Raw genomic sequence first — 144,179 nt, 5'->3', positions numbered from 1 at the left:
TAGGCACTCAAAATTGGAATTGACTTGAAGTTATCTAAATAAGTCAGGACTTCCTAACTGCTTGGTGTTCCAGAGATTTAAGTTGTCATCAGCCAGAGGAAGAAGCTAGGTGTCACTGAAAACTATTTCCTTAAGCTACAGGGCAATTTAATTCTGGAAATCACCAAAAAAACAGAACATAAATTAAGCAGAAAACACTGTCTTAACCTTGAAAGGAAAAACCTCCATCCCATTGCACCTCTTATTCTGGGTGAACATTTTCCAGTAAAAACAAAGCGGTAAGAGGCACCAGGAAAGAGGAGCGGCTGCCTGGGAAAGGTGCAGGAGGGGAGGCTTGCATATGAACAGGGGCTCTTAAAAAATAACAAGGATTCTCTTTAATCCAAAAAAGGGAAGAAAACTGGTAAGTGGCTTAAGTTTACACAAAATAAAGAACTAAGTGTATATAGGATGCCCTACTAACTTGAGAAAATTGGCTTGTATATCAACATTTTGAAGGTTTTTTTAATAAAAGATCAAAAAGACATAAAATTCTTCTCCAAGTATACATTTCTGGTTAAAAAGTAAAAAGGTGTTTAAGGAGCCTTTGGATAAACTTGGAGATAATAGATTGAATGATTTTTTTTAAAGAAGTCTGGAAAATATGGAATAGGTGCCACCTTAAGTTTTCTTTGGTCTGAGACAAGTACAGTTAAGTTGTGTTCTCTGTTAATCCGTTAATTTTTTCCTGGTGTACCTTTATCACTTTTATTTTCAGACATGTCATTTGGTTTTATTTTGTAAATAGTATATTATTAAAAGACTTGTCAGATGAATTGAATTCATTTTTTGTAGTTATATATTATAGATATGGTGAACTTTTTATGCCATTGTTCTATTTATCATGAGTTTTTTTTCTCCTCTCCTAACTTCCATGAGCTACATCATATTTATGTTTCCTTTACTTTTACTATATATTTTATTATTTTAGCCATTACCCTTTAAATTTTATCCAAAATACTTATATTTTGCTTTTAAAAAAGGGATGAAGAATTAGTATTTGTATTTGTTCCCCTGAAGACAATGAGATTAGTATTCTTTAATTTCTTCCAAAATCCTCTTACCAGAGTAAGAAGTTAGGGACTTCCCTGGTGGTCCAGTGGTTAAGACTCTGTGCTTCCAATGCAGGGGGCACAGGTTTGATCCCTGGTTGGGGAACTAAGATACGACATGCCATGCAGTGCAGCCAAAAAACAAAAACAAAACAAACAAACAAAAAAACAGAGTAAGAAGTTAGTGTTACCTATATTTAGATCTACTTTAAAAAGCCAATAATTATTATAACAGAAAATGTTCATTTAGAATGATCAATATGTTTTACTGATTTATATGCTTACAGTTGCTCCTTGCATTCCATCCTACTTCTGCTTCTCTACCCAGACATCCAGTTCTCCTCCACAAAAGCAATCACTCTGAACAGTTCTTCTTTGTCCTTATAGAAATAATCTATGTATCTACAGACAGGTATATATATACATAGATATATGTACATGTACGAGTCTCTGTGTGTGTATGTGTACATGTAGACATACATAATATTTTCATATACTTTTAACACTAAATTATTGGGTTGGCCAAAATGTTCCTTCAGTTTTTAAATAAAAATAAAAGACACATTTTTCATTTTCACCAAGAACTTTATTGAACAACGTATTCACCGTTTTGTTCCACTACCTTCTGCCATTTTCCAGGCAACTTCATAATTCAATCTTCCCAAAATTCTTAATCTTTTTGAGCAAAGAACTGTTCCAGGTGCCTTTTACAGTCTTCCAGGGAATTTAAATTTTTTTCATTAACAGAATTTTGTAAAGACCTAAATAAATGGAAATCCGAAGGTGCAGTGTGTGGTGAATACAGAAGATGAATCAGAACTTCCCAGACAAGCTGTAACAGTTTTTGCCTGGTTGTCAAAGAAACATGTAGTCTTGTGTTATCCTGATGGAAGATTATGCGTTTTCTGTTGACTAATTCCGGACACTTTTTGTCGAGTGCTGCTTTCAGTTGGTCTAACTGGGAGCAGTACTTGTTGGAATTAATCGTTTGGTTTCCTGGAAGGAGCTCATAATGGAGAACTCACTTCCAATCCCACCATATACACAACATCACCTTCTATGGATGAAGACCAGACTTTGGTGTGGTTGGTGGTGGTTCACTTCACTTGCCCCACGATCTCTTCCATTCCACATTATTGTACAGTATCCACTTTTCATCGCCCGTCACAATTTGTTTTAAAAACAGAACATTTTCATTACGTTTAAGTAGAGAATCTCCTGCAGAAATATGGTCAAGAAGGGTTTTTTCGCTTAACTTATGTGAAACCCAAACATCAAAGCAATTAAAGTAACCAAGCTGGTGCAAATGATTTTCAACACTTGATTTGGATATTTTGAGTATGTCGGTCATCTCCCACGTGGTATAACATTGATTGTTCTCAAGTAAAGTCTCAGTTTGATCGCTATCAACTTCAACTGGTCTACCCGACCATGGAGCATTGCCCAGTGAGAAATCTCCAGCATGAAACTTCACAAACCACTTTTGACTCGTTCCATCAGTCACAGCACCTTCTCCATACACTGCACAATCCTTTTTTTTGCATTTCAGTTGCATTTTTACCTTTCTTGAAATAATAAAGCATAATACGCCAAAAATTTTGTGCTTTTTCTTCCATCTTCAATATTAAAAATGGCTACACAAAAATTCACCAATTTTGATAAGTTTTTTAAAAAATGCACGCTGATATGACAGCTGTCGCAATACAATCTAACAAAATTGTTTCAAATGAAGTTAAAGACAACTAAGTACTACTGGAGACATCTTACAGAAAAAACTGAACAAACCTTTTGGCCAACACAATATAATGTGCTGTCCTTGCTTTTTAAACTTAAAAACATATTTCAGAGATAATGCTTTATCTATACCTTATTCTTTTTAAGGAATTCATATTATTCCATAATGTAATCATGCATAACTTATTTAATCAAACCCATATCATTAAACATTTAGGCTGTTTCAAAACTCTTGCTATTATAAACAATACTGAAACAAATATCCTTATAAAGACACACACTTCAGTGTGCTCATAGGGTAAATTTCTACGAGTAAACATGTGAAAACAAAGGCTATATGAATTTATAATTTTGATAGCTATCACCATATTGGCCTCCAGAGAGGTTTAACAATGTACACACTTATTAATTATGTATAAGAGTGCCTGTTTCACTCATCCTCACCAACACACTATGACGTTAAACTTTATGATTTTTGCCAATCTGGTAGGTGAAAAGGTGTAGCTTAATATAGTGATTTGTAGGTTTCTCTTGTATGGGTAAGGTTAAGCATCTTTTTTATCCATTTAAAAGAGATCTTAGGGTTTTTTCATTTCAACTCTTCCAAGGCATAATTTTTATATAAGACATAGAGTTGAATTTTTTATTATGATCAAAAATGATTTTTTTTAATAGGTGAGTTACCCACTTACATTTATGGAGGCCAGTCTTGTTGGGTCTTAATTCTGTCATTTTTGTCATGCTTTCTGTTTTTATTGCCTCTATTAAAAAACATTACACTACATGATCTATTTTCTTCCCTTTGCTGTCTATTTACATGTTCTTGATTTTTAAAACTCTTAATAAGAAGGGAATGATAATCATACTTTATAATGCAAAGAAGTGTACATCTCAATCATCATCTGACTTAATGGGCTACTTCTGCCAAATCTTCAAAAAATTGATCATTCCAATGATATTTAAATTGTTCCAGAGAAAAAATTTCTACAAAAGTCAAGGATGAAACATAAATGTTTATTACTATTACCTTCATTTAACATTATCTTGGAGGTATTAGCCAACACAATTCAAAAAGAGAAATAAACTAGGGTTTATAAAAAAGGAGGCAAAATTACCATCATGCAGATGATATGATTGTATACCTGGAGAAAACAAAGAAATCAATTTTACGAAGTATTATATCAATAAGAGAACTTTATAAGGTGGTTTGGTAAAAGATTAATGAACAATCACAGTCCTTATACTATAAACAATACCCAGTTGGATGATCTACAGGAGAAAAAGATTTACAAAAGCAATAACAACAACAAAATCTAGGACTACACTTAATGAGAAATCAGATCAATATGAAGAAAAATTTAATCTTCTCTTGAGAATCACAAAATATACACACACATACACAGACATACACACACATACATAGACATACACACACCTGCACACATACACACTTGAACATAAGGAAAAGTATAGAATGTGCTTGGAAAGGAATATCAAAAAATACTTTAAAAGTCAATGTCACCTAAATTAATTTATAAATTTGATGTATTTGTTTTAGAGGGTAGGTGTGGGACACCTCATTGACTCTAAAATTCATCCAGAAAAATAAGCAAGTAAAAATAGTCATACATTTTCTGAAAAACTAAAGCAAGAGAAAGAAACCATTTTTACCAGGTTTTGATACATATTATAAAACTAATATAAATTTAAAATTTGCTGCTTGCACATAAATAGACAAAGAAACCTATGAAACAGACAAGAAAATCCAGAAATCGATCCAAATGCATATAGTTATATAGTAAAATACAGGAAACATTTCAAATGGCATTGAAAATATGGATTATATAATAGTCTGTGATGGGAAAGCTGGGTAGCCACCTTAAAAAAATAAACTTGGATTCATCTCTCTCTCCACAATAAATGTGAAATTGATCAAAGATTTAAGTGTAAGAAATGAAACAATAAAATAGATGAAACCATGAAAAAAAAATTCTCTCAAGTGAGAAAAGTTTTTCTAAGTATAAACAAAATCCAAAAGCCAAAAAAAAACTGATAAACTTCACTATATAAAAAACTTTTTAAACAGTTTGTGTGGTAAGAATCACAATAATCAAAATCAAACACAAAATTTAGAGAAAATGTCTGCATAAGAAACAAAAAGCTAATTTCTCTAATATATAAAGAATTTCCACTAATCAATAGGGAAAATCCCAATAATCCAGCAGCCTAATGATTAGAGACTATGAACAGATAGATCACAGAAAGGAGATACAGACAAATCTTAAATACATAAAAAGACGTTCAAGAAATGCTACTTCAAAGTACATTAAAATAGCATTTTTTTTAATCTATAAGATTTTGGCCAAATTCAGAAACTATGATTAACTCTGTATCGACTAGAGTTCGGGGAAACAGTCTCATACATAGACTATGTACATTGAAATCAATAAAACATGTTTGCAGGGCATTTGACCAGACTTATCAAAATTACATTTAGGACTCTATCCTACAGATTTACTTACACATGTGGTAAAGTGATGTGTATACAAGATTATTCACTGCAACCTTGTTTATAAAAGCAAAATATGGTAACCACCTAAATATGCACCACTAGAGTACTGTTTATATAAATTGTAGTATATACACATAATGGTATATTATAAATAGTAAATAAAGAAAAAGAAGGCGCTTTATGTACAGATAGGATGATCTCCAAAGTATGTTTTTAAAAGAAAAAAACAGAGAATATTGTGTGCAATATACAAACAATTGAGAAAAAATTAATTTATAGGTCAAGAGATAGAAACATAAAATATATATCTTAACCCTGGCCAATAGAGTCTACATTTCAATAGCATCAGGAGACTTATTCTCCACATACACCTTTTAATTAAAGCCATCATACATTTGATTACATTCTTCCCTGGGTAGAATGTCCTACATCCTTATTTTTGCTTGTCAAAATTCAATCCATCTTTAGATCCTCCTGTAAATTAGTCTTTATCTTCTTTTCTTTCAACATTACCATCTGAACCTGGATTTTTTTCTAATAAAAGTTAGTAAAATCTATTGTCTACATAATGCTGAAAGAAGGGAAGGAAGGGAAAAGAAACAGCTACTAAATACGTGTCTGCCAGACACTTTAATGCCCCATGTCACTTAATTGTATAACAACCATATAACTCAGGTATTATTCCCGTTACAAATGCTGAAACTAGATTGAGGAGATTAGAGAATGTTTCCAGTGTCACACATCTAATAATTGGACATGCAGAGGTTTGGACTCAAGTACCCAGGATCCCCCAAATTTCCTTTTTCCACCATACAGACTTATACCCATGGAATTTCTGCCACTTTTCTTTAGAACCCAAACAAATGTGAGATCATCTAGTTCAACACTCTTGATTTACAAATGAGGACAAGAAAAGCTAGAGAGGTTAAGTGCTTTGTAAACTAGTTAGTTGGTGTTGAGGTTGGATAGAAGGTCTATAAAAACACATGTATGTAATTAGGGCAAGGGATGCAAGGTCAGCCTGGTACTTTACACTTTTATAGTAGAATTTAGAATTAGCAGGATAATTGATAGTCTTTAAAATTAAAATGTTGTCACATACCACAGTCTGGGGAGGTTCAGGAATGAAAAGCATAAACATCTGAGAATGAATAACCTTCTGTGAAAATTAATGTCCAGCCATGACATTTATAAGAATGCTTTAGTGTAATTAATTCTTTGCCAAGCATCTTTCTGGGCTAAAGACAAAATGAGTTCTTGACATTCTGATACAAAGTCCATGCGCCCGACGATAAAATCCTGAGGTCTCCAGTGCTTACATGCCTCCTCCCTCCAATATCTGGCTCCCATCCACAGCCTCTACCACTCTGGCTCAGGAAGTAGGCAATTTCCTGCCCTGACTGAGCCGGATATTAAGACCTCTTTGTTCCTTATCTCTGAGAAATAACACCTCTCTGTAATACTTCAAATGGCTGACTGACTAGTGGTCATACCTACCTAAGGCCTCTCTGCTGTTCTTTAACATCAGTGTTAACTGAGGCAGAGCGATTTGCCTACATTCTAATTGTAAAATGTTGTTGGGTGATATGGAGCATGTTGGATTATTATAGTTTGTGGATTGTCTATTAGGATAAAGAAGATTTTTAAAAGAACTATAAAGATAGAGGATCTTTCCTTCTGTGCCCCCCTGCCCCCCAACTCATCTACAAACAAACAAACCCACCATTTTATGTCAATTTGCATTTATGGAAGCATCCTTTCTCCTATGAGACATCTTAAATGGATTCATTCATATTGGTGCAGACAAAACTAAAACTTCTAGGCTGCATAACATGGGCAATTTGACTCTTCTCCTTGGAGGCAATACATACAAGATAAAAACTGCTGACAAATTCTTGGTACATCCCAATGTATAAAGACACGTGACATATTGATCCGTACGCATAGGCTGTGTTCTCTACTTGACTGATGGTTAGTAATAACCATCTGCACATCCACAGTTTGTCCAGTTTCCAGGCTCCTTCCATTTGGTGGAATGTTCTTAATACAATATTCCTATTCAACACTTCAAAGCCCTTTCAAAACATTTTACTTTTCATGTAATGCATGCCCTACCTTCCAGCTTCTTCTGTTTGGAGCTCTGATACCAGGTATAGCTAAAAACAGTTCATCACGGTAACCAAGCACAGAAAATAAAATTTAGAAGTAAAAATATAGGGAGCACATTCTGCCCTCCTCCTTCACTAGCAGGGTTAAAGGAATCAAAATATTTTAGAGCTAAGAAATCTTAAAGATTATTTAGTCTCACCAGCTTATTTTATAATACTGGAAACTGGGCAGGATTATTAACAGTATTTTAAGTAGTGGGATGGAAAAGCTTCTAGGTAAAGAAAACTCCATTTCCATGGACACAGGAATGCTGACTGGGCTACCAGGAGAAGAACCTGACTAAATGGGCCAATCAGGAAGAAAGAGAACACAAGATTTAATAAGTAGGGTTGCTACTTATTAGCAAATTATTAGGGAAAAAATTTACAAAGGACCTTGAAATTTCCATCTGCAATTTGTGGATCAATTTTCTACTTTCCTGGAAATTTAAACATTAAATCATGTAGTTTACATTTGGAAAGAAACTCAGGATCTCAGCTTTTATTTCTTGCCTTCATTACAGTTACTTTATTTAGTTGTAATTTTTTATTTATTTAATTTAAAAATCTTTGCCATCCGCTAGATTGTAATCTTCACAGTATCCGGCCCAGCTGGCAGGCATATAGTCAGTACTGAAAAACTGTCTCTTGAATGAAGGAGGTCATCTGAATTAACCTTCTACATAGAGATGACATCTTTTTTTATAGTTTCCTGAATAGTTGACTCCCTAACCATGGTCTCCATAAATATCCTCAATGATAAAGCCTGACCATCACCAAGGTATCCCATGTCTTTGTCAGGCTGCCATTATTGAGAAGGAGCCCACTTCCTTTAGAAGAAGAAGGATGGACTTTAGGTTACTAGGATATTCTAGGTCAAAGGACATGAGAATATTGAATGATCCTTATGTATCTGGTAGGCACTAGGCTTTAGGTAAGATACAAAGAAATGAAATATAAGGGCCTTTTTGCACTTCTCAAAAAGCCTTATGGAATTAGACATCACCATACTTATTTTCCATATAAAATAACTCAGGCTAAGCTTTGAGTACTTTATTCGAGACTAGGTGTAGCAGTGAAATTGATTTGAAACCAAGTCTGTCTTGGAAGTTCAGATTCTTCCCCACTTGCTACACTGTTTGTATTAAAAAGTATAAAACAAAATTGCTACCCTAAAATAAGTCACAATATAGCTGGAGAGACAGATTTGTAAACACCCACTATCATGTTTATTGCAAGTATGTAAAATGCACTAAGCACAGAGAAAGCTATTAGTTTGGCCTGGAGTTTGGAAATGTCAGGGAATGCTTCACTAAAGCAATGGTTTCTGACCTGGTTCATGAAGGTGACTATCAAGTGGAATCAACCTGACTCATCAGAAACAGTCTCCCAGAAGAAGGAGTCCAAGAACTCAGTGCAGCCAGAAGACTTTCTCATTGGGGTATATAATACGTTCCAGCCAGGCTGGGAACACATCCAAGTCAATATGTGATATTTTCAGTGGGATTCTTATAAGATCTTGTTTGCTTGATACATAAGCACCCCCTTAAATCTCTCTACCTATGTGTGTACATGCGTACACACACACACATATACACGCCACCCACCACCACCATCACCATCACATACACCCCATTGTCATGCTTGGACAGATTGTCTCAGTGCCCCTTCTACTACACTCACTGCCTCTGAGCATTAATAAACAAGGCACTCAGTTTATGTGATAATAAGAGTACAACCAAAGGAATTTTAAATGCCAGACATGGTTAATTTAACTGACTTGAATGTTACAAAAAATTGTCTAACACCAAAATTTAGCATAGAGAATAAATACAGACCAGGCAGCAGTAGGGAAATTCCCTGAACTTCTCAATTTCATAATAGAAATTGGTGAATGCTCTCTGCAATTTGCTTTTAATGTGGATGGAATCAGTCTACCATGGAAACAGATACCTTCCTCTATGTTTATTGCGCATAAAAAAAAAAAAAAAAAGACTGTCTGGCTTTAAGGCAGCCGCATAGACCAACTCACTCTCTTGCTTAGAGGAGACTCAACAGGGAATTTAAAATTAAAACTCCAGCTTGTTCATCACACAGAAAACTATCCAATACTAATCGGCTAACTGCAAATCAAACTTGCTGGTATTACGGTATTCAAATAGACCAACAGGGGTTATTTGAGACATTCAGTAAGTGGTTGATTTGTGATTATTGCTTAGCTGTTAATAGGTATTGTGAGAATAATGATCTTTCAAAGAAAGCATTACTATTCCTGAATAATGCCCCTGGTCACTCAATAAGCTTTGAGTCTTTGGCAGCAAATTTTAAGTTTCTTCTACCCAGTACATATCCATACAGCATCCAATGAAGCAAGAAGTAATTGTGTATCCAAGATGGACTGAATGTAACACCGATTTCATAGCTCATCAACAATACTGAGGCTGAGGGTGGTGTGTGCAGGGATTTTGGCCCAGTTCTACTAACAGGTTAAGAAAAATATTGAAAAGTGATGGTGGGAAGTGATATGAACAGTGTGTGGAAAGAAGTCTAATTTGAGAGTGGACCTGATTTCCTTAGTCTTGAACTTGATATGCCTCAAATTCCCAACACTGCATGGTTTGTACAACTGGACAGTCTTAATGAGGTCATGGAAGATGATGTGGAAGTGACATTAACTCCTTACAATGAGTCCTTAGAGAGCAAATGCTGCTGCTGCTACTGAGAATTCAGAGTTTTCCAGTGCAAAGAGCTTTAATATGTTCAAAGGAGCCAAACAGACTTCTGAAAAAGAGGTCCTAGAAATGGGAACCACAGCAGTGAGCTGTTAAAGAAGATGCCAAAAGCACTGACCTATAATGAAGTAAATAGGAAGAAAGGAGAAAAGACACATCTTTAGAAAAACTCAGTTCTATCTGGATTCACAGAAAGAAGCAAAGGAATATCAACCTAGGAAGAGAAAGTTGAGGAAATTATGCTTCTAAACAGCGTAGTCTTTCTTCCACTTTGTCACATTACCTTTTTCAGGGAAAATAATCTTGGAACTTTAGAACTAGAAGGACCATTAGAGACCAACTACTTCAACTCCATTATTATACAGCTGGGAAAACTGAGGGCCCAGAGGTAGTGATTGACCCAGGGCTGCACAGCTAGTAACTGGTCAACCAGGACTAGAGCTTATCTTTCAGGCTTCTGATGTTCTCTGATTTCAGGATCAGAAGACTCTGGATCTAGTACTTGTTCTCCTACCAACTAGCTATTGTATATTTAAAAGATTCTGCAAGGTCTCTATGTCCAGCTTTTTCATCTACCCTGTTTCATACAATTATTAGAATAAAACGAAGATTTGGCATGTAACATTCATTGTAAAAGGCAAATAGTACTATTCAAAAATAATTCAAAAAGAGACATGTACCACAATGTTCATTGCAGCACTATTTACAATAGTCAGTATGTGGAACCAAACCTAAATGTCCATCGGGAGATGAATGGATAAAGATGTGGCACATATACACAATGGAATATTACTCAGCCATAAAAAAGAGACGAAATTGAGTTATTTGTAGTGAGGTGGATGGACCTAGAGTCTGTCATACCGAGTGAAGTAAGTCAGAAAGAGAAAAACAAATACCATATTCTAACACATATATGTGGAATCTTATAAAAAAAAAATGGTACTGATGAACTTAGTTGCAGGGCAGGAATAAAGATGTAGACATAGAGAATGGACTTGAGGACACCGGGTGGGAGGGGGAAGCTGGGGCGAAGTGAGGGTAGCATCGACGTATATACACTACCAATTGTAAAATAGTTAGCTAGTGGGAAGCAGCAGCATAGCACAGGGAGATCAGCTCGGTGCTTTGCGATGACCTAGAGGGGTGGGATAGGGAGGATGGGAAGGAAGCTCAAGAGGGAGGGGATATGGGGACATATGCGTGCATATGGCTGATTCACTCTGGTGTACAACAGAAACTAACACAGTATTGTGAAGCAATTATACTCGAATAAAGATCTATTAAAAAAAAAAAAAAAAAAAAAGGATTCCTACCAGATGGTATCTCTTTGGAAGTAAGGGATGAGAATTAACTTTGTATCTTTCTCAGGGTCTAGCACAGACATTACATGAATAACAATGAAATGAACTTTCATTTTAATAAACTCAAAATAACCTGAGATTGTGTATAACAGGGAAGCCATCAAGTAGGGCTACTTCCAAGAAAGCTATATTATGTTTTCGAAATAATAAATATACTCCTTGGGAAAAAGCAACACCCCTCTGCAAAATACTCTGAGATCTAATAAGAGTTTAAGGATACAGAACTCGTTGACAAAAAAAAAAAAAAAAAAAAAAAAAAAAAAATGATTATATTTCCAAACTTCAGAATTCAACAAATAATTTCTAATTGCTATGCAACTTATTTTCCTTATTACTCTATTTCATTAGGAAAACCCCACTGAAAATAATCTTTCCTATATTAGCAAACTAAATAAATTTAATGTAAAAATATGTACAGGACCACTCAGCTAGTTGGTTTCTGAATTCAAGGCAATTGGCACTTACTAAAAATATTATCAGCATTTATGAACCAACTCATTCATGAAATATTTCAGTCAAGGTATAATTCAGTTTAAGCTTAACATTTGAACTTTCTAAAAATAGAATTACTCCACTGATACAACCTGACACTATTTCACTTGTTACCCATTTTGAAGCAGAAGGACATATACCAGATATTTGAATTCATAAAAATTTGTTTAAATTTATTTGTTTAAATTTTTATTATCGTTAAAAATTTATTGTTTCTATTTGTCCCTATATTTTCTTAAATATCTTGACTGTTAACTAAGATGTCAAATGCCTTATGCCAACATTTATTCTTTTGCATCTTCTCCAGAGGACATTCATAGAGCACATAAAAATGACACCCTCTCTCTCATTTCAGAAGTGGCTGAATTTCAGTGGGTTTATTTTGTGAAATTAAACTAGCTTTTTGTCAGCACTGTCAGGGAAAAAAATGGTCCAAATTGCCACACTTGATTTTACATCTCAGCTCTAGAGAATAGCAAAGTTAGTTATCGTCATCATCAGAAAGTTCTAGGACCAAATTCTACCAGGTGAAACAGTATTGTTGCTAAGGAAACAAGATACCTAAGAGAAATGAAGTTGATCCTCAAATCTGGTTTCCCTCACCGAAGAAATTCCAGACGGTGTATTTTAACATATAGAGCTTTCATTGCCATCAAGACCCTCTTGGGTTCTTAAATTTTTGTCAACTAGCACTTTCAATTTGCAGAGATAGAAAAGTGCTCCCAGAGACATGGTCATCCTCCTCGTATCTTGTGACAGCGGTGCCGTGGAAAATTCCCACACATTTTGGTTTGTCAAAATGTACTCTTGGGTGGACTTTGCTAACTCACAACAGACAGCAATATTTTAATGTCCATTCAAAACTTCCTGAATTTTTAAGTTTAGGAAAAATGTATTCCTATTTCACTTACAGGAGAAGTTCAACAAGGGAAAAAAAAATGACTCTATAGGATAAAAGAAGACATCCATATCGTTTGGCCTATAAAAACTAAAACAACCAGGACTTACTTAGAAATAATCTCTGGATCAGGGTGATGAGGAAATCAGAAGAAAGGGAGCATCAACATGTGACTTCCATATACCAAGGTTGTATGAGGTGGTATTGTCCAAGGGGGTGGACTTTCTTTATCAAAAATCCAGACAAGATTTATCAAGTAAACTGATTGGCTCCAGAAGGAGTTCAGTGAGGGTCCCACAGAGTGCTGTAAGAAGGGTCAAGTATTACTTCTAAAAGCTATATGGGGTCACACTGCAGACCATAGGCTTTGGAGTCAGACAGATCTGGGTTTGAATTCTAGCTCCACCACTTACTAGCTGACTGACCTTGCAACAGCTGCTTAATCTCTTGGAACCTCAGTCTCTTCATCTGGAAAGTGGAGATAATGCTGACTGTCTCCATGGGCTGCTATGGGGTCAGGTGGGCACCTGAGTGTGAATGCTTAACACAGTGCCTGGCACACCACAAGAGATTTAAAAAAATGGCTACTCCAGGGGAAAAGATGTAACCAAAAGGCTATGTGGACTAAACAGGAGTAGTGTCCTACCATTGCAAGTGAGAGGGCATGACAAATCCAGAAACCCCATTTAAATCTTCTGATTTTCTAAGTGAAATGCTTGTTTATTAGTAACCATATAAAACAAATGCACAACTAGAATGAAAAGTAGATTTCACTAATAATTAGAGATAATTTGAAGAACGGTAAGAGTAAAGGATATCTAGATGTAGTATCATCAGGCAGTAGAAAAGTGTACCAACTAAAGAAGACAAAAAGGGTTGAAAGCACTACGGTCTTCAGAGTATTACTTGCTGATGATCACTAATAGTTTCAAGATACCCCTTAAGAATGCCTTCACTTGGCTGGATAAGTGGAAAATTATACAGTAGTGTTTTCATTGTCCTCTAAAGTCATTGTTGCCCATCTTGTCCCCAAACCATTTGCTCCATAGTTTAAAAACTAGATTTAATTTTGAGGTTTACATAAGCCAAATACATATTTTTATCCCCAAAGAGGCTAAAAACATATCCTGTGCTCCAAAATTTTAGTTTATTTTTAACATTTGAGAAAAACAGTGTTATTTCCATTTGTCAGAGCAAGTTGCTCTTGTCTTCCATGTCTAGAGGGGGTAATAGAATCAAAGAGTGAAAGATACATAGTTTAAATAAAACATGTTCAGTATTATATTTTTTCATATCTTAAAACATGTAAATCAATGAGATTTTTCAAAAGGTACAGAAAAAGAAACAAAAGCTTGATATAAACTTCTTGGCTGGTGAAGAAACTCAGAAAACAGAAAACAAATGAAGCAATCATCCCTCCTCCACTCCTCACTCATCTTGGTCTTTCCCCTTTTTCAGGCGGACCATAATATAATTTCCAGAGAAACATGAAATTTTTCTTTATCAAAGAGGGGCAGAGGTTATAAAAAGTTGAGAAACACCTTTAGAAACCCACCAGCTGGAGAACTATTTAAACATCACTAGGGACAACATACTTCCCCCATGAGGCATGCTACAGGAAGGAGAGGAATTGAAGTCTTTAATCTCTTCTGTGGTAAAAGGAGCCCCCCAAAATCAGATTATAAACATTGGAATACTAGCTCGAGTGGTTCCACCAAAGATTTTATTGCAGTGACTGTGTCAGACCTTTGCTCTTATCAATTCTCTTAGGAATAGTCAAATGAACAAGATCCCTGAATAAGGATCTTTACACACTGCTAATCCTACACTCACTTAAAAAGAAAAATAAATATTACTCTTATAAATGCCAGTTTTATATGCATTTAATACAGGTTACTCTTTTAAAAATGACCTTTCACTTAAATGAGACTTGCACTGATACACACAAATTTTCTATAAGAGCCAAGTATTTTTTGTTTATACTAAGAGTCTGCTTGCCTTCTGATATGAAGTATATGACTTCAGTACCTTCCATTGGATTTCTATTGCTTTGCCTCATTGAGATTTCTGCTCAGTGTGTCAACCCCATTTTATTCAATGTGGCTTCTCATTAAGATTAGATTTTTGAGTTGAAATAATATTTCACAAAAAAGAAAAAAAAATTGCTCTCTTTGGGCAATAATAACCAATTCAAGATGATTTGCACAGTGCTAAAGAACCATAGATATGGCAAGTCCTGATATCTCATCTGCTGCTGAATTTCTGAAAGTTTCAGGAAAGTTTGTGTTATTAATGACAGTTCATGGTTGTAAGTACATATTTATATGTCAAAATTATCAGCTGACACTTAAGCTTACATTGATAGAATCACTGCAATATTTACATTATAAAGGGAATGAACATGCTAGAGACAATCGAGTTGCATCAATGCTGGGCTGTGGGTGATGGTTAAGGGGGTTGTGACACTTTGAGTCTTGCTAGGGCTTGGTTGATACTGCAGTTAGAATAAGGATGGGCTCAAGGCCAAACGGATTTTAAGAGCTGAGAATCTCAGACAACAGTAGAGGCTGCCTCTAGAGTTGTATAAAAGAAATGCCTACGCAGCTCAGTAAACAAGTTACATCTCCTTGCGTGAAGGATACTTAGAAACACTGTTTACTACCATTGATAAAGCCTCACTGTATATGTGGCAAGGCTGGAACTGGCTGAAACGGCAGAGCAGGGCCGCTATGCAAAGTGCTGGACAAGACAGTTGAGCTCATCCAGAGACAGACTCAAATAAGGTAATAAAATCAGTCATGGAAAACAGACAGCTTTCAGATCATATGTAGCAGCTGAGTCAATCTTCCCCTCATGCCCAGATGGGCAAATCCAAATTCTTTTGCTGTATGCAGATGGTTTATCCTAGTGGACATCTTGGGACTAGGTAACAATGGCATGAGGTGGATTTAACTCCTGAGATGCTTCATTGGCAGTGGGTCCCTGATATCAAACTCAGAAGACTTCTTTGAAAACTATCTAATTGTGGGTAATTTGAATCATCCATTGCATTTGTAAGACTGACCACTGGATATTTTTGTGATTTCACTGTCTTGCAAGCCAAGACACGTTCACATGAATCAATTTTCTAGTTGATGAAAAAATGAAATAGACATCGAATATAAGATGCCATTGGTGATTGGATACATATTAAGGAAGAAATTATGACATGGACCTATACCGTTAGGACTACTTTTAAATGGAGGATCAGTTTCAAAGGACTCACTGGATAGTCCTAAGTTTAAGAATGTAAGTTCCACTTAATATTTGAATATCTAATACACCCAAAACACTGATACTCAGATAAATATGAAATGTTTTTTGTCCAAGAGGCAGTAATTTCATAAAAATGTAAGTTAACCTCAAAAGGAAATGGAGTTAGTTACCTGGGGTACAGTTTCTTACTAACAGATACATAGTTGTGAAAGGATGGAGGCAAAATTTGGTGTTAATATACATTTTTTTTTCTGTAAAAGGGAACCATAGCTTTCATCAGACTAAAAATTGGTCAAGATTATTGTTTTGTAGTTTGAGTTGTAGATTCTGTTTCCACATAGCACCAGATGTCTATTATTTCTGAGATAAGGGTGTTGATAATTTATTATCAAGAGAGAATACTTGATAGGATCTGAAGTAACCTCTACTGATTTTAATTTTAAAAACTGTTTTTCTTGGTGTAACTGGCCATAAATCTGCCATTCAGATGGACCTGGTTTATTGCTTTGGAAAGGGAGGAGAAGGAAGACTTTCTAAGGTGAAAGTCTTAGAAACGATTAAAAGTAAAAAAAAAAAAAAAAGTCAAGATAATTTAAAAAACCAATTAGAAATGTGAAAACATGAGCAGCAACATATAATTCTTAACAAGCAATTGAAGTAAACTCAAATTTTAAACAAACTTAGGAATAACAGTAGTTTTAAAATTACTTTTTGCCAAAGCCAAACTTTTGAAACTATTTGGCCTACTTTTAGGCTAAAGATAGATATAGCTAGATGGATAATGGAGACAGATATAAATAGATCAACCATGGATACCAGATCACCTAAAATTCAAAGCCATGGAGTAGCCTTATTTTATTAGCATTTTTTGAACAACAGAGCAGGCAATCTTATATAAGTTTTAAAATACTGTGAACAATCTGAAGTAGTAAGAGCCAATATAGAATAAAACTCATCAGAACAATAAACGGAATTAAATGAAGTAAAGTTTGCCCACCTATTTTCAAGCAAACCAGAATACGCTATTTGATATATTATCATTTGGGGCTCTCAGCTTTAGAATGAAGGGACTATCTTGTTGAATAGCATAACCTGAGAGCCTGTTACACAAGAGACACTTGATAAATATTTGTTAAATGAATGGAGTTTGATATTGCAGAAACTCCCCTACCATCACAAAACCTGTAGCACTTTCAAATGCTAATGTCTGGACTCTGAGATGAATCCACTGGGAAGAGAGCTCTTAGTAATATTAAAAACATGGGACTAGTTCTTCAGAGCTGAGTCAGAAGGTGCCAATGACCTGGGGAGCAAAGGGAAGAGGGGAGGGAGGACTTTGAAAATGAAGTATATACATTACATTTATTGGAATACCTAGACCAGCTTATATCTATAACCAGTATCTGATTGGTAAAGGGGGTAGTAGTTTATTCATTCTTATAAAGAACTATAGTGGTTCCTATCATATATCAGCAAGTCAAGCTTTCTGTGATTTAATAAATACCTAAACATGGATTTTTCTTACATATATGTGCATGCTGGGTAAGTTGCAGCATGCATAAATCAGAATTCAATACAAAATTCTACTCATAAATAACAGATTTTCAACAGTCTGACCTTAACCTTCAGTTAATAAAAGCATTTTTGTGTTTGAAATATACCCATTCACGATATGCAACTCACTTTATCTTGTTTCCATATGGATGGGGCTGGCAATGGGGGAAACAATGACAAATCTGTCTTGACTGAAAGTGTTCTACCAATCCTCCCTCCTTTCCAATCCATCTCCTGTTCCCTGCCTGCCTCCCCGCCTCTCCGGCACCCCGCCCCAAACAAGTGGCTTCAAGAGAGGAGTAGCATAAGGTTGCTACCAGTGGTGATTGCTGTTGGCTGCATCTTTGAACTTAGGCACATGTCTGTCTAGCAGTGGAAACAAAGGTCTCTGCAGCCCCACTAGCTGGTGCTGTGCTGCTTCTGTCTTCAGCATTCATTAATGAGGCAACGTGAAGGCAAAACCTTCCATTCCTCTCCTCAATCCCTTCCCCCAGCGGAGCATGGGATAGGCATTAAGTAAGGCCTCCTTCTCTGAGAGCATTTCCCCCACTTGAGCGTTCTCTCACAAGCCCCCTTTGTTCCCTGCCCTCCGCCCCATCTTATGCTGCAGCAGCAGTTGCCCAGATGTTCTCTATCAAAGCCAAAGCCATGGCAGCAAACTTTGGCACACATGAAAGTGCACTGAGTACTGGCCCTCCAGAAATACCTTTTCCACCCCTCTGATCTCTGCAAATATTTTTAAATGTTAATGGGTTCCACTCACCCACAACCTAGGGGGAGGTTACAGAACAGGGCTCTGTGTGTCCAGCAAATTAGCAGCCCAAGGATACTGCTTGGCGCCTGGGTTCTGTCCCACCCTCGGGCATTGGCTGTGGTTCTCTAACCTTGAATTGTTGAGGCCAGTTTGCCAGCACATAGCTTTCTAGTGACAGAGGTTAGATGGATGGTTGACATGAAAGTTGCTTCAAGCTACAAAAAAGAAAGGGCCCTATCTTGCTCTGAAGTTTCTGAGAGCAAGAGAGATCCTTTGAGCATCATGGAAATAAGATTTTAAAGTGTTTATTTTGCCTCTTACTCATCCTCTCTCTTTTTTTTTTTTTTTTGGTTAAAATTTTTTTCCAATTCAATACATAGGCACAGCACAATGTGATGTGTGCTCTGGGACTTTGGGTATCATGTCCATTTTGAAGTACTTTAAATATACAATAGAAAATGGTATATTAACAGAAGCCTTTGTGCAAATTTTAATAAAATAAAAATTTAGATCTTTCATATGGAGGCAGGAAAGTGATATGTATTTGGAGGAAGAAGAATGGATGGCACAAGAAAGACTTATTCATCTTCCTTGCATTGAGACAGTATGACAGCTGTTTTAAGGCCCAGTTTGAGGCCTCTAAAATGCCCAGTTTCAAAAGATAATTGAAAGCTACCTTTGAAGATTCTTTGTTTCTAATCCTGTCCTCACAATCTCACCAGTCACTCTGGAAACAAATTGCTGCAATGTCATCGCCTCTAGGCCCTTGTTCTCCATGGCTAAGGCTCCCTTGATACTCACGAAGTCACAATGCTTGAACCAGCTAGCCCATATGCTTTGTTCCTGCCCACGCTGGGGAGTGGAGGACTTGGCCCTCAGGTCTCGGGCCTCCTAGATTTGAGCTTCAGATAATCACACCATGATTCAAAGACTTCAGAATGTGTCAGTTAGACCATCAGTATTCCTGCTTCCAGGCAAAATTTTATTCTACCACTTTTTAGAGAGGAGTAGTTGGAAAATTAGGAGATTTGACTGCAGAGCAAATAGAAGAGTATACAACCTGGATAACTCTTGAGAACCTGGAGAAGTAAAACCAACTACCCACACACTCAGCCTGGGCACTGAGAAAGGAAATAACAACTTACTGCCTAGATTCACAAGATTTTGCTATTCCACTGTCTTCATGAGCATTTTAAATATTTATTTATTTATTTGTTTATTTATTTAACTCTTCCAGGACTGTCCTACTGTTTGATTGTTCAATACAGGAATTTCCCCAAAGACCCACCAACTCTTCAACAGAAAACATCAACAGACAAATGCTCAAATTCTTTGGAATCCCTTGGTTCAAAACCTTCCCCTTGCACTTTCTACCAATCCTGGACTTCTTACCCAATCCTAATCTAGTCCCCACATTGAGAGCAGATTTAAACCAGACTTCTAATCCTCAATAAATTCTGATCTTACCGTTCCCCCTTTCCCCTCCCATATACTGCCAAAGCTTTGTGAGGTGGTACTTATTACCTTACCTTAAGATAGAGCTGAATAAATTCAGCTCTATCTTACCCACAGATTGTGTTGGTGATATTTAGGGGGCCAACTGTTGATACCCTTTTGTTTAACTATAACCTGAGATGGAACTAAAAGTTTTAGATTGAATTTCACGCTAAAAACTGGGGGAAGTAGGACAGTTTTTTTCTATCTTCTTTCCCTCAAAATTCTTCTTCTCTATTATTTGAAAAGTTCTGAGATAATTAAAAGACTGAAATTAAGAAGAATTTCCATTATGAGTTAATTCTAAAATGAAATTTAAATAATGTTAAGAAGCAAAGCTTTATTTAATAAATTAAAAATATAAGCAGACACCATGTCTTTAATCTCCAATTTTTAGTGATCACAAATTAATTTGGTGCAAACCAGAATATCTGTAATATTTATGTCAATGTCAAATCATTGGGACTTTTTAGATGTGGGAAAACTCAGCATACAGAATTCTATTGTTGGCAGTCCCTGTAAGCGTGACTCATCATGGGTCCATATTGATAAGGTTACAACATAGGAACTACCTTGATATCAGGCAAAAGCGTGTAACCAGACAAATAAAGCACACATGGAACTTCACTAAATTTATTTTTAAACAGCAACCAAACAAAGCACAATAATAGATGTCTGATATAAGACAGGTGTCTCACCAAAGAATATGATGATAATTACACAGACCACTAAAAACTCTGGAGAGGTGTGCTGAGTCAAAGGAAAGAACTGTAAGATAAACACTGCTCTATTTACAAATGCCTTAGTTTAAAAAAGAAGCAGAAGCAGAAACAGAAGAAGAGAAGAAGAAATCCAATGAAGATTTTATATACAACAGTGTTTCTCAGGCTAAGTCAGTAGACACTAGGAGCCTGCAAAAATTTTGGCTTTTCTTTAAAAAGGTTCTGCAAGTTTGAGGACCACTGTTAAAACACTCTAAATCCTTACTTAAACCAATATAAAGAAGATAAGACTTCTGGTTTAAGAAGGCAAGCTAAACATAATTATTCATCTGTTTCACCTCCTAAAAATCAGAGAAAGTGTAAATAAATAAATTTTTAAAAAGGTGTTAACAAAAAAAATTACATCAACCAAAACAGGATGCCATGAAAAAGAAGAGAAGTTTCCAGAAATTATCATGATTAATGAAATATGGGCTGAATTGTAGAATGAATGAGACTCAAGATTAAATCAGTGAGCCAAAAGGGTAAACCGAAAGATTCTATCAGAATTCAGTTGAAAATGACAAAGAGATTAAAAGGATGAGAGAAAAGATGAGATATGTAGACTATATCTAAAAGTTCTGCCATGCAGTTAGTAGGAGTTCAAGAAAGAGAAATTTAAAAAATAGAAGGAACAAAATCAAACAAATAATAAAAACACTAAAGAACAGCATCAACAAAATTTCCCCTAGATAAAGAAAGTCTTTTCATGGTGAAAGAACCCACTGATAGCAGGGAAAGAATAACATCTAGACACATTTTATTAAACTATATGTACTCCAACAATAAGTAATAAACTATGAAAGAGACAAAGAGTATAACTAAATAGAAATGAAAATTAAAACAGCATCGGACCTCTCATCTGCAACAAATACCTAGAAGATAACAGTACAATACTTTAATAAGGGACAATTAGAGTTTACATACAAAGTAAACTATCATTTAAAAGCCAGGGCAAATAATAATATGAAAAGTCTAAGAGTTGAACACCAATAATCTTTCTGAAAAAATACAAAATTATGTACTATAACTAAAAACAGAATTTAAGAAAGAGGCTAATATAAGAAAAAACTGTGAGCAAATAAAAGATGAAGCCTGCAGTTAAGTTCAAGTAGAAATTGACAATTGACTCTAAAGTTAATTCAATTGCCAAGAAGTGATTCATCAGCAATCAGAAACACAATGATAGAAGAGGATGCAAATATACCCAGATCAATCCAAAAGGATTCGAAAAAATCTTCAAATGTAAATTGATGATGCAGTGCATTGCTAAAGAGAAAGTATGGTAAAGTATTTGTCTGCTCTGGGAGATAGAGGAGATTCAGATTCTGATTACTTCTTGATGTTGATAGAAAAGTCAGTATCAGTATATAATTATAAATGCATAAGTAAAAGTATTTATTTTTAAATTACCATAAGATGGACACTGCATATTATTTCTCCCCTCTGCTTTGGCCCTAAAAAGGTTCAGAGCCAAAATCGTGATGTAGCTCTAGAAAGTATATGAAACCCTGAAACATGGGTTTGGTAAACTACCCTCATTCCTGGCTCCATTTTATTTTTTCTGCCCATACTTTCCCTTAACTTGGATTTCCTCTAAAGTAAAATACATTGGCAAATGTGTGTACATACGTACCTATTCAATATATATGTGTGTGTATACATAAGCATCACCTTAAATTCTTTCGGGCCTAGACAGGGATATAAAGAGTACAAATTTATCATTTCTTGATATATGATTTCCATTAACTAAAGGCAAGGGTACACCTTAGCCACATTACTATTTAATCTCCGTCTTATGAATGTAATCCAAAGATTATCTGGCCTAGAAATGTCTTAACCTTAAAATGGTTTACAAACTGTCTACCCTTCTGAATATCAATGACAGCTTCACTATACCTCTTATCCACATATTGAATCTTATGTAAATTCAATGACCAAAAAGAAACATTTTTTAATATTCAAAGTGATTGGGTAACTGCCGTAATCTTTAAAAACAAAAACAAAAACAATACTTGACGCAAAACAGTGCATTAAGAGCACAAACTCTTGAGTCAGACTTCCTGGATTAATCCCAATTACTAGGTGTGGCAACTTGGAAAAGTTACTTAAACTCTTTGTTCCTCAGTTTCCTTACCTGCAAAATGGGAGGGATAATAAGAAGGTTGTTGTGAAGATTTAAAAAGATAAACATGAGAATCTCTTAGAACAGAGAATGCCAAAATAAATGTTAGCTACAATTATTTTAATAAAATATTTTCCTGAAAGACATCTTTCCCAGAAACATTTTAGCATTCTATCATACAAATGATTGTTTCAAGGGATCCAGATCAAAGCTCATTCAGATTCTTTGTGAAAAACAAGTAATATAAATAAAAAATGACCACTTTGACTTTTTCTATTTCCATTCATTTTGCCAAGCCACTTATTCAATAGCTACTTAAAGTCTATAACTAGGCACTTGCTCAAAATTCTCCATGTGATAAGGTGACTAAATTCTGTCAAAACTTTCCCAGGTGGTATATCCCCAAAGAAATGGTACTAGTCTATCTTACCCAGTTAAATCAAATTTTCCCTTTAAACTTAGACCTTTATAACTGATGGCTTCCAAAATGTACGCTTAGTAAATATAAAAGAATTCCTCTTCAGTGGTCTGCTGGAGCAGGCTGGCATCAACTGATAAGAGGTGACTGTATGCATCTCTTCTTAACTCCACATTTCATATTTACACTATGGGAATCGAGAAATCAAGGTGGTTGCTGGCTTTTTTCTTTTCTTTCTGGAGAGTCTTTTGTTAAACATTCCCAGCAAATCATAGCCTCTAGCTCAAAAGAACCAGTCTTTGTGAAATCCCAGAGTTAGAGTGTCCATGTTATCTTTTACAATGCAGTGTATTTTAAAAGCAGGTATCCGAAGACATCCTGATTTGAATATACTAAAGAAATACAGTGCAAAAAAAAAAAAAGTGTGTTTTTATCTATAATATTCTTACTTGTGAATCTAGCTTTCTATTCTGGTTTAAAATTTTGAGCACAAATCTTTTTAGATGGAATAGCGGTAATGTAGTTTGATGATTCCACATACTCAATTAACTTGGAAATACTGATACATGATGTAAGTCCTCTTAGAAATTCAGTCTGTTTTATTCAAAGAAGTTTAAACGCAGAATATTTTATTTTGCTCTGGAAATTTTATAAAGATGTTTTGCCAAAAGCACTAAATATTTGATTCTACTTGTTAAGACTTGCAGGAACTGCTTTAAATTTATTATAAAAAGTAACAGCAACAGCAACATATTTCCCCCTTTCATTAAGGTAGTGAAAAACAGAACTTTAAGAGCTTTTCCATAAAAATGCTCTAAAATATTCCATTAAAATTAAAAGGCAACTGCCATTTCACACGTGGTCAGATTTAACTATTCAAAGTTATTTTAGGTATATCAGTCTCCAAAGACCAAACTACCTGAGAGTCCAGCTGTGTTCAAAGATCTCTAGAATTTAGCCGCCAGAGATGGATAGGGCTGACCAGAGAAGGGAAGAATAATTTTGGGTGCAATATTAGTATCCTATTCCCTCCAATTCCTCACTTAATTATAGGTTTCTTAATGAAACAGTCATCCTGCAATGATCAGGGAGAAATCCACAGTAGAGACTTCCCTGGTGGTGCAGTGGTTAAGAATCCGCCTGCCAATGCAGGAGACAGGGGTTCGAGCCCTGGTCTAGGAAGATCCCATACGCCGCAGAGCAACTAAGCCCATGTGCAACAACTACTGAGCCTGTGCTCTAGAGCCCACGAGCCACAACTACTGAGCCCGCGTGCTGCATGCTCCGCAAGCCCCCGCTTGCCACAACTAGAGCCCGTGCACAGCAACGAAGACCCAATGCAGCCAAAAAATTAATAAATTAATAAATTTATTTAAAAAAAAAAAAGAAATCCACAGTAGAGCAAGGAGCTTGGAACAAAAGCCCAATTCCAATATTGATAGCATGTGACCTCACATCAGCAATGGTGAATTGAGAGTCTTAATGGCAAGCAATCTTCCAAGGTTGTGGGAAATAATAACATTTCAGTTGAAATCTTATGCTCTCATGATTATAAAAAGTATTTTTTAAAATGCTACAATAATATGCATATCTGTCTTTAAATATTATACTCCTTCTGGTATTGTTCTCCTTGCCTAGTTTTGTTTTATAGCAATACTTCTGCATTTTAAATATGGTTCAAACATTAGTTGCCACAAAGATATGTAGTTTCATGCATGAATAACTCATTAATGTAGTTCTTAGGGTGGCCCATTATTCGTATGTTTAATTAGCCCTAGAATCAGACTGTGTTAAATACTTGTTTAAATGCCCCAAATATCAGGAAATGAGTACCCTATATTTTTCAGGAATTTATTATTGACTTTTGTATTTAAATCTTAACAATCCTTGTTAGGGTCTCTCCCAGAACCCCAACAAAGTTTGAAATAACTTACTTTTACTTTAGTACCAGATGCTGATATCTTTGGAATTTCATTTTAGGTAGAAAAGAGAGTTATCAAAAAAAAAAAAAAAAAAAGTGAACTAAAGACATAAGATTAAAAAACATGGACACAAAAGATATAGTAACTAAATTAAAAGGCCAAAAGACTTGCCAATAAGTCTTTATCTCTGAATCAGTGTTAGAAATAGGATATGGGGATAGGAGTGTTTTTGTTTGGTTTGCTTGTTTAGACTTAAGTGAAAAGTACAGGGCTTGAAGACATACATATTCGGGGTATCATTCTGACTCTCCCATTTACTCATTTGCCTGACCCTAAGGAAATCACTCAACTTCAAGTGATTTCTACGTTTCATTAGATTTCCTTTCAGATCCATCAAAAAATGAGAAAAAAATAGTGAACATTATTTTAATGATCTTATTTATACAAATACGGTATACATTCTGAAAAACTATAAAACAATGATAACTTTCAGGTTAGGCCACTGCCCTTCCTCAAAATACTCCTTTTAAGAACTTCTCAGCCTCTGCTTTAGAAAGATTTCTTATGGTAAAGTCTGGCTATAATGTTATTTCAGGTGAAGGACTCCTTCGACTTCACACACACATTACCTGCTGGCAGGCCACTGGCTTTTCTTCCCCCTGAATCGAGGAAAGGGCAATTTCTTGTCTACCCACCTATGCATTTACTGTGAGCTCAACTCCATTTGGTGGAAAGCTGCCATACACTTATAAGATCCTAAGGGATACTGGGTGGTTGTCATCTTTCTCTTGCTCACTCCCACCACACCAAATGCCCTGGCAAGGTTGCTGCACCTGGACTCTGCATTCCCTACAGAGCACCTTGTTACCAAAATTGTGGAAAACTTGTACTAAGTTCAGAGAAGAGCTACTAAAATGATTAAGTGACTGAGGGGACCAATTTATAAGGAACTCAGAAATGTTTGGTTAAGTGGTAATTACCCTAAAAAAGGTGTGGTGGCTCTGGCATTAAGTTTGAATTCCAAACCATTCTTGGCAAAAAGACCTCCTTTCAGGCCTCTACGTTCAGAAATGCTCTGAAGAGGGAGCAGAATCTCCCTCTTGTTTGGGTCCCCGAACCACTGCACAGGCTGCTTGGGTGATATTTCCGCTTGAGTGTAATGACTTCTACAAACAAGCACAGAAGGAAAACTACCAAAGCAGAGAGCTCACTTAAGAAGGCTGAAGGGTGCTTAAAGGAAAGTCTTCTTGGGAATCATGAAGAACAAGCCTGGGCTGTGACAGGCCAGTCCCTCCACCCCTGTTAAGCACCTATTCACACCCCATTGCCAATCTCTGCTCGATGGGTGGTACCATTTAATAAGAGCTGCTGACTGAGTCCAAGTGTGCAAGTCTGCCTAAAATACACTGCTGGGAATGTTGAGTCCTTCAAGAATGACAGTTCCCACTTGGCCAAAGTGGAAAATCTAAGAACACCTGTAACAGTTAAGGAGGCTGAAAGAGATAATTCCGCATAGCAGTATTTCCCAAAATGTCTTCCAGGTGATGTTACTAGGTGTTACACATACTAAAAAAGAAAAGAGCTAAAAACTGGAATAAACGAAGCTTCACCTTGTGTGTATGTACACGATGTGTTTGCTAACAGTAGCACCTCTCAGAGCCATTAATATGCTAAAGTCCGTTGTGTCTCACTAAAAGGGGTGGCGTGTACACTATTTCCCAAATTCAAATTGAGCATGGAATGCTTTACTCCTGAAGTACAGGTTCTTTGAACGCACAGCCACTTCCATAATGCCATTTATTGGGTTGGCCAAAAAGTTCATTCGGGTTTTTGGTAGCCTCATTCGGAAAAACCAGAACAAACTTTTTGGCCAACCCAATACAATGCTGCACTCAGTAAATAAACAATGAAATGTATGAATCGGCCTAAGCTAGAAAACGAATCTTAAATCCCAATCCACTCCTCTTTCCACCACACTGATATTCTAGTTACACTTCACTTACATGAATCTTTTTATCCTGTATAAATTAAATTTGTTTACTAGAAGCAGATTGACCACCTGAGGCTACTACAGCTCAAGCCTGAGGGCCTTCCACTTGCTTGAGGCTTCCAAGTCCCTGAAAGTAAGTGTGCACTTATAATATTGTAATATGTTTTTCTTAAGGAGGCCCCAAAAAACTGTATAATCTTCATGTCCTACAAAACCTGCTGTTACCATTTAAGATGAAAATGACTCAATAGCTTGTCACCAAATTTGTAAGGTATGATTGAGATAGCTGAACTTAAATTACTCATGATATGACAGACTAAAATTCACTTTAGATTACTCTCAGGTCACCTTTGAGAGAGAGGTATTCATCCTTCTGTGCAGGTAAAATGTAGATCCAAATAAGAACTAAAAGTAGATTCATTCCCTCTGTACGCTCCATAAGAACATCAGCTTCAACCATTTCACTTTTTAGAATTCCTCTTAGGACATTCATCACCTCTATTATTGTTTTTGTTTTTCTTTTTGTTTTTTAAAACACCTTACCCAATAGTATTACTTCTACTCTCCCTACTTCTCAATATTTTAAGACCACGAATAGCCACTTTGAAATCATCACATTGTAAATATTACCACAGTTGAAATTCCTTCTGAAGACCATCTGAAATTTCTGTATCATTTTTTTTTCCTTGAGTAGGGACTGACATCTTTAAACTTGAACCCACAGTACTGCAATTTGGCATTCCACTTCAATTCTTTAAAAGCTTCATTTATATTTATCTTGTCTTTTGGAATTTCCTGTAGGCTGCTTCAGATAAAATAATTTCCAGTCTAATCTTCCTCTTGTCTGCTCTCTAGTTTGACATTATGCCTTCAAAATCAAATCTTATTATTTAATACAAAACAAAAACACCTTATTACAGAATAGTAAATCAATAACATTAACAGACTGACCTTGGTGATTCATGTATCCTATGACGGATAAGCCAATGTTTAAGCTTTGACTATTGATAGTCAAAGCTTTGTAAATTTCTTCTAGACTATTCATAATTTAACAAGATATTCTAACAACCACACATGCAGAAATCACTATCCAACCACCTGTGTCTTAGACTAAATCAATGCTTCACTCTCTCATTTTTTAAGTAAACTTATAGCTAAAATTACAAAACTAGGACTGAGTATAAAGGCCAAACATTTGACCTTCCTCTGTTTGCTTCCTATTATCTTCCTGAGTTGGTGACTATGAAAATATGCTAAGCCCAAAATAACAGTTGTGCACTGCCAGGTCATCCTCAGTCCCACTTCCAAGCCAAATGGGACTTCACAGACCTTTACAAGTCATAGTGTTTGTAAATATCCAAGGAAATTACTTCATTCAGTCAATTATTTCTGGAGAAAGCTGGCAGAATAACACAGTAATTAAACTGAAGACTAAACAGGAGACCTATTTTGCCCAGAAGTTCTAGTTAATGCTTTTAATGTATTTTCATTTCTTAAATATGCTTGAAATACCAGTGTAATGAAAAGGCATTGCCTCTTCATAGAGAAACATATTTAAAATATTCCAGTGAAGACAGCATATGGAAAAGGAAAGAGAAACTCAGTATGATTTCTTATTTTAAGTGTGAGGAATTCTGAAATCAAAAAACAACTGTATTCAAATGCAAATAGAATAGACATCCCAAAGCCAGGACCTCATGTGGTCAAGACTCAATTGTCTCTGTGCTAGATATTCACTTCATAGTGAATATGCTGTCTGCAGCATATTCTTGCCCTCCGGTCTCCCTTTGGCTCCTCCAATTGGCCACCAGCATATTCTGATTCACCCATCCATCCATTCATTCTTTGAGTCACCATCTCAAGTGACTTGTAACGTTACTTGTAATGTAGCCATAAACAGAAATACTTTCCCACATACCTCTCCTAGCTGTCTAATGGTTATACACTTGGAGACAGACAACAGTTCAAACACAAAGTAATAAATTAGAATTCAAAAGCTAATGGAAAGAGCTTTGAATGCTTCCCAAAGGAAAGTGCAAACTGTTAAATTACTTGTAGTACTTCATTTTAAAAAGCCTCTTCCTTACAAATAACCACCATCTTTCCTAGTACCTGATGCCATGAATACAAAGGTTAAAAAAAGGGAAAATTTGGGGCAATCTGTAACAGTCTAAAGAATGAAGTAAGAGAAGTTGGCAAAAATCAAGACCAGCTAAGGGAAACCAAGTCAGAAAATTCCAAGGTTGAGTGAAATTGGGAGAGTTAATGACTAAAAAGTGCTTCTGCTACACTTCACAAATATTTCTCATTTCTCTTTGTCAGGACACATGGTATTTCACTCACTAAAGATTCTTCTGGATGAATAAGCATACTCTTTTGAAAATGCAAATAACATGGGATTAAGAACTCAGCTATATAAGAATTTAATGAGATGTATGCCACAGTTCTTTATAAACTGAGGAATACTACAAAATCAGAATGGCAGGTAGGTAAGATAATAGATTCTGGAGTCATACTGCCTGAGTTTGAGTCTTAGCTCTATTACTAACAAGCTATGCAAGTTTGGGCAACTCACAGTCTTTTGGTGCCTCAGTTTCCTCATCTACACAACGGGAATATCAGCTGAAAGAATTCCACAGTGATGAAAGGCTTAGTTAATATATGTAAAGCACCTAAAACAGTGCTGGGACTTGCACTGTTGACCAAAATGGAGTAAGAGGGATTGAATTTATGTTCCCTCCTAAAACAACCACAAACAAACAAGCAAATAGAATATATGAAACAATGATTTTCAAGACATAGGCAATGGAGAATAGTTATCCCTGAGACATGGGAAACAAACGAAGCAAGCCCTATGATTGCCCCAATTTAATGCCTTGAGAGAGTTCCTAGGCCACCAAATGGGGTGGGGGAGAGGGGAGAATCCAGGCAAAGCCTGCTGGAATCCCTAGGTTGAGGAGATGAAGTTCAGAGTACCAGGAGAACAAGGGGGTCAGGATTTGCAAGACAGAGTACCAGAAAGGAAAGAGCTGCACAGGAAAGGAATAATGGAGATCAGCAGAGGGTACCCTCAAATATGCAGCAGAATAGTGATCAGCACATGCATGTGTGGAAACTGCGTGAGGCCAGGGAAAGAACTATCCAAAAGCACCAGAGAATACAGTACACAGCACCCACACAGGACCAGGAATAGGGGCTATTGCCACCAGTCAGACTGGAAAACCTCATAATTCACAGAGCGTTTGGTAGAGTACTCAACAGATTCTTGCTTCAGTAGTAGGAAATAATTAGTCTTGAGTAAACATTTCTCTGGTCATGTCTAACAAATTTTAAAAGTTACAATTCTCAAAAAGATAAAACTATCTCCAAGTAACTTAACTGCATCTCAAAACAAAGCTCAAAAATATTTATAGGAAAACAAAAATAGCTAACACCCAACATGATAAAATTCACATCTTGAATCAAATCAAAGTTTACCAGGCATGCAAAGAAGCCAGAAAATATGAATCATATTGAAGAAAATAATTAATCTATTAAAACTGACCCAGAACTAACACAGATGTTAAAATCATCAGACAGTGACACTAATATTTATCACTACTGTATTCCATATGTTCAGAAAGTTAAGGAGATATACCAAAGATATAAAAAGATCCAAACAGAACATCTATAGAAAGAAACTGCAATGTCTGTGTTGAAAAAATACACTTGATGGGATTAGTAGAAGGTTAGACGTTGGATAAAATATTTGCGAATTTGAAGACAAAACAATAGAAACTATACAAAATGAAGCAAAAAGAGGGAAAAAAAAACCATGTTAAAAAATAAAAAGAGCATCAGTGAACTGCAGGAAAACTTCAAGTGGCTAACAAATGTGTAATGGAAGCCCCAAAAGAAGAGAGCAGGGAGGACAGAAAATATATTTGAAGAAATAATAGTAGTCTATTCCTGTTTATTACTGAATAGTATTCCATCACATGAGTAAAACACAATTTGTTTATCCAGTTATTAAGCAATAGACATTGGGATCGTTCCCAGTATTTTGCCTGATTTGAATAAAACTTTTTTGTATATTCAAGTACAAAAAACAAAAACAAAAAAACCAAAGGCAAAATAAAGACTTTTTTACATATATAAAAGCTGAAAGAATTCATCAACAGTAGACCTTAACAGTACTAGAAGAAATGTTAAGCCTTTTAGGCAGAAGGAAAATTATACCTGATGAAAATATGGATCTGCACACAGGAATGAAGAGCACAGAAATCTGTATCTATATAAGTAAATATATAAGACATTTTTATTTAAATCTTTTAAAGAAATAATTGTTTAAACAAAAATAATAACAATATATTGTGAGGTTTATAACATGTATAAGTTAAATGCATGAAAATAATAACATAAAGGGCAGAAGAGAAGTAGAATATATATTTGTAAGTTTCTTATATGTGAAGTGTTATAATATTATGTGAATGTCAACTGTGATAAGTTAAAGCTGTATACTATCATTCTAAAGCAACCACTGAAATAATAAAACAGAGTTATAGCTAATAAGTTACCAAAGGAAATAGAATCATTTAAAAAATTTAATGAAGAAGAAGATGGGGAAGGGGAACAAACAACAAAGACAAAGAGAAATCGAAGACTGGAATATTTTGGTTTAAGGTTTAAGGTTTAGCTTAGAGGTTTAAGACCTAAACATAATAATCACATTAAATATAAATGGTATAAACACACTAATTAAAAGGCAGAGGCTGCTATATTGGATACAAAAGCAAGACCAATGCTGCCTAAACGAAAGGTACAAGTATGTTAAAAGAAAAAAAAAAAGATATACCATCCTAACATTATTCAAAAGAAAACTAGAGTGGCATATTAGTATCAGACTAAATAGATTTAAGACAAATATTATCAGGCAAAAGGAGGACAAATTTTATAAGTGGGTCTAATAATCAAGAAGACATACAATCCTAAATGTTCATGCACCTAATAATAGGGCTTCAAGACACTAACGCAATACTGAGAGAACAGCAAGAAGAAATGGACAAATCCACAGTTATAGTAGGAGATTTCATTTCTCATCTCTCAATAAATAGAATAAGTAGACAGAAAACCAGTAATAATATGGGGGACTTAAAAACCACAATCAAACAAAATTGACCTGATTGGCACTAATAGAACACTCTATCCAACAACAACAGAATACATGTTCCTTTCATTTGCACACAGAATATTTTCCAAGAGAGACTACATTGTGGGGCATAAAACAGATCTCAATAAATATAAAAGGACTCAAACTATATATACTACTTACCTGATCACAGTGAAAGTAAACTAGGAATCAGTAGTAAGAGAGGACTCTAGAAATCTCAAAATATTGATATTTAAAACTAAACAACAGAATTTTAATCAATGACTCAAAGATAAAATCAAAAGAGAAATTAGAATTGAATGAAAAAACACAGCACATCAAAATTCATGGGATTCTGCCAAAGCAGTACTTAGGAGAAAATTTATTGCACTAAACACCTATTTTGAAAAGAGAAAAGTTTTAAATCAACAACCTCAATTTCTACCTTAAGAAACTAGGAAAAGAAGAGCAAATGAAACCTGAAGTAAGCAGAAGAAATAAAACTGTAAAGATTAGAGCAGAAATCAACAAAGTGGAAAACTAATAAACAATAGAGAAATTCAGTAACACCAAAAGCTGATTGAGAAAATAGAATTGATAAACCTCTTAGGAGAGTGATCAGATAAAAAGAGACAAGATACAAATTACCAATATCAGGAATTAGAGAAGTGATAACACTGCAAAATCTACAGATATTAAAAGGATAATAAGTGTCGGGGGCCCCCATACCACCCTAAGTTTTGATGATTAGCACTAGAAAGACTCCAAGAACTCAGAAAAACTGTTATACTTACAACTGCATTTATTACAGTGAACAGATACATATTAAAATCAGAAAAGGCAAAACACACAGAGAGGAGCCCAGAAGAAATCAGATATAAACTTCTAGTTGTCCTCTCCCAATGTAGTTGTATGGACAGGTCTTAATCCTCCCATCAATGATGTGTGACAACACATATGAAGTATTGCCAACCAGGGAAGCTCATGTAAACCTTGTTGTCTAGGGTTCTTATTGGGAGTCAAGTCATGCAGGCATGGAACACCAACATCACTGACTTTAGCTATCCAGTCTCCAGCCCCTCCAGAGATCAAACTGATAAAGTATGGCCCAGAAATCCAGGTAAACAAAAATAGGCATTCACCATAAGTCACATTGTTAGAATAAACTATCTGACAAGCACAAAGACCCTAGGCATATAAAGACAACCTTATCATGAAGGATGCTTAGAGGTTTTCTCCCAGGAGTCAGTCAAGGGCCAGTTATTTCTTTGGAATGTGCAGAGTTTGAACATCACAAACCCTCTGAGCTAACCCTTTCCTGAACAATAAGAACATTATGAACAATTTTATGCCAATACTTTCAACAACTTAGATGAAACAAAGAAATATCTTGAAAGAAAAACTACCAAAATCACTCAAGAATAAATAATCTAAGTAGGCCTTTATCTATCAAAGAAATTCAATTTGTAGTTAAAAAGTTTCTCACAAAGGAAAATTCAGATGGCTTCACTGGTAAATTCTACCAAGTATATAAGGAAGAATTAATACCAATGCTACACAAGTCTTTCAGAAAATCAAAGAGAAGAAAACATTTCTCATTTGGTGAAACCAGTATTACCCTGACCCCAAAACAAGGGAAACATTACACAAAATTAAACTTTAGACCTGTATCTCTCATGAACATATGCAAAAATTTTAACAAAATTTTAGCCAATCAAATCCAATATACAAAAAGCATAATATACTATACTACGTCTAAGTAGAGTTTATCCCAGGATGCAAGATTGGTGTAACATTGGCCAACTGATCAATGCAATTCACCATATTAAGAATCTAATAAAGAAAAATCATATTATCATGTCAATAGACCCAGAAAACGCATGCAAGAAAATCCGTTATCCATTTCTGATAAAAACTCTTAGAAAACTAGGAATAGAAAGGAATCTCATCAACCTAATAAAGGACATCTACCAAAAAAACGTAAAGCTAGCACTACACTTAATGGTGAAAGACTTTATGCTTTTCCCCTGAGATCAGAAACAAGAAAAGATACACAATCTCATTTTTCTATTCAACATTATACTGGTGGGTCTAGCCAGTGCAATAAGGCAAGAAAAGAAAAAAAGGCATTCAGATTAGAAGAAAGAAAGAAGTAAAACTGTCGTTTGCAGACATGATCATCCAGGTAGAAAATCCAATGAAATCCACTTTTAAAAATGCTGCTACAACTATTAAGTGTGTTGGGCTTCCCTGATGGCGCAGTGGTTAAGAATCCGCCTACCAACGCAGGGAACACGGGTTCGAGCCCTGGTCTGGGAAGATCCCAAATGCTGCAGAGCAACTAAGCCCATGCACAACTACTGAAGACCGCGTGCCTAGAGCCCATGCACCGTAACAAGAGAAGCCATGACAATGAGAAGCCCGCGCACCGCAAGGAAGAGTAGCCCCCATTCACCGCAACTAGAGAAAGCCCGCACACAGAAACAAAGACACAACACAGCCAAAAATAGAAACAAATAAATTAAAAATTAAAAAAAAAAAACTATTAAGTGTGTTTATCATGGTTGATCAACAAAAATTGATTTTACTTCTATATAGTAGACACAAAATATTAAAAATTGAATAAAATTGCTATTTACAATAGCATCATGTTATTTATTACTTACAGATAAATCTGATAGATATGCAAGACATACATTGAAAATTATGGGATACTGCTGAAATGCTATTTTAAAGGCCTTATAAAGAAATAAAATGGCATCTTGATTCTTTTCAGCCTATTTTTAAAATAAATTTATTTATATTTTATTTATTTATTTTTGGCTGCATTGGGTCTTTGTTGCTGCGTGCAGGCTTTCTCTAGCTGTTGTGAGCGGAGGCTACTCTTCGTTGTAGTGCACAGGCTTCTCATTGTGGTGGTGGAGCATGGGCTCTAGGTGCATTGGCTTCAGTAGTTGTGGCTCACGGGCTCTAGAACGCAGGCTCAGTAGTTGTGGTGCATGGGCTTAGTTGCTCCACAGCATGTGGGATCTTCCTGGATCAGGGATCAAACCCATGTCCCCTGCATTGGCAGGCAGATTCTTAACCACTGTGCCACCAGGTAAGTCCCTTTTCAGCCTATTTTTAATGTTTTTTATTTACTAAACCATGAGGCCATGGCTGCAACTAGCAATAAGTAACAAATGGGGTTCATAGAAACTCATACTGGAAAGGAATCTCAGAATATATAAGATGTGGAAATGTTTCAATTCAATACTTAACTTTGAAAGGTTTCTTCTTTCAATATTTATGTGAGTGCTCAGTAGGTGTCAAACACTGTTTTACACTGAGTAAATAAAAGATGCATCGCCTGATCTCGTGGAGATATTAACTAGTAAAGGGAAATAGAAAATAAACAAATGCAAATAATTTAGGAGTTGTAATTAGTGCTAAATGAAAATAATAAAGAACACAGAAATGTAGGGAAAAAACTGGGGTGCTATTTGGATAGAATAGGGTAGTCACTGAAGTCTAAGTGGACATTCAGGTCAAAACCTGAAGCAGAGCCAGCCAGATAAGGTAAAGATCATTACAGCCAAATGGAACAGGATTTGGGAACGCCTTGGGTAGGGCAGTAGGGGATGGCAGGAGAGACTGGCATGTTCTAAAACTCCAAAGAAAGCCAACCTGGCTGGAGTGTAGGGAATGTGGAATAAAGGGAAAGACAGCACAATGGTCATGTAAGAGGTAGGCAGGGATCAGATAGATCATGCAGGCTCATGTAGGAACTGGGATTTTATTCAAAAGGCAACGGGAAGCTGTTTTACAGTTTTAAGCAGGCTATAGACATTAGATTTTTCTTTTCTAAAAAATTACTCTAGCTTCTCTGTTGGAGAATCAACTGGAGCCAATATAATAGTCTAAGTTGTCACAGATGGTCCCCTTTTGCTACAAACACAAAAATGCTGTATACTACACAACATGTTTTTATTTAAAAGAAAAAATACATCACAGAACTTAAAAGAAAGCAAAAAGAGATGTAGAAAGCAAATCCAAGGGGTACTCTACCTGAATGTGTGCTGGGGATTTGATTCCTAAACACATTTGAAGACAAGATCACCGAAATAAAGTTCAGAGTGTGGAAAGGATGGTCCACATGGTAACAGAGGATTAGAAAAAACTCAGCCTACTGCTTTGTAAAAGCAGTAAGGAAGACTGTTATCTCTACTTGAGGCCTGTATCATACATGGCGGTGAGATCTAAATTTATATTACAAGTTTAAAAAATTACCTTAAATCTGGTTTAAAGCAAATGAAACTTCTAGGGACCAGCAAAACCAATCTGTAGTCTCTCAATCCAAGATATAAAGGACTCTCACAGAACTTTTTTGAAGATAAACTCCCAATAAAATATACATTATTTGAAGAAACCAGTCACCATGAGGGAGAGCTAACAGAAACAACAAACAGTAGATTTAGAAGCTTGCAAATTGGAAATTATAACTTTATACAGATGTTGTCTTTTACCATAATCTTGCTCATGCTTGGTTCTCATTCAGGGTTAATGCAAAACTTTTTAAAATACCTTAATTTCCATCTCTATTAAGATTACTGATAATTCTTGAAATCTACCCAAAGTGAGCTAAAGAAAGTTTATGTATAAAATTTAACATGGGGCATACAAGGTGGTTCATTTTTATTAGATGGAACTAGGTAGCTGAGGCCTGTAAATGGCAAACTGAATTAACTACCAGAATGTACCGATCCTCATCTACTATTTTGAAGCTAGATTATCTGTATACTTTAACGTATTTAGTCTAGCTTCAAAAACTGGATGAATCTGGCTCCTCCAATCCTTTTGGATAGCATTTTTTTTTAATGTTAGGAAAAATGAGTCCACATTTAAAATGAAGAGTTTGTGCACACCTAAATTTAAGAAATCGCTTTTAAGTTTAAAAGCTTAAAGGTTACAAAGAAAATTCCAAACACCCTTCACCTTCTAATCACCTATTTAAGCTTGAAATATTCATTCCAACTCTTTTCTTAGTGTACTATTTTATTTTTAGTCTACTCCTTTATTTTAATTTGTTTAAAAGTATTGACACACTAAAACCAAAAGCCACACATGTGATTTCTAAATGTAAGCCAAAATAACTGGTTTTAAAAATGCAAAACAGTGAAAAGAGAAACACGAAAAATTAAGTGGTCTCATTTAAATCATCTTGATCTATATGTACTTTGACAACGTTTGCATCTTTTAATCTCCAAAATCTTGCTTAAAATGAGAAAATGGAAGCCCAGAGTGGTAACGTGTTCAAGGTAGTACCAGAACATTGAAATCAGGACTCCAGGCGGGAGAAGCCTAGGAAGTGTTTTCCCATCCCCCAGCGCCGACGTTTTTACATTGCCTTCTCTGAACATAAAAACAGAGGACAGATCATTTTTAAGAGGAGGAATTTAGACATCCCTTAGGAGAAAGGTTACAGATTAGCGAGAATCTTTCTCAAAATCGAAGAACCAAGTCCCAATCCACAGAAATCTAGGAGTCGCTACAGCCTGAGGGAGACCTGGCTACGCTGTTACACGTGTCTGTTCCCTTTCCACTATTATACCCCAGTCCTCTGAAATGATTCTTTATAATTAAAAGCCTAAATCTGAACATTCTTGAGTCAACTTGCGGGATGATTTCAGTGCAGTTTTGAAAGAAGCCTCTACAAGCCACGCAGCGAAACCCTCCACCACCAACACGTAGAGTGCTCCGCCCCAATAAATTCAGAGGGCGCCAAGAAGCAGCTCTGTCCTCCCTTTTCCGCCACCGACTCGTAGTCACTTCCTCACTGCCTGTTTATCTCCACCTTTATTTCCATCGCTATTTCCCCCTTTACCTCTTGAAGCGATAACCCAACAAGCATAGGAGACAGGGAGAAAGAGCAGCCAGGTCAGGGGAAATGAATGTCTGCGAGGCCACGATTTCTTCATGCAGTTTGTCCGGCACTGACGGAGAGAGCCTCGAAGAGAGCCGGGTCCTGCTGCAGGGGAGAGGGGGCCTTGCGTCCAGAGCTCGATGCGCTGATTGGTTGGTCAGCCGCGGCAGGGGAAGAACCCGGATGTGCCTGGGTAGCTGTGTTGGCAATTGGGGCTCTGAGGTTTGGGCGTTCTAGGCGTGCTGGCAAGTCGAGGCGGATGGCGCAGGGTTGGGCCGGCTTCTCTGAGGAGGAGCTGAGGCGATTAAAGCAGACTAAAGGTAAAGGGACGGGTCTGCACAGATTTAATTCTTGGGTCTGTTAAGGGGAAGGGGCGGGGCTGCAGTTTTTGAGGGGAAGGGGGCGGGGAAAAGGGTTATCTGTGTTAGGGGAAGGAGCTATAAGTGGGAGGAGTGGATTGAGAGGGCGCCAGAAATGGATGTACTTGGAGCCACGCCTGGGGGAGGGGGGCGGGCACAGAGGACTGGGGTCTACTTTTAGAAAAGAGACTTCAAGTATTTATTTCAAGGATTTGACTTTTTCCGGTGAAAGGAAGGGGACTTGGGAGTGGAAGTGACCTATTAGGAGGATTGCTGCATAGATCGGTGGTTGGAGGGTTGGGGTCTGAGTAAAGGAAGGAGAAGGGGCACACACCATATTAAATTTGTGATGAATTTATAGAAGCAGGCAATGATTGGGAAAAAGGAGCACAGGAGTCTGAATAAATGCAAAAAGTTGGTGCTTTTCATAAGACATCTGGAGTCTTGCTTTTACTTGCCAGGTGATTTTTGCAGTTCTTTCCAACTCTTGAGAGTCAGCAAACCAAAAGGGTCTTTGAGAAGTTAGATGTGAAATATCTAGCTACCTATCTACGCCTCTGTCCATCCATCCATCCATATCTACTGACTTTAGTGTAAGCTAAAATTTTGTGCTTCCTTCTCCAGCTTTTTAACGTAATCATTGAATGGACTTGTACTATTTTGTTATCTTTTAATGAAGAAATTAAGTTTGCTGATACTTTGTGAGAAACTCTTGGTGATATAAACTGTGCTTTGTGGTTGAAATTTCGTAAAGTTCTGTATGGTGATCCTGGTAATGCACACCACTTCTGTGAGCTTACACCATTCTTGGTGCCATAACTTACACATTCTGGGAGAAAATTAAATTAGCTCTGCCATACCTTTAATTAGAGTATGTGAGAAAATTGGATGTTTTCTCAGGTAAGCCTGTGCATTTTTAGCATGGTTGTGAAAATAATCTAGGGCTGACAAGTGGAAAAGGAAGTAAATTTGTAACGTAAGGCCAGTGTAGATTATGTAGATCGAGGAAATTTTGACTGGTCCAGAGGCCTTTAAAAACTATATCATAAAAGTTACACTACACTTTGTAATTAACTGACATTCCCATGTTCAGATGTATGGAGTACTAGTACCCCTGCTCTGGTCTGACCAGAAGTTATGGGTATCAGCTTCTGCATTAGGGATGCTGATATGAACAAAGCGTCATCCCTGCCTTCAAAGAGCTTATAGTCTAATGAAGAGACGAACTATGATAGAATGTGATAGTAGATGTTGTACAAGAGTTTGCTACAGAATTAGCAGGAACTTTACTGTGCTGGTGGTTGGGTGGAGCTTGGCAAAATTTCACAGAGATTATGTGTTAGCAGAGGTGAGTTTGCCAGGGGAAAGAAGACTTAATGTAGAAGTCTAAATTAAACATTAGATTCATTATGTGGAAGTATGTTTCTAAATAGCTTTGTAATTTGGCATAGAGAGGGGGTGGAAGGACCTTAATTTAAAGACCTGTCATTTCAGTGAGAGGTTAGAGCATAGACGCAACTCACTAGTCTTTGACCACCTTAAGAAAACATCTCAACATCTTTGTATACTCATAGCCAAACACAGTGATTGGTATATAGAAGATCTCCCAGCTCTGCCTCTAAATCTTTTTGTCTTGGAGTTCTTATTTATAAAACTAAAACAGCTGAGTCTTTAATTTTTAAGGCTCCTTCCAGCTGTTCTCCAGCCTTAAAAATATATTTAAATGATCTATGAAGATGGGGTTGGTTGCCAGCAAAAATAAATACAACACTACCCTAGAGAAACCCATATGGGCATTTGGGAAAGTCAAAAAGTTCTTAATAATCTTGTTTATATTGTTTATAATATTAAAAAGCTGGAAACAACCCAAGTGTTCATTAACAAGGGAGTGGATAAATAAATAGTGGTATAATCATCCACTGAGCTACTATACAGCTAGTGGGAATATATGAACTATAGTCACATGTATTAACATGTATAAATTTCATAAACTTAACATCTGAAAAGAACAAATTGCAGAAGAATATATACAGTCTGATACCATTTATAGAAGTTCAAAATCATACAAAGCAGGTATATTCTTTTAGGAATATAGGAAATATATAAAGAAAATCAAAGGAATGAAACACAAAATTCAGGGTGGTGGGAAGGCAAGGGAATATGAACAAGAAGGGGCAAATACACTTTCAGAAGTACTGATAATTATGAAATCAGGTTCAGCCAAGTTAAGCTGCTGTAACATATCCCTAAAGTATCAGTTGTTTGAAATAATAGAGATCTCTTTTTCACTCTAGTTTCATGTCTTCCATGGGTTGACATGGTCACTACACACCATGATTTGGTATTGTCATAGGAGTTCACCATGGCAGGAGAAGACTGAGAATTGAGCATTGGCAATTAAATGCTTCCACCACTAAATGACAGGTGTCACTCCTACTTATGTTTCATTTAGCAAAAGTAAGTCATATGACTTGGAGGACAGGAAGTAAAATTATCTTGTGTGTTCCAAAAGAGGGGTAATGTGTCAATCCTTGAACATCAGTTATGTCTCCTGTAGTCATGTTTTATTAAACTGTGTCATGAGTTTTTATAATTCATCAAGTTGGATGTGTATATGTAACAGAGACATATTATTTAATGTATAGTTTATTTCATAATGAAAAAAATTGTACATAAATAGTGCTGTCAATTTCTAGTTAAAGAAAATATGAGTTCTTTATTCTTTTTTTTTTAAATTTTATTTAGTTTTGGCTGCATCGGGTCTTCGTTGCTGCGTTCGGGCTTCCTCTAGTTGTGGCAGGCGGGGCCTACTCTTCATCGCGGTGCATGAGCTTCTCATTGTGGTGGCTTCTCTTGTTGTGGAGCATGGGCTCTAGGCACGCAGGATTCAGTAGTTGCAGCATGTGGGCTCAGTAGTGTGGCATGCAGCTCTCTAGTTGTGGAGAACAGGCTCAGTAGTTGTGGCACACTCGCTTAGTTGTTCCATGGCATGTGCGATCTTCCTGGACCAGGGATCGAACCTATGTCCCCTGCATTGGCAGGCAGATTCTTAACCACTGTGTCCCAGAGGAAGTCCTGAGTTCTTTTTTCTTGATACTAGTTCTTTGCTAGTTATATTATGAATATCTTCTCACAGTATGTAATTTATCTTTTAACTTTTATCTTTTAATGAAGAAAGTAATTTTAATATGGACAAATTTGTTAGTTCTTCTTTTATAGTCAACATTTTCTGTGTTTTAAGAAATTAGCACCCTACTATAAGGTTCTAAAAGATATTAATCCCTTGGGCTTCCCTGGTGGCGCAGTGGTTGAGAATCTGCCTGCCAATGCAGGGGACACGGGTTCGAGCCCTGGTCTGGGAAGATCCCACATGCCGCGGAGCAACTGGGCCCGTGAGCCACAACTACTGAGCCTGAGCGTCTGGAGCCTCTGCTCCGCAACAAGAGAGGCCGCGATAGTGACAGGCCCGCGCACCGCGATGAAGAGTGGCCCCCACTCGCCGCAACTGGAGAAAGCCCTCGCACAGAAACGAAGACCCAACACAGCCAAAAATAAAAATAATAAATAAATAATAAATTAAAAAAACTTAAAAAAAAAAAAAAAGATATTAATCCCTATTTTCAATTAAGAGTTTTTAAAAATCGTTTTTATTATAAGCTGTAACAGATTCAAAACATTGCATAAAGAAATGTGTTTCTGATGTGTTTTAAAGTGTTGATTTGACAGTTAAGTCCTTAATCCATTTGGTGAGTGTTTTGTTTGTTTTTATATGGTATGAGGGATAGATCTGATTTCATCTTTTCCATATAGATAACCATTTTTCCCCCGGGTCCATTTATTGAAGAGATCCCACCTTTTGTTGTTGATCTGCTATGCTACCTCTGTTGTATACCAGTGCTTCAAACATGTATGAGCTTGTTTCTCTGTTCTTTATTCTAATCCATTGGTCGTTTTATCTATTCCTGCACCAATACCACAGTGTTTTAAAGTTTTGCAATATTCCTGATAGCTAGTAGTCTAGTCCCCTTGTTCTTTTTCTTTGGAAGTTTCCTTGCTATTCTTGAGCTTTTACCCCTTCATATAAAAATTTTGTGATTTTACCAAATTTCATGGAAAACCCATGAAAACTGAGAGTTGAAATGTTTATTGGCATTGCATTGAGTCTTTAGATCAATTTGGGGAGATTTCACATTTTCACATTGTGAACACTACCACTAACCCAGTATGTGTCTTCATTTATTTAGGTCTTCTTTAATATCTTCTAATAAAATTTTAGAATTTTTCCTGTAGAAGTTTTGAACACCCTCTTGCTAGATTTGTTCCTAGATACTTGATACTTTCTAGTATTGAAATATCTTCTCTTTAATTATGTTTTCCAATTACTGCTGACATATGAAGAATACAAACAAGCCAAAAGAAAAATCAACAAAAGATATGAATATATATTTCTTATAAAAGGAAATATGAAGAGATGCTTATCACCATCAACAAACAGAATTGCAAATCAGGACCACAGTGAGACACTACTTCATACCCATTTGACTGACAAAAATCAAAGTCTGATACTATTGTATATTGAAGAGAAACTGCATCCACAGGAACTTATACATTGCCAGAGAGAATGCACTTTGGAAAGCAATTTGACGTTTCTCCTAAAGTTATACTTTATGACACAACAGTTCTTAGATGGTATCCAAGGTAAATTCTTGTACCTATACAAGAGGAGACATAACAGCAATATTCACCAAAGCAAAAACCTGGATCCAATCTAAATGTCCATCAAAGGAAGAAGATGAATAGACTCTGGTTTATTAATACAATAGAATATTATACAGCATTAAAATTGAATGGCTGAAGCAACATGAACAATATGGATGAATATTGGCAATATCATATTAAGTTATAGAAGATTACATCCACCATGACACCCTTTATATAAAGTTAAAACAAACTAAAATTTTGAAGAAATATTTGTAGATGCAGTATGACATAAAAAGCAAAGGAAAGGAATGATCAACACATGATTCAAATGATGGTTGTCTTGGTAGGAGAAAGTAGAGCTTAAAGGATATAGAACAAAGTTCACAGACTCACCCTCTTGGATTGATTTAACCCAGATATGTGTTTGTCTTTTCATTTTAATTTTCCTTTTTTGGATTATCTAATCTTTAAATTTCTTTTTAAATTAATAGTGGTGAAAATACTTCTAGTTCACTTCTCTTCCCAGTATATTCCTATTGCCCTTGTTTTTGGATCAGACCAAGTGCTAGTTCAGCATTGAATTGTGAGCAGAAGTGTTATGTCACTACTGGGTCAGAGCAATTAATTGCTGAACCAGGACCTTCCTGAGCTCTCTTCTCACCTGCCATGGGAGCTAGCAACACTAAATGGCTGTGCAGTCAGCCTGGAGCCCTAAGAGACTGATCAGCAGAAAGCTGCTGCTGGCCTTCAGTTGGCACGTGGCATTAATGAGAAATAAACCTTTGTTGTTTGAAACCACAAAGATTCCAGGGTTCTTTGCCTCTACAGCATAACCTAGATTTTCTTGATTGATGCAATTCCCTATATTTTACATAAAAATCTGAATTTTTCTGGTGAAAAATCAAAATGTCTGATAACACTGACCTAAATTTTTTAGTGACAGCTGCCATTTTTAATGGCTAGAGGTGGCTATGGATTGCCCCCTTTAAACTGTACTTGTGCTCCCAGTTTACCACAGTCTTCTGGATAATTGCAGCTCCCGATATAAGTATGTAAAACAGTATGTTCCTTTTCTTTCCAGTTCTTCCTAAAAACCTAATTTTTTTTAAGAGCAATTTTAGGTTCATGGCAAAATTATGAGGAAGATACAGAGGTTTCCCATATACTCCCTGCCCCCACACGTACATAGCCACCCCCATTATCAACATCTTCCACCAGAGTGGCACATTGGTTATAACCTACATTGACCCATCATTATCACCCAAGTCTATAGTTTACATTAGGGTTCACTCTTGGTGTTGTACATGCTATGGGTTTGGACAAATGCATAATGTCATGTATCTGTTATAGTATACAGAGTATTTTCACTGCCCTAAACATCCTCTTTTCTCTGCCTATTCATCCCTTCTCTCCTCAATCCTTAGCAGTCACTGATCTTTTTACTGTTTCCATAGTTTTGCCTTTTCCAGAACGTCATATAGTTGAAATCATACAGTATATAGCCTTTTCAGATTGTTTTCTCTCACTTAGTAGTATGCAGTTAAGGTTCCTCCATGCTCTATGTGGCTTGACAGCTTATTTCTTTTATTTTTAGCATTGAATAATATTCCATTGTCTGTGTGTACCACAGTTTATCCATTCACCTACTGAAGGACATCTTGGTTGCTTTGAGGTTTTGGCAATTATGAGTAAAGTTTCTATAAACATCCGTGCTCAGGTTTTCGTGTGGACGTGAGTTTTTATTGCCTTTAAAATACCAGTGAGCACGATTGCTATATCGTATGGTAAGAGTATGTTTAGTTTTGTGAGAAAACACCAAACTGTCTTCCAAAGTGACTACCATTTTGCATTCCCACCAACAACGAAAGAGTTCTGGTTGCTGCACAGCCTCACCAGCATTTGGTGTTGTCCGTTTTACAGATTTTTGGCCATTCTAATAGTTGTGTAGTGGTATCTTGTTTTAATTTGCATTTCCCTGATGGCATGTGATTTGGAATCTTTTCATATGCATATTTGCTGTATGTATATCTTCTTTGGTGACAAGGTGCCTGTTAAAGGTCTTTGGCCCATTTTTTATTCAGGTTGTTTTCTTACTATTGAGTTTTTAGAGTTCTTTGTATACTTTAGATAACAGTCCTTTTTTATCAGAGGTGTCTGTTGCAAATGTTTTCTCCCAGTTTGTGACTTGTCTTCTCATTCCTTTGACATTGTCTTCCACAGAGCAGAAGTTTTTAATTTTAATGAAATTCAGTTTATCAGTTATCTCTTTTATGAATAGTGCCTTTTGGTGTTATATCTAAAAAAGTCATTGCTGTGCCTGAGATCATCTAGATTTTCTCCTAGAAATTTTGTCGTCTTCTAGGAATTTTATAGCTTGGACTTTTGCATTAGGTCTATAATCCATTTTGAGTGAGAGGCATAAGGTCTGTGTCTAGATTTATTTGTTTTTGCTTGAGGATGTCCAGTTGTTCCAGCACCAGTTGTTGAAAAGAATATTTTTATTCCATCGTATTGCCTTTGCACCCTTGCCGAAGATCAGTTGACTGTATTAATATGGGCCTATTTCTGGGCTCTGTTCTATTCCATTGATCTCTATTCTATTCTTCTGCTGATACCCACTGTAGCTTTATAGTCAGTATTAAAGTCAAGTAGTGCCAGTCCAGCTTTGTTCTTCAATATTATGTGGGTTATTTTGGGTCTTTTGCCTCTCTGTATAAACTTGAGAATCATTTTGTCAATATCCATAAAATAACTTGCTGGGATTTTGATTGGTATTGCGGTCAATCTATAGATCAAGTTAGGATGAACTGACATTGACATCTTGACAATGCTGAGTCTTCTTACCAATGAATATGGGATATCTCTCCATTTATTTAGTTCCCTGATTTCATTCGAGTTTTGTAGTTTTCCTCACAGATCTTGTACATATTTTGTTAGATTTATACCTAAGTAATTCTTTTTTTTTTTTGAGTGCTAATGTAAATGTTACTGTGTTTTTTATATCAAATTCCACTTGTTCCTTGCCACTAGGAAAGTAATTGATTTTTGTACATTAATCTTGTATTCTGTAACCTTGCTATAATGACTTATTAGTTCCAAGAGTTTTTTGGTCATATGTTTAATTCTTAAGTGACCTGATTTGTTGTTTGGGAGTTTAAAAGTTAGCATTTTTAACCTTATAGGTAGGTTCTGTGAAAATGCAAAATAAAATGGAAGCTGCATTACTGACTTTCAGAGGGGTATTAATAATTCAGCTAACAAGTGTAACTGAAAGGTAAGCAGGCTCAATGACATTTTCTGATGGTGTGAATAAAGATCAGTAGCCAAGAATAAGTTTCTGTTGCAAGATATAGTACTCTACTTTGTGTTTCTGTCTAAAGTCAACAATAACATTTTACTTTTGATTGTATGTCTTTGAAAATATTTTCTTTAATTCTTACACCAACTCCATGAGTTAAGTAGAGCAAGTACATTTTCAACCAGTTTGACAGATGAAGAAACTGAGGTATAGAATAATTAATTGACTTGCCTAAGGTTACTGAGGTGTGGAGAAAAACACCACCAGAACTTTGACTACAAAGCTTTTAACTCTCCTTTCGGAAATTTAAATATTAAGCTTATGTTGTTTCAAAGGTCAATATGCAGGATTTTAAAAAACCCATTTAGTTCATTTATAAGAACTTATCATAGTTTCATTTCTCAGGCATTTTGTAAAGAATATCTCTTACAGATCTTATTAAGTATAGTATGAATGTGAGTCAAGATTCTCCAGTTGTCTGACCTACAAGGTTAATACTGGTATGGACAATCCAAAAAGTACAATGGAAGTGTTATCATTTAGTTCGTAATGCTTTTTAAAAAAATTTCTCCCAATTGTTTTATCTTCCTCTATTGCTTTGCTCAGGCTGCTATTAAAATTAACTTGCATACATTGATTAAAGGCTAACTACACTTTGGGGAACACAGCCCTGGACTGTTTGGAAGATGAAAGAAAACAATTTAGGGTTAACTAACATTCCTAAAATTAAGAGACTTCATTCAGCTATACTTTGTGTATCATGTCTACCTATGTATCAAATTACCCTAAGATCTGTTAAAATTTAAGAAAGGTGAAGCCCATTTGAAAACAACCACCATTTTATTTCAGAAGAACAGACAGAACCATAAATCAAATTTAAGACATATCAGAGAATTCATTTGTCTACCTACTTTGGTCATATTAGATTCTTCTGGCAGTTAGCAAATCAAGTTGAAACCTTGCTTTGTATTCTAAGGCCTAGCTCACAGACAAATGGACTTCCTCAAAGATAATTGAGAACTAAGGTAGTTTTTGTTAAATATTAACGGTATGATCGGAGAACTGTCAAAACTCTGCAAGAAGATGGCTGTTTTTCCCTGGGATTTTAAGAAAGAGAAGGGGAGAAAAACCCTGCAAAATTATCAGAGTTTAATGTTAATGCTTTATTTTCTTAGAGAAATTATAATTATTTGCTGCTCACACAAAGGAATTTTTCTCCATTCTCTTTTTTTATATAGATCCATTTGAACCACAGCGGCGTCTTGTCCCTGTGAAGAAAAGTCGACAACAACTTCAGCGAGAAAAAGCCCTTCAAGAGCAAAGCCAAAAACTTGGACTTCAAGATGGATCAACCTCATTACCTCCAGAGCAGCTGCTTTCTGCACCAAAACAAAGATTTAATACTCAAAGACCATGTTCTTCTCCCCCCACTCCCCCTACACTCACCTCTCCTATTGGTGATGGAAAACCACAGGGTATTGAAAGTCAACCAAGGGAACTAGGACTTAAGAATTCCCATGAAGGTCACAAAAATGCTGAGGTTCTACCTCCAAACCCAGATTGCAAATTGGAAAAAAAGAAAGTGGAATTGTTAGTAAGTCTATATATCCATGAGACTTTTTTCCATTTTACCTTTTTTTTCCCATTGGGCTTTGAAGAAATACAGTTTTAACATTTTGTTTGTTTTATATTCTAACATAGAAATGTAATGAATAAACTATTGAAAAATAGGTACCACCTAAATATAAGTAGCAGTGTTATGCACTTCTTATGTTTTATGTTATTTAGTCTTTACAACAGTCTTACAATGCATGTTCATTATTTTCACTTTACAGATGAGATATCTTGGACTCAAAAGATACTGTATTCCCAAAGTGAATACACCACTAATAAGTAGCAGAGGTGGGGTTCACATTACAAGACTCTGGATCCAGAGTCTATGCCCTTTACACTCACCAGAACCAGTTCTTATATGCATAGTACTCCTCCCCAAATTGAACCCATTCTTTCAACTTCCACATTGCATCTTCATTGGCCCAGAAAAGGGTACTTCTGAAGAGACATGAAGGGATGGTCAAAGGAAAGAGTATTGGAAATTGAGAGGACTAATTAAATAATTCAGCTGCATCATTAGATTTCTTTATTTAATGTGTTTGTATTAGAAACCACCTCCAGAATTTGGTTTAGCCACATTTTTGTGGAAATTACCATTCTATGACTTGTGAATTCTTATAATCAGAATTTTTTTTTATTATATAGTTTATGTTTGAATATCCGTTCTTTATTTCCTCCTGATTTATCACTCACAGGGAAGAAAGAATGGTATTTGTTTCTGTTTTCCATTTTCCAAGTCTTTCTTTTTCAAAGTGTTTTATGTTTTTTCTCATCTCACCTATTTTTCCAGTCTCTGCTAATCCAGATTCTGTACTGAGTTTTAAGTGTTTCCTGCCCACCAGGGGTTTACAGCCAAGAAGTCATTTTGACAAGAGATAGAAAGCCACATGAAGTATGAGACCCAAATTAAACAAGTGCATACGTTTAATGTCTTAAGTGTAGTTTACCAGCAAAGTCCTGAGACAAGTTGTTGGGGGGGATGTGTAAATTGAGCTGGAGAATTTAGACTGAATGTCATCAGGAAAATTATTCTCTTTTTAGGTACTTGAGAAAATATTCATAGAAGACATGTAATCTCAGGAACTGTTGTTAAAACGGAGAAATTCTGAGGCTCTAAGAGGGGGAAAGGAAAACTATATACTAGAGAAGGTCAGAGATGACATTTCACTTTTCTGAAAGAGGCACAAGATAAGCCAGAAAATAGTAGAGAATTAAGGAAGTGAAGAAGGACTTGGAACCAGAAACAGAAGATGTCTGCCTAGTGAGTTCCTTGATGCTGTAATACACCACCAAGACCTCTGAAGGAGAGATGCCCTGTTAAAAAAACATAATGGTTAGAGAAAATCCAGATGTCACTGTTGCACACCATTTGGGTGCTGGGTGAGCTGGAATTAAGGTATCTGGGGAGGAGGTGCCTGCAGATAGTAAAAATGAGAGAGGACCAATGCCAGCACTAAGGTGGAGGCTGTAGGAATGGAGAGAAAAGGATAATTTTGCAAGTGGTTACTAGGTCTGGGAATAGAGTTTTTTGATATAATGACTGTGAGAAATGACAGTAATAGGAACAAATAGCTTTGTCATTACCTTGTTTAATTTGAGTTGACATTAAGTTCATGAATTTACAGGAAATTTTAATATATTTCTTTTAGAATTGGAAAGATTGGAAGACAATTGATGTTTGCAGATCTTTGGAGTTTTTCTTTAGCCCAGCATTCAAGTCTTAGTTCATAGTGTTTCACTCTGTTTAAAATGTTTAAGAGCTAGAAAGAAGTGAGCAAATTGTAAGAGAATGTATGAAATAAACATTGGTTATTGTGCTAAGGTTTATTACATGGTGAAGATGTGTATTATAGAAAACTATAAAAGATATGAAATTAGTTACAGAACAACTTATTATTTTGCTTTCTATTTTGCATATAACACATGATTAACTTAAACAAGTTTCTTTGTACTCCTAAAAAATGCCATAGTACTCTGGCTTCCAGTTTGGGTTCCTAGATTATATATGTATAATGTATTTCAAAGGGCCAATTTATATAAGCCTTCGTTACTTCAAATCATAGTCTTTGTTCCTATTAGAACAAAATAATGAGCTACAGATGGGTTCCTTTTAAGGGGACTTTTGAAAGAAAATATATATAATCTGGTTGATTAAATTTTATGCTTAGGAACTGAGACTGGTAAGATGTGAGTGGGGTTTCAGAAACTCACTTTTATACTTTTGCTCCCTAGGCAAGAAAAATCTCGTTGGGAAGTCCTCCAACAAGAACAACGGCTAATGGAAGAGAAAAATAAACGTAAGAAAGCTCTTTTGGCTAAAGCTATTGCAGAAAGGTGAGGCACCTGAACCAGGAGAGGTTGTTTGTAACCTGTAATTAGTTTTGTCATGTTTTATATTTATTTTCCTATGTCTGTTCTAATAAATGGTGTTTTCTCTACAGCCATTACTTTTAAGATCTACTAAACAAATTATGCTTTACAAATGATACTGAAATTACAGTCTTAATTTATTAAGGAGGGTTTTTTAAGCATAGATTATAATGTATTTATAAATACAGGGGCAATTAAAACTTAAGGATCATCGTCAGTGTTTTTAGTTTTAACCATCTACACATTCATAAGGAAGCAGTAAATAGCTATCAACATAAGTAAATTAGCAACAAATGCAGGTTTTAATTTTCACATAGGCCTTAATCATCTGACACGTAGAGGAATAAGATTATTCCACATAAGTGACTTATACACCCACAAATCCTAGTTGTATTTTCTATGGCCATTTTACTTAAATAATGTATCCTGCCCCCACTGATAAAAGATACATGATATAATTTAACTTTTTATCCATGACTGTGGGTCACCATTATGAGCATTGTCCCATACTGTTTACAATTCAGTTTTTCTCTCACCTTCCAGAGTGAGCTTGTCAGCGATCCCTTTTCCTTTACTGCACTGTACAAGCCTTGAACAACAACATTCCTATTTGAGCCACTTTTCCCATCCCTCACCCACTCTTACCTCTTTGTAGTTTCTAGTGTGCTGTGGCCTTAGGAAACCAAGCTCAGTCCGTAAAGCAATGATTGAGGGATAGTGAGAACTAAATGCAAGCAAGTATTCAGAGGCATTTTCTTTTTAGATCTCCAGAAAAGTCTGGCAAAACTATTACTCATTAAAGCTGGTGTATGTGTCAGGGGGAGAGGAAGGAATAGGGATGGAGAGAAAGGCACGTGGGTATAAGAGTAATTCAGGATTTTATCTGCCAAAAGGATATATGTATTTGAAAATAATGATTTTTTTTTTCTCTTACTGGTACACCTTGATCTTTCATGAAGCATAGGAAATACTCAACTTACTGAACTTATGTTTCAAGAAGAAAAACAATGTGATTATTGAAAAATGATTATTGAAAAGCATTTTAGTAGTCTTCAGTTTGGAAGAGGTTGGGGAGGCTGTTTACTCGGGATTTTACAAAAAGATTTACAGGCTCAGCACTTACTCTTCTCTACGTGCTTTTGATTTAAGACAGAAAGTATTACTGTAGACAGAAGTTTAAGGAAATATAACCTGATTAGATTATTACTAAATGGATAGTGAATCACTTGAAGTAAAAAGATCACGTGGTTAACTTTTCTGGGCAGAAAATAAGGGTAAATGCATAATGGAGTAGAAATCAGGAGAATGTAAGTTGCAGTATAGTGGTTTTATTGGGAGTTTTATTCTCCTGTGAGAATGTGTATGAAATTTTGAAATGAGTGGAATTGTGATTAAAGGTTGGCTTTTGTATTTGTTTATTCTGTTTCTTAAGTAGCTGATGTACTTGGGGTTGGAGAGAAGGCTGAGGTTGCTTTTAAGCAAAGGAACAAAAAGAGTGTTTGGTTTTGAGCCCCAGAAAGAAGAATTTTGAGGACCTGTAGTTTTCCTAGAGAAGAGGAATCAAAGAAGTTTGGGGAAATGACTCTTAAGAAAATTAAAATTGATTGACATATACACGCTACTATATATAAAATAGATAACTAATAAGGACCTATGGTATAGCACAGGGAACTCTACTCAATACTCTGTAATGGCCTATATGGGAAAAGAATCTAAAAAAGAGTGAATATATGTATATGTATAACTGATTCACTTTGCTGTACATCTGAAACTAACACAACATTGTAAATCAACTATACCCCAATAAAAATTATTAAAAAAAAAAAAAACAAGTAGATGTTCTCAGACATATAAAGAAATGGTGTTTAATGTAGGCATCTGTTCTTGGCGTCCACTAAGTATCAGACAAATGAAAGTAGGCTTATCAAGAAGAGTTTAAGGCTGGAATTTAGAAAGCTGTGTTCAGTATTCCAGCATATACAGTTCTCTATACAGATACATCCCTTTAGTGCTTATTCTCATCCTTATGGAATGACTATAGGCCTATGAGTGAACTCTCTATTGGTATTTTTTTTAATTACTTTTTTTCTTGTGTATAAAAAAGTATATACTAATATATAATTTGGACTAGTAAGGAGGAAAAGTGCAAATGCAGTTTTAGAGACATACCAAAATGTTACTAGCATTTGTTTTATCTCAATTTTTCTGTTTTTTTTTTTAATTCTTAAAAATTACACATTATAATCATATTGTATACACAGTGGCTTGCTTTTTTCACTTATATTGTGTATGGATACATGATTTTAAAATGTTTTTATTTTTCCACTCATATTCCTCATTTTATAGATCTAAAAGAACTCAGGCAGAAACCATGAAACTAAAGAGGATCCAGAAGGAGTTACAGGCTTTAGATGACATGGTGTCAGCTGACATTGGAATCCTCAGGAACCGGATTGATCAGGCCAGCCTTGACTATTCATATGCTTGGTAAGTTGAGGAAATGGAACTCTGAACAAGGAGTTTAATTTAGTTAACGTTTATTGCTAGCTAGGCCAGGGCATTTATATATATCATCATTAAGCCTCATAATGACCCTGTTAGGCGCTGTATTTATTCCAGTTTTATACTAAATCAAGTATCTCCTTTTTGAAGTCTTCCTTAACTCTGCCCTACCCATTGACCTTGTTTATATCCCTGTTAGAGCATTTCTTGCATTATTTATTTACATTTTAGTCTTTCCTGCTAAACCATCAGCTGTTTAACGTTTGAGACTCTTTAAATGTCTAAATGACTTGCCCCAGAACTCTAGGTATTATTCTAACACCAAGTCTATGCTCTTTCCTTTAGAAATTTTGATTATGTGAGATGGTATAGGAACTAGCCTATTTCTCATTTCAGTTTTCATCAAAGAAAGGAGATCTAGTTTATTTTTTAAAACCTTTGAGTATTTGAAAGAAAATACCACTTTGTCTTGAAAGCTTGAAGTTTTTTTGTTTTTTTGTTTTTTTTCAATTATACTCTATATAAAATGGTTTGCTATCATGTGTTTCCTTGGTTTCAATGATTGGCATTTTTTTAAAGAGAAAAAATCATCATTGCATATTCTCAAAACAAACTAACACATGTAAAGAATTACATGAACTTTGCAAACAGATAAAAGCAAAAAATTAAGCCCAATTTCAGGGTTTTCAGTCCTTTCTACGTTGCTTTAATCATCCTGGTTTGTCTTTTTTCACAAGGGAATGCTGTGTTAATGACTCAGTTTTGCATCTTTCTCTGTAACACTAGAAATCAATCAGAGTGCCGCATTAGTCCAGGGTAAACCACAGCATCAGAATGTTTATATAACAATTTAATAAAGCGGAAATGCTTGATTGTGGTTTTTAATTCACTGTTTATTGTTTAAGAAAGAGGTTTGTGGTGTCCTTGTGATTTTTGTAATTGTTGTTTGACCATATGCTATTAGACCTAATGGGTTGCTTTTATTAATTAACTGTGTAAATTAATGCCATCAGTAGCTGATAACTGGTGGTTCCATTTCTATTAATAAAGTCATTAAGGAGGTGACCAAGATTTTATTAAGATTAAACTAAGCCTAGATTTTTAGCACATTTTATTCTCTGTAACTTAAGTTTGCCAGAGGAACATTTTTATGCCTTTGTAGCTCCTTAAATGAATAATTCCGGTTATTCTGGATATCTCCACAGAAAAATCATTTGATCGTGTTTTAATTCTGTCCTAGGGGAGGCTGGAGAGGATGCCTTTGTACATTGAAAATTATATAAGAAATGTCATAGTTTTAGCCTTCAGAGAACCACAAAGAAGGTGGGATTCTGGTTAAAAGAGAAGACATCCCATAGTATATGAATATTTTTAATGACATTTTAGTACCTTTTTATATAGTAAAAAGATTTTATATGGTGAATTTTTGCATCTCTTAAGCTAAAGATGACAGTTTATCATGATACTAGTATTGACATAGATGTATGTGAATATCCTTATCGTATGTGTGAGGTTATTTTTAAAAACATAAGCTCTTGAGTTAAGTCAAAGAGAAGCCACTGACAATTTAGACTAGAACCAGAATTGTATCTTGTTCATGCATAAGATTAAGACAATATTTTCTAAATTTACATCTGTGGTTATTAAGAAATTATAGATTGGCAATATAGTGTTATGGTCTAGATTTCTACTAGAAGGTAATCCCCAGGGCAGTCAGTTTCTGTGGTTCTGTGGGAGATTTCCTTGATTTTTTTTTTTAATAAAAACATTGTAGTTCTGTAGTGGCTGGCATGGTGCTCTGTCCACAAAATGTTCTTGTATACGAATAGGCCAGAATTCATCCTAAAATTGGTTTCTGTAGAGCAGTGTCAGGGTATCCACCTCTGAGGAGATGGCACTTGGAGTGTCCCAGCGGAGAGAGTTGTCACTGCTGCTGCTGTTCACAGCTGTGATTACAGTGCTGCCATGTGCTGCGCAGACCAGCTTGTAAAACTAGAGTGGCTGCCTGTAGAACATTTCTTTAACCCTCAGTATACCAGGAAAAACAATGATCACCATTTGCCATCGATGTTTAATAGACGCTCCCATACGCACATGCACACATACACGTGTAAACATATATACATAAATTTTTAAGTCATTTTATGAATAATTTAAAGAAGTAAGAATAAAGGATTGTAGAAAACACCTTTGTCAAAAAATTTTGTATCAAGTAATGTTTGACTGCAAACATTATAAAAAGCTGAAAGAATATCGTTATATCCTTTCAACCACACAGGATGGTCCAGGTACTTGTAAAATATTGTATGATAAAATTCTTCCTCTTGAAATTATTAATTCTAGGAGAATAACGTATTTCCTTTTTATCCTCAGAAATATATTTTTCACCCATTGATTCTTGAGTTTGAGAAAATTCATCTAGGATGCGTTTTTCTGAAGACTCATACTCTGAGATTTCACTTACATGATCAGTTTCACCATCTAGAATCTAGCCTGCCTCTGCATTTGTATTGATTTGCTAGGGCTGCCATAACAAATTACCAAAAACTGGGTAGCTCAAAACAACAAAAATTTATTCTCTTATGCTTTTGGAAACCAGAAGTCTGAAATCAAGGTGTCTGTGGGGTTATTATTCCTTCAGAGACTCTAGGGAAGAATACATTCCTTGCCTCTTCCAGCTTCTTCTGGTGGCTGGAGACATTCCTTGGCTTGTGGCCACACTACTCAGTTCTGGGTCTCCATAGTCTCATTGATTACTCCTGTTTTCTCTCAAAAGTTCCTCTTCCTTTTTCTTAAAAGGATACATGTGATTGCATTTAGGGCCCAGCTGGATAGTCCAGAATAGACTCCTGTCAAAATCTTTAACTTAGTCACATCTTTTGCCATTTAAGGAAATGTTCACAGGTTCTTGGGATTAGGAAATGAGTATCTTTTGTGGGGGGTCTCCACAACATGCATCTTTTGATTTGTCTAATAACTGCAAAGTGTCTTCATCTGTCAATTTTCTTTGTCATTCTGGGTGGAAAATGAAAAGTAATAATTCTCCTCTGAACAGTGAAAGCTAAGAGCAGATTACAAGTGTGGTATTTCCAGTCTTCTTTTATACCTTATTTAAAGGTGATGTAATACTTTGGCAAAACAATAAGGAAACTAAGCGATGATGATTTATTTCATTATAGTATCATCCTTTTAGGTCATTCCATCATTCTCTGTTTTCTTATTATTTTAATTTTTTTTTAGCATAAATGTGAATAATTGATGAGTAATGAGTAAATAATTCCTAGGGTGATGAAATGACAAAATGCTTCAAGATACAGGAAAAAATATATTTCAACAATCCCATAACGTGTCTTAGGTTTATAGAAGTGGACCCATATAGTAATTGCAAAATATAATTAAAGTCTATTTTTCAAAATATAAGTAAATTTTCTCTTTGTTCTCTGGAATACTTCTAAGAAAGGATAAAAATTATGATATGTTGATCCTTACAAATAGTTAGAACTGCTCAGGAAAGAAACTGAAGAACTAAGTATTTCAGTGGAACCTAATGACATGCCAAGGGTTAACGGTGTTTTTAAAAAATTTGGGGGAACCAAAACCAAGAGACAGTTTCTAGAATCCTTTAAATAAGATTCATTAAATCATTCAACATTCCTTTAAAATAATAAAACAATTCTATAATTACATTTCCAGTTCAATTTGTCTTACTGTGTTATGTATAATGCTCTTATTATTCTGTTCCAAAGTATGTCTTCATACTCTGATTTGGTATTATCCCCCTGACCCCCAGACTCATAGTGCAGTTTGTGAAACTAATCAATATTTTGAACATAAATCACTCTGTAAAAAAAAAATATATATATATATGCGTGTTTCTGGCCAGAAGGACTTTAAATAAACAAAATGCAGAATCTTCAGTGATTTATCCAGGGTGAAAGAAAGATCAATGGAAACCTAGGGACCTATTTGCAAATTTTAATTTCAATTCAGCATTCATGAGCCCAGTCAATAAATCTTTACTAACTGACTTTGGCTGAGGGAGACCACAGACTTGCAGAGAAGGGAGGTTTGGGCTGGGGGGAGAGACAAGATATGTATACCTATAGAGAATGTTGTCAGAGCTCTTAAGCTTGATGAAAGAACATTCATAAACAGGATATGTTATAAAGTATGGAAATAAGGGATCCAGATACCCAACACAGCTCCTTTACAACAATTCTTTTAACATAGGGGTAATTGAAAAACATCTAGTTCTCATTCTTATATTTACTAGATGACAGTAAAAAAATGAAATATGAGAAATGAACATAATATAAATAAGTTTTCAAATATAAATACCAAATCCTTAAATTGTACATAGTTTTAATTTTAGATACATGTTTAGTGGTATACTAACAGTGCTTTTTTATTCTGGTGCTCTGAAGAAGAAGTTCTGTTTCTTGAATGCCTACCAGGCACTGGGCTAGGCACTTGCCCTGTTTATTCTATTTGATGCTTAATTAACACTCCTTTGAGGTGTTATTCTCATCACCATTCTACAGATAAACCAAGACTTAGTTCAAGAAACCACCCCTGGTCACCATACTGGAATTTTCAGTCACTGCATGCCTTTTCTCCAGCCTCTTCCACAGGAACCTGGCTGTGTTTTGTATCCATGATGCTGAGCGTGGGACACACCTGATAAGAACAAAGATGGGAACTTCAGAACATTTAATCCATAGACTAAACTGGGGTGCATGGCATGGCCTGGCATTAAGAGTTCTGTTTAAACTGATACGAGTCAAGCCAAGCCAACCCAGGCCCTCCCTCTGGAATTTTGGGATTGGAACACTGAGGGATTGAGTGGAGTGAATTTGATGTCAAGGCACAGCTGGTGGCCATATTGGGCTGTGAATATGATAGGAAAGCCTAAATGAGAGAAACTGTGGTTTCTCAGCATTAGCATGAGCAATAGCCTTTGATTCTGATGACATGCCTGTGAGATTGCCTCTTGTATCCTACAATAAAACCCATTTTTTACCTGAGTGAGTATGACTCAATATCTGCTCATTACATCCAGAAAAAGCCTTCACCAAGGGAGGTACACACATAGTAAATGGCAGAGGCAGGTTTTGAACCCTGGGTTCTCTAAAAACAAGGCCTTTTATTTTTTCACTATATTTCCCTCCAAGACAGAGAATCTTGCATAAGGAGATATACCTGTTTCTTTTTTGCTATAACTCTAGTATTAGAAATTATTTATTACGTTGAGTAAGGTAAGGCAGTCATAACAGGTAAGGCATCATGGCCTTCACAACTGTTAGTGGTAACTAAATAGAATAATTAGTTGGTAGGTAGGGGTCATCCTCTTCTGGGCAAAAAGAAAAGCAACGCATTGTATGGAAAAGGCAAAAAAGAAGAAAAAAAGAAAAAGGAAGATTGCAAGGTGACTTCCAAGGGTTGTACCCTACTTCAAATAAGTCTGGCATTACCTACCTATGGAGTTTCTATATATGTAAAAATAATAAACTTTTCTTAATAAAAGTCTAACAGTAGTCTGTTACAGAGTGGAGAGGGTGAAGACAACTTAACCTGGGGATTCTCAACTGGGGGCAGTTTTGCCCCTTAGGAGACATTTGGTAATGTCTGGAGACATTTTTGGTTCTCACAACCAGTGGGTGCTACTGACAACTAAGGAGAGAAAGCCGGTGATGCTCTGCACATCCTGCAATGTACGGGACAGCTCCCCACAGCAAAGAATTACATGGCCCAAGTTGTCAGTAATGCTGAGGTTGAGAAACCCTGCTTAAACCTATCCTGAAGTTTTCTCTTCTACTTGGTGTTTACTTCTTACTCTCACCCAGTGTCATTGGGCTGGCTGTGCTCTTGTCATTTCTGAACCACTGTCCATGTCCTCCTCCAAAATTTTTCTTCCTTTTCTACTCCATTAATCAAAAGATAGAGATTTTCTACTTTCTCCATCTCTTATTATTTTCTCTCTCATAAATTTAACCAGTTGTGTGCTGGAGCTGGCTTGCCCTGGTTCGTGAGAGAGATTTTGTGTATCTCTTCCCAATTCTGTATTCAGTGTTGTCACATTGATAGCTTGAAATTGGCCATAGTAATAGTATTTTTACTACAGAAATTGATAAACACTACAAATTAGGGCTCTCCCCCACTGGAGCTAGCACACCACTGAATTAACCTCTCAGCCTGCTTTCATTCAAGCACAGCCTTGGAAAGAGGAAATGGGTGCCGAAGAATGTTGTTAGGTTAGGAGAGTCCAAATGTGCATGTTGTGGAAGTTTCAGCAGCAATAGCCTACTTTGTCTAACGTGTAGATAAGTGTTCGTAAAGTATTAATAGCCATATTTTCATTATTTATATATATATATATATATATATATATATATATATATATATATATATATATATTTCCCGATTTTGGAGTTTAATTATTATTTCTAGGCCCTCCTTTGACTGTCTTCTTCAATGGAAAACTAATGGACCAGTCTTTGTACCTGTCCCTGCAGGAAGCGGTTTGACAGGGCTGAAGCAGAGTATGTCACAGCAAAGCTAGATCTACAGCGCAAGACTGAGCTTAAAGAGCAGCTCACTGAGCACCTTTGCACGATCATACAGCAAAACGAGCTCCGCAAGGCCAAGAAGTTGGAGGAGTTGATGCAGCAACTAGATGTGCACGCTGATGAGGAGACTTTGGAGCTCGAGGTGGAGGTGGAGAGACTGCTGTGTGAACAAGAAGCAGAAGTAGGGAAACAAGTGGTTCATTTAGAGAGGCCATTTCAGCCTTCTGGGGAGAGTATGACCTTAGGGTGTGCTAAAGAGAACAAAAAGCATCAAGACCAGGCTGCTTCCCCAAAGGTAGATGAACAGTGTGAAAGCTCCAGTAGCATTGCCCTTCTTGATCCAGACCAGCCAAAGCAAGAAGTGGAAACTACTGTAAAAGACATTTCAGCTGCTCTGACCACATGAGGTGCCAGTGTTTGTTCTTTACAACTGACATTCAGTAAACTGAACTTTCTGTTGTAGATCATGCCATGACCTCTGATAAATGCCTCTTCAAAGCAGTATTAATTTTTAAGTCCATTGGTTTTAGTATAACGTTTGAACATTCTAGAAAATCTCAGATTATGATAATTTTTTATATGGAGGCATAGTTCACCTTGATTTTGATCCAGTTCCTTCATTGTACGCTTACTACTGGGTGAAAACAAGTGATTTAAAAGGATGGAAGAAAAACTACATGGTTAATAGTGTTTTTAGACCAGGTGAATACTGAAAAGTAAAGTGAAAAATGAACTCAATACCTAATTGAACTCATTTAACTTCTCCTGGGAGAAATGTTGAGAATGAGAGCACTATTTTATGTAATCAGTAAAGAGACATAAAAGCTAACATGTGAAAAAGAAAGAATGAGGAACAGCCAACAAAAGTAGTAGGTTGAATTATCTATTTGGATCTCACTAGAATTGTAAAACACAACTTGGAAGTTGTAGTTTATGAAAAGAACCAGAAAACTTAAACCAGCATCACTTTTGTTTTCAATTTGCCTTTTAAATGGCTTTAGTTTACAACCTGAGTTTTGGTTAGTTGATACACATGAGCGCACGCACGCACACACACACAGATATACACATACCGTCATATATAAATAATTTCACTATTAATAATATTGTCTCTTATTTAATCGGCACATTGATTAAATTTACCCTTCTGCAGGCTGAAAATAATATAAAAAAATCTTATTGCTACTTTGGATTATCTAAAAAAGTTGATATATTTTCTTAAAGTTACCTCTAAGATATGTGTTTTATATGTTGGATATAAATTATCCTGTCATAAAGCATTTAAATTGTTAAAATGATGGTTTTCTTATTACTTCAATAGTTTGTTAATTACTGTCACTAATACTTGACCACTACATTGTGTTATATGTGAATGTGTAAATAAATATTGTAGTTTCATCACAAAATCTATGAATATCACATTAAATTATGATCTATTTATCAGAAATTCCAAAAGTACAAATACTACATTTTAAGTCTTAAAGAACTATTATAAAAGAAGATAAGGACAAATGTAACATTGTATCCATAATAACTTCTGAAAAGTTGGGGACATACTATTTTTAAATGAGTTTGTTTGAGGGTATTACCTTCTAGTAATGCAGATGAACTTTGTATTTTTATATTATGTAATTTGAGTTGAATTTATAGCTTTCCATTACTGACTTCTCTAAGCAGAGGCTTTTATGTAGATAGTTGTTTTTTTAATTTATGAATTACATACATAAAAACGGAAAGCTTCATTGTCCAATACACTCTTATTTTTCTAAGGAATAAACGATTCTAATGCATTTATCATGTCACCTTTCAAAGTTTTAAGCAGTTTAGTGTGTATTCTTAAGCACTATGTGGCAATAATGTATCCTGTTATCTCCATGCGATAGATACACTTACCTCCTTTGTATGAGCCTCTTTTAGGGAAAATCCATCAATTCAGCTTCTATAATATTGGCTAAATGCAGGTAGGTACAATCTAATTCTCAGTCTATACTTTAAGTACTTATAAGGTACAAGGAGAAATGAGAACCATGAAATAAATGAATTGGACGGGACCTCAGAGATGATTCGATTTAATCATCTTATTTTACAGTTGAGGAATTTGAGAGCCAGAGATTTCACTTATGGCATGTTGGCCGACTGGCTCGTGTTAAAGTGCTAGTAAAGTTGCAGTTCTAAACTCTTGATAGATCTCGTACATATATTAGGCCATGAAGTTCACAGCATTTTTCCACTTGAAAATTTTGCTTTATAACTCATTCAGGGTTTGTGTTTGTACATGTGAAATGCTTTCAAATGTCTATAATAAAAGGTCCACTGAAACCATTATGTTGAAAAACTTACCTTACTTGGCTTTCCCAGGGTGGTATCCAAGTGCTCAGGTGATGATATAAGTGACAAAGTTATATTGCATCCGTTTTGTACGAGGCAGCTGTCTCCCATGTGTGAGAGGAACAGAGCAAATGAGTGAGGATGGGGGCTCATTGGTATGAGGACCATATGCACTGGTTTTTCCAGGATAGCCCTGATGTCTTTTAAAATCATAAAATACACTTGAAAGACTTTTGATATATGGATTCAGAAATCCACAATAATTATTTTCTTTTTTTTTAATGTTTTATTTTATTTTATTTATTTCTTTTTGTCTGCTTTGGGTCTTCGTTGCTGCATATGGGCTTTCTTCTAGTTGCGGTGGGCATGCTTCTCATTGCGGTGGCTTCTCTCGTTGCGGGGCACAGGTTCTAGGCGCGCGGGCTTCAGTAGTTGCAGCATGCGGGCTCTAGAGCGCAGGCTCAGTAGTTGTGGTGCACGGGCTTAGTTGTTCCGCGGCATGTGGTATCTTCCCGGACCAGAGCTCCAACCCGTGTTCCCTGCCTTGGCAGGCAGATTCTTAACCACCAGGGAAGCCCCAGTAATTGTTATTTTATGAACAATTTATGAAATGTTATGAACGAAATTACTGGTTCAAAATTACTGCCATGAGTTTACTGAGATGCTTCGTAGAACTGTTCCTCTCTGGTGTTTAACTACTCTTCTCTTCCTCCCTCTTCTCAGATAGTTAGAGCGTAATGTTATCAAGGCTCTTAATGATGTGATATGTAATTTAGGAGTTAACTGCTTTGTTTTCTCACTCGTTCTATTTAAAAGATAGGGTTTACCAAATTGTAGTAATTTTCACTCATTATCTTAAAAAGGCATACTTTGAAGGGTAAACATGAATTCCAGAATTTAAGAGTTATAACTTGAGACCGTACTACTTTCTTTAAATTAGAGCCATTTTTATAGGTTTCAGAGAAGCAAAATTTCCTAAAGTATGGTTCTCAATACATTTAAAATAAAAAGTTTTTCTCAAATTTTTCACCTCTGCATAATTCTACTGAATTATAGCAATTGCAGGTGGTAAATCTTTGTACTCACTGAGAGCACAGCTGGTTTCCAAGTCAGCTGATAAAAATCTCTGATTGGAATTCCTAGAACATATTTCATTGCTAGATTGGCATTTGAATTATAGAGTAAAAAGTCAGCTATAAACCTCTCTCATTCTTTGTTTGGATTTGGCAACATAGTATTCTCAAGGAGCTTTAAGTATTCAGCAGCTTCCTCTTCTGAGGCATTGGCACAAAATGAACTCAAGTTATTCTGACCCAGGCCATTCCCAGTGACCTTTATAAATGATGTTTTGGGTTTTGTATTTCTGAGAGCTAAGTCAGCATTTTAAAAGTCCTTGATAGATATAACTCAGTCTGCCAGACAAGACCTGGGGCCTCTCTGTACCAGGGTAATTATACCCCTTCTCAACATAGATCTATCCCAGGCCAGACATGAACTACTCTCTGGAGGGATGAAGCAGGACACTATTCTCCAGTCTGCCTTTACCTTAATGTCAGGCTACTTTTGCAAGCTCCTAATCCCAAACAGTTGTCTTGAAAATACAACATCATCTCTTCATGCAGTTGATCAAAAAAACAGCTGTGTGTAACTACATATATGCAGAGCTATATAAGAGGTATACAGTCTGCCTTTTGTCCTTAAGAAGCTTGTAGTCTGCTTGAAGGACTAAGATTTACATGCATAAAACAAATGCTGATAAAAGAACATCATGTATTATTAATGGGAAGCAAAATAAGTGACCAGTGATGCATTCTCCAGAAGTCCCAAATTTTTAGAACAGTTCTAATTTTAAAGAGTCTATACAGTTGTTCTGCAATCTCTGAATGTATTTAGGACCTGCCATATCTCAGTTTGCCTTTAGCACTGAGGAGCAACACATACACAACTAAAAAAACAACAACAACAAAACTCTGCTAGACAACGTGTCCAGATGTTGAGCTACAAAATTGTAGTCACCAGAACAAGAGTGAAAGGAAGTGTTTGCAGGACATGATTTAAAACGGGGCCCACTGGGATTTATCAGTTAAAAAAAAAATCAAGCATTGGAAAAATGAACTTTAAGCACATACCTTTCCGACAAAGGGTTGATAGTATCTTATGTGGAGAAGAGCATAAATATAATATCTCATTACAGCAATTCAAGATGTTGCTGAACCAGGGGACAATAATTATTGCCCAAGCCAGGACAAGATGGAAATGGGACAGATTGGTGTGAACTCAAGGATGACAGTGTGGATGCATGTTCAAAGATCACACGTAAGAGAGGTCTTTTCAAGCCAAATGACTCTAGGCATCTAAAATAGAGCCATAATTAAGCAATAAGACGTGACAGAGAACACATTTCTCAGTGATTATAGCATGCCTCAAGGGATAAGTCACTAGGCCAAAGGTTCATATGAGGAGTGAAATAATAACCTTGCAATGTAAAGTATCGCGCTCTTAGAGGGAAAAGGTTCTAAGCAAATGAATAATGGGAGTTAGAAGAGTCATTTCACGAGCTCTTATTTCAGTTGTAGGGTTACACTGCCATATGTACATTACATGTAACCATTAGTTGTACCCCGCATCCTGAAGCTCTGTACACCAGAGCCTTCACCTAATTTAAAACCCAGAATTGTCCATTTCAAATTTTCTTAGCCAAGCAAAAACCAAGTAATTAAGACACAAACAGACTTGAAAGTTCATAGCCGTATATATGGAACTACAGTCTGGTAGAACTATAATTACAGTTGCTCAGACCTGGCTTTTTTTTTTTTTTTTTTTTTTTAGACCTGGCTTTTATAACTGAAAAATAACTGAAGCAACCCCACTGAGTTATTTTTATTATCTTGGCTCATTTATCTCATATGCATTTCCCTCAGAAACTACCAGTAGACATGGCCCCAGTGTCACATAGGTCCAGAAACGTTTCCACCTTTCTAGTCAGCTTTCCTTTCCCTACTGCTATGCTGCTGGTGGAAGACGGGGAGAACTCTAGAGCTAGTGACTCACTGAACCCCACAGTATGGTGGAGGTGAGCCTTTCACTAGGATGAGAAGTGCGATACCCAGTAGCTGTAAAGTGGGGTAAACAATTTCCAGACTCTGACGGATGCCCTGAAAAGCCCAGCAGACAGAGGTAGGTATCTTACTGCCAGATGTCTCTCCATGTTTCTATGATTCTGTATCACTTTGGAAGATAGTTAAAAATCTGAACCAAAGTCAGAGGACAAGATTTTTTGTGGACTTTAATGTCTCCCTATACCAGTGAATTTTGTCTCAGGCTATACCCTGGACAAAATGCTATGCAAACAATTTATCTTAGATAGTCTAGGCCCTCTTGTGACCAGTGCTCTCACTCTCAAAACCTGTTCTTGAGAAAAGATCTGAATACAGTTGCTATAGACTGAAAGCTTGTGCCCCTCCAAAATTCATATGTTGAACCATAACCCCCAATGTGATGGTATCAGAAGGCAAGGCCTTTTGAAAGTGATTAGGTGATGAGGGTAGAGCCCTCATGAATGGTATTTGTGCCCTTATAAGAGACTCCAGAAAACTTTCTGACCCCGTCCACCATGTGTGGGCATGGCAAGAAGACAGTCATCTCTGAACCAGGAAGCAGGTCCTCACTAGACCCAGAATCTGCCAACACCTTGATCTTGGACTTCCCAGCCTCCAGAACTTGAGAAATAAATTTCTGTCATTTATGAGTCACCCAGTCTATGCTATTCTGTTAATTTTTCAGACATCTGGTCCTGTCCAAAACTTCTATGAGCATATTTGGTCCATGCCAAATGGTTTTGGATGGGACCAAATATCAAGGACCTTTTGGCATGGACCAAATGTCTTATGGACCAAGTGTCTCTTATGGACATTTTGGACAAGACCAAATGTCCTTCAAGTTTCTATTATAGCAGCCCAGACAGACCAAGACAACGGTTACTTACATCTTGGGGAAACTTTAAGTCAGTAGGTTACTTTTCCCAAGGGTGTCTGCATTTTAATGTAAAGGAATATTTTAAAGTAATGTATTTTAATTTGTGTAGTGGAAATCTTAACCCCCAGCTAAAGGAATTTCAAGCATCAGAGAGCAGGTGTGAGAATAGTGCTACTGCCTGGAGAGGACTTGAGGAAATCCTGAAATCATAGCCTACTGCATGAGCTGAGAAATGAGTCCCTGAAGCCTTTATTGCTCATGCTGGAATAATCTTCATTTGAGGAAAATTACTCCAACCTGAAAAGAAACCAAGTCTGCCATTCAGGCCACATATACCAGTTATTTGTAGCTGCATAGTAAGCCATCCCAAAACTTAGTGTCTTAAAACAGCAACCACTTTTATTTGCTTATGATTCTGTGGGGCAATACTTTGGTCTAGGCTGTGCAGAGAAGTTCACTGTGATTGCTGAGGAGCACTCATGTGGTTGCAGTAATTTGGTAACTTCCCAGGGCTAGATGATCTAAGAAAGCCCCACTCACATTCTGGCAATTGGCGATGCCTGTCACCTGGGCTTTTTTCTCCATTTAGTCTCATCCTCAAGAGGGTAGCATGAATTTCTATTTATGGACATCCCGGGGTTCTAAGATGGCAAGGGTGGAAGCTGCAAAGCTTCTTGAGACCCAGGCTTAGCAGTCACATACCTTACTTCTGCTGCATTCCACTGCAAAGCAAGCCACAAAATTAGCCCGGATTCGAGTGGTGGCAAAATGTACTCTACATCTTGATGGGAGGAACAGAAAGGCACTCTGAAAAGGGTCAGTCATACAGAAAAGGGAGGAACTGTTGTGGCCATCTTTGCAAACAATTTAGCCACAGTCTGCACCCTCCCCCTCACTACTATAAGTCACAGCCATTTCACATGCAAAATGTGCTCACCGCCTCCCCTAAAAGTCCCTTCCTAGTCTGGTTTCAGGCTCTCATCCTTTGATCAAGTCCAGATATGGACGAGTATTGCAAGGCTGATATATTGAACAATATTCCTGCAAACTAAGAAAGTTTGAGACCTAGAACTGAAGTAGGTGACTCCATAAAGTGCAATTATGAAGTTTATTATGGTAACGTACATACAGGCAGGATCAAGCTGATGATGATCCAGAGACATTCACAGTTTCCCTCTGTACCATCAAAAAGGGCACAGGGGAATTTAAGGAGGTCAAAGCTAAAAACAGAATCTGACTACTAGGGAGAAGTATGTCTGCGCTGACAGGAACCAGGAGGTTTTCCTTGCCTCCACCCCTGGGGGGGTCTCATGATCACTAATCATCTGCATCAGCAAAAGGCATTCTTCCAGTTTTCATATTAGATGAAGGCAAGAGTAAAAGTCGATAGGGAACTTAGCTGGCTTGGGTGCATTCCTTGTGAGGAGGCTAGAGCTCAGTGATGCAGAAAGGGGGGGGGGGGTAGGACTGCGGGCCTAAGATGGAGCTGACAGAATGGAGTCAGTGTGGTTCAGCCACACAATGAGGCTCCTCGGGTGTAACTCCTCCAGCGTGGCTCCTCTTAATCTAAAGACCTATGAACTAAAATGAAAAGTTACCTGTCCTGACCACATGTCAACGTACAGGGGTGAGACAGAACAGGATAGCTTCAGTAGACATTCCCTTTTAAAAAGAAGAGGAACATGAGGCAAACAGGAGGCATTCTGAAATCTAGCCTGAGATATGCTGTCAGGTCTCCCTCTTCTGGGGCCAGGGAACGTAATGAGAGCCTAGTTCTGCTCTCTGGGAGTGGCACCCTAGTTCACAATTCTAGCCTGCACACTCAGAGATCTCTTCCCTTTTCCAGAAGAAATGACCCATGTTTGCAAATGAGTAGCTTTCTCAGCCTGCTTCCTGTCCATAGAAACTTGAGGGTCCAGAGGTCTCTTTTCATTTTGGAAAGTCTTAGTCTCTTTTAGTTCGAACTGGTGGTGCTTTTGTGAATTCAATTCTCTTGTATATGTCAGGGAGCTGTGACCCAATGTCTCTACTGTGGATTGAATTATGTCCTCCCAAAATATGTATGTTGAAACTCTAACCTCCAGTGTAACTCTATTTGGAGATAGGGCTTATAAGGAGGTAGCTAAGGTTAAATGAGGTCCTAAGGGTAGGCCCCTGATCTCATAGGATTAGTGTCCTCATAAGAGACAACAGAAAGCCCTCATATTCTCTTTCTCTCCCTCTCTCTCTCTCTTCCTCTTTCTCTCTTTCTCTCTCTCTCTCTCCCTCTCCCTCATATGAGGACACAGCAAGAAGATGGCCATCTGCAAGCCAGGAAGAGAATGCTCACCAGAAATCAAATCAGCTGGCACCTTGATCTTGGTATTGCAGCCTCCAGAACTATGAGAAATACATTTCTAATGTTTGAGCCATCTAGCCTATCGTGTTTTGTTATGGCAACCCAAGCTGACTAATACACGTATATGTAGCAAGAACTGGGATGCTGTTATAACAAATTCCATCCCAACAGCTCCAAAACCCTTAACTTATTCCAGCATCTGAAGTCTAAAGTCCAACCTCATCTAAATATCATCTAAATCAGGTATGGCTTACATAAAACTATACACTTAAAAAGGGTGAATTTCACTCTGTATAAACATGCCTCAACAAATAAGTCTTTGAGAAAAAAATAGTGACTTAAAACAACTATTTTATTTTCTCACCATTCTGTGGGTCAGCAATTCGGACTAGGATCAGAGGGGCAGTTCTTATGTTCTATACACAGCATCAGAAGCAAAGAAAATGATTTTTGTTTTAAAGGGATTAAGTTTTAGGGTTGGTTTTTTACACAGCAATAAATAATCGATATGGTGCAGTAGATTGAATCAGGAGCTCTTTCTTTTATATGAGGCAACGAAATACAAGTTGGCCATGAGGGAGGTCAGCCTCCCTTAAGGTGATTAGCAGAAACTCTGTCCCATCTAAGGAGGTGTGTGCCATATCTAAATGATGCCTAAACGACCTGATCAGCGCCTTCATTTGAGGAAGTATTCAGTGCAGAGAGCAAAGAATTGTGGGTTAGATTCAGATCGCTACCCAAAGGGAAGCTGAGCTACTTTCCCAGAATTGCCCTTGCCTGTCTTAGGGTCTGGTTCTTGGTTGTTATCTGTCCAGGCTGGCATCCTCTTAAGTCGTATATGGTACCACTTGTCCCTCGTATTCAATTCATGTGGATTACATCTTCAGCATCGCTTGCACCAGACTGTGGGATTCTTCCACATCTGGCTTCCTCTTGGCCATTTCTGTACCTCTCAGGACCAAAGAAAATTTTAGGCTCACAACTCCTTTGCCACTCTAGGACCATGGAAAATTCTCTGAGGCAACCCATACCCTTTTGCTCTAGGTGTGCCGGGCAGTATCTCTGGCACAATGCTGGGTAGAGGGGATCTTTGGGAAGTTTGCCATCTTTTGCCTTCCAACCTGGAAATAAGGCATAGGTCTCCTTGTTCTCAGAACCTGAAAAACCCACGCTTAAGCCAGGGTTCAGCCTGTGGGTGGGGGGTGGGGGCAGAATAGAGTGCAAGAGTCCCTTTCAGGGAGTCACCAGCATCTAACCCTCTTGCTTTGCTTTAGAATGGCCTCTTGTCTCCCAGCCAGGGGAATTTTTATTTTACGTGGGCAGGAAAATATTGGCTCAAGTTGATCTAATATTCTTCCAAATCTTTTTTGTCTGAAGCCTGAAGCTCAGCTTTTTAAACTCTGAAAGCCAAGAATTGGTCTCTTTTGTTCTCTGGTTCTGCTGTGACAACCCTCCCTTGAGGCAAGGAATGACTCATGGTCTGGCTGCCCGGGTGGGGGAGGGTCAAGGGTAACAGGAAATCACGGGGAAAAACACATTTGTTAATACATAAAAATATTATCCTGCTACACTAGGATTCCTATTCTCTTTCTCATTCTTTGTTCAATGACAAACCCATCTTTCTCCTTTCTTACAGTCTTCTGCATTAGAAAGGGGTCTTTGGGATGTAAGTAATAGAAGTCAACCCATTTTTGCCCACCCGCTCCCTGAATGAAATGCAGGTGCTGAGAGAAGGAGTGGGAAGGATTGGAGACAGACAGAAAAGTAATCATGCTTCACGAAGCCACCAAGGACCTAAATTTCTATCTGAACCAAGCTTTCTCTGTTTTCATGTTGGCTCTGTTTACGCCATGGCTTTCTCTGGCCCCTCTGTAGATAGGGCCTGTATTTGAACTCCTCCTGCTACTGTGCTGAGACTGAAATCTTCTTGTTCTAATATATGAATTCTAATGGAACGGATCGATCGGTGTGGTCAATGATCAAGCAACAATAGCTGAGAGAGTACTTGTAGGGAAGGGCAGAATCCCATTTTACAAAGACTGCCAAGTGCCCATGCCCAACAGAAGAAAGGAAAATTCTTGAAAAAAAAGAGGTTGGACAGATAGCGCTTTAGATGTCTAGTTTACTGTTCTCTGGGTGGAAGTGACTTCACCTTTCCAAAACTATCTTGGCAGCTTATCTGTACCTATCATGTAGTACCTACCAGACTACTCATTTCATAGCTATTTAGGGATATGTCTCTCTTCTAATGGGACAAGCAACCATGGGCAAGAACTTAGTTTCTCCCCACAAAGGCAAACACAGTGCCCTGCAGAGTACAGGATTCAAAAGCATCCATTGAAGAATCAATGGGGACTTCCCTGGTGGCGCAGTGGTTAAGAATCTGCCTGCCAATGCAGGGGACATGGGTTCGAGCCCTGTTGCGGGAAGATCCCACATGCTATGGAGCAACTAAGCCCGCGCGCCACAACTACTGAAGCCCGCGCACATGGAGCCCGTGCTCCGCAATAAGAGAAGCCATTGTGATGAGAAGCCCACATACGGCAATGAAGAGTAGCCCCACTCTCTGCAACTAGAGAAAGCCCGCACGCAGCAACAAAGACCCAAAACAGCCAAAAATAAATAAGTAAATAAATAAATTTTTTTTAAAAAAAAGAATCAATGAATGGGAACAAAAAAAAAGAGTTAATTGAACCAATAAGCCCTCCCCCCAAAATCAATGGATACTCTAAGGGGAGAAATATAAGGCATTTACATGACAGATATAATTTTGAAAAAGTATCCAGATACCTTCTATTATGTGCTACAATTTTCTTTAGGCAGGGAAAGAGTTAAGCAGTCTTACACTGTGTTCATGGACTTCTGACATGATATAAAACACTACAATTTTGGCTTTTCCATTTTAGCTGACATAGTTTAAGTTGATGAATATTTTGATTTGTGCCAGTCTCAGGCAGTTTTAAATGCTATCCCTGCAGGAGTCAAGAAGTCCAGTCATAATCATAACAATATGCTTGTCAGTCAAAAGCACCGGAAGATTGTTTAGGTGCAAAGAAAGCATTTTCCCCTGAAAGGAAACAGGGCAATTGAAATCACCCACTTTTCAAGGCATTGAAGTCAAAACTGTTACCAGCTTCATGGTGTGAAAATCCAGGTCTCAGCACCCCCTTGGTCAGACTCCAGTATGTCCTGGGGCTATCCAGCCAAAAAACAAGTTACAGTCTAAAGTTCAGAAGAAATTAGACTAAAGCGAAAGCACAGCGATCAAGGTTGATTTCCCCGTCATTATTTGCAGGTCACTATTTCAACAGGGAATGTATAATGAATTCCCTTCCATTTCTGCAGTCAATGCACCTTGGGATAGATTTGCAGAGCCAACTAAATCAGAGAATTCATGCAATTACATGAGATCTGGGCAGAAGAATGTGATTTTTTTCTTCCTGAACCGACCAAGCAAATAATACTTGATAAAATTGACCTAAAGATTATACCATAGGAACTGTTTGCATTAGAGCAGGCAAAATTAAAACATCCACGTAGTATTGGGTTCATTAGGAAAAGGGGAAAAGTCAGAAACCAGTGTGGGAGAAAGAAAGGAAGAAATGAACAGCCTGAAGAAGTGGATTTCAGAATTGGAGGCAGCCCAGAATTATTCAGATCTTTGGATATGTTGATGTCAGGACCTTCTTTTTTCAAAGTTAGTGTGACCTTAGCCATTCCAGCTGCTCAACAAATTTGCTCAGCAACTCTGCCCCACCAGAGGAAAATTAAAAACAAATCTGATATGCCCCTTCTTATTTTATTGCATCAATAGCAGCTTTTACATGGAAATGAACTAGTTAACTAAAAAGTTACTATAATAGAAAGAACACCTTTCACCCCCAAAGAATTCCATATACCCCATGCTGATATCAAAAGAATCTCCTCATGGGAAAGAGCAATGTGGAAAGCAGAGGGGAACGAAAATCTGGTGTTCAGAGTCCGCTGGGAGCTTCAGACAAATATGAAACAATGACTTCATGTACTAGATAAATTTCTCACATTCTTCAACCAGTTTTATTGGCTAAATACTCATGTATCCAGTTATATGAACACCAAGCCCGCCCAAAGAAGAATCTGAGTGGGTATTAAAAAATATATCCCGGGTAGAAATCTAATCATGGGCTAACCCTTTGTCCAGCAATTAACCAATGTTCCTATTAGCTGGTCATTGTTGAAGTCATCTAAAAACATGTCCATGATTATCCTCTATCTCACTGACAAGGAAATCATAACTTTGAAAAGGTAAAAAATCTTTTAGCAATAATAGAGCTGGAGGACATATACTGTGGCTCTGTCTCTTTAGCTCTGTCTCCAAATTTTTTCCTATGAGAATCTTTCTTTTCATTTAGGCCATTTCTACTTGTCCTTAACCAGGCGGCGCACACATGTGCCTATGCACCTTCAATGTGCTCTGTTTCCCCTCTTTTCTCTTGTCTAAGCTCTGTCTTTCTACCCTTCAGACTAGATGCCTCCATGAAACTCTCATGGGCTGCTCCAGGCTTTCCCAGGTCTCTCTCATCTGGATTCCTCTGGTACTTAGGCTAGTCTGCGTTGCCCTGTGATATCTCATATGATTTCATTAGCCTCTGAAGGCCATGAGAGATAATAGAAAGTGTATAGGGTTTGGAATCAAATAGACTTAGTTGGAGATCTGGGACCTTTCCCTAATAAACTGGTAATTTAACCTCTCTGCAGTTTCATTTTCTCATGTGTAACCTGGAAATAATAATATCTAGCTTACAGAGTTCTTAGGAACATCAAATAAAGTCATATATACAGAGTACCTGGTCCCTTACACTACAAAGTAAGTCAGAGCTTTGTCTCTTTTGTTCCCTGCTTTATCTTTGGCACCTAGAAGAGTTCCTAGCACAGAGCAGGTTCTCAATTAATGTGTATTAAATGAATTAATGAATAATCAGTGTGCAGTAAGTGTTGGTTCTCGTTTTTTTGTTTTTTTTTTTCCCACTAGCCTGTAATTTTTGGAGGACAGGGCTTGTGCATATATCTCTTGGTATACTCGCTTTGATGAGTGTTTTCTTCTGAGTCCTTGGTCTCCTATCTGATGACTAGATGACTCTCAATGGCACATAAAGATCAATTCATCATGGCAGGTAACCCATTTGTCTATGGACTTCAATGCTACTCCCCACTGCTGGAAGCAGCAACACAGTAAAACTAATAACCATCTTGGAAAAAACAAGAAAACTATAAGAAGGCGTTTGACAAATATGTATCATTTACTAACCTTTTCCACCTGCCCAGCCCTCTGAAAAATATACCATAAAACTCAAAAATAAAAGTTAAACAATCAATAATAAAGGTATTGAAGGAGGAAGGAAGGAAGGGAAGGAGAGAAGGAGAGAGGAAGGGAGAGAGGAAGGAAGATTGAGAAAGAGAGGAAAAAAAGAAAAAAGAAAGGAAAAAATGCCGTGAACATATCGCTATTGCCTCAAGGCTGCGTGTCTTATGTTTGTTCCCAGGACTCTCGTGACCATTCTGGCTCAGGCTGGGAACAGCCTCAGAGGAGTTCTAAAGTCCCAAAAGGACAGTGGTATTTAGAGTCCAGAAATCTCATAGCACGATCTTTTCTTCAGAGACCATGCCAAGGCACCATACATACATCACAAGCACACGCTCTCTGTGTCTCTCAGAATAATAAACTAGATCTGAGAGCCTAGAAGATCCCTTCTTGATTTTAACCCAAGGACTTCAGAATTTTTTAAATCAACTTGGGCTGCGATGTCATACACTGGAGAGACAGTTTAGAGCAGTTAAGACAGGATTTCCCATGGCATAACGGAAACCACATGCACTGTTATGGATTTCTAATGCAGCCTTGAGGTGGGTACCTGATGCTTTGAAGAAAAGGAAGCCATTTCCAACCACATTTCTCCTGATTTATGCCCAAGCCCCAGAAGGTCCAGACAGGTTGGGAAAGATCTGGTAACTAGAGAAGTGACAGGGGGTGAGAAAGTATACTTTGTAAAAGACTGCCAACTTGACTCTCACCTTAAATCCTTGCCTTGGGCAATGTGTGCATTTCAGAGTTTAAATCATGTTAGTAGTTTAAGTCAGATTGAGGGTGAAAAACTTCATAGCTCTATGAATTAGGACTGGATTGTTTTGGTAAATACATTTTCTAAGTTGGACAAACATAAATCAGTCCTAACAAGGCACCCGTGATTACAAGCAGGTCTAACGCCCTTCCCCATTTTCCACCCATTCTTACTTCTCTTCTATTCACATTTTTTTCCAACCAGAAAAGTGGGGAAAAAATGAGGATTTTTAAAAAAAACATGCTGCACTCAGCCTCAAAAGAGAATAGAAGAGTCCAGGATGACTCAAGGACACAGGTGACTGCACATGTCTTAGCGAGGAGGTCAGGACCAGGCAGAATCTGATGGTGGATACAGGAGAGCTTTACGTCAGACAGCAGGGAATGGAAGTTCTAGATTTCAGCCTAATGCCCAAGAGCTGGCAACAGCTATCACCTGGCAGCTGGCATTCCACAGTGCTGTCCCAGGGGGCCTCTACAACTGCGCCCATGTGCCTCATCTTTCTCCTTCTCTTACTCTTTGACCTATAATCATCTGGTGCAGGAAATTCTAGCTGCCCATCTTTTCATTTGACTCTTGTTTATCCATGGAAAATCTTCATATTTGTTTTTTATTAAACCTTGGGTTTTGACCTTAGTATATTTTCTCATGATTGTTTTATTCTTTATTGCTGTCTCATCAATAATGGTCTCACCTTTGAATGACTGCTTTATTTCTATTAACAAATGACTTTCTTCTTCAAGTCTCATCAGAAATAGAACAATAACACTGAAAGAAAAGACACCAGGGTCATTTTGTCCTTTTTCATACCATGGTAAACTGGTCAAGTAGGTTTGAGAGTTTTTGTTCACCAAATCCAGTGGTCTTGGGAAAAAGCTTTATGTGTGTCTATTTCCAGTCTTCTATCTATTTTTAAAATTTGATTTGAATTATCTCCCCTTATTATGTTATCTACCGTTTGTAAACATTTTTATGAGTAAAACCTTCTTACTTTTATGGTTTGTGACTCATCACAGGTAATTCACTTTTCCAGTTGACTGATGCTATTTTAATATTCTATATCAACTGCTGCTTAAGTTAGTTACTGAGTGCTGAGATCTGATGGAAAACAATGATTCTGTTTGTGAGCATCGTGTGACCAAGGTACTGTTAATTGGTTGAAATTTCTTGGGTTCTCCTGGGTCACATCGCCAGTAAGAAGCAGATTACAGCCTCATCTTCAGGAAAATTAATTTAGCCTGCATTATATATTTTAAATAGTGCAACAAAGTTTCCATTTGTTTACTAAATAAATGACAAGGTCCAATTTGTCAAACTCTTGAGACAAAATCCTCCACAAATGTCTGTTCATGTAAAATGATCACATTTCAAAATCAGGCTTACATGGACAAGGTACCCAAGTGCTGTGTCTAGCAACCTGGCAGATATTTATTGTTATGTCCACTCTAACAGGTATGATTAGCCACATATAAAAATGAAAAGAGGTTCAGAAAAATGAAGTAACCCATCTAAGACCATATAGCTCTAGTATAAAGGACTCAGGATTTCAACTCATGTCCATCTGATTCTAATGCCTTGCTATCTCCTAAATAGATTGTTACATGAATAATAATAGCACTTTATAGCCATATAGAATGTCAGAGCTCTCAAGCACTGATTTCCTTGGATATTCCTGACAATCAGTTAAGATTGACACAGCAATTATGATTTCTGTTTTATAGCTGAGGAAATGGAGGATCAAGAGGTAATGCAATTTATCAAAGACCCCAGCCTCCTGATTCCTACTTTGGTGCTTTTTTTAGTACATCCTATTCTACTGTCTCCTGAGGCTTCCTTCTGGGCATCACCTTTTGCCTCGTTCCCTACATCTCTCTGTGGTGATTGTTATCCCACAGTGGATGATGAAGATGGGGATAATCATGCTGATGAGGAGGAGGAATAATGCCGTTACACACACAGAAGCTGTGTACATTTTTTCTATGAAAAGGTATATAATTGCTCCCACCTTATGATTATACATATGGCCTCTTTTTTGCCTGATTAACAGATGTACTATTCAGGGTAAAGTAACAAAAATGAATAAATACTAGGTCTCAAAATTATGTGCTTCATATAGTTTAGTGTGTAGCTTAAGAGTAAACCCTGTTTAGATTTCTCAGAAGAAGAGATGGTTTTAAGAGATTTAATCCATTAGAGTGATCTCCTTTGATAAATTTCATTCTTTGAATGTGTAATTCTTGAATATCTACCATATTGCAAGTGCTATGATACTGGAGATGCATCAGTGAAAATCAACAAAATTTGATCTCCGGATTGAATAAAAGAAAGTATATTGATAGGTGGGGAGGGGGTGGATGAGAGAAGGGGCAATAAATGAACAGCAACACACAATATCCATTTTTTACTTTTGTGTATCCATAATAATGTGTATACGAACATGTGTCACAGTTGAATATCAACTAGAAGAAAGCAGTAGTAATAGATCTACTGACAATAACATACATGTTGAACCTTAAATCTTGTGTCATGTGGGAATTCTGAAATTTTATTTTTATTATTCATTATTTTTATCTTAAAATTAAAATAGTCATCATTCCTCTAACTACTCAAAGAAAGGATTAGGGGGAAAAAAATCATAAGATCCCAAAATAGAAATTGGATGAGTATAGCTGGTATGGACTTTTGAGCTTTTTAAACTATGTTATGGGGAATGTGTTTATGACTATAACTATATTATACTAGTCTCTTTGGGGTACAGACACATATGCTAATCAACTGGGCAGACCCTTCAGTTTTTCCTGGACTTAGAAACTGTGACACAGGTAAAGTTTTAAGGGAAAAAGTCATTGGTTCTGTCCTCAGTCTTACTTAGCTGTTGTATTGTTTGCTCTTTCCTGTAGTCATTTTTTCTCAAGCTTAATAATTACTAATAATTTCTCAAGCATAATTTGAGAGTATCTGGAAGCTGCCTTTCATTATAAGTAGAGAACTTATAATAAGGAGCTGTAACCTTAGAACATATTATCTTTTCAAGTGTCAAGTTCTCTACCTCCTTTTACCCAGAGCTATCATCTGAGAAGCACTTAGCTTTGAGTACACAATTTAAAAGACTTAGTCAAGAAAGCTTGATGTCATGGTGATGCATGGTCATTTCTAAGGGAAATGGAATATCTCATGGATTGATTACTGGCTTAGGATGCAGGAAAACAAATAATAATGTAGAGCCAGTCATGGTACATCCCGTTAGTAAATGGACCTCACAAGTGTCACACTGTGCCCTACAGAAACATGGCAAGGGTACACAGCAAATAGTAATCACACTGTGGCTAGCTCATGTATAATGCAGTTAGTCATTCTAGCTCAGCAACTGCATTATAAAAGTTTGCTTTGGTCCATCTTGTATTACAGAACTTTTAACCCTTCCCTCAATACTCCCCTTTCCCAAATTTCCAAATAGTTCTAAAACTTTGAAGAGCAGCCTCTCAAATTCTTCTGAACAAGGTCTCTCAAACCACCATGTGCCACCCACCATACTCTCTGCTCCTCTGTCTATTTCTCTTTAGTGATTTCCCCGCAAAGCTTGTCATCACAACTATTAAGGCTGGGCTACTTGCTGCCACTGAGGGACCCAGTGGCCCCTGAGGGCCACCCTGTGCCCACATTGTCCTGCACTGAGCAAGTGGAGAGCCCTCTCCTCCGCTTGCCCTCATAGATGTGTATTTGTGCGACCCTCTGCTACCAAGATCTTAAAGGAGGCTGTCTAGCATTCCAAACTCCTCAGAGGGATTTCTTACTTTTACACACTTTTTCTAAGATTCAGACAGTAGTCCATGAGGGTTGCTGAAAAGACTAGTTTCTCAGAGGACTTCATGCTGCCCTCTGGTCTTTACTCAGGCCCCCTGGGAAACAGATCCTGAGGTAAAGGTTCCCTGGTGATGCTTTGCTTGGGAAGTCAGAAAGAGTGAGGAAGAAGGAAGGGAGGAAAGGAAGGAACAGGAAGCAATAATGCACTGGCCAGTGTTTTGCCACAATGGTGAAGAGCTGTAGCTGGTCGCAGCACTGGTATATCCAGCAGCCACTTCTGCAGATAGACTGTAATGCTTCAGGGCAGTCCATGGGTATGGGGAAGAAGAGGAAGTTTATCTGGCCAGCTCCCACCTCTTTCCCTTTCTCACTGGTTGAAGTTTGCCCTATGGGGTGGGGCTCCCCACCTTTCTGGATTACATCATCTCGGCGGCTGCTAGGATGTCAAATGCCACCGTAGGTATAGTATGTGTAGTAGGCCTGTGGTGTACTGTTTTATCCAAGTCCGAAAGCGGTGGGAGGAGATAGAAACATGTGGATAAATGACTGGCCGCTGAGGGGGAGGACTTGGCATTTGCAAACAGTAGGCTGCTCATGGCAGCAGGGGAGTCACCAGGCCTGGCTGAGTTGGTAGGCTGAGCAAAGCAAGGCAAGTAAGGGGGTGAGGGTGCAGAAAGTGAGAGGCTCCAAGGTAATCTTGAGAGATGCTTAGAATGTGCCACATCACCTCCAAGCCCCTCCCTTCACACCTCCATCCCACTCTTTACTGACAGTCTTGGGAGCATTCAACCCCCCACCCTGCAGGGCTGCCTAATTCAGCACAAGACTTGGTTTTCTTTGAGGTTAGTGCTATATAAACACTGTCCATTAAAATTTGACAAGGTGTCAGGTATGAATCAATTATGAGGCCCCTGATCATCTCTTTTTAGCAGAACTGAAGAGTTAATATGAATAGAGTTTTAATTGAATACTGTTTCTCAGGGACTTGTTCCAAACTTTCTTTAAAGATGAAAAAAAAAAAAAATACCTGACGTCTTATATAATCATCAACATGGCACAATGAAAACTGCTAATATAAATAACCTAGAAAACCTAATCTCCATCCCTAAGACACCTCAGCCTCTTTTGAAGAGAAGCAAAAAGGATGTCCAAATGTAAATAAACTAAAATAAAAACCAATACACCCTGAGGGATGGGATTGTTTAGCTCACACAATGGAATGAAAAGTGGTTTTTGTTTGTTTGGGTCTTTTTAGTTTGTTTTATTGTTATGGTTTTAACTTCTCCATGGTTAGGACTCAAGTAATTTTCTTCTTTTCTGTTATAAGTTGCTGGCAGGCTGGTCAAGATTTGGTTTCATTCTAATGTTTAGAGAAAATGATCTTCCTGTTCCATATTCAAAGATAAAAATATCTCCCAGCTAAAGAGATCATCAATGCCAGGACCAGGTCCCTTTTCAGGAATTTCCTTCCTGGACTTGGCCCTTCAACCTCTGAAATAACAATTGTTTTTTAGCTTTTCTGAAATGAAAATATTTACCAACAGGGTTTGATTGTACAACATCGCATCTCCTTCTTTGGTCTGCTGGGGTAGCTACATCAGACGGGCTGGTGGTGAGCAGGGGAAAAGCCAGGAGGAAACCCCTGTGGGCAAAGAAGGAGGGAAGGAGAGAGTGAGCAAGAAAGAGGAACAAGCCCTGACTATTTGACATGCACACAGGAATTTCAAAACAGGCTGCAGGGCTGAGTATCCAAACAGAGGAAACGTGTATCAGATGAAACACCCATGCTTTGATCTTTCTTGGAATGTAGTTCTTTTCGGCAAAAACCCTTTCTCCTCCATACTCATTACAGAAAGGAACTTGTCTTTGCCAGTCAATAAGGATAAAACAATAACAATAATGTTAACACCTTCCCAATGGGAAAACAGTGTTGGGAACTGTGCATGCTATCTGCTCTTGGCTTGGTTTCATATTTTAAAGGGGATTTGGCAAAATAATTAGATGCTTCTGTCTACCTCTGTTCTATCCTATCCAAACCCTATGCAGCTTAATAAACTGATGTCGGAGGAACTTGGCAGGCTGCTTAGTGATAACCTCTCAAATGAATGTATAAGTAGGGCAGAAATAGCCTTTCTGAAGGATACTTCCTATCTCAATCCCTAATGTATTAACAGTTAATGCTGAGTAATGCTAATACCAGGGATGGTGTTGAAATGGGATGACGTGGTGGTGGGGTAAGGGCATTACGTCATTTGATTGTTTTCCTCTGACAAAAGTGACATCCTCCAGGGGCAGAAAGCACAACCCTGATCCAAAATGTCAACACTCCTCGTGGAACAAGGCAGTTTACAACACGACAACATTTCCATCTGTGGACTAACCTCAAGGACAGTCTGCTATTTGTTAGATCTCCCTTATTTTTTGAAACTATCCTTAGACATGAAAAAAGGATTATCATTTGATAAGAGAGGAAGGTGAAACTCACTTTTAAAGAGAGCCCATTACATGTCAGGCATTCTGCTAGATGCTTGAAAATTTTATTTCTTTTTGTCTTCATTATCACTTTATCTGGTTCTGTTATTATCCACAATTTAGGAATGAGCAAAGCATGAGTTAAGAAGCACAAAAATTAAGCATCTTGTCTAAGGTCATACATCTAGTAGGAGAGAAGCTACAATAAGAACGATGAGAACAGATCCTATATTTGTCTTTGTAATGGTCACAGTGGTGCACTGCCCAGATGACCCCTTCAGGATCAAGGCACCCCTTCCCCCAGCTGTGGAAAGTGTTGGTTGCTAATGGCTCACTGGAGATTCTTTCTTCAGGAATTGCCCTAGGCTAAAGAGAGTGGTCTTGCCAAAGTTTGTGCCCCCTTCCTGGGGGGGCAGCCTGGAACCAAAGTCTAAGAGTTATGGGGGTACAAAGGCCCCCATGCCTCAATTGGGAAGAACTGGGGCCAGAACGCCAAATAAGATTGGCTGAGGCCTGTGTTGTGTCTGTATCACACCCAACGGCTCTCCCTACCCAGTCCTGCTTCCTTGACCACTTAACAGCCCTTGTCCTCAAGCATACTCTCCAGTAAACTTCGGCACACATGTCTCCATCCCAGACTCTATTTTCTGGGAAGTCTGATCTTTGACAGCCTTCTGGAATGTATATTAAAAATGAAAAAAACAAAAACATAAACAATTTAAATGCTAGGACATAGAAAAAACAAAAAGATAAACAAACAAATAATACCCTGCCTCATCATTTCAGTATAGTGGCCCTAGTATTCTACACAGGGGTATCTAGAAGTGACACTCTTAGTCCAGGAAGAATGTTGTAATCATAGGATTTTACTCTTTTTAGAACCAAAATGAATGTTAAGGAGACTTTCTCTCCCATCCCACTTCTATCCACCTTCATATTACAATTTAAAAAAATAAATGAGGCTTTGAAAAAGTAACTGACTTGGATATGGTCACCCAGCTATTTGGTAGATGAGGGCCTAGTGCTGAATCTAAGATGTCACTATGAAACACAGAGCCAAGGTCATATTAAACTTTTAATTTGATTAAATTAAAATGCTCTATGGTACACATTATGTGCAAGAAAGTAATTAACTCAGAAATGTCAGGTTCTTTCATGCCAATTTTAGAGTTCGTGATACATAACTATTGCCTTTACAAATATAATAAAGGAACTTAATATCATGGAAGCAAACATTATCCTCTGCTTATCCTCTGATCAAGTACTGGATCTTACTTGATTCTACCTATTTTAACCAAGTAGTGTCTTTTACACATAATTCACGCAGCTTTAAGTGATGCATCTTCTCTCTCGGCCACCCTGTGATAATTTTAATTTAAATTTCACCATATTACATGATAAATTTATTTTCCTTAAAAGGAACAATTTCAAGGGTGCCTTCCAGAGCTCTGGGAGTTCTTTTTCCTTTCAATTAGATTAGTTTATAAATGGGGATCTTGGAAACTGAAAGAAGATTCAGTTGCAGAAGGGAAAACTTTGTGCATGATTCTGATCCCCCCAATACCTACGCGTGCGTGTGCACAAACACACACACCATCCTCCATCAAGAGGTTAAAGGACCATGGCCTTTTGTTTCATGGGATGGATTAACATTGCTGGGTTGCTTGCAGGGAGAAAGGACTTTCCAAGCTGTTATATGCTGGATGTGTTGAGAGTGCATGTTTATGTAACACCATATTTTTTAATACAACTGATGGTCTGTCTTGAGATTTAAGTGTGTTTTGACAGTTTTTATGCACCTGTTAATTCAAAGCTCTTAACATATGCCAGTTAAAAAGAGCCAGGCACTAAAACATCTAGCTTTAGAGGCTAAATATGGCTCAGCTGCAATCCCAGGCAGGCAGGCTGACAGGAACAATTCCTTCCTCCAAGATGGAAATCAGCTGTAGCCTCCTCTTGTGACTTGAACAAACCACTTCTAGGTGGGGAGGTTGGAAATACCATTTGATTTCCCAGGGAACAGTTATCGGAGCCAACTCAGGTCTTCAGCCATGGTTGGTTACTCTGGATAATAGTCTGTTGTGTTCAAGTGGAGGACTCAGGATTTGGAAAGACCTTTATGTTCATCGTGGTGTCTATTTAGGAGAGCTCTCCATCTGTTCTCTGCTCCACACCTTCCCTTCATACCCACCTACCCACACCCAGCAAAACTGAGAACAGATGCCCGAATTTTTCCAATGCTAACTCCATGGTTTTTAAGAACTAAGGCCATGCATTTCTCTACAACACAAAGAGCAATATTTCTGGTGTAAATAAATAAATAATTCTTGTCAAACTTAAACAAGGATGATTAAGGGATATTCACTTTAGCACTAGACACATGCCAAAAGATAAATGATCTCTCTGTGCATACAAAGTACCTTGTACTCAGAGCTTTAAAACAGCATAGAGTGGAAGATAAATAAGCATTTGCCTTTATTGTTCTCTGAGACTGTTTGGGGCAAGGTATGGATTTGATACATTTCAAACATCTGGCACATTTCCTCTTGAGGGTACAGAACAATTGCTGTCCAATGGAAATGTAATGCAAGCTACAAATGTAAGTCTATGCATATGTAATTTGAAATTTTCCAGTAGCCACATTTTCAAAAGTAAAGAGAAACAGGTAAAAATAATTTTAATAATGTACTTATTTAAGCAATATCCAAAATACTATCATATCAATGTGTTAGCAATTAATGAGAAATTTTTTGTGAAATTCGATGTGTATTTTGCACTCACAGCACATCTCTGTTTGGACTAGCCACATTAGCCACATTTCAAGTTTTTAATACCCACATGTAGCAAGTGCAGTTCTAAAATGTTGGTCATGAAAATGTTCCAACAAATGGAAAATAACATTTAATGACCCTGGGAATATTACTAGAAACTGGATAATGGCCAGGGGACCTGTAGAGAATTCACCAGCTTCTTCTCTTTCTAACCCTGTATAACAACACATTTCTTTTCATACAATTGTTTGGATGTCCTTTTCAGCTTCACAGTGATGATCATCAGATTCCAAGTAAATAACTATAGAAAAACAGAACTATTAAAAAGTGGAATGAGTTACCTAGATGGAAAAGTAGATTTCATGTCATCAGAGTATTTGAGCAGAATCTAAATGATTGTCTGCAGTGATGCTATGGTGAAATTCTGTACCATATGGCTGAATAGCATAAGGTAGTTTACACAGTGGCTAAGAGCTTGGGATTTAGAGCCAAGTAGAACTGGGTTACAATCTCACCTCCACTATTTGTGTGGTAGCAAATAATGAGATTTAATTGTCCCATTTGTAAAACAGGAATAACCACTTCATAAAATTGTTATGTGAGATAAATGAAAGAATATATCTATAGCTCTCACAATGTTCAAAAAGATATTATGATTATGATTATTACAGCATAAGAAAACTGCCTACGGATATTTGGTACTAAAGACAGATGACACATAATATTAAGCATTTAAGACATTGTGTATCGTGTCTCCTTTAACTTCTGCAACTACTCTAACCTATCATGGTTATAGCAAGGTCATCAACTGTTAAAGAGGATGACAACTAGACTTCAGAGTGATTTGCACCAAAAATGGTTCACTTCAAAAATTGTAGTTTTGTTATATTTTTAGGAGAAAAGAAAGAACTAACTTTCATTGAGTGTTGATGGTTTTGTTTTTGTTTTCTTCCCTGTTTCCCGTTTGTTTTTTAAACGTACCAAGCACTTTCTGCATCTTATCTTAAAAATCCCTTGAGGTGGTGTTCTTTTTAAAGAGTGAAGATACTGAGGATGTGGGAAGTCAAGGGTGCAAGGTTAACATGTAGTGCGTTAATATGTGCGTCCAGACCCGTCCGACTTTAAAGCTCGTGCTATTTCCACTGCATGGGAATGGCCAGATTTGACTTTCACTTATCTGCAACTGTCAATCAACAGTAGAAACAGATAGGAACAGTACTTCAATCAGTACTAAAATACCAATATTCTGGCTCCTAAATTGACGGTGGTTAAAATACATGCCCCCAACTACCATCATTTACCCGGAAAGGGGGTTGGTGCTGCACCTATGGAGCATTACTGTTACCCGCAGCACAGTCTGCTCAGGCACTGCTTCTTACTGCACCGCTGAAACGTTCACCCCTTCGAGGAGCTCACTTCTGATGGAAAAAAATACTGGAAAGTGGGACACATAAGTTGAAACATATTTCAAGAGACTTCTCTTAGAGGATGCTACACCAGTGTTCTCAGGGCAACACTGGTGGCCACCCTAGAGGTGGGAGCCGTGCACACACTTCTCCAGAATGACTTTCCAGGTGTGTCTATCCTGATAAAACTAGTTTAAGGTTGATGTTCGGGGGGGGAAAGGGGCGGGGCGGAGTGGAGTGGCAAGAAAATAGATGTTGAAACACCACCCTTTAGACAGTCATTTATGGTTAATCACTATCAGTGCCTTTAGAACATGTCTGCCATGTTAGAAGAAAACAAAAGAACAGAAGCCCCTGGCAGCTGTTCTAAGGTTCTTTGCTTCATCAAGTTCAGTCTTTGTAGCTTTGCAGAGAGAGGTCCAAATAAGAATGTCCATAGTATGGCTGTAATTTTCAGAGGAGTCAAAATTCCTCAGTTTTGATCCTGGGACAGAGATGAACAATCCAGTTCAAACTGCATTTGTATTTCTTATCTATAAGGTATTCAATTTAGTTTAAACAAACTTCCGTGTTTCCCTTAGGTGTTCTCACTCCAGAGGAACTGTTTCCACAAATTATATATAATTACCCCTTCTGGTCAAAGGTGAGAAGGAAATTAGCATCACAATGGCAAGTTTTCTCTCTGGGTGTTGCCAGCTAACACAGTTCCATGGGTGATTTGAGTGTGTTAAGCCTCCGTTTACAAGCAGGAAAGCTCAGCAGAGCCCATGAGGACAGCATTAAAAATTCCTGATCATAGACAAGCATTTCAGACATTCATTACCACACAAGCCATCAGTGGATTAGATCGAATAAGCCAAATACTTGCAGACCTCAGCCCTGGGGCTGGTTAGACTATTCAAGTAATGCAAAGTCAAATGGGCCCTGACTTCTTTTGAAACAAGCCAATGAGCCTCTATCTCCTCATAAGGGGGTGTTAGGATACTAGTTGAAAGACAGTAGGCCCAGACATTTGGGTTTTAGCACTCTATTTGGTTATAGACGGTAGGACGTCATCTAGTGGGTCAGCACGCACACACACACACACACACACACACACACACACAGAGACACACACAACATTTTTTAAAAATGTGTTAAGTTAGAGGAGGTAGCCTTTTGGGGGAAAGATAAGGGTGTTCTCTCCACTATTCTAGAAGAATGAAAATAACTCATGTTTTTCAGTAAAGAGAAATTGCAAAATATTCTTCCAGAAATAAAAATGAAAAACTATACACACACATGAATTTCTGAGATAGATGCCAAGTACTGCTCTGAAACCATGTGAATTTTTCTCTCGTGCATTTGTCAGCCTGACTCCAAACCATTTTATTCTTTCCTCATTTCTCCCCTCTGCTCTGTCTGTTTTTAGTTAGTTGCTTCTTGGCATAGCTTCCGTTGGAGCAGAGAGTGCCTGTACTTTCTTCTTTTCTTCCTCTCTTCTTTTTCTTTTGTTTCCTTATAAAACCTCTTTTTTTGTGTTCTTTCTCCTGAGCTCTGCAGTGACTGTGCAATAATTACTAAGACCAGAGCAAACAGGAGGTGTGTGTCTCTGGAGCCCACTCTGTCCCCCTCCATCAGGCCTTCGTACTACACGTAAAGAGCAGTTCAGTGAGGGGCACAGAGACATGTGCACGAATGCAAATGACACGCATGCACACTGCCCATGACTCACTTCTCTGCAAGAGCCTGCAGCTCCCCTGCCACCTTCTCTTGTGAGTGGACTTGCCCAATGGCGCCATTTTGTGTCGAGGACTTCCTGCAGAGGAATCCTCCAAGTTGCTTTTGCTTTTAAGAACTAGGTTTTTGAGACCCAGAGTGTAGAGGTTGCAATATTCATGTATTTACAGAACTCTGTTACTTTTTATTGGACCTCATTTTTAGCTGGCTTTGTCACAACATGTTTCAAGTTGTGGAAAAATGAAAAATAGAATCACACTAGCCATGCAGCCACATAGAGACCTGAAAAGAAGATGGTTGTTTTAAATCTAAATTTAAGCAAACAAGTTTTGTTTGAATATGGAGTAAGTTTTAAAAAGCATCATGAATACACAGAATATAAAATGAGACACACTGTAAGGGCACATCTTTGTTCTCATTCTTTTTGTCTGGGGAGCTGGAGTGGATTTAGCTGGTGTTACTGTTTCTAGCAATGTGTGATCAGCCTTTGGAAAGGACACAATATCAGAACACACTCATAAGTGTACTTTGGTTCAGGAATGTTAGAAAAAAAAAAAAAAAGGGACTTCCCTAGTGGTGCAGTGGTTAAGAATCCACCTGCCAATGCAGGGGACACGGGTTCGAACCCTGGTCTGGGAAGATCCCACATGCCGCAGAGCAACTAAGCCTGTGCGCCACAACTACTGAGCCTGCGCTCTAGAGCCCGCGAACCACAACTAGGAAGCCCACAAGCCGTGACTGCAGAAGCCCGCGTGCCTAGAGCCCGTGCTCTGCAACAAGAGAAGCCACCGCAATGAGAAGCCTGAGCACCGCAACAAAGAGTAGCCCCCGCTCACCACAACTAGAGAAAGCCCGGGCGCAGCAACAAAGACCCAACGCAGCCAAAAATAAAAAATAAATTAATTAATTAAAAAAAAAAAAAGAAAGACAAGTCAATGCCTTTAACAAATTGAGAGTTACTTAAACTTGAATCAGCCCTGTAGTCTAATGAGACAATAGAAATTGGCCTATTTGTTCCTGTCTTACCCTTCCCAAGTTCACGGACATTCAGCTTCTTTGAAAGAACTAACTCTGAAGCATGAAGCCCACTCTGTCTTCAGGTAAAACTTGAAATAAGAAGATTCTTTCCCCCTCTAGGAGCAGTTTTTTCAAAGAGACATAGAAACACAGAGGCATTTGTTGATGATGTGCATAGGACTTAGGAACAAAATTTAAATCTCCATCATGTATAGAATTTTTAAAAATATGTTAATTTCAGGAAACAAAAATAAAGGAATCAACACACACAGGTGCAAAGACTGATGTGGGAGAAAATCATCTGAGGTATAAAATGAGAGACGTGAATTGGAATGACTTGGCTTGGCTACTTGCAAGAAAAAGTGTTCAAACCTTACCCTCTTCAAGTATGCAGCCTGGAGAATGTCATTTCAATCACTTCTGCAGTTGCTCTACTGAGTACTTTTGAAATATCCTGTATCTACAGATGCCAAGCACCCTCGTCAGGGAGGGAACGAGTCTGTGACCATGTCTACATGATGCCAAACCTTGGGTAAAAACTGAAACCATTACACCAGTGCCTTGATGCTTTTCAGACACTCAGCTCTTTGGCATTGTAAAGGGAAACAATTCAGATTTTTCAGTTTTCATTCTGATATTTGTCATTGTGTAGCTATAGTCAATGGCTAGATAAGTGTATGTTTACCAGAAAAAAAGTTTGAAAGTTATATATATGATAGGTAATTCAAGAGAAGTAAATTATAGGGAAGGTACATAAAGTAAACAGCTAAATCATCGTGTCATGGTCACCTTTATGTGTCTTTATTATAGACAAACACATAACACGCACAGGTGCAAACATACACTCAAGGACCAATTTTTAAAAATCCAGTTAAGTGAGATTTTCCCTCCACCTTTAGTTATTTGATGTGATGTTATCGCAATCTTATTCGTCCATATGCCAGACAACTCCTATGAGAATAAAACTCTGCAGAAGTACATGACTTCTCTTTGTAAATCTGCAAACCATTTTTCTTTCTATCACTTGAAATATTGTCACTGTGGTTTCAGTTATGGGCAGAGTATATTTTAAAGGCACTGCTCAAATCCAGAATACTCTGAGCCTCTCTGTTATTTTAGTGATCATATGGTTGCTGAAATATAAGACAATTTATGTGCAAAAAAAAGAAAAAAAAATCCCAGCTTCAGTTTCTAAAATATACTTACTGTTTTTTCAACAGAAATAAAAATTGTATCGAAAGAACACATGATTAATATTCTTACGTTAAAGGATTCAAAATCAAGATGAGAATAAATATTTTGTGTTTTGGTAGCATAATATATTTGCCAACAGACTTACCTTAATGTCTCTTAATTGGGAGATGGAGAAATAAGGGAATGCATTTAAAGTGAAGAACCACTTTACAGTTGACTTATTTAAAATGGATATTTAATGATTTCTAAAACATTTTCTAAAATAAATGGAAAAGAAAATGTTTAAACTATTTGATAAAAGCTGCTTTCAAAAGGCACATAACATACTATTAATCTTTTCCCTGAGCCTGCCGTTCTCCAGAAATTCTCCTAACTATAAGGCACGTTCATAAACCCCACACCAGTAGAGACATACTTGTCACACCCAATCTTGCTATCTTCTTAGTTATTCATTTTACAGGAAAAATTCCTCTTCTTATTTTCTAAATTTTTAAATGCAACTGCCTCTAGGTAATATGTACATGAAATGGCATTCATTTTCAATATATTAAATATCATAACTGAGGTCATTTTAAGATTAGAAAGAATCAGTGTTTTCAAGACAATGCACTTGAATTACCTGTGCAAAGACATACATGTACTTAAATAAGGTTGGAATTGTATAGGATTATTTATAAAGTTATAAATTACATTGTTCAAGAAAACACTTGAAATGGGCACTGAGAAGCCGTATAATTAAATAAAAATTGAAAACCTTTGAACGTGTCCAGATTGGTGTAAATGGCTTCACGGACATAGATTTCATGTTTTCATTTTAATAGCAATAAAATATTTTGTTTATGTACATTCACTTTAAAACTCAACTTGAAAAGCATGGCATATATAGCATTTATGCACATGTTTACCATATATTTAAAGACAGATTTTAATGAGCCATGACTGGAAATCCATAAAAGTTTGCATGTCAACACCGGCTCCATTTTAGAAAATATTTTCCTTTCTCTATTACATTTCTAAAAGTATGAAGTGTTTGGGGAATGTGAAGGATAAGAGGGAAGAAATGCTTTAAATAAATATATAGATTCTGAAGGTGCGCTTTCTTTCTCCCTTTCTCCCTTTCTTTCTTTCTTTCTTTCTTTCTTTCTTTTCTTTCTTTCTTTCTTTCTTTCTTTCTTTCTTTCTTTCTTTCTTTCTTTCTTTCTTTTTCTTTTTCTTTCTTCTTCCTATTGAGAACAAGAATAAATAGACTAGTAGTTTAATGCAGAGGAGAAATTATACAGAAACTGAGATGGAGGCTGTAACGTCACTGCAGTGATAATGTATAGATACTATTAGCTCCGTGTTCCTCTGTCGCTTATGAACATTTAGAAAGTATTCAGCATGTTTGCTGGGTCAGATAAACCGTTGAAAGTCATTATTTGTCTATTTTTCAAAACTTCAAAATGTAGTGCTTTGTAATTTTGAACAAGGAAATTTAAACTGGTTGCAAGTCAAATGTTATAGAAAACAAACACAAAGACAAAAAATCAGAAAGAAAGGAAGAAAGGAGATATAAAATGAGAATAATATTACAGAAACAGAGGGAGAAATAATTTGGGGGGAGGGCAAAAAGGACAAAAATAAGATCAGAATTGAAGGGGTCTGATAAAAGAATCCAACATGAACTTAAAAATACAGAAGCAGAGTAAACATCGCAAAATGCCCTTAACAAACTCCAGTTCTGCAGGCTTTTCTGCTGCCACACAAAAGTGTATTTTTCAAGAAAATTGGTTACAGCAGTTACCCGTGCCTTCGAATAGCGGCGAGTAGAAATAAGGCAGGACGTCTGGAGGGGCTCTGCTTAGAGCCGCATTCCCTACCTTTTCAATCCCTGCCGTTCTCCTGCGCCTAACCATATGGAATCCATCTCACTCAAGGACATAGACGAGGAGAGGGGCTTCGGGAAACCAGGGCTGCTGCAGGCCGTTTTAACGGCATGCCACAGGAAAGTTTTATTTCCAATTGATTGGTTACAAATCAGATAAATATCGCTTCTAATGAAAGCAGCTTCGAACCGCTGGAAATGTTATCTATAGGAGTCTGGGGTTTATCAAAAGTCAAATGTAGCTTTAATCACATCAACATGCTAATTACAGGCAAACAATAAAAGCTTTAAGAAATGATTGTGCGGGTTTTATTACTATTGACAGTCACTGAGGTATATTTATTTCGGGAGGTAATTGTCAGAAGACTTTCTCCAGAAAGACTTGTTTGTATAATTAAGTGCGTGTTATGCAAGCTTATCTACTGATCTACTTCTGCTTGTTATGTAGCTCCCCCAATGCCTCAGAACACAGAAGCAATTAAAAAAGAAAGGCCCAGGGAGATGGTTTTTCAGTAGTTCATTTGTGAAGGAGGAAAAAAATAAAGACCTAATGTACTCTGGAAAAACAGAATGTACTAGAGTGAGAAATGTGATCAGTCACTAAAAAATAAAGGAATAAAACAATAAAGGTAAGTTGAAAACTCTTCACAATCAGTGATGTAAAAGTAGGAAATAATAAGAATGGACATTTTCATTTGGAGGAGAAGTTGGGGGAGCAGGAATTTTCTTTTTTGTATGCAAAATGTCATTCAGTAAAATGGGGTATCCCAACCTAAAAATATATGTGATGAGAATGAGACAAAATGGAAAATAACAATAAATGGCTTCAGGACCACTGGTTTTATTATTTTATTGTGGGTTTATTACCTAATTCCCAAAAGTGCCTAATTTACAAGTAAGAGCCTAAACTTTTGGTAACATCGTTTCAAATCTGCACAGACACACGTGCTTTTTCATCCAAATAAACAACAACAAAGGTAGATTTACAGTTGCCGCCCTGAGCTTTTTTTTTTTTTTTTTTTTTTTTAGGCTAGACCACCTGAAACATATTTTTAAAAAAATATTTCCATCTTATTTCTAATGACAAACTGCATTGTGACTGGACTAAAAGAGGAAAAAATAAGCCTTTCAAACTATGAACTATTTTTGTGCCATAAAGAATCATTCAACTCTAAAAGGGAAAAACCCTAATTTAAAAGATATCATTATTATATCGAAAGGTGTTGGACTGGATTTAATTCTTTCCATTCCAACATATTGGCCTCAGTTCAGTTTCCACCTCATTCAAAGCAATTAAAAATGTGGCAAATCCTTGATCAATTTTTTACCCTTAAATCGGGTCGGTTCTGAAGTTGTCACATTTTAATGGGTTCAGAGTCAGTTTATGCAAGAGACAATCAAATGTTTGCTTTTAAAAACCCTATAAAAAGTAAGAGCTTTTAACCTTTTGAATGCATTAATAAAATGCTAATGACATCATGGCCAAGACCACATTTGGAGGTTCCCCAAAACTCCAAATGACTGTTGTGAAAACAGAATTTTAATCAAATGATCTGTTATTTTAACGGCCACTTACAAAACAGGAGATTTATTGAGAAGCATAAAGTTTGTTTGCATGAGTGAAAGCAAAGCTTTTAAGAATTACCTTCTTCTGGGTTTTTTTTTTTTGCCCCAGTTCCTTGCAACATAATACTACCAAATATTTGTGAATTGTGACTCAAGTCTGCAGTCTTATTTCTAGCAGAAAATAAAAGGGAGGCTGGAGAGCAAAAAAAAGTGGTGCCAATTTGTCTGCCCAGGCTCTGATTATTGGATGCAGAAATTTTTTTTCCTTTAAGGGGAGAAGGATTTGGTGGGAATGTTTCTCCCTTCAGGGTGAGATATCTGATATCCATCCCGAGACCAATCATAAGGCCAAACTTTCATGCAAACTGCACAAGGGAAAAAAATTAAGTCTTTGGGTAAAATTCTCATCTAAATTTGCAGCAGATCCCTAGTTTCCGCTGGGCAATTATGTCTCTTCTTACCATTTCTGATTGCAAAACACATTGATTTTTTTTAAAAAGTTATTTCTGATAACTTGAGAACCCTTCGATCCCTAGCCCCCTCCCCCAACTCTTCGTCCTCTCTTTTGAGTCTCTGTTCCTCATTTCTGTCTCCCCCGTCTAGAAGTGCTATCCAGTGACCCCTGGTGCTGATTAAAGTTTCTCGTGTGACCCCGAATGCATTTTATTACACTGGCTGGTCATAAAACCTGCTTAAACTGCTGGCTTATCCAAACTCCTACCTCTTCTGTGGAAAGCCCTACAGTCAGTCCAGCCTCAGGCAGGGAAAATACAAACAAGCAAACCAAGGAGGGCAGAGAAGGCTTGAACACAGACTTTGTCAATACCAAGGAGCCATCCGGCAGAGGGGAGGGGAAAACTTAGAATGAAGACAGACACTCACAAGGGTTCGGGAGGAAATCAGCTTAATACTAGTGTAGGTGGGACGTGGAGAAGTAGAAACATGAGAAAAGAGGGAAAAAAATTAAAACCCTTTGGTGTTTTAATTTTGGTTTCTTTTTCCTTAAAATGATGCCACAACACTGAAATAGCTTACAAGGTGAAAGGTAAGCATCACTAACACAGGTCAGCATAAGACATCTCTGAAAACAACATACTCCTAAAACGGATCCCAGGAAAACATTTACTCAGCTTCTGGAAGCAGCACAAGGAGGTTAGAAGCCTTTGTATATTTATGTATTTACTACATCTAGGTAAAAATATGTATTGTTATATTTACATGGCTCAGGAGAAACCAACTTACAGTGAGGTTTAGTTTAGCTGTTTATTTTCCTGGGCTGCTGATGGGAGGCAAAATATATAAGATTCACAATCCTGCCTGGATGGAATTTCTGTGGCAGGGATAAGGCATGCAGTGCTTATAGGAGAGGCCAGAGAAATCAGCGTTCGAAAGGAGAATGGTGTTATTGCGCATCAAAACCTATCAAGCTTTGGGTTTTCCCCTGGGACTAAAACTGAACATATTCGTGTGTATCAAATCCAATTTAAAAAGTGTTTTGAATTTCATTCTCATTCGCGAAATCTGAAAATAAATCGGTAGGGTCGGTTCTCAGCCTTAAGCCAGAGTAGGAGGCTACAGTCTGGAAGTTTGCCGAGAGAAGTCCATCTGTTCAGTTCTGCAGGTAAGGTGCTACCTGTTGCCTTGCAGGCAACAGGATGAAGATCTGACACACAGAGTTAGCTCCTGGCAGCTGTTCCACCAACCACGGTAGAGATCCACAGAGGTAGGAGAACAACACACTTTTCCTACCGGTCAGGTTCCCATTGCAGTGACACTGAACCTGGATGAGATCCAGACTCTGCTGTGAGCCCTTGACATTCCTAATGTCGAAGTGACAGGCCCCCCAGTTGCTGGGCAGTTTTTCAATACTTTGGTCATTTTCACACTAGCTAGAAATCTTTAAGAAGGTAAAATCAAGGGCCCAAAGTGAATCATTAATGACTATTTAATTGGCATCTTGTGATTAAGAAGTGATTTGTGGTGGTTACTCTTGACATCATTTTCTTTGTTCATGTGATTTTTTAAACTCTTAGAAAATGTATGTCATTATTTTCCCTTTTGTTCAAAGAAATACAAAATAACCATGAATTCAACTACTCTGTAGACCAGAAGTGGTCCCTTTCACCTGTTTATACTTTTCATGTAGTCACCAAGCAAAAGTCAAGCATTTCCCCAAAGATACTGTTAGTGGAAGCTGGTGACTTTGTTAATACCTAGAATGAACTGGTGAGATATGCTTTATTTATCTAATGTAATTGATCTAATGTAATTCATTCAGAGATTCTTCATAGTGAATGATAAATCTGATAACCAATGACATTCATCAACCATTTTTATTTTTTATATGCAGCCCACATTACACCAGGAAAGGAGTTTGATACTGTTCCTGCTGTTGCTTGCCTATCTATTAGGCCTGGCAATTTACAGATGTAAACACTTCTTACTACAACCATATGGAGTAAATATAGTTATTCCCAGTTTGTAGATGAGGAAACTAGGGCTTAGAGAAATTAGGTAATTGCCCAGCTTCCCATAACTAGTGAGTGTTACAGTCAGGAATGTGATTCTGGACAATCTGACTCTCTGCACTGACTTGGGTTCCAATTCACTCTGTAACCAACATCTCTTCATCAACTTTGCTGAGTCCCAAACAGAGTAAATAGAAAGGAAAGATCTGGGAAACAAACAAATGTACACTTGGTTGCTTATTTTATTTTTCTCAATATGTTAGGTCCAGAATATATGTTAAGCCACAACTCAAGGTTATTTTCTTCATGAAAACTTCCTGAGTAAACTAACTTACTCTCCACTTGATAAATCTATTTCTCACCTCTCCTTTCCTCAGTGGAATATAAATTTCTTTTAAATTCTATATATTTTAGTTGATTACATATAGTATGTCTTCTTAAAGGAAGTGATACATTTTTCTTTAAATGGTGGATAGTTTAAATAGTTAAAAAAAAAAAAAAGCTTGTTCCATGCTTTCAGATAGAGGATGTAAAAAAGGAAAGTGGGTGCCAGATGTGCCAAAATGCTAAATAGTTTGGAGTTCAAGTTGAAGCTGGGAAACAGAGAGGGTAGATAGGTCAAAGTGGTAGTCAGCCTTCATGTATTTGATTAAAAAAGATGGTGAGTAAAGTGGTGGGGTGACAGAGTCTAGGAAGTTAAGATATAAAACGACCTAGTAAACACATTTCTTGGAATCTAGCCTAGAAAAAAAAATTATGAGGGAAAAGTTATGTGCAGGAAGATATTCACAATAGCAAAAGTTTGAAAACATTAGAGCTATCCAAAATTGGGAAAAAAAATAATTAAATGCTGACATACACACTGTGAAATATTATTACAACTACTAAAAGTGGTAATATAAAGTGAATAAATTACAAGTGTCATTACATTGTTATTACTCTAGGTGAAATGTATGTACAGATGAATAAAGATTGGAAAAGAATGCATAGAAACTTTCAAAGTTACTTTAACAAGAGTATTGGTTTAGGAATTTTTTTCTCTCAATTGTCCAAAGTTTCTGTAGCATTGGTATACAATACATTATCTACAATATAATAAACAATAATATATTTACTATAGTGCACAGTGGCAAGCAGTTATATGTGTAGAAATATTTGGGATATTTCTCTATAATATTTCTATAGCCCCATTATTTTCAAAGGACATTTGATTTATGTAAATATATGTATATTTATAGAAATTAATAAATTGATTACATTTATACATTTTAAAGTGATATTCTTAATTATTTTCCTCTTTTTCTTGACGTCTCCCTCCACTTTCCTCTGTCCCCTTCTCACCCCCCCCCCAATAATCTAAAAGGTATTCACTACTGAAATCCCAGTGACTTAACACAATAAAAATTTGTCACTTATTTCAAATCTGATGAAGGTAAGGTGGTCCTCTTCCAATTTGTAACTATATCATCTGGAACATATGACCTTCAAGATCCCTATACAAGAAAAGAGTTTTTAACTATTTTGGCCTGCAGGTGACACACAAATTCTACTGACAGACCATTAGCTGAATTAGTCACAAAGCCCCAGCTAAACTGTAAAACAGGCTGCAAAATCAAGGCAGCTCATGGAGTATGTAGTGGGCACTGTCATTGTGACAAATAGCCCGTTTTCTCCTTCCTTTCCACAGTCAATGTCTTCTCAAAAGAGACAACAAAAGTCCTATTCAGGTGCTGCCTCCATCTCAGAGTCCAGGATGTAAATTAGTATCTCCATCAAGACTGGAGAACTTTGAACTAAATACCCAAGTCATCTTCATACCCCAACCCTGCTGCTCAAGATGTTAATAAATAATGTTGAACAGCCCCCATTTTGAAAGGGAAGAATGGAAGATACACAGCGGTCACTGGTCCTCAGAAGTTCTGAAGTCCTCTGGCCAGGCGATATGAAGGCCTCCTAGCTGGCATGGGGATGTGTGTGTGGGACAGCACCTTGGTCAGCCCCCAGTTCTGCTCTCTGAATCTTCTCTGTCCACTGTTCTCAATAACCTTTGTTTTCCCATACACCTGAAAAAGTCATTAGGGAATATACCGTCCTTGGAACTATATACCTTTCTCAGTCTACTTTCTGCTTGCAGAAGTTTGAGGCCCTAATTGCCTGGTTTTTTAACAGATTTATTGTGGTATAATTGATATATAAGTTGCCCATATTTAAAATATAATTTGATAGGTTTTGGCATATGTTTACATTGAGAAATCATCATATTCAGACAATAAACATATCCATCACATATAAAAATTTCCTCAAGCCCCTTAGAATTCTTCTCCACCTCCCCTTTCTGCCTCCCTCATCCTTAGGCGATAACTGATCTGCTTTCTAGATCATTTCATTTTCTAAAATTTTATATACATGGACTTTATATATAGTGCGTGCTTTTCTTTTTTTGGTCTGTTTTCTTTTACTCAGCATGATTATTTCTTTTTTTTTTTTTTTTTTTTTTTAAACATCTTTATTGAAGTATAATTGCCTTACAATAGTGTGTTAGCTTCTGCTTTATAACAAAGTGAATCAGTTATACATATACAATATGTTCCCATTTCTCTTCCCTCTTGCATCTCCCTCCCTCCCACCCTCCCCATCCCACCCCTCTAGGTGGTCACAAAGCACCGAGCTGATCTCCCTGTGCTACAGCATGATTATTTCGATATTCATGCATGCTGTACAGCAGGCATGAACATCTCATTCCTTTTTATTACTGAGTAGTATTTCATCATATTCCCCTGTTAATAGATATTTGGGTTGTTTCTAGTTTTCGAATATTACCAATACAGCTGCTATGACACTCAAGAACAAGTCTTTTTATGGGAATATAAATTTATTTGTCTTGCTTAAAAACCTAAGCGTAGAACAACTAAGTCATATGGTTGCTGTATTTTTAAGTTTCAAAATCCCACCAAGCTGTTATCCAAAGTAATTGCACCATTTTACACTTCCACCAGCAGTACATGAGAGTTTCAATTTCTCCACTTCCACAACACTTAGTATGGTCAGTCTTTTTAATTTCAAACTTTCTGATAGGTGTGTAACATGATCTTCTTGTGGTTTGGACTTATATTTCAAAAATGGCCAATGACTTTGAGCTTCTTTTTGTGTACTTATTTGCCATCAGCATCTCTCCTTTGGTGAAGTGTCATTTATACACTTTGGCCTTTTTTGATTGGGCTGTTTCTTTTCTTATTGAATTTGGAGAGTTCCTTCTATATTCTGGATATAAATCCTTTATCAGATATGTGATTCTTAATCATTTTCACTCAGCCAGAGGCTTGTCTTCTCATAGTAGTATCTTTCAAAGAGCAGAAATTCTTAATTTTGATGGTCCAATTTTCCAATTTTTTCTTTTGTGGGTCATGCTTTTGTTTTGTCTTCTTTAATTTTTTTTTTTTTTTTTAATTTTTGCTGCACTGTACAGCATGCAGGATCTTAGTTTCCTGACCAGGGATGGAACCCGTGCCCCCTGCATTGGGAGCATGGAGTCTTAACCACTGGACCGCCAGGGAAGCTCCTGGATCATGCTTTTGATGTTATATCTAATAAATCTTTTCCTAACTGAAGGTCACAAAGATTCCATGCATTGCTTTTATCGAGTGTTTTATAGTTTTAGGTATTACACTTAGGTTTATGATCAATTTGAGTGATTTTAATATGTATATGGATGGAAGTTATCCCCCCACCATACACACACGTATAGATTTTCAATTGTTCTAGCACCTTTTAACATTATGAATTGTCTTTCTTTATCTCTAATATTTCTTACCTTAAAGTATCATTCGCCTTATATTAATATAATCACTCCTGCTCTCATAATTTTTATCAAATTTGTAATTGTTTTGACCATTATTTTTAGCATTATTTCTTTTTCTTTTTTTTAATTAATTAATTAATTTATTTATTTTTGGCTGTGTTGGGTCTTCGTTTCTGTGCGAGGGCTTTCTCTAGTTGCGGCAAGCGGGGGCCACTCTTCATCGCGGTGCGTGGGCCTCTCACTATCGCGGCCTCTCCTGTTGCGGAGCACAGGCTCCAGACACGCAGGCTCAGTAGCTGAGGCTCATGGGCCTAGTTGCTCCGTGGCATGTGGGATCTTCCCAGACCAGGGCTCGAACCCGTGTACCCTGCATTGGCAGGCAGATTCTCAACCAATGCGCCACCAGGGAAGCCCTAGCATTATTTCCTTTAAAAAATTTCTGTCCCTCCCCTCCTCTCTTTGGGGACTAGAATCACGTGTATATTAGGTTGCTTAAAATTATACCACAACTAAATGAAGCTCTGTTCATCCTTTTTTCAATAACTTTTTTTCCTCTCTGTGATTCATTTTGAATTATTTCTATTGCTATGTCTTCTAATTCGCTAATCCTTTCCTCTGCAATATCTAATCTACCATTAATCCTGTCCAGTGTATTTTTCATCTTTGGCATTGTAATTTTCATTTTAAGAAGTTCAGCTTGGTTCTCTTTTATATCTTCCATGTTTCTGATTTACATATTCAAGCTTTTCTCTAGCTTCTTGAACATATAGAATGTACTTATAATTGTTTTTTAAATTAATTTATTTTTTATTGAAGTATAGTGGATTTACAATGTTTTTTTAAATTAAATTTTATTGGAGTATAGTTGATTTACAATGTTGTGTTAGTTTCTGCTGTAGAGCAAAGTGACTCATTTATATACATATATATTTTCAGATTCTTTTCCTATAATTGTTTCAATATCCTTGCCTATTAATTCTGTCATCTGTATCATTTATGATTTGATTTTGATTAATTGATCTTTTTCCCATATTATCAGCCATTATTGGTTGCATGCTTGATAATTTTTGATTGCATGCCAGACATTGTGAATTTCACTTTGTTGATGGCTAGGGAGTTTTTCATATGTTTGTTTTCCTATAAATATATTTGAGCTTTATTCTGAGACATTGTTAAATTATTTGGGAGCAGTTTAATCCTTTGGATCTTGCTTAAAGCTTTGTTAGACATAGTGCTGTTGAGTCAGGGACTAATTTTTCCTTATCTTGAGACAAAATCCTTCTGAGTACTCTAATCAAAGCTCTATACATTATGAATTTTTTTCACTCTTGCTCACAGGATTTTCCCTCTAATCCTTTCAGGTGCCTTTTCACTCAATCTTGGGTATTTCATTACATGCATGTGTTGATCATTAGTTAGCTGAATACTTGAGAAGAACCCTCTACAGATGTCCAGAATTTTCTCTTTGTGCAGCTCTCTTCTCCCTAGTACTCTGCCTGCAAAATCTAGCCACGTTTTTACTACCCAGGCTCACATCTCTGTCTTTTCAACTCAGGGAGACTGCCATGCTCCACCTGTACTCCTTCATCTGTGCCCTGATTGGAAACTTTTTCTGGGCTTTAAGCTGGAATAATTGTAGGACTCACCTACTCTGTCTCCCATTTCTCAAAGATCATTTTTCATCATTATCTCATGCCTAATGTCTTGAAAATCAATTTTTAATATATTTTCTTGGTTTCTTAGTTGTCTTATGTGGGATGGTAATTTTTTTTTGATGGTAAGTAGAAGCCTCCATATCTTGATCAAAATCTCACAGTTGGTCTAAGCTACTGGTTTCTTTGGCAATGTAGTTCCTTAAAATCTTGGTTGGCTTAACACTTAAAAAATGTAGTAGGCTCCTCATCCACTTGCTCAGTTTCATGTGCCAGTAACCACACTATAAATCTTATTGAGGCATAGTTTTCAGATCTGCTTTATGTCTTTGCTTTCTTATCTCTATGCTTGTCTTTCTCAACTTAATAATAGCCACCTAAAGACTTTCAGGCTTAAAAGTGAGAAATCTGAATGTGATCACTTATGCCAACAAGGACCTTAATTTTTTTTTTTGTTACTATCTTACACTTTTTGAGGTTGATAAGCAACCAGTTTTTCCAACCTTGCATGATCCCAAATTTCTCATCTCTGTAATCCTTCTAACTTCTGCTTGAAAATTGGCCTATTTTTTTTTTTGAGTTCATCACTTTCTTATAAGATTCTGACAAAATCAATTAGCAGTAGCCAATATTCACTACTAATTGTTGTCTTTTCTAATCTCTTCTGCTATGCATGAGGTCTGGCCTAATGCCCAAGTTACCATGAGTGATAATTTTACCTTTTCATTTTCTTTTTCTTGGGGGTGGGGGTGGGACACTGTATAACATCAATTTCTATCTTTCTTTCCTCTGATGTCAATTTTCTCACTGCCGGCTTCACACTAATATGAAGCATATATTTTAGATTTTTAATTTCAGCAACATCTCATTTCAAAATATTAATCACTGGATTAAGATAATTAATGTAGCTACCATAAGAGAAAAATGCCAAAATCTCTAAGGCTTAACAAAATAAGTTTAATTTTCCTCATGCAAAGTTTAATGTAGATTGGCAGTCTTCCTCAGACTTGTAGCTATGCCATCTGGAACATGTAGTCTCCAAGTTTTCCAAGGCAAGGGAAGAGAGAAATGCAGGAAACACATCATTTCTGAACTGTCTCATTTTTCCTCTCGGTCCATTGGTCAAGATTGCCATGTGGCCCCAACCTAACTCCAGAGATAGTTAGGAAATGTTGGGAAACATAAGGAGGTAATTGGGAGAAACAAGGGGGACATAATGATTAAATAACTCTTCCACAGCATGCTAATAACTTTGTATTGTACCATTCACATTTTCTTTATGGTCGCATACTTCCATATATAAACGTATTATATATAGAAGGATGTGCAATGATAAGATTATGTGTATATAATATATGATAGATATAGTTATATACATATAATCTTATCATCGTATATGTATACATAGATATAAAACCTTATCATTGTTTTCTAAAAATAGAATCATATTTATGCTATGTTATCTTTCTTTTTGTTTAGAAATATCTACTGGAAATCTTTCCAAATTAACTTCTAGACCTGTAGTTCATTCATTTTAATGACTCCATAATATTTCCAGGTGTGGTTGTACCATAATTTACTATTTCTATACTGAGGTATATTTACTTTATTAGCTCATTTTTTGTCAGTATCAACTGTGTTTGTTTTTTTTTTTTTAAGAAATTCATGTTCTTTTATTTATTTATTTATGACTGTGTTGAGTCTTCGTTTCTGTGCGAGGGCTTTCTCTAGTTGCGGCAAGTGGGCACCACTCCTCATCGCGGTGCACGGGCCTCTCACCATCGCGGCCTCTCTTGTTGCGGAGCACAGGCTCCAGATGCGCAGGCTCAGTAATTGTGGCTCACGGGCCCAGTTGCTCCGTGGCATGTGGGATCTTCCCAGACCAGGGCTCGAACCCGTGTCCCCTGCATTGGCAGGCAGATTCTCAACCACTGCGCCACCAGGGAAGCCCTCAACTGTGTTTTAATATATCTAATCAAATAAAATTTATTTCTGGAAATTAATGGCTTTTCCCCTCTATGGGATAGATATTAAAGAGTGGGATTTAATGGGTAGAAGTGTACATGTTTTGTTAATTTTAATATTTTGCCGGACTGGTGGTCATAAAGGCTGAAAATATTCACATTTTCATGTACAATATATAAGAGAACCCATGTCTCCATGAATGTGACAATAGATGTTTCAATACATTTTAGTTTTGTCAATTTAATGGGGAATAAAGAGAATTAGGGAAATGCAAATTAAAGTAAGAATATCTTCATATATTAGTTAGCCATTTGGTTGCCTCTTCGTATTCTTTGCTATTGAGATTCACATCCCATTTTTGTCAAGTAGTAAGAACTTTTCATAGTCATAGTAAACATCTGGTGATCTTCTGAATTACAAATATTTTTTCCAAATCAATTTTATAAATTTTATAAACGTTTTGGGTATATTTCTGCATAATATAAAATATTTAATATTAAAACATATGATATATGATATTTTGTCATTCAAATATTTAAAGCTTAAATTAAAATTTTAATTTTAAATTAAAAATAAAAGTTTAATTTTCGTATTATCAAAAAGTCTTTTATACTGCTGAGTCTCTTCTGCTCCTTGATTGTACTTGTTGTGTACTAGATTTTCTTGCAATATTTTATTATTTTTTTACTTATTTAAGGTTTTAATCCATATGGAATTAATTTTTTCATAAAATAGATTTCAGTTTTATTTTTTCAGATGGGTAGCTTTCTGTGCCAGCACTATTTATTAAATAATTCAGTATTTTTCTTCTTTTCATATATCAAATCATGTATTTTCTGGGATTCTTTATTTTGTTTTATTGATCTATTTGTTTCTTCCTATGCCTATAACCATACTAATGCAATTTTAACTGTTTACTAATATATTCTGATAGTAAGGCAAGTCCCTATTCACTATTCACCTTTATCAAAATTTGCTTGGCTATTCTCAAAAATGTTTGCTCCCTTATAAACTTTAAAGTCTTTTTATCCATTTTCCCCAAGTCTCTGCAAGGATTAAAACCGAGATTATTTTAAATTTAAACAATAATTTTTGGAAAGTTGACACTTTTATTATATCAGATCTTTTCATCAAGGAATGTGGAAAACTTTTTAAAAATGGTTAGGTAAAAGTTAGTTATGAATCCATCTGTTCCTGGTACTGTTTTTAATGGTAAGTCTTTAATCTTTTGACAATCTCTTCAGTGGTAATTGATCCATTGCAGTTTTCCTGGGTCTTCTTTGATAATTTTGTTAGGAAATTCTTCTTTTCCTGACTTCAAATTTGTTGTTAAAAGTTTTATGTAATATTCTTTTATAAGTTTTTCATCTTTTATGAACCTGTGATGTCTCTTTTTAAATTCCTGCAGTTTTGTGAGAAATTTTAATCACATTACTATTTTTTTTCTTTTTAAAAATCCTATCGCGTTTATGTCTTTTCTCATCAGTCCTTTTAATTGAAGAATTAGACCTTTATTTGAACTTGAGGGAAATCTAATATCTATTTCATTGCTTCACCTCCTTTTGTGATTTCTTCTTCGAGAACTTCCTTCATTCATATGTGGGGCTCCTGTTCTATCCTCCAAGTTTCTGTGTGTGTGTGTTTTCCATATTTGTGAAATATTATGTTGTGCTTTGAGATATTACTTTTATTTGACATCTCAGGCCACTAATTTGAGTCTAGGTGGTAGCCAACAATTCCATCAACTCATTTACTGAATTGCTTAGCTCAGAAATTATGATTTCACATACAGGAAGTATTTCAGAACTGCATTTGAATCTTTACGAATTGTCATCTGTCTCCTTCAGCAGCTGTGTGGGTGTTTTGTGCATTATGATCTATCTTCTTTTTGTAGATTGTTGGGCTCTCCTCAACTGATCACTTTTCATTATGAGCTCATTGTCTAGTTATTGGATTATCTCAAGTTGTCTATAGGCTCTTGCATTGTGGAAGGTGAAGCAGAATTTACAAACAAGAGGCTGACTCTTATTGAAGGACTGTATGAAAACCTTCCTGCTTCCAGCTATCCTCTCTCTCTTCTAATCCCAGGTATAATGAGAGTTCAACCTTTGCTTTGCTTCTCCTTAGCTCTTGAAGGTCAGAAGACCAGGCACATTCACTGATACTAATGCCAAACTTCTTCCAAGGATCCATACTGTCTTAGAAACAGGTGCTTTCCAGGTTTCTCAGTCTTCATCTTGGAGATCTCCAGGCTCTCCAAGACCATATAGAAAAAGCCCTATACAACATTTCTCCTCTGGGTGTCCCATAGAGTTTGGGTTTCACTGGAACATGAGTATATACCAATCAGCTTCAGTGGTCTGGAGGCTCAGAAAGCAGACTAGACAAAGTTGAAATAACAGGGAAAAAAAGATACATTCAGGGGGACTTCCCTGGTGGTCCAGTGGTTAAGACTCCATGCTTCCACTGCAGGGGGACACAGGTTCAATCTCTGGTCTGGGAACTAAGATCCTGCATGCCGCAAGATCCCTCATGCTGCATGGCATGGCCAGAAAAAAAAAAAAAAGATACATTCAGGTTACCACCTTCCTAGAAACTTCCCACTATTTTCTATAGAAATTATGGAAATTAAGAGAACACAGTGACAGAGTGATGAGGACTGTGAAAAACTGGGCACTCCACTCAATTATTGCCAACTAGGAAAGAAAACCCTGTGTTGCCATATCTACCCATTTTTTTCAAAAGCAGTCATAAATCCAGAATTTTATGTAATATCTTCCCATTTCAAAATATCAATGACTTGTTCAAATTTATTTTGTAAATACTTTGTGAGCCAAAACAAGTATGTCTGCAAGTTAAATTTAGCCTATAGGCTCCGAGGTTAGGATCTCTGGAGTAGATGGTACTCTGGACAATAGATGGGTATCTCTGACTTTGAAGTTCTGCATCATGGAGGGAAACTGTCATGCCTTCTCTTGAGGCAAGCTCCTTGAGGCAGATCCACATTCTCTACTTAGTTTTGCATTCCCCAAAGTTCCAAGTACAGCATAAGGTATGCACAGGGCATTTCATACATGTTTATGGAATGAAGAAAGACAACTCTTGGTGCCATCATCAGAGACTAATGGATCATTGCTCTGGCTTTTGTAAAAATAAACAGTACTGCAGTTACGGAAGCTGCTAATGTGACAACTGAAAATGTAAGAGGGATGAGGCATGGAGTCATGAAAAACAAATTCCCTGAAATTCCTTTTCAGGTAAGTTGGATGTACAATGACAAGTTTTATACAAGACCAGAATATTTTCAACTGTCCAACTTTTCCGTGGCAAAGAGTTAGCTGGACAATGCTTAATGAATGAGGAAGACAGAAAGTTTTGTCCCAACCATGTGGATGTGAAGATTTCATACAATCACCTTAATGCAAAGCTTTGTCTAGTAAGGCAGTGTGAGGATGAACTCAGAACAATGGATTTTCATTATTTTTCTATTTGCCATGCTTCTCTATGAGACCTTTGTAAGGAAAGGAAAACAAGAAAATCATTGTTCTGTATTATACAAGCATGGAGTCTGAATACTATAATGCTGAAGAAATGGTTGTCTGAGATGAGAACTCAAACATGATTTTAAAATTGGAGGGAGAAAGGCCCAAAATCCAAGTTTTGAATTGCAAATCTACTTAATCTTTGATTGGGCTCTGATGGTCCATTCACCATAGTGCTGCTTCTATTAACCTGAGACCTATTCCTAATTACAACCTGCTTTTGGTGTTCCTGGATGACATCAAGATGTGTGGGATTAATAGACAATAACAGGCACACTGCGGAACAATTGTAGCAAAACACTGCGTTCCTTCAAGAGCATGGAGGGTGATTTCCTGGGTCAAAATATTAATGTCTAGACTTTCAAGGCTGTTGTTATTATTCTGGGGGAAAAAAAAAAAAGCATCATTCTACTGAGTCAACAGACCATCCTGGATTTATCATTGAACTCAACTCATTTTACTCTCTAATTTAAAATTTCTTTGTTTCTCTCTGACAGTTTGAAAACATACTACTATTAACCTCAAAGAGTATTGGATCCACTTATACATGATAGAAATATAATGTGTATAATAATATTACACAGGGCTTCCCTGGTGGCGCAGTGGTTAAGAATCCACCTACCAATGCAGGGGACACAGGTTCGAGCCCTGGTCCGGGATGATCCCACATGCCGCGGAGCAACTAAGCCCATGCGCCACAACTACTGAGCCTGAGCTCTAGACCCTGCGAGCCCCAACTACTGAAGCCTGTGTGCCACAACTATTGAAGCCCACGCGCCTAGAGCCTGTGCTCTGCAACAAGAGAAGCCACCGCAATGAGAAGCCTGCGCACTGCAACAAAGAGTAGCCCCCGCTCTCAGCAACTAGAGAAAACCTGGGTGCAAGCAAAGACGCAATGCAGCCAAAAAAAAAAATTAAATAAAATGAATAAATAAATTAAAAAAAAAATAATAATATTACACAGTTATTTATAATCTATCTACTTTCAAAGAAAGGATTTGAGGTGGGCTATTCAGAGTAAATGAAAGAGATTCAATCAGCCCTTTCCATCTGGGAATTTAAGAATCTAAGTGTACCCCAAAAATGCCAAATATGGCAATTTTCTCCAGGACTGTCACATTGCCCCACTTCCAAAGATATGACACCCAAAGAGTTCACAGCTGCGCTGTCATCGCAAGTTTAAATTTGACACTGGTGATATCAAAACCATGGAAAATAATTTTTTAAAAGTATCACAGCTGAGTTTATGGATTACTTGTCATTAAGAAATAAGCTCCAGAAAAAAATATAGAAAAAAAAAAAAAAGAAATAAGCTCCACGGAGTTTGATAGAGACTACTGACATTAAAGGATGCTCAGTGAAGGAAATTTATTAAAGAATCAGCTGTGTCAAATGCTGTGCTAGGCCTTCCACATCCATTATCTCATTTAACTTCATAATAACCCCATTAACTAAGTATTATTATTTTTCTTACTCTGTATATCAGCAACAAATTTCAAAGAGGTTAAATACCTTCCCCAACAGCTGGTAAGTGACAGAATGAGGAAGCTTACTCATGTCTACCTGATTCCAAAGCTTCATGTGCTCTTTCCATTACAACTGGAATGTTTGGAATTCAGATTAAATTCCATTTTTGGCCTGGATTAAAGATCTGCTCTGTGGCATCTCTCAGGAGTCAAATAAAATAGAGGCTAATGAAAACAGCTGATTCACCTCCTAACAAAGTATAACACACCACGGAAGCAAGGGACAGGGTCTTACTCTTGGAACAAAATCATGGCAAGACTGAAAGCCTTCTCAGCCATTCCCTCTCAGAGAAGCCACGATAGCTAAAAGTCTACTATGAGTGTTTCTTCCTTATGCCCTCTTTTTTTTTTAAAAAAAAGAAACTATTTCTCTGGAATACAGGAAAGGTTTATACATGAAATAAATTCACATCCAGGTATTTTGTGACTAATCGGATATGCCTTCTTATGAGAGGAGAGAAAAGGCAGTCAACACATTTTTGGTGTGTGGAAGGCAGCAGGGCTGAAAAAAAGAATGGAAATCTGGAAATGAGAGAATGCTCCCTATTTTTATCTCCTGCTTAGGTCAAATGCTAGACATAGTACTTGGGAAAAAAGGAGAAAATAAGATTCTGGTGTATCTTTCTTGCATAATCTAGAAGCTTGCAATGGGCCTGAAATTTGTAGCCATGTTCTTAATGTGAAGGAAGTCTGCCTGAAGCTATTCATAAATTTATATTCTATTCTAGTGATCACTGATGATTTGTATCATTTTACAGGTCAAGAATTGGCATCAAGGTCTTTTCTGAACTATTTGCTTTTATAATTTTCATAATCCTATACGTGAAAGGTACACTTTGAAAAAGTTAGGAAGAGATTTCTTTACCTTATCTTTGTGAATTTGACCTTTGATTATCATTAAGTTTGAACCACAAATTATGGATTTGGCTAAGACCGGTCCTAGTTAGCAAATTGCGCAAAACCATAGAGAAAAAAAAAGAAAAACTTAGTGATTTATTCTGTCTCATTGACTTTCCTGCTTGACTGAATATTAGAAAGTATAATGTAACTAAATATAGAATGTACCTCAGAACATAAGGGTTGAAAGACAAGAGCCAAACTCCAAGCACCGCCTATAGTTGGCAACACACAGAGTTCCGTTTTTAAACAACTTTTTTCAAAGCTTCTAAAAAATTATTATGCTCTTTAGAAAACACTGCCTAGCCCTGTCACATTGAGACAAGCCTGTGGAGTTGGCAGCCATCTTGTGCAGTGAAAGACAAAGTGTCTGGCTCTGAGCCAAGGGAAGCCAAAGTGATCAATATTACATTCTGAAAGCACCAATGGACCCTTTGTCCCAGAACTAACTCTTCTGGGAGATGTGCCAGAAGATTCACGTGTGCACATATGTGCACACATGCAGTAACATGATGATTCAGGAAATCTAGTCATATGGGAAGATCAAAAGCACAGCAGGATATTCCTGTGACTCTGGCATTGGTCAGCAATACTTCAATGTCCACATCCAAATATGAAGGCAGCTTAAAGAGTCCACAGATGGAAGATGAACAGAAACTTGAAAAAATGTACTAAGGCAGCTTATTTTTTTCCCGTTGTCCTTCCACCTACCATGAGCAGCCCTGGTACATTGTCAATCACTCCCTCACACCACTTTGAAGTATGACTCTGTCCCTGAATCCTACAGAGTGGATGCCAGCCTGGCCTCATCTCACCTCTTTAAGCCTCTGTCCTTCAGCACACTCACAAGTGTTTGGAACATATATTGGGGATGGAAGGGAATATGATCCCAGCCCCAAGTCCAGACGGCTACTAGAACACGTCATGTGTCTGGCACTGAAAAAGATCACATTGCCAGTTTAAAACTAGAGAAATGATCTCAGTTTTGAGGGGAAAGAAAAAAGAAAGTCCATGTGGCTGATGAGAGAACAATGAAAAGATACCTCACACACACAAAGATCATTTATCTAAAAATCAAGGTCATATTTGGGATCAGAAAAAAATAGACTTAGTGGATAACATTAATAGAAGGGCCTAATGAGGCACTCTTGCTACTGTTGTCCTTACAAATAAATTTTAAGAACACATTGAGCCAGGGAGGAAATTGGTATTCAATTTAGAATTTTTCATACGTTTAATATCTGCCTCTCTCATCATGTTTGCAATTTTTACAGTCTTTGTTATGAATAGCTTCTCATCACATTTCTATGAGGGAGATCATCATAATTACAACCTTATGTTACAGGAGAGCAGAAAGAAGTGACTTGGCAAAGGTCATGTGGCAACGCAGTGTCCTAGACAGGAAGGGAACTGATATATCTGGAAACCATTGTGAGTTGTGCATTCCAGTGTGCCTGGCAGAAAACAAGGCTCAGGTTGCCCTAGCCAAAGCCCTGAGCTTATTCAGAAACATGCGTGCTTGATGTGGATGTGATGTCTCTAAGAAGAAGAAATCAAGCTTTACTAGTAATAAATTGAGCAAAATCATGTTGGAAGCAATTTCCAAAATTACTGTTACTGCTAGGAGCGTTGGGAGTAAGATAGGGAAAGAATGAACTGCCTTTTAATACTGGAGCATTTGATTTGGCATTTAAATTGCAACAAAATCTGCTCTTAGCTAACAACCTATCATTTGCAAAAGCATATTAATTCATTTAAGGATGGTATCTCTTTCATGAGATGCTCCAGGAGGCTACGTCCTTGTGTTCTTGGATAGCCTTGTATAGTCCACGTGGCGATGGGACAAACCAACACTTCTATCCTAGGATGCTGCTTTGCAGTAGAAACTAGGTGTTTAAATAATTTTAGAAATAAAATATCATGAAGTTCATAATTTCTGAACAATGAATTAGCCTTCTTTCAGAACTTATCCAAACTGATAACTGTTGTTTTTCCACCAGAGTTAAAAAAAAACTCCATCTCCCATTACAACATAGAAGAGAGTAAGACTGAAAACCCAAATGAGAGAAATTACAGAGTGTTGTAATCAGTATTTTTCAGAAACTGCCTGTTACCAGGTAAGTAAATATCCTTCTGTAGTTGTTTTTAAAACACTGCACTTACTATGGGCACTTTGAAATAAAGTGGAGAAATTGAGAATTTTCTGTAATTAATATTGAAATTCTGATGTATAGAAGTAAACATTTAAATCATAAGGTAAAGGACTAAAACTTCATTGGATACAGAAAAAGTCTACTAAATGAGAATATGACCCAAACTGGACAAGGGCAGACACATATCCCACAGCTATATCTGAACAAGTGGCTTTCCCCAATTATTCCACAGAGAAATTAAATGTTAATATGCCATATAGTTTATGCTTCAAATGTTTTAAAGTGATTATTAAATATTTCAAACAGCACATAGGAAATGGTATATTATTACCAGCTACATTTTTCAAACCTTACTCTCTTGTCATATTTGTTCCAGATCTAAGTTTTTTACAAGGAGACATAGCAGGTACATTTGAAGCTCACCACGGAACGCCACCCTCCACCCTCACCCCTGCATTTAATTTCCTCTCCTCTGTCTGCACCAGTAATTGGAAACTGGTGTGTATTTGTGGTTGTTGTTGTTGTCTTCATACTGCATTATATGTGGTTATATCAAAACCCATTATGCAGCATAATTTTGCACATTTAAAATTTTTACCCAAATGATATAATGTTGTTCACATTCTTTTCTACTTGTTTTCACCTTCCACATTGTTTTCAACATTTATTCAAGTTGATGTATATTATATGTGTGTGTGTGTGTGTGTGTGTGTGTATAGTTTAATCATTATAATCACTAAAATTGGTCTACTTGTGTGTGTAAGTTGGGGGAGAATACTATTTAATAACAGTTCACTTCACTGATTTTCATTTTTATTGTACATTTTATTTTGTTGTTTTATTTTACATTTCCTTGGTTATAATGAGATTGATCTCATTTTCTGTGGTATTCCTATTCATAGCCTTTGCTCATTTTCCCAGTGGGTTCTTTGACTTTTTAAATTAATTTGTAAGAGTTCTTAATATGTTATAGATACTAATTCTTTGACAATTACATGCCTTGCAAATAACTTATATTATGCTTCTTTCTACAACTGTTTATGTATTGCTGTATTTAATGTCATGCCCCATCTCTATTCTTTGACAGCTCCATTCACCATACACAGTTAATGACCCAAAAGAAATTTTACAGTAACTTCACTTTGCTTTCCTATCAACTCCATTCTTGTTCAATTCCAGATACAACTTGCTTCTGACGGTTGACTCCATTTCCTTTCATTGGCCCCAAATCTGATCTTTTGTATGACATTTAAACTTAGAGGTTTTGATATTCTCTGCTCCCTTAAACTCTTGTCAAGCACTCAACCTTGGTCATCTCAGCTCTTTTCCTCCTGATGCAGATTTTCTGGATTTGTATAACTCATGTACCATGTTCTCATGATGGTAGATCCTTTGGTCTAGCTTTAAATTTCCTAACAAATGCTAAATCTTTATCAACCTGATTTGTTTTCTTCAGGCATATATCACTGTCCTAAATCATCTTGTCCATGTCCAGAATCAAAGCAATACCACTGCTTCTTTATTATCTGTTTCGTGCTCTCTACCCTCCTACCACTATGTAAGCTCCATGAGATCAAGGATTTCGTCTTTTCACCATAGTATTCTCAATATTTTTAGAATGAATGAATGAATCCAGGTGTTCTTTGCACAACCTCTGAACTTTGGAAAGCTAATTCTAGCACAAGTCTTTCTAATTAAAGTTCTATACCATTCTCACACCATAATATACAACCGAAGAGATGAATAAATGAATAGAAGAATGAATGAAGTAATTTCAAAACTGCTTTCCTCCCAATATTCCCTATTTTCAGAATGGAGTCGTCATCTCCTTTTATTTTTCTAGTCCAAGAACCTCAGAGTCATCCTAAATCTTTCTCTTCTCCTTGCTCTAGCATACCCAATTTTGTCAGTTCTACTTTCTGAATATTTGCCCTTCCTCCCCATCTCCATGACCATTGCCCTAGTTTATCTCCATCCTCTTCATCTTCTACATATCTATCAGAGGGATAATTCTAAACACAAGTGCTATTATGTTATACTCCTGCCCAGCTCTGCCACTAAGCTGCACGACCTTGGGCAAGTAACTTAACCATGCTGTACTTTACAGAGGATTGTTGTGGGGCTTAAATGAATTAACATAATGAGTAATAATAACATTTAGAACAGAACCTGGGATATGGTGACAGTCAATATATGTTACTTAGTATTTTTTTATTAGAACTCAGTATTCTTCAATGAACTTGCATTGCTTATAGGAAAACAAAAATATGTCACAGCACAAAACAACATTTTTGCCAGGCATGTAAGACCTTTACTATTTGACCCTGCCCACTGCTCTATACTCACTTCCCACTCTTCTCACTCTAAATTCTAATAATACCAAATCACTTTGCATTCTCTATACATAACATGCTTCTTTATAACATTGCACACACTGGTGTCATCCTTTTCAAACTTCTCTTACCATTTAAGTCTCAGCTTTAATGCTGTGTCCTCTGATGAACCTTGCCAGACATATCTTGATAAAGTCAGGTGCTTCCCTGGAAGTACCACTTAACTTTGTGTATATGCCACTTACAGCTATTATCTTACTGTATTATTAAATTTTAAGTAGTATTTCTCAATCTTCAGTAAACTGTATACTTCTTTGGGGCAGAAATAGTTCATTTTATCTTTTTCTTTTTCCTTTTTCCTAGTACCACGGTCCTGCATTTAGTACATATCCAACAATTATTTATTGAACAGATATATGAATTACCTGGGATGGCCTATATTATTGATAAGGGAATAACATTTTGAATAAAGGAAAACCCCACCATTATTATTCATGACTCTCTGCTGAGAAAAACTCCAATTCTGCATATTTAGTGATTTAAGTATGTAAGCTCATCCTTTGAAGAATCTCATAATTTCTGATCTATTTTACCTTCATATATTCCTTCTCTAACACTCTGCCTTTCTTTATGTAGATACAAGTTTCTGACCTGCATCGTTTTCCTTCTTTCTGAAGAATTTCTTTAATATTTCTTGCAGTGCAGGTGTCCTGACAAAAAATTCCCTCAATTTTTGTTTGTCTGAGAAAATCTTTATTTGTCTTTCACTTTTGAAGGATAATTTCACTGAATAAAGAATTCTATTCTGGTGGATTTTTCTTTCAACACATTAATTATTTCACTCTACTCTTTTGCTTACATGGCTTCTGAAAATAAGTCTGATGCAATTTCTATCCTTGCTGTTCTGTAGGTAAGGTGTTTAAACTCTGGTTTCTTTCAAGATTTTTCTCTTTGTCTTTGATTGTCGGCCATTTCAATATTATGTACCTATGTTTAGATTTTTAATTTTATCCTGCTTGGTATTTTGTGAGCTTTCTGGATCTGTGTTTGGTGTCTATCACTAATTTTAGACAATTCCCAGTCATTATTGCTTCAAATATTTCATCTGTTCCTTTCTCTTTATTTTCTTTCTGACAGTCTCATTGTATGTATATTACACCTTTTGTAACTGTCCCAAAGTTCTTGAGTATTCTGTTCGGTATCATTCCATTCTTTTCATTCCTTTTTCTCTTTGCATTTCAGTTTAGAAGTTTCTATTAATGTTTCTTCAAGCTCTCTGATTCTTTCTTCAGTTGTGTCCAGTCTATTGAGGAGCTCATCAGAGGCATCTTTCATTCCTGCTACAGTGTTTTTGATTTCTGGTATGTCCTTTTGATTCTTTCCTAGAATTTCCACCTCCCTGATTACATCACCCATCTGTTCTTGCAGTCACCCACCTTTTTCTTTAGGGCTCTTAGCACATTAATCATAGTTGTTATAAAGTTTCAGCCTAATAATTCCAACATTCATGTCATACATGACTCTGGTTCTGATGCTTGCTCTGTCTCTTCAAACTGTACTTTTTGTCTTTTAGTATGCCTTATAACTTTTTATTGAAAGCTAGAAATGGTGTACTGGGTAAAAGAAACTGAGGAAAGCAGGCCTTTTTGTGAGGTTTTATGTTTATCATTCTAGGAGTTAGGCTGTGTTTACTGTTTGCTGTAGCTGTAGATGTCAGAGGCTAAAATTTCCTATGGTGGACTTACAGTTGGAGAAAAAGAAATAAAAGGAATCCAAATTGGAAAAGAAGAAGTAAAACTGTCACTGTTTGCAGATGAAATAATACTATACATAGAAAATCCTAAAGATGGTACCAGAAAACAACTAGACTTCATCAGTGAATTCAGTAAAGTTGCAGGATACAAAATTAATACACAGAAATATGTTGCATTTCTATACACTAACCAAGAAAGATCAGAGAGAGAAATTAAGGAAACAATCCCATTTACCATTGCATCAGGAAGAATAAAATACCTAGGAATAAACCTGGGAGGCAAAAGACCTGTACTCCAAAAACTATAAGATGCTGATGAAAGAAACAGAAGATGACACAAACAGAAGGAAGGATATACCATGTTCATGGACTGGAAGAATCAATATTGTCAAAGTGACCCTAGGTAATCTACAGATTCAATGCAATCCCTATCAAATTACTAATGGCATTTTTTGCAGATGTAGAACAAAAAAAAATCTTAAAATTTGTATGGAAATACAAAAGACCTTGAATAGCCAAAGCAATCTTGAGGAAAAAAAAAAAAAAAAAGAGCTGGGGGAATAAGGCTCCCTGACTTCAGATTATACTATAAAGCTATAGTAATCAAAGCAGTATGGTACTGGCACAAAGACAGACTTATAGATCAATGAAACAGGATAGAAAGCCCAGAAATAAACTCATACACGTATGGCCAATTAATCTATGACAAAGGAGGCAAGAATATACAGTGGAGAAAAGACAGTCTCTTCAATAAATGGTGCTGGGAAAAATGGACAGCCACATGTAAAAGAATGAAATTAGAACATTCTCTAACACCATACACAAAAATAAACTCAAAATGGATTAAAGACCTCAATGTAAGACCAGATACTACAAAATTCTTAGAGAAAAACATAGGCAGAACACTCTTTGACATAAATTGCAGCAATACTTTTTTGGATCCACCTCCTAGAGTAATGAAAACAAAAATAAACAAATGGGACCTAATTAAACTTAAAAGCTTTTGCACAGCAAAGGAAACTATAAACAACAAAAAGACAACCCACAGAATGGGGGAAAATATTTGTGAACGATGCGATCAACAAGGGATTAATCTCCAAAATATACAAACAGCTCATGCAGCTCAATATCAAAAAACAAACAACCCAATGAAACAATGGGCAGAAGATCTAAATAGACATTTCTCCGAAGAAGACATACAGATGACCAAGAGGCATATGAAAAGACGCTCAACATCACTAATTATTAGAGAAATGCAAATCAAAACTACAATGCAGTATTACCTCACACCACTCAGAATGGCTCTCATCAAAAAGTCTACAAACAATAAATGCTGGAGAGGGTGTGGAGAAAAGAGAACCCTCCTACATTGTTGGTAGGAATGTAAATTGGCATAGCTACTATGGAGAACAGTATGGAGTTTCCTTAAAAAAACTAAATATAGAGCTACCATATAATCCAGCAATCCCACTCCTGGGCACATATGTGGAGGAAGCCATAATTCAAAAAGATACGTGCACCCCAATGTTCATCGCAGCGCTATTTGCAATAGCCAAGACATGGAAGCAACTTAAATGTTCATCGACAAAGGAATGGATAAAGAAGATGCGGTACATATATACAATGGAATATTACTCAGCCATTAAAAAGAATAAAATAATGCCAGTTGCAGCAAAATGGAAGGACCTAGAGATTATCATACTAAGTGACGTAAATCAGACAAAGACAAGTATCATATGATATCACTTAGATGTGGAATCTAAAAAATGATACAAATGAACTTATTTACAAAAAAGAAATAGACTCACAGACTTAGAAAACAAACTTATGGTTACCAAAGCAGAAAGATGGGGGGGAGGGATAAATTAGGAGGTTGGAATTAACATATACATACTACTGTATATAAAATAGATAATCAATAAGGATCTACTGTATAGCACAGGGAACTCTACTCAATACTCTATAATAATCTATATGGGAAAAGAATCTGAAAAAGAATAGATATGTATATGTAAAATTGAATCACTTTGCTGTACACCTGAAACTAACACAACATTGTAAATCAACTATACTCCAATATGAAATAAAAATTAACTTAAAAAAACTTTTTTTAAATTTAAAATGGGGAAAACATTTCTTTCCAACCTGAATTTGTAGACGTATTCACATTTTTATTAGATCCCTGTGCTCTTCTTTAAAACAGAGGGTACATACCTACATTCAAATGATTTCAGAAAGTTTCTCCAATTCTCTTTTAATAGGATTCATCTTCCAGAAAATTAATAAATATGGAGCACAGAAGACTTAGGCAAACTAGACTTTATTGCTGTAAAAACCACTTTGGATTAAACCCAATCTAAATAACTCAGTATAAAACTACAGGAACTCAAAAGGAACAAGATAAAACAACAAAATTATAACAAATAAGAAACTCAGAAGGGTCAAAAATGCTAATATTTAGCAGTATTATGAGCTCCTAATTATTAATTGTGTCACAACTTAGCCTTGTGACACCTCATTACTACTGTAGTCCTCTTACTGTCCAGTGTTCCTGCCCCTTCAAATTCTCTTGTCCCAAACATTACAGCTGCTATGGGCATCACATAAAAATTTGCTGCAATCATTGGCACTTCAGCTTAGTAATTATTCTTTTTTCTATCATCCTGGACTCTTTGAACTCCCTCACAAATTGGTTCTCTTAAATCTCCAGTCTCCCTTGCCTTTGGATCTTGGATTGCTCATCTGTTGATAACCCAACCTCAGACCATCCTGATTGTTATGGGTTAATTGTGTTTCTCTGCTTCCCCTCCCCACCAAAGATATGTTGGAGTCCTATCCCCCAGTACCTCAGACTATGACCTTATTTGGAGATAGAGTCTTAACAGAGGTAATCAAGTCAAAATGACTGGTGTTCAATATGACTGGTGTCCCTATAAAAAAGGGAGATCTGGATGCAGAGACAGAAACATACAGAAAGATGATGTGAAGAGACACAAGGAGAAGATGGCCATCTCTAAGCCAAAGAGAAAGCCCTGGAACAGATCCTTCCTCACAGCCCTTAAAAGGAATCAATCATGATGACACCTTGAGTTCAGACTTCTAACCTCTAGAACCGTGAGATGACAACTTTCTGTTGTTTAAGCCACCCAATTTGTGGTACTTTATTATGGCAGCCCTAGCAAACTAATACACTGGTCCTCATCTGACATCACCTTGGAATGCTGCTTCTGATCATTTTTCTTTGGCTCCAGGCACAGAAACCAAATGCAGGCTGTCCTACCGCATAAAACACAGCAGCAAAACAATATTCCTTATGCTCCCTGTCAGGAGAAGTAAACATAGCCACACCTTGGGCTTCAAGAACATTTTTCTTTATGCCTATATATGAGTAATAATTATCAGTCTCTTTCAAAACACATAATTCACTGTTGTATTTACTAGCCAATGTTGTTAAAGATATTGTTCACCACATCACCCATATCCTTACATGGAATCCTGTGTGAGAAACTTGTTTTGAAATTCAGTGTTTCACAATTTGGCAATATCTATGAAAATTAGAAATGTAATGATAATCTATGACTAAGCAATTCCACATGGCCCTTAAGGTGGATGCAAGCTTGGATTGTCTGAAGATCAGGAAAAAGGCCGGTCTTAGTCTTTAGGTGCTTCAAGATATGGATCTTTCTGAGACAGTTTGTTCTTCAACTTAGTGAACAATCAAGAGTAGAATAGAGTGAGAAATATCCCTAAAACATCAAATATTTTCTGTTTGACCCTCTTGGATCCTTGGAATTTGGGGCATTTAGAATGAGGGTTTCAGTTCATCATAGATCTCGCCCATGCCATGTAGCTGTGACTGTTCACTTTGTGGATCCTCAGACACAGATCCTCAGAATAAGAATAATGGTATTGATATGAATCAGGTTACAGGGCCACAATACCCATCAGGTGCGTCTTTTAAAGTAGATCTATAGCGTAGCTAAGACAGCACTCAAACTGTACATAAAACAGTAATGATAGACTGCTTATAAATTATTAATACAAAAGCTTAGAAACCTTATATGCTCAGAAGAAACAAACACTTTGCACCTGCTCCTGTAATCCTTACATAAGTGAAGGAAGAGCTGTAATTTAGACTGTTTTGTGGTTTCTTTGTCTTCTATCTGCCCCAAAGAAAACAAATACACACACAGCTGTTATAGCACTTGCTTTCTGCTCCAGAAGAGCATAAGTATGGAGTAGAAATCTTGACTGCTTGCAGACATTGCCTAATAACTAAAAAGTGACAAACACAGCAGGTCTCTCGTGGTTCCAGTAAGGAGGCAGTAATTCATAATAAAAGCAACTCTGCACCTGCAGTGATGGCTGTTTTATGCTCATTTGTGCACCAGAGTTGGTCCATGCATAACTGTGTAAGTTTAAAGCTGAGGAAGTAACATCACTACTGTGGGCCTGGAGGTAGAAAGCATTATGATGATCCCAAATCAAAAGAGGAAAGTGACCAGTCCTACTGAGATAAAACCAGTTTCCCAAGCTTGGTCCCATCAAGGCCAAGAGTGACCCCAGTTGAGAGGTAGTGACCTGAGATTAAGTCAGTGCAGTTTTTTAAAATATATATTTTATTTTTTACATTTCACAAACCAAAAATTTGTGAATTCCAGACCATGCCCAATTTAAACCTTTTCAAAGGGCCATGAAGTTGCAGTACAGTAAGGTGCTTGGCTGAGGTTGGTGATGTCAGTGAATTTAACCCTTATTTTTGACTATTATTTCCTGTAGTAGTTATCGGTGGTATTGGTCAAAGATGTTATTTTTTAAAATCCCATTGATTATAGAGAGATGGAATGTCCTTCAAAGTTCCCTTTGGAAAGCTCTTACTTTTTCTTCCTACTATAAAGTAAATAATCTTGTGATAATTTTTAAGAAGAATCATTTGGCATAATATGAATATATCAATCACAAGTGCTATGAAGCATTTCAGAAAAGCTCACTCATTCATTCATTCATCCAACCAGCTCTGATTAATTGCTGAGGTGACTTTGAAACTGACACCTGAAGGAAGAGCAAAAGCTAATCTTAAGCAAAGTAGGTGTGATGACCATTATAGACAAGGAAATGGCATAGGTCCTGATATGTAAAAGAGGGGTAGGAGGTAAAGTTAATCCAGTTAATGAAAGGAAGTGTGCTAAACCCTGGGAGAATAGAGATGAATAAGGACAAATCCCAGTGGGAGCTTACATTCCAGTAGAGGGAAATAGATATGTGAACTAATAAAAGTAATAGAATGTGATCAATTTTATGATAAGGTGAACGATGGTTCAGCAGGGTCCAAAGATAAGAGTGGTCAACTCTACCAGGCTTTCTATAATGCTTGAGCTGAGTCATGAAATATGGCAATATACTCCCCAGACTTTTCAGAGAATGACAAATGCTCTAGACAGAGGAAACTGAAAATGTGAAGGCAGAAGTTGAAATAGCTTTATACATTCAGGTTGCTGAAGCTCGCTCCATTTGGAATAAGGGTTCATTCATATACTCATTCGTTGAACAAGTTCCTTAGAATAGTGAACGAGATGTGTTCAGTCTATGCCTGCATGAAGACTACTTTATAGTGATGGAGGCAGATTTTTAAAGTACGATGTAAATAAATATATAATTACAAATTTTAAGTGTTTATAAAGAAAAAAAGTAAGAGCTAAGATAGATATAGAGAAAGGGACATGAGGAGGAATAGAAATATTCTTTAAAGTCTAGGAAGTGCTCTTGTGAGAGGTGACTTTTAAAGTGACATCGAAGAATGAACAAAAGCTAATCTTAAGCAAAGTAAGTGTGATGACCATTAGAGACAAGTAAATGGCATAGGTCCTGATATGTGAAGAGAAGGGTGGGAGGTAAGGTTAATCTAGTTAATGGAAGGAAGTGCATGCCATCACTATACTAAGGTGTTTAATCTTGTTCTTGTAGGCAATACAGAACCACTGGATAATGTTGAAAGAGACAAATACGATCATATTTGCATTTTAAGAAATCTACTTTCTTGGCAGGGTAGACAGGTATTGGCCATAAAGTAACCAGTTAAGAAATTGCTACAGTGGTCCAGTCAATGGAAGAAGGATTGCTGGAAGTGAAGTTAAGGAAGGAAAATAGAAGGTGCATATAAAACTAGCCCACATTTACTCAAACAGTAGTGAAATTCAGGAAATTTAAGGCAAAGGGAAGATCAAAAAACCAGAGGAAAACTCAGTGGATGTTACTTTTCATGAGACTTCTTTAGGGCCTCCTTTCTGACTCCAAGTATTCTTTTTCCTTGGTATCGAGTTTGCCTACTCAGCCTGCCTTGTTTACCAGAAGTCTACATAATTTTCTAAATATTTTGAAGTTATAGTTTTAATTATGCCTAGATTATATATTTTTACAAATTTAAAATTTTAATTTTCTATTAGTTGTAGTTTATTTTCATACTTTTCAAAAGGTAATTTCTAACTTTATTATCTTATTGTCATAAAAGACCTGTTTTATTTCTGCTTTTCTGTGGCATTCTTTTTGTCATAAACTACAGTAATAATCGGCACTTGGGTGTGATAACCACAATCAGTTCAACTCTTCTTTGTTTAATCAATCACAGAAGCCAATCTTTGAATGTCTAAGATTTATGTCTTCTGTTAACAGAATCCTGTACACTCATTAACAAGTTAGTTCACTCCTGCCTGAGATACAGAGGCAACTAAATTCAAAAGATATAATATCAGGCAACATTGTGTCTGCCTTCAGTGTCTGTAAGTTTCAGCAAGTATATTTTGGGTACTCAAAGTTTTATCACTAGCATTAAAGAGAATTAAGAATTGTAACCTGCCTCTATTCATTCAACAATGTTCTACCGTTAAACTTTATTAGTCAAACTTCTTTCAGCATACTATAGTTGAGTTTCTGCCCACTTGGGAAAAGGGAGAACAGTGTCAGCTGGGCATAGGGTGAAATGTACAGGGTATCAATGACTGAATGGATCACCAAGCACTACCTGAAATATGCTTCTCTAGGCCTGTGTATGTGTGCATGTATTTGTGTGCACTTCCAAATATATTCCAAAGTATTCAATGTTAGTAATACTATTTAATTTGTATTTATTTTAAGGATGATAAAGCAACATTGTCCTACAGCCTCTAAAGGTTCTTCTTTAATTAATAAATTGTATTATAGTTCCCCATCTGGTTTTCCTTCAGTCTGAATGGCTTATTGGAATAGACTCTACATTTTAGACATGTCCTTGGAGAACCTATGTTCTATCAGTGAAAATCCTGAAAAGTAATAATAACAAGAAACTTGATTGTATCTCTTGCTTCAGTTTTCCAAAAGAAAGCCAATTATAGCAATTTAATTAACTATCTTTCTCGTTCTTTTACCCTAACATGTCTACAGTTGTGTGTTCCTTCTTGGTGTTTCCATTGTAGCTTATGCATCTAAAATAGGGATAATGTATTTTAAAATATTATGTAATACTATATAATATGTTATAAAACTACAAATATATAATCTATTTTAAATGTCATAAGAAAATAAGTACACATAATATATAATAAACATTAAAATATAAACCTTTTTCCCCCTATTTCCATTAACTTTCTATTTATTTGGAAATATCCATCTGCTGGAAATGGCAAATAGAAATGGAAAAAAAAGTGTAGTGGATATTCAACTACTGACTACCCAAATGGGATTTTTGAGTCATTTTTTATGACAGTATTCTTAGAAGCCAAGCATTGTGGAAAGAGAAAATAAATCTCTAATTTTTTTCTACTCTTTTTAAAACATCAAGAAGCAGGACAGGCTGACCTGAACATGAAATTCCCAGGGGTAGAGAGAATTCAGAAGACATACATCCTTTCTATACAGGAAAGTGAGCAAATTCTACTTCTTCTAGCCTAAAAGGTTGTGGGAAGAAAAGTTTAAAAGACATGGGAGGAGGTTCAGTTCCTCAGTCATTCTCCCCCACAAAGTACCGCCCCTCCATTTCCCACCAACTCCAAGAGATTTTCCCCCTTCTTCCTATTTGCAACTCTTGAAAGAGATGATCTCACAGGGTGCTGTCTTGTACCAAAACAAAAGCAAAAATAAAGAACAAACAAACCACACACACAAAAACAAAAAACAATGGAAAGGCTTGGTTTGCTTATAAGACTTGAGCTAGCCCTCCAAATACTCCATCATCTCCTTTAGTGTATGAAAAAGATCCAGAAATTTGCATGCAAGGGGAGGGGAGGTAAGGAAAGAAGTTGAGCCATTGGGCTTATATGGTATTGCTGTGACAAGGAATGAGAGGACTTAACCAAAAGGATCCTAATCCTAGGAAGCTGAACACAGTGAGCTAAAACCGAGAGGGTTGTGCAATGCTAGAGTCAAACTGGAGCTTAATGAGCCAGGGTGGACCACTGGGGCCTAACCAGCTATGAGAAACAAAAGCACACCTTCATCAATAATACCTGTGAAAGGGAGGCCAGGAATAATTTCCAACCAGAAGCTTTGTCATACAGGACCTAGAAATCAACACAGGGCCATAGATCTTATTTGTGGATCTTAGACTCTCTCTTTCCAGCCTCTTTGAGGCTTGAAACCCCTTCCTAACATTCTCAGATGCTAACCTAGAAGAAAGCCAGGGGGATGGAATGCAAGCTGAAAGATTGAGTATTAACATCCTCAAGGATAACGAATTATCTTTGAGAAACTATTGAATCCCCAAGAGTCTGAGATACCATTACTTACTGAATTTAAGTTTTTCTTTTGGTTCTACTGGATGAAGGACTAGGGGAATAGATCAATTTTAGAAATTAAAGAAATTACTTTTTTCAGTTTGAAAAATATAGTGTTCAATCATCAACTCTGCCACACAAAACATTTTCTTAATATCTGTTTATCTCCCCTCTCAGTTAGTGAGTGTATTGTGGGAAGACCTGTTTTGTTGTTTGGTTTTTTTAAATCTTCAGGGTTAGTAGGCACTCAGCACATGTTAAGTGAGTGAATTAGTGAAAGAATGAGTATCTAGTGCAGAAAGCCCTGGGGGATTGTTTTACAGGTACCCATTTTCCTGGTTAGGATTTGAGGTAAACAGGCATGAAAAGTGCAATGAAGACAGACATCTTGTTGAGAAGTGAAGTTCTGGATGAAGAGATGAATCTTCAAATATAGAAAGTCAAGGCTTACAAGGGTTACTGTGTTGAATTCTATTTGACCTTTAATCCCAAATGCCATTAAAAGCAACATAAGCAAAAAAAGAATGTTAGAATCTTCACTTCATGTGCTGTCTGACTCACTATTTATACTTTTTATTTGATCTTCAATAAAGCTCCCTTTACCTCATACATGAGTAATGGGTTCAAGGTTTTTATTAGTCTTCTTGCTGCAGCAGGGTGCAGTAGCTGAAATTCTTCTTCAACCTGTACAAGTACAGATTCATTTTTCAATTGAAGCTGTTATCTCCAGAAAGAACATATTTCACCAACACAATCCAAGGACAGAGTCATAATAACAAGTCTTCCCTATGGTCTAAGAATAGGAATCTGGCTCCTGGCAGCTGAAGAACATGCTGATGACAATATGCATCCTGATGTGACATGGCAAAGGAATCTTTCATTGCAAACAAAAACATGGCACCTTTCAAAAATGGGGTGGGTGTGAATGTAGAGAAAAAATAATCTAAGTACGAGTGTCCTTTGATTTATAGGATATCTAAGCATACACTTCATAATTCTTTCTTTTCCATTGTTCTACCAAGAAAAATAGTAAGCCTGAATGCTACAATACAACTTCTCTCTTAACTCCATCCCCAGAAAAAAAAAGCAAAGACAGGGCCCCAAACATTCAGTGGTATCTTATTTGGGAATATGGACCCTTTGGTGAGACAGGCAAAGGGACAGTCAAAGACATTCTCTTCTTCCTCATGATATTTCTAGTTTTTCAGTTGCCACTGTAGTGTAGGGTGACTCAAGAGGGTAAATTGAAGGCTAAAGGTAGGGAAACGGAGTCTTGGAACTAAAGTTATACTAAATCTTACATTTACAGTTTCAGACCATTGAACTGGCATTTCTTTATGTCACTGATGCACACCAGCACAACACACCAATTAGCAAGGTAGTTAAGAGCACATGCCTGACTGTCAGAGAGAACCAGATACTAATCATGTCTGGGTGACTCTCCTGGGAAAATTACTTAATTTTGGTTTCCTTATCTGTAAAAGGAGATAGTAAAACCTCCCTTCCAGGGTTATTGTAAAGATTAAATGAGATAATGGGTTCAAAACACTTTGCACAGTGTTTGGCACATAGTAAATACTCATGAAATAGTAGCAATTATTACTATTATTACAGTTCTGAGGTGATAAAGTTGAGATCATCATGAACACCTGTAGAGCTAGGAGAAAATTGTAATGTCCTTATATACTTCAGACATCTGTTTTCAGTGCTATATACTTGGTATATCATTTAATTGAACACATAAAAGCATAGTTAAGATTTTGCTAAATATCAGAAGGCAATTTGTGAAAATATTTGATGCTTCTTAAACCAAGTGATATTTTAAGCATTTTGTTCTCATGCTGCTACTTATTCTTACAGAAATTCTCTGTGGAAGACAAATGGAAAATGAGTGGCAAGAAATGGGCCTCCAATTCCCTGCTTGAATTATAGTTTCTGTAAGAAACATAATATGATATGTCTTCAGCTTGTGACATGGAAATGGAGGGAACCAACTTTTTAAAAAATGTATGGAACAAACGAAATGTGCTCTTTGTGTCTGGCATTTTTCCATCAACATTATATTTGTGAGAGCCATCCATATTGTTGCATGAAGTATTTAATTCTATAAATATAACAATTTATTTATCCATGATATTATTGTTGAGTATTTGGGTTATTTGCTCTTTGAGTCTGTCATAAATAGTACTGTTATACTTTTTAAAAATATTTCTTTGGGTACATGTTCATATGTTGAACCATCCTTGCATTCCAGGAATAAATCCCACTTGGTCCTCATGTACAATCCTTTTGGTATGCGCCTGAATTTGATTTGCTAGTATTTTACTGCGAATTGTTTATTCATGTTCATAAGATATATTTGTCTGTAGTTCTCTCTTCTCATAGTATCTTTGTCTGGCTTTTGGTATGTTGTGTTTTCACTTTCATTCATCTCTATTTTCTAATTTCCCTTGTGGTTTTGTCTTTGATCAACTGTTTGTGATTCAAAGAGTGTGTTGTTTAATTTCCACAAATTTGTGAATTTTCAAGTCTTACTTCTGCTGTTGATTTCATCCTGTAGTAGTGAGAGAATATAATTTAAATAATATTTGTCTTTTTAAATTGATTGAAACTAACCTGGAAAATGCCCCAGGTGCACTTGAGGAGAATGCATATGCTGTTATAGTTAAGTAGAGTGTTCTGTATGTCTGTCAGATCTTGTTGGTTTATTGTGGTAAGTCCTCTATTTCCTTTCTTATCTTCTCTCTGGTTGTTCTATCTATTATTGAGAGTGGAGTATTGAAGTCTCCTCCTATTATTGTAGAACTGTCTGTTTCTCCCTTCAATTCCATCAGTTTTTGCTTCATATATTTTGCACATCTGTAATTAGGTATGCAAATGTTTATAATATTTACATATTCTTGGTGTACTGAAACTTTCATTAATATATAGTGTTCTTCTTTGTCTCTTTTAACTTATTTTGATTTAAAGTCTATTTTTTCTGATATTAGTACAGCTACCCTTGCTGTCTTTTGGTTACAATTTGCATGGAATATCTTTTTCCTTCCTTTCACTTTCAACATATTTGTGTCTTTGGAAAGTGAGTCTCTTATAGATGGCATATAGTTGGATCATGTGGTTTTATCCTTTCTGTCAATCTCTGTCTTTTTATTAGAGTGTTTAGTACATTTACATTTAAAGTAGTTGCTGAGAGGAGGTGGGAAGATGGCGGAAGAGTAAGACACGGAGATCACCTTGCTTCCCACAGATACAGTAGAAATACATCTACACGTGGAACTGCTCCTACAGAACACCCACTGAACGCTGGCAGAAAACGTCAGACCTCCCAAAAGGCAAGAAACTCCCCCCGTACTTGGGTAGGGCAAAAGAAAAAAGAAATAACAGAGACAAAAGAATAGGGACGGGACCTGCACCAGTGGGAGGGAGCTGTGAAGGAGGAAAGATTTCCACGCACTAGGAAGCCCCTTCGCGGGCGGAGACTGCGGGTGGAGGAGGGGGAAGCTTCGGAGCCATGGAGGAGAGCACAGCCACAGGGGTGCGGAGGGCAAAGCGGAGAGATTCCCGCACAGAGGATCGGTGCCGACCAGCACTCACCAGCCCGAGAGGCTTGTCTGCTCACCCGCCGGGGTGGGCGGGGCTGGGAGCTGAGGCTCGGGCTTCGGTCAGATCGCAGGGAGAGGACTGGGGTTGGTGGCGTGAACACAGCCTGGAGGGGTTAGTGCACCACAGCTAGCCGGGAGGGAGTCCGGGAAAAAGTCTGCAGCTGCTGAAGAGGCAAGAGACTTTTTCTTCCCTCTTTGTTTCCTGGTGCGCGAGGAGAGGGGATTCAGAGCGCCGCCTAAACGAACTTCAGAGACGGGCGCGAGCCGCAGCTATCAGCGCGGATCCCACAGCAACAGGGGCGCAGAGGAAAAAACGGAGAGATTCCGCATGGAGGCTCAGCGCTGAGCAGCGCTCACCAGCCCGAGAGGCTTGTCTGCTCAGCCGCCGGGGCGGGCGGGGCTGGGAGCTGAGGCTCAGCTTCGGGCGGATCGCAGGGAGAGGACTGGGGTTGGTGGCGTGAACACAGCCTGAAGGGGTTAGCGCACCACAGCTGGCTGGGAGGGAGACCGGGAAAAAGTCTGCAGCTGCCGAAGAGGCAAGAGACTTTTTCTTGCCTCTTTGTTTCACGGCGCGCAAGGAGAGGGGATTCAGAGCGCCGCTTAAACGAACTCCAGAGACGGGCGCGAGCCGCGGCTATCAGCGCGGACCCCAGAGACAGGCGTGAGACGCTGGGGCTGCTGCTGCCGCTTCCTGTGTGCGAGCACAGGTTACTCTCCACACCGCCCCTCCCGGGAGCCTGTGCAGCCCGCCACTGCCAGGGTCCCGTGATCCAGGGACAACTTCCCCGGGAGAATGCACTGTGCACCTCAGGCTGGTGCAACGTCACGCCGGCCTCTGCCACCGCAGGCTCGCCCCGCCTCCTCTGTACCCCTCCCTCCCCACGGCCTGGGTGAGCCAGAGCCCCCGAAGCAGCTGCTCCTTTAACCCCGTCCTGTCTGGGCGGGGAACAGACGCCCTCAGGCGACCTACACGCAGAGGCGGGTCCAAATCCAAAGCTGATCCCCAGGAGCTGTGCGAACAGAGAAGAGAAGGGGAAATCTCTCCCAGCAGCCTCAGAAGCAGTGGATTAAAACTCCACAAACAACTTGATGTGCCTGCATCTGTTGAATACCTGAATAGACAATGAATCATCCCAAATTCAGGAGGTGGACTTTGGGAGCAGGATATATTAATTTTTCCCCTTTTCCTTTTTTTGTGAGTGTATATGTATATGCTTCTGGGTGAGATTTTGTCTGTATAGCTTTGCTTTATAATAGCTTTATTTTACTTCAGTATATTATAGCCTCTTTCTTTCTTTCTTTCTATTTTTTCTCCCTTTTACTCTGAGCCGTGTGGACGAAAGGCTCTTGGTGCTCCAGCCAGGCATCAGGGCCGTACCTCTGAGGTGGGAGAGCCAACTTCAGGACACTGGTCCACAAGAGACCTCCCAGCTCCACGTAATACCAAATGGCAAAAATCTCTCAGAGATCTCCATCTCAACATCAAGACCCAGCATCACTCAATGACCAGCAAGCTACAGTGCTGAACACCCTATGCCAAACAACTAGCAAGACAGGAACACAGCCCCATCCATTAGCAGAGAGGCTGCCTAAAATCATAATAAGGCCACAGACACCCCAAAATACACCACCAGACGTGGACGTGCCCACCAGAAAGACAAGATCCAGCCTCATCCACCAGAACTCAGGCACTAGTTCCCTCCACCAGGAAGCCTACACAACCCACTGAACCAAACTTAGCCACTGGGGACAGATACCAAAAACAACGGGAACTACGAACCTGCAGCCTGTGAAAAGGAGACCCCAAACACAGTAAGATAAGCAAAATGAGACGACAGAAAAACACACAGCAGATGAAGGAGCAGGGTCAAAACACACCAGACTTAACAAATGAAGAGGAAATAGGTAGTCTACCTGAAAAAGAATTCAGAATAATGATAGTAAGGATGATCCAAAATCTTGGAAACACAATAGACAAAATGCAGGAAACATTTAACAAGGATGTAGAAGAACTAAAGAGGAACCAAGCAATGATGAAAAACACAATAAATGAAATTAAAAATACTCTAGATGGGATCAATAGCAGAATAACTGAGGCAGAAGAAAGGATAAGTGACCTGGAAGATAAAATAGTGGAAATAACTACTGCAGAGCAGGATAAAGAAAAAAGAATGAAAAGAACTGAGGACAGTCTCAGAGACCTCTGGGACAACATTAAACGCACCAACATTCGAATTACAGGGGTCCCAGAAGAAGAAGAGAAAAAGAAAGGGACTGAGAAAATATTTGAAGAGATTATAGTTGAAAACTTCCCTAATATGGGAAAGGAAATAGTTAATCAAGTCCTGGAAGCACAGAGAGTCCCATACAGGATAAACCCAAGGAGAAACATGCCAAGACACATATTAATCAAACTGTCAAAAATTAAATATAAGGAAAACATATTAAAGGCAGCAAGGGAAAAACAACAAATAACACACAAGGGAATCCCCATAAGGTTAACATCTGATCTTTCAGCAGAAACTCTGCAAGCCAGAAGGGAGTGGCAGGATATACTAAAAGTGATGAAGGAGAAAAATCTACAACCAAGATTACTCTACCCAGCAAGGATCTCATTCAGATTTGACGGAGAAATTAAAACCTTTACAGACAAGCAAAAGCTGAGAGAGTTCAGCACCACCAAACCAGCTTTACAACAAATGCTAAAGGAACTTCTCTAGGCAAGAAACACAAGAGAAGGAAAACACCTACAATAACAAACCCAAAACATTTAAGAAAATGGGAATAGGAACATACATATCGTTAATTACCTTGAATGTAAATGGATTAAATGCTCCCACCAAAAGACACAGGCTGGCTGAATGGATACAAAAACAAGACCCATATATATGCTGTCTACAAGAGACCCACTTCAGACCTAGAGACACATACAGACTGAAAGTGAGGGGATGGAAAAAGATATTCCATGCAAATGGAAATCAAAAGAAAGCTGGAGTAGCAATTCTCATATCAGACAAAATAGACTTTAAAATAAAGACTATTACAAGAGACAAAGAAGGACACTATATAATGATCAAGGGATCGATCCAAGAGGAAGGTATAACAATTGTAAATATTTATGCACCCAACATAGGATGCAAATACTATAAGCCATAAAAGGGGAAATCGACAGCAACACAATCATAGTAGGGGACTTTAACACCCCACTTTCACCAATGGACAGATCATCCAAAATGAAAATAAATAAGGAAACACAAGCTTTAAATGATACATTAAACAAGATGGACTTAATTGATATTTATAGGACATTCCACCCAAAAACACCAGAATACACATTTTTCTCAAGTGCTCATGGAACATTCTCCAGGATAGATCATATCTTGGGTCACAAATCAAGCCTTGGTAAATTTAAGATAATTGAAATCGTATCAAGTATCTTTTCTGACCACAACGCTATGAGACTAGATATCAATTACAGGAAAAGATCTGTAAAAAATACAAACACATGGAGGCTACACAATACACTACTTAATAACGAAGTGATCACTGAAGAAATCAAAGGGGAAGTCAAAAAATATCTAGAAACAAATGACAATGGAGTTACGACGACCTAAAACCTATGGGACGCAGCAAAAGCAGTGCTAAGAGGGAAGTTTATAGCAATACAAGCCTACATCACGAAACAGGAAACATCTCGAATAAACAACCTAACCTTGCACCTAAAGCAATTAGAGAAAGAAGAACAAAAAAACCCCAAAGCCAGCAGAAGGAAAGAAATCATAAAGATTAGGTGAGAAATAAATGAAAAAGAAATGAAGGAAACAATAGCAAAAATCAATGAAACTAAAAGCTGGTTCTTTGAGAAGATAAACAAAATTGAAAAACCATTAGCCAGACTCATCAAGAGAAAAAGGGAGAAGGCTCAAATCAATAGAATTAGAAATGAAAAAGGAGAAGTAACCACTGACACTGCAGAAATACAAAAGATCATGAGAGATTACTACAAGCAACTCTATGCCAATAAAATGGACAACCTGGAAGAAATGGACAGATTCTTAGAAATGCACAAACTGCCAAGACTGAACCAGGAAGAAATAGAAAATATGAACAGACCAATCACAAGCACTGAAATTGAAACTGTGATTAAAAACCTTCCAACAAACAAAAGCCCAGGACCAGATGGCTTCACAGGCGAATTCTATCAAACATTTAGAGAAGAGCTAACACCTATCCTTCTCAAACTCTTCCAAAGTATTGCAGAGGGAGGAACACTCCCAAACTCATTCTACGAGGCCACCATCACCCTGATACCAAAACCAGACAAAGATGTCACAAAGAAAGAAAACTACAAGCCAATATCACTGATGAACATAGATGCAAAAATCCTCAACAAAATACTAGCAAACAGAATCCAACAGCACATTAAAAGGATCATACACCATGATCAAGTGGGGTTTATACCAGGAATGCAAGGATTCTTCAATATTCGCAAATCAATCAATGTGATACACCATATTAACAAATTGAAGGAGAAAAACCATATGATCATCTCAATAGATGCAGAGAAAGCTTTCGACAAAATTCAACACCCATTTATGATAAAAGCCCTGCAGAAAGTAGGCATAGAGGGAACTTTCCTCAACATAATAAAGGCCATATATGACAAACCCACAGCCAACATTGTCCTCAATGGTGAAAAACTGAAACCATTTCCACTAAGATCAGGAACAAGACAAGGTTGCCCACTCTCACCACTATTATTCAACATCGTTTTGGAAGTGTTAGCCACAGCAATCAGAGAAGACAAAGAAATAAAAAGAATCCAAATCAGAAAAGAAGAAGTAAAGCTGTCACTATTTGCAGATGACATGACACTATACATAGAGAATCCTAAAGATGCTACCAGAAAACTCCTAGAGCTAATCAATGAATTTGGTAAAGTAGCAGGATACAAAATTAACTAACAGAAATCTCTTGCATTTCTATACACTAATGACGAAAAATCTGAAAGTGAAATTAAGAAAACACTCCCGTTTACCATTGCAACAAAAAGAATAAAATATCTAGGAATAAACCTACCTAAGGAGACAAAAGACCTGTATGCAGAAAATTATAAGACACTGATGAAAGAAATTAAAGATGATACAAATAGATGGAGAGATATACCATGTTCTTGGATTGGAAGAATCAACATTGTGAAAATGACTCTACTACCCAAAGCAATCTACAGATTCAATGCAATCCCTATCAAACTACCACTGGCATTTTTCACAGAACTAGAACAAAAAATTTCACAATTTGTATGGAGACACAAAAGACCCCGAATAGCCAAAGCAATCTTGAGAACGAAAAATGGAGCTGGGGGAATCAGGCTCCTTGACTTCAGACTATATTACAAAGCTTCAGTAATCAAGACAGTTTGGTACTGGCACAAAAACAGAAATATAGATCAATGGAACAGGATAGAAAGCCCAGAGATAAACCCACACACATATGGTCACCTTATCTTTGATAAAGGAGGCAAGCATATACAGTGGAGAAAAGACAGCCTCTTCAATAAGTGGTGCTGGGAAAATTGGACAGGTACATGTAAAAGTATGAAATTAGAACACTCCCTGACACCATGCACAAAAATAAACTCAAAATGGATTAAAGACCTAAGTGTAAGGGCAGACACTATCAAACTCTTAGAGGAAAACATAGGCAGAACACTCTATGACATACATCACAGCAAGATTCTTTTTGACCCAGCTCCCAGAGAAATGGAAATTAGAACACAAATAAACAAATGGGACCTAATGAAACTTAAAAGCTTTTGCACAGCAAAGGAAACCATAAACAAGACCAAAAGACAACCCTCAGAATGGGAGAAAATATTTGCAAATGAAGCAACTGACAAAGGATTAATCTCCAAGATCTACAAGCAGCTCATGCAGCTCAATAACAAAAAAACGAACAACCCAATCCAAAAATGGGCAGAAGACCTAAATAGACATTTCTCCAAAGAAGATATACAGATTGCCAACAGACACATGAAAGAATGCTCAACATCATTAATCATTAGAGAAATGCAAATCAAAACTACAATGAGATATCATCTCACACCAGTCAGAATGGCCATCATCAAAAAATCTAGAAACAATAAATGCTGGAGAGGGTGTGGAGGAAAGGGAACACTCTTGCACTGTTGGTGGGAATGTAAATTGATACAGCCACTATGGAGAACAGTATGGAGGTTCCTTAAAAAACTAAAAATAGAACTACCATACGACCCAGCAATCCCACTACTGGGCATATACCCTGAGAAAACCATAGGTCAAAAAGAGTCATGTACCACAATGTTCATTGCAGCTCTATTTACAATAGCCAGGACATGGAAGCAACCTAAATGTCCATCGACAGATGAATGGATAAAGAAGATGTGGCACATATATACAATGGAATATTACTCAGCCATAAAAAGAAATGAAATGGAGGTATTTGTAATGAGGTGGATGGAGTTAGAGTCTGTCATACAGAGTGAAGTAAGTCAGAAAGAGAAAAACAAATACAGTATGCTAACACATATATACGGAATCTAAGGAAAAAAAAAAAAAAGGCCATGAAGAACCTAGTGGCAAGACGGGAATAAAGACACAGACCTACTAGAGAATGGACTTGAGGATATGGGGAGGGGGTGGGGTGAGATGTGACAGGGTAAGAGAGTGTCATGGACATATATACACTACCAAATGTAAAATAGATAACTAGTGGGAAGCAGCCGCATAGCACAGGGAGATCAGCTCGGTGCTTTGCGACCACCTAGAGGGGTGGGATGGGGAGGGTGGGGAGGAGGGAGATTGAAGAGGGAAGAGAAATGGGAACATATTGTATATGTGTAACTGATTCAGTTTGTTATAAAGCAGAAGCTAACACACCATTGTAAGGCAATTATACTTCAATAAAGATGTTTAAAAAAAAAAAGTAGTTGCTGATAAGGAGGGGCTTACTTCTGTCACTTTGCTATTTGTTTTGTATATTCCTTACAGCTTTTTTGTTCCTCATTTCCTGCATTACTGTTTTCTTTTGTTTTTAGTTGATATTTTCTAGTGAAACATTTAAATTTCTTTCTCATTTCCTTTTGTATATATTCTATAGTTATTTTCTCTGTGGTGACCATGGGGATTGTATTTAATATCCTAAAGTTATAACACCTTAATTTGAATTTATACCAGATTAAATTTGATAACATACAAAAACTCTACTGTTTACAGCTCTGTCACTACCTGTTCCAGTTGCTGATGTCACAAAACTACATCTTTTCATATTGTGTGCTCCAAAACCTAAACTAATAATTCTTTCAAATGCATTCATCTCTTAAGTTATGGATAAGGCAACATGTAGATTTACAAACCAAAGTTACAATAATACTAACTATTAGACAATAATTAAAAATATATTAGGGCTTCCCTGGTGGCGCAGTGGTTGAGAATCTGCCTGCCAATGCGGGGGACACGGGTTTGAGCCCTGGTCTGGGAAGATCCCACATGCTGCGGCGCGACTAGGCCTGTGAGCCACAATTGCTGAGCCTACGCGTCTGGAGCCTGTGCTCCGCAACAAGAGAGGCCGCGATAGTGAGAGGCCCGCGCACCGCGATGAAGAGTGGCCCCCACTTGCCGCAGCTAGAGAAAGCCCTCGCACAGAAACGAAGACCCAACACAGCCGTAAATAAATAAAATTAAAAAACAAATATATATATATATATATTAGTCTCTTAAATCATGTGGAATAGAGAGTGGAGTTACAAACCATTGTTATAATACTACCTTTTATAATCACCATGTATTTAATTTTATCAAGATATTTATTTCTTCACATGGCTTCAATTTATTGTCTAATTTCCTTTCATTTCACTTTTCCTTTGAGCATTTCTCACAGGGAAGTTCCAGTGGTAAAGACATTTCTCAATTTTTATTTATCTGGGAATGTCTTAATGTATCCCTCACTATGAAGGACAGTTTTGCTGGATATAGGATTCTTGGTCGATAGTTCATTTTTCGTTTGAGTGCTTTGAATATATTGTCTTCTGGCCCCCAAAGTTTCTTATGAGAAAATCTTCTGATCATCTTATTGAGTATCCCTTGTATGTGATGAATCTCTTCTTGTTGTTTTCAATATTCTCTGTTTATCTTTGGCTTTCAAAAGTTTGATTATAATGTGCCTCAGTGTGGATCTCTTTGAGTTCATCTTACTTGGAGTTTGTTGAATTTCTTGGATGTTTATATTCATGTCTTTCATCAGATTTGGGAAGCTCTTTGCCATTATTTCTTCAAATATCCTCTCTGCCCATTTTCTTTCTCTTCTCTTTCTGGAACTCCAACACTGAATAAATGGTCTGCTTGGTAGTGTCACTTAGGCTCTGTTCAGTTTTCCTCAATCTTTTTTCTTTTTGTTCCTCACATTTGGTAATTTCCATTGTCCTATCTTCAAGTTTGCTGATTCTTTCTTCTGCCTGCTCAAATATGCCTTTGAATCCTTCTAGTGAACTTTTCATTTCAGTTATTATACTTTTCAGCTCCAGGATTTCTTTTTGGTTTCTTTTTATGTTTTCTATCTCTTTATCGGTATTTTCATTTTGTTTATACATCACTTTCTTGAGCATATTTAAGACAGTTATTTAAATTTCTTTACCCAGGTAATCTTCCATCAGGTATTTTAAAGGAACACTTTCTGATTATTTATCTTTTACTTTGAATAGGCCATACTTTCTTGTTTCTTTGTTTGCCTTATGACTTTTTGTTGAAAACTTGATGTTTGAATCTAATAAGGTGAAAACTCTGGAAATCAGATTCTCCCTTTTCCCTAGGGTTTGCTGGTTTTCATTATGTATGTATGTGTTTGTTTGTTTGTTTGTTTGTTTGTTTATTTGGGGCAATCTCTGTTCCAAGGATCAGCCTGAGGTGTAAACCTAAAATCTCCTCAGGTCTTTTCTGAGCCTTCACCTTTCCCACGCATGGTCGCTTTCTAATTTTCCCTGTATGTGTATATTGCTTTTGAATGTCTTAGGCTTTAGTGTCTGTCTTCCAAAAGGGAAAAAAGAAAAAATGAAGTGGGGAGAAAGGGCACTGGCCATTTAATTCCCTTAGAATCACTTTAGCTTGAGGGGAGGAGCTTGAACAATGGGGGAAATGTTACAACAATTACCATCCTCCTTTCTGCACTTCTGAGATCAGAATCAGTGATCAGCAATTAGAGCACTGATTCCTGATATTTGGAGAGTAGGGTCCTTTTTGCCTACCCTGGCTTCCACAAGTTGTGTGTAGATGCTCCAGCAATGTGTGCACAGCTGCCTGCCATGGGGCTGAGGCTAAGGTATGAGTAGTAGTTGCTATTGTGCTAAGAGCTAAAATTGACTGAAATTAACCTCAATTTACTGTCCAAACCTTCCCCTGAAACTTGCAAGCCTTCAATATACTCCAGAGTTTTAAATTAATTATATTAGATAGATTCTGCCAGCAAAATTGTTGTCAAGGTGGAGAGACAGTTCCTTGGTACTTTCTACTCCTCCATTTCCCCAGAATTCTCGCTACTTCTCATTATTTTTCTCCTCCATACTTCAGTCTGGATATTTTCTTCTGATCTGTTTTTCAGCTATTTCTCTCTTAAGCTGTGTCAAGTATCCAGTTAAACTCATCTACTGCATTTTTGAGTTCACCTGTTGCATTTTTTAGTTCTATAAATTCCACTTGATTCTTATAGTTTCAGTAGTGGAATATTATATTGATTATTGTTATTTTTAAGTCCATGTCTGCTATGTCCAATATCCGGGACACCTATTTCTGTTGCGCATTGTTTCTCTTGGTCTTGTTTCTTAATATGTCTGGGTTTTTTTTTTTTTAACTCAAATGCTGGACATTTTGTATGAAAATTATAGTGACTCTGGGTGTTATATTCCTCCAGAGAGGATTCAACCTATTTTAGAAGGCAAGAGAGAGGCAAATCAGCTCAATTTAATCTAGCACTGAAGTCAGTCTTTGGTAAGGTTCAGTCTTCATCTAAGTTTCTTGCATTCTTAGGGATGTAGCTTTCTATGTTTCCTAACAGAGGGCCTGAAGTGTTCTCGTGGATTCTCCTCCTTGATATGTCATAAACTTCAATTTTGGTCTTCCTGGTCCTTTTGGGTTGCCAAAATCGCTGATCTGCTTTTTATTCACATTATGTTATAGTGAACCTTTTGCTTTGTGCAGCTTAATTAGCAAACACCTTGAGGGAAAAATGGTATTACTGTTCTTATTTGTCTCAGCCTCACTTTTCTATGAAATCTCAGCCGCCCCAAACTCTAATTTTTCTTTCTCCATGGCCATACAAATGCATAAAGCTCTGCTGGATTATCTTTTCTTAGCAGGTACTTTTTTTTCCTTTCCTTTTCTTTTCTTTTCTTTTTTAAGTCTCTTGTTCCAGTCCAAAATGTGGCAGAAAGTGGCAGACCACCCAACAATTAAGGAGGAATAGAGAAAGTTTGATTTACTTCCAAAAACATTCTTCTCTGGAACACGATTTTCAAGTCCTGACTGCCTTGGAAGCTCTTTGATATTTGGGGTGAGGAGGATATAAATATTTCAGATTTTCTAGTTGCTCTTAGAGGGAGCATTGTTGTTCTGCTACAAGCTACTATATAATAAACAAAAGTGGAAATTTTGAATTTGTATTGAGTATTTACTATTTGCCAAGCACTCTGTTAGATCCTTACTATGTTATGCTACATTTTGTTTTCCAGCAGTACCTTAGATGCTGAGACTCAGATATTGAGACTCAAAGGGACTGCATAACTTGCTCAAAGTTTTTAAGAGGCAGAATCAAGAAATATACTTCCAAGGTTTTTAAAGCTTCTACTCTTTCCACCATACTAAACTCAACATGGAACATAATAGACTATCTGGTAATGGTTACAGGTTAATGGTAGACTCCTGCTTTATGCCATTTGGTCCAAAATAATATAAAATTGGATATCTGAAATCCTGTATCATAATTTTCATAAGGAAAGCAAGACACCCAACAGTAATGAAAATTAGAGAGATTACTAAATCTTACCCTTCAAATTTTGAAGGAAATAATTCAGACTTCTGGCTTAAAGGAGCAGAAGATGCTCAAAAGAAAAATTACAAAAAGAGGAAAAGATAAAAGGTGAGTGGCAAAAGGAAGTTTTGTTTTTTTTTAAATCATGTATGTTGGTGAGAAGTGGTTCTGGTGTTTTAAATGCAGAGCTGGACACCAGGTTTATGAAAAGCAAAGCGGTATTTGTATAAAAGAGGTGAATGGTGACTTAACAAAGTGTTGAAGTATTAGGTTCATGATCTGCAAAGTGTTGAAACACTACATTATTTTAGACTTTTAAAAAATCAGTTTTCTAACTTCCATTATGTAAATACTTCCTTCTTATCTGTAGTGATGAAAAGCAAGAAAAGAATGGCAGGAAAATGTGACAACTGGAGGTAATAATCACTGCAACTGGTACTCTACATACACATTATCTCACAGCATCCTTTTGAGGCAGGAAAGAAAAAAACGTCACTGAAATTTGTTACCACTATTTACTGTGGAGCAAAACTTGAAGTAAGGCAGATCTGGATGTGTTTAACATGACAGATAAAAAATTTTTATCTAACCAAACAATAATATACCTAACCAAACAAGTGTAAATAGACAATAGAAGGTGCAACCAGCTTGGTTGTTGACCTATGAGCTAGTACTATAGGAAAAGTGGTGAACTGGGGGACAAGAAGTGAGAGACCTGTTTAGAAAATTAGAGATTTATGGAAGGACTCAGGAGAGGAAAACAGGTGGAGAATGGGTTGTGCTTGGCTCCAGATTTATGAGAGCAGCAAGTCCAAAAATGTAATCCTAAGTGTCATGCCCACTGGGTAAGCACTAAAGTCAGCTGAAGAGCCTCATAAGTTTTAAATTGGCCAAATTTACCCAGGCCCGAGGCGTTTTGTATCTATCCTGTAAGATTCCACCCCACTTTTGCTTGGCTTAGAAACAGAGCTCTAGGGGCCCAACGTTTAGGAACTTGCAGAGGCAATAAGCCAGCCTGGGACCTCAGCTCTGGTGTCTTACATAAGGCCAAGAATCCAATGAACATGCAGGTTCTCTAATTATCAGAGTGTGGTTAAAAAAAAAAAAATAAAAATCCACCAGGCTTGAGCATTTCCAGCACAGTATTGAAGGGTCAGCAATGGTTTCCCTGGCAGCGCTGTGTGCTGCTGTTTGCCTAGAACCATTCCCAGTTTTATGCTTCTTAGTCACATGCATTTGCCCAGGATTTTTCTAAAATAGGAAAACAGCAAGAATTTAGCATCCTATTTTTCGATGGAACCCAAAGGAACCTGTAACCAGGGCCATCTGAAGAAGGGAATTAACAGAGCAGAGGAAGGGAATTTACATTTGTTAAATGATGATTATGATAAGGCAATTTTTATGTTTTTGTTTTTTTATTTCTTAATCCTCCCAACAGCCATTTGTGGTTCATCTGAATCTGCCTGGTGAGTAAGGCTTGAGTTCCTCAGGACAGAGAAGGTATGGCGTCTGCACATTCATATTTCCTCTGAGGGCATTTGGCAAGTCATCCTGACTACTAATTGTTATTATGTTAATATAATGTGAACACACTATAATATTATAGCTACACACTCCCGCGTAATGTTGCCTATTCACTTGCTCCAGTGTTACTTAATCTTCAGTTGCAATTCGACAAGCACTTATTGACTTAGTGACAGGATTGATGCTAGTTAGATAACACAGGCAGAATTTAGTGGTTACCTGGATAAGCTGGAGGTCATGTCAAAGAGGGAGGAATTTGGGGTAACTCCTAGGTTTCCTACTGGGGAAAAAGGCGGAGCATGGGAAGATTAGGTTGAGTTCCGTTTTGGACATGCTGAGTTTAAGGTTCCTTAATGATGTGCATGTCCATCAAGAAAATAGCTATTTTTTTTTCAGGGTTTACTATACGGTAAGCAGTGTGTTAATGGCTTGCATGCATTCTCCTTTAGTTCTCATGAATGTATGTGGTAGGAGCATGGTTTATCTCATTGGAAAGGTGAGTAAACTGAGGCATAGGGAGGTAAGTAACTTGCCCAGTTTGCCCAAGGTGACAGTGAGTAGGTGGTAAAGCTTAAGATTTAGATATTAGACTCATTGATGAACAAGGGGTAGCTGACCCATGAAAGTATATGAGATCTTTTAGTAACAACCTGTTTACTGGAAAGGGCAGTGAGGATGAGGGACAGAACTCTGGATAATATCAATATTTAAGGAGTAAGCTGACGAAAAGGGAACACTCTACAAAGGCCAAGAAGAAGTGGTCATTGAAATAGAGAACCAGGAGAAGAAATTTCAGAAAGAGAGTGCTCAATACTGTCAATTAGAGCGAAGGCATTTGGCAAAGGGAAGTCTGAGAGTACGAATTGCATTTGCCAATGTGCAGGTCCCCGGTGTCTTCAGTGGCACGTGCAAAGTCAGTGTCCAGTGGTTTGAGGAGGAGATAGCTCCAGTGAAACTGCACTAGGTCCTACATGAATATGTTGGCCCTCCCAAACTGCAACAAAATGAACCTATTACCAGCTTGCTACCTGGAAATGTGTTTTTAGTCCTACTTCCTTTGATTATTGCAAAATCCCAAAATAATCCAATAGGACTATTGGATGGAGGTGGGCGTGGGTAGAGAGCATTCACCCATGCATAGGAGAAATGTTCCTGAGATGCCACTTATGACAAGAAGAACCAGAACGGGGAGGGCAAAGGAGAGTTTTTTTCAAGTCTGGCATAAAATCTCCTTCTCGGAAACACTAAACTATGGGAACCCTGAAGAATCTAGCTTGCATTTTACACTTTTCCCCTTTTTTATTGCTAATGAATATATACTAGAATGTCAACCATGAGCAGGAAAACATTTCCACCCTTATAGCATGTTATTTGCATGAGGGTGGTATTGTCCTGTTTACATGTCATGGAACCTACGACCTGTCACACGTGATTATCATGTCAGCTTATTAACATGTCAGAGAGTACAACTCCTGGCTTCCACCTCAGAGGGGAAACTGCTTAGGGTGGGGGTGGGGGAGGGCATTCTGCTAGCCAGATGAGGCAGAGTTCTGCCAGCTTCCAGTGCCAGGGAAATCCTGGACAATAATCAATACCAAACCTAACTATGAATAGGACCACACAAGGACACATGACTGGGAACCAAACCTCCTTCCTACTTTGGTCTGATCTCTTGGCAAGTTTCCTTACTAGTCCAAGCTTTGCTCCCACTTACTTGGGGAGGAATCTAGAAACAGGAGTTATTTTTAAAAAGGATAGGGCAGAAGGAAGAGTTGGAAAGCCACTCTCAGATCCTGGAGGGATCATGAAGAAGAGGGTTCTGGTTAATTACATGATCCAGGGCTTCACATTTTAACAATCACTGATTGATGGATGGAAGTCAAAGCAAAAGCCAAGGAAAGATCTACACATGTTTAGAGATTTTGAGTTAGAAAGGCTCTCCTTCTAACTTTCCCCAAAAGGAAGTCACATGGTGAAAACAAAGTAGTGATTAGGTAACTAAACAGGCCACAGCATTCTCTGAGGACTTCTAAGTTCCCAGGCCAGGCCTGCCGCTTGCCCGGGAGATGAGCATGTGCTCCCAGCCACAGCTTCTCCTCCCCTGACATCTTTCTGCCAGATGGTCATTCTCTAATTCTAGAGGTGGTTGGCCCTCCTGGTTCCTGCAACCTGAGCCGAGAGAACTTTGATCCACCAATTTCCCCCTCCCTCCATCCCTCTGGCGAGCAAGGCCTGGCGCCTGGACGCAGGGAGAGGCCAGGCGTGGAGACCCTTGGCACTCTGAGAAGGAGCTCCGTGGCCCGCCTCTGTGTGCCCGAGGTACAGCGTCTGCGCTGGCTCTGAGGGTTCCGCGCCAGCCTTCTCCCGCCTGGCCAGCTGGCAGCAGGAACCGACGCCTTTCACCATGTACCGGGTGAATGCGCTCCTTGCTCATGAATCTCCCTGTAGGGTTATCCGGCTGGTTTTTAATTACAGTCCAGAATCGCAACAAATTACAAATGTTTTGTGTAAACATAATAAAGGGTGTGGATCCAATCCACTAGCAATTGTTAATAGAAAAAAATAAAAAGCGAAAAGCTCCACAAAGGTCTAAACAAGAAGAAAATAGCAATTCTGCAGGGTCTATGCCTCGAGGATTTGCTTTCTTGGGGACCCTCCCAGAGCGTCCTCCCAACTCACCCCGCCGCCCCAGCTCCCTGCGGTGAGAAATCGGGGGCTTGGTCCCTGCAGTTGAGGCGTACGGATACCCTGGGAAGGAATGGCCTTCTGGAGCGGTGAAGAGTCCAGGGAGCCTTTGCCGCAGGATTCCAAAATAAGCACGCCGGGACTGCCAGAAGGGCCCTGCCGCCTGTCTCCAGACCCTGCCTCAAGCTGGCATCTCCCTTCCCTTGGACGCCCCGGGAGTCTGCCCCCTGGTTCCAACTTCTTCTGGGCTTGGAGAACACTCTGTCAGCCCTTCTCCCGCCACGTAGTCCTCAAATGCCACCCCAGTTCCTGGAGGGGGACTCCCGGGCCTCAGGACTCTAGCGCAGCGCCGAGAGCTGCGCCGTGGCAGCTGGGCCATCCCCTCACAGTCTGCTGGTATTTGAGCTCTCACTCCGGAAGACATTTTGGGAAAATATTGTGCATAGAAATTTATAGATGTATATATGTGTATATATACATACATATATATGCATGTATATGTAATTTGGTCGACAAATGCTAAGCAAATGTGCCCAGTGTTTTTGATGAAACCGTTAGCATCTTAGTTGGTATTGGTATAATTGGTTGATATTATTACGAGTATGACAAGTGGATGATGTAAAGGGAGCGCCCGATCCCCCTGGAAAACACAGCGGAACCCACGTGGAGACGTCTGATTGTTTCCAACTGCCCGTGTCTCCCCTGTCGCTACCTCTCGGTCACCAACCAGGCTGACGGCACACTCTGGACAAGGCAACTTCCTCCGAAGGGCGATCTCCCCTCATATGACTGAGATCAATGGGTCTTCAGGGGAAGCGGCAAGTCCTGGGGGTGTCAGAAGCCCCTAGTCCCTTATCCAGACCTTTGTCACAAAAGGCAGTTCGGTTGGTATCAAGGACGAAAAGAAACATTAAAATACAACTGTGTAATGAGGGTGGAGAAGGAGGGAAAGGCTAGGGCCTGCTGCATTTCTGGGAAGATTCGAAGAGGCTGACTCGGCTGCGGGGACAAACCCAGCCGTGCCTCGCGGGGCGTGGAGAGAAGGGAGAAACGGCCGGCCCCTCAGCCGTTTCACCTAAGCTCATGCAGCGGGACGCCGGGTGAAAACCTCTCTATGCGATTAAGTCACGTCCATTCCAGCCGGTGGCACTGACACATGTGGCGCTCGGCTTAGGCGCGCGCAACCAACGGTTTTGGAAATCTCCGCGCAAGGCACCCGCCTCCAACGCTCCCACTCCGGCGGGCCCACCTGGGAGCTCGGCCGTCTCCCACCGGCATCCCGCGAGCCCTGCCGCGCAGCTCGCCCCAGGCCAGACGCGGACAGATGTTTACTGTTTAGAGCCCCGACCACTGGGGAGACGGAGCGACGGGCTCTGCGCACCGCGCGGCGCTGGCTGGGCTCTGGGGCTCCCGGTCCGGGTGCGAGCGGGCCGCGGGGGAGGGCGAAGGGATGGAAAGAGGAGGGAGGGAGTGGGTGGGCTAATGATGAAAAAGTCTCCTCCATCCCGGCTCCTTAATTAAATGCATGGAAAGAACCGAGGCGAGCACATCTGGTTTCAATCTGCAGCCCTTTGATGGCATCAAATGTTCTTTTCCTAGATCAGGGCTGGAAGTTCTGGGCTAACTGTGGCCGTTTGGAGCCCAGAAACCATTTACACACACTCGGACCCTTCTTTCTCTCCAGTCGAGCCTCTGGGCTACAGGAGAAAAAGGGAAAAAAAAGAAAAAAGAAAAAAGAAAAAAAAAGTTTAGTAATCAAGGGAGTGAGGGAATATGTGTGTATGTGTGTGTGTGTTTAATGAACATAAAACGCCACAAAAAAACACTTAATATTTTACTTACTAGTCATATAGTAACTCATTTCTAATGAGACTATTAAAGCTGTACCAAATTCCAACAGGTCATGAAAAAATCGCTCAGCACCTCTCTGTCGTCTGTCGAGCTAGGGCTCAGCATTAGAACGACAAAGCATTATCCGTAGACTTAGATGGGGGTTCGTCCACCCCTTTCCGTCCTTCCTCCCTCCTCCACCCCCAGGGCAGCCGGACTGTACCCTGAACCTCCGCTGGAGCCTCCGCCCGCAGCTGGCTCTAGGAGTGCCCCTGCTTCCTCCGCATCTGGGCAGCGCGACCCTCTCGGCTTAGCGTCGTAGCCTGGGGAAGCGACCTTGGCCGCGCCAAAGAGGTTACGAAATTGGCCAGCGTGGGGGGAAGGGGAGCAATTATGACAAACTCCTAGAGTCCTTTCTT

The 144,179-nt window shown here is 37.6% G+C and overlaps 1 protein-coding gene across 7 annotated transcripts; it reads left to right on the top strand.

The window, feature by feature from the left end:
- The first annotated feature begins 38,236 nt into the window (after nt 1–38,236).
- GORAB (golgin, RAB6 interacting) lies at nt 38,237–110,912 on the top strand. Of its 7 annotated transcripts, XR_014244827.1 has the most exons (6): nt 38,237–38,590; nt 47,867–48,218; nt 50,475–50,576; nt 52,959–53,099; nt 68,272–68,564; nt 69,958–70,962. XR_014244827.1 is itself a non-coding variant. In XM_082392717.1 (5 exons), coding segments are annotated over exons 1-5 (888 nt in total). In that variant the 5' UTR covers nt 38,237–38,298; the 3' UTR covers nt 110,083–110,912. The 7 variants fall into 7 exon arrangements, 6 of the variants coding, with proteins under 6 accessions (XP_082248843.1, XP_082248841.1, XP_082248838.1 ...); XM_082392717.1 differs by lacking the exons at nt 68,272–68,564; nt 69,958–70,962 and adding an exon at nt 110,082–110,912; XM_082392715.1 differs by having other exon boundaries at nt 68,272–70,962.
- Nucleotides 110,913–144,179: the final 33,267 nt, after the last annotated feature.

The sequence above is a fragment of the Balaenoptera borealis genome (genome assembly GCF_965194805.1).
Source record: "Balaenoptera borealis genome assembly, chromosome: 1".
Taxonomy (NCBI): domain Eukaryota; kingdom Metazoa; phylum Chordata; class Mammalia; order Artiodactyla; family Balaenopteridae; genus Balaenoptera; species Balaenoptera borealis.
The sequence above is the reverse complement of the archived record's forward strand: the minus strand, read 5'-3'. Positions and strand labels throughout refer to the sequence as shown.

What these genes read in the sequence shown, in the direction of transcription:
- GORAB (XM_082392712.1), top strand. Translation starts at nt 38,299, where the DNA reads ATGTCTGCGAGGCCACGATTTCTTCATGCAGTTTGTCCGGCACTGACG. An exon ending in GAAAAAAAGAAAGTGGAATT is followed by an intron (nt 48,219 to 50,474) that starts GTTAGTAAGTCT and finishes TTTGCTCCCTAG; the next exon opens with GCAAGAAAAATCTCGTTGGG. An exon ending in CTTGACTATTCATATGCTTG is followed by an intron (nt 53,100 to 59,626) that starts GTAAGTTGAGGA and finishes CTGTCCCTGCAG; the next exon opens with GAAGCGGTTTGACAGGGCTG.